This window comes from Dermacentor variabilis, chromosome 3 (genome assembly GCF_050947875.1).
Source record: "Dermacentor variabilis isolate Ectoservices chromosome 3, ASM5094787v1, whole genome shotgun sequence".
Lineage (NCBI taxonomy): Eukaryota > Metazoa > Arthropoda > Arachnida > Ixodida > Ixodidae > Dermacentor > Dermacentor variabilis.
This window is the reverse complement of record NC_134570.1, coordinates 151987003-152131181: the sequence shown is the minus strand read 5'-3', so window position 1 is coordinate 152131181 and position 144179 is coordinate 151987003. Positions and strand designations below refer to the sequence as shown.

General features: G+C 45.9%; 1 protein-coding gene and 1 long non-coding RNA gene across 3 annotated transcripts; one reads left to right on the top strand and one right to left on the bottom strand.

Annotated features, from left to right (window-relative positions):
• Positions 1-54650: 54650 nt before the first annotated feature.
• On the top strand, positions 54651-76253 carry LOC142576400 (uncharacterized). Its single transcript, XR_012826838.1, has 2 exons — positions 54651-54992; positions 75857-76253. It is a non-coding gene; the product is annotated as an uncharacterized LOC142576400 (long non-coding RNA).
• Positions 57357-125042, bottom strand: LOC142576399 (monocarboxylate transporter 12-like). 2 transcript variants are annotated; one of them, XM_075686519.1, is made up of 9 exons: positions 124926-125042; positions 123314-123459; positions 104547-104741; positions 99329-99472; positions 96200-96545; positions 92686-93218; positions 81416-81569; positions 62128-62269; positions 57357-58428 (listed from the first exon to the last, which is right to left on the bottom strand). In XM_075686519.1, exons 2-9 carry the CDS (start codon positions 123456-123458, stop codon positions 58357-58359), a joined length of 1731 nt encoding a protein of 576 aa, XP_075542634.1. In that variant the 5' UTR covers position 123459; positions 124926-125042; the 3' UTR covers positions 57357-58356. The 2 variants fall into 2 exon arrangements, with proteins under 2 accessions (XP_075542634.1, XP_075542635.1); XM_075686520.1 differs by lacking the exons at positions 57357-58428; positions 81416-81569 and having other exon boundaries at positions 62135-62269.
• Positions 125043-144179: the final 19137 nt, after the last annotated feature.

The window sequence follows — 144179 nt, the reverse complement described above, 5'->3', positions numbered from 1 at the left end:
TTCATTGAAACACATTATAAATAATTCAGCGAGGGACATGGCTTTGAAGAGTTGCAAACGTGGTTGAAATGGTTATATAATAAATTATATTGCTTAAACTGCAACAACGAATTTCCAAGGTGTCTAGAGCCATGGCATCCCAGTTTAATGATTCGACAATATCGTTACGCTACTTTTGGACAGGACCATGCGCGCAACAATGAGATGAAGAGGAAGCGGTAGACTATCTACTGGATGCGCTGGTCTGAGCGCATCTGGATCTACAGTGTTGACACTTCGCCTTGGCTGCCAGTTTCTGTTCTTTTTTTCCTTTCTCTGCCCGGATTGGTTAATAATCCAGTAGTATATAGTTAATTTTGGTTGCTGTTTTAATTTCATACCAATTTGAGCTACAATCAGTTTTACTTCCAGTGACACATCAGAGGCCGCAGTGATGTCCAGGAACTCTCCTGAGCAGGGTTATTACGCCTGCACAACCTCTCTCAAACCTGATGTATTACTACAAGAAACCTTTCTCCGCAGCGGCTATAGCAGCATTCCCGTCACGCTGGTGCCCTAGTGTAATGGCTTATTTATATTAAATAACCTCAAAAGAATCCAACAGCAACTTCATGCTGTGACTCCTCACTACCAGAATTTCAACGATGTCCGGCAGTTCAGCCGCGGTAGCATAGTGTGCGGGTCGTCAGACCAGGCTTGTGAGGCTGATCTACTGAAGTGCTCGTCATTTTCCTCTGACCCGCTGAGTTTGTTTATACGACATTTTTCATGCACCAAGGGTCATGTGCGCGGACTTGAACCTCAACTAAAACCAGAAGCTAGCCAAGGCTGGAGTTGTAGCAATTTCCAGTTGTAATCGCCGTGTGGATATTATAAGGGTTCCCAGTGCATTGCTTATAGCGATGTTTAGTTGTACATTGTGCCCATCAGAAATCAAGGCATGACGTCTTGTCTTTATGGATGAACCTCTCGCTTCACGATCGCTACAATGCCGTAAGTGCTGGAGATTCGGCCGCAGTGCAGGTGGATGAAAATCTGGATTGGGCTGTTGCATGTTCAAAAAATTTTTTTTCATTTATCTACCATTAAGGCTCAGCTACGGCATTACATAGGGGGGGCGAGAACAAGTGATGTACAAAGGTATAAGGTAACATGCATGTAAGTCGAATATCCTTATATGAGTTCGTACATGCTATGCAACCTTTACATCATTTCTCATTCGACAACATCATACGCCAGTAATTCCTACATTATACAAACAATAATCTGACATCTGCTGACATCTGAAGATGTGCAGGAAGAAGTGTTAATGTTTCTAATTTCCGAATGTTTCATTAAGTGCGTGTTTGAATATAATATGGTCCGTTATTTCGGCTATATTACTTGGAAGATGATTCCATTCCGAAATGGCTAAGTGCTGACTTGAAAACTGCAAAGGTTTAGTACGTGAAAATGGTTGTTGCACGTCAATTTCGTGATCAATTCGTGGGAATTTCTTTTTGGCTGGTAAGATGTGTGCCTGAGAGAAGGTGTTTTGGGTGATGAAAAAGCTGATGGAAGAATGTTAACCGAGCTATCTTCTAGCCTGCAAGGGGATGAGTCCTAGGTCATGTTTTATTTTGGTGATGCTTGAATGTTGCGAATAGTTACCTGTACTAAATCGTGCTGCCTTGTTCTGAAAAGATTCTAATTTGTTAATAAGATGTGTTTGGTGCGGGCTCCATATAGACGAGGCATACTCAAGCTTTGAACGAAGTACACTGGTATATGCAAGAAGCTCGGTATCACTATTAGCTGACGAAGCGTTCGACGAATGAATCCAAGAGGTTTGTATGCAGCGGAAACAATACAACTCACATGATTATGCGAAGACAAAGTCGGAGAAAGATGAAAACCTAGATATTTAAATGATTCTGCAATTTTTAGAGCCTCACAATTAAGAAAGTGTGTATGTTTCGTAATTTCACTGCAAATAGTAAATCTCATCAGTTTAGTTTTTTAGGTATTTACGCCCATTTGCCAGCCTGAGCACCATCTTTGAATCCTGTTCCGGTCATATTGTAATTTATCACAGTCAGCCTTACATTTTAATGACCGACAAAGAATGCCGTCGTCGCCATATAACCGGATTTACGAGTCTATACCCTGCTGAATATCCTTTATATAGATTAGATAGAGTGGGTCCTAAAACGGAACTTTCAAGCACACCAGACTGAACAGGCTGGAATGACGAACAGACATTATTAATTACGACGGCTTATCGTCTGTTACTTAAATATTCTTTAACCCAGTTTATTACCTTTTCGCAAACATTAATTAGCTTCATTTTATATATGAGGCGGTTATGAGCCACAGGGTCAAAGCCTTTAGCAAAATCTATAAATAGGGCGCCAGTTTGTGTAAGTTCGTGAAGGTTAAGTTGAATGTCTGTAGTTAGTTCAAGAAGCTGGGATTCACATCACAAGCCTCATTGAAAACTATGCTGGTTCGCGAAAAGAATCTGGTTGCTAGCGATGTACTGCATGATTTGAGAATATAACACGTGTTCAAGAAATTAGAACCGCTGCAGGACACCTCATTACACCGACTGGAATCTGCATTGCGAGAATTACCGTTTATGACCGGACTTACTCTGCCACCTTCGTTATCCTCCAACAGTGTTCAGGAGACGTCATTCTCGCCATGGACTTCCTTAACCAACACGGCGCAATCATAGACCTGAAGGCAAAATCGATAACGCTGTCGGAAGATCAAAAGATACCACCGAGAGCTCTCGTAGTCACCACGCCTTGAGTGTGCTCTAAGATCAAGTGAGCATCCCGCCGCGCTCTAGCATAATTATTTCCGTCGGCACAGAAACACCCGTTGACGTAGAAGGCGGCATCGAGGTCGACCAACATCTACTGCTTGACCGTGAAATTTGCGTCGCAAGGGGGATCGCTCGACTCCACGTAAGGAAAACGGGAGTTATGCTAACCAACTCCAGCCAAGAGTTCAAGCACATCAATAAGCGGACAACAATCACGTACATCGAGGAAATTGTGGAAACCAGCAGTGGCCTTTGTCCTCTCGGATTCTGCCACATCTCCCCCTATGATTATAGTCCCCGAACCAGACTTCGACGTGAATCCAAGTCTTCCTATGAGTAAGCAGCAACAGATCAGAAGTCCTCTCCGACGATACAAAGACTCCTTTTCGTCGTCATCGAAGATTAGACAAACACCTGTTGCAAAGCATCGCATAATAACCGAAGAGTGCGGTCGACCACTGCGCCAGAGCCCGTACCGAGTTTCGACGCGAGAACGTGAAGCTATTAGACAACAAGTCAACGAAATGCTGCGCGACGACATCATCCAACGGTCGAAAAGCCCGTGGGCATCTCCTGTAGTCCTGGTGAAGAAAAAGGACGGAACCCTACGCTTCTGCGTCTATTATCGTCGACTGAACAAGATCACGAAGAGGGACGTGTACCCCATTCCACGGATAGACGACGCATTGCATCGGCTCTGCAACGCTGAATACTTCTCGTCATGGACCTCAAGTCTGGCTAATGGCAAATAGAAGTCGTCGAGAGAGATCGCGAAAAGACCGCCTTCATCACGCGAGACGGCCTCTACGAGTTCAAGATCATGCCATTCGGACTGCGCTCGGCGCCTGCAACGTTTCAACGCGTCATGGACACGCTGTTAGCAGGATTGAAGTGGCAGACGTGTCTTGTTTATTTGGATGACGTCTTTGTCTTCGCCGGAAAATTCCACGATCAGCTTAGGCGGCTTGCGACAGTATTAGAGGCCATCAAGTCATCAGGGCTCACTCTGAAGACGGAAAAGTGCCGCTTCGCTTATGATGAGCTTCTATTCCTAGACCTCGTCATCAGCCAGCCTGGAGTCCGCCCCGATCCGCAGAAGACAGCTGCCATCGCAAAGTTCCCACAGCCAATTGACAAGAAGGCAGTGCGCAGATTTCTCGGCATGTGTGCCTACTAAAGGCGCTTTGTCAAGGACTTCTCACGCATCGCGGAGGCGCTAACACATCTAACCAAATGCTCTGTCGAGTCCAAGTGGGAAATGCCGCAGGCCGACGCATTTCAAGAACCCAAACGACGTATGCAGTCGCCGCCGGTACTTGCACAATTCGACGAGGACGCCGATACCAAAATGCACACTGACGCCAGTATCTTAGGCCTCGGTGCCGTCCTACTCCAGAGGAAAGATAGACTGAACGGGTGATAACTGATGCTAGCCGGTCGCTGTCAAAAGCGGAATGGAATTATTCTATGGGCCCTATAACGTAAAACTATCCCAATATGTTTCGATTCCAATTTCCTGACGTCAAATTTGCGTAACCACTGACGCAAGCATCGGGCGGTCACCAGTTGGGTCGTCTAAGCAGATTTACATGGAACCCGCACCAAACACATCTTAGTAACAAATTAGACTCGTTTCAGAACAAGGCAGCGCGATTTAGTACAGGTAACTATTCACAACATTGAAGCATCACCAAAATAAAACATGACCTAGGACTCATCCCCTTGTAGGCTAGAAGATAGCTCGGTTAACTTTCTTCCATCAGCTTTTTCATCACCCAAAACACCTTCTCTCAGGCACACATCTTACCAGCCAAAAAGAAATTCCCATGAATTGATCACGAAATTGAGGTCCAACAAACATTTTCACGTACTAAACTTTTGCAGTTTTCAAGTCAGCACTTAGCAATTTCGGAATGGAATCATCTCCCAAGTAATATAGCCGAAATAACTGACCATATTATATTCAAACACGCACTTAATGAAACATTCGGAAATTAGAAACATTAACACTTCTTACTGCATATCTTCAGATGTCAGCGGATGTCAGATTATTGTTTGTATAATGTAGGACTTACTGGCGTATGATGTTGTCGAATGAGAAATGATGTAAAGGTTGCATAGCATGTACGAACTCATATAAGGATATTCGACATACATGCATGTTGCCTTATACCTTTGTATATCACTTGTTCTCGCCCCCCCCCCCCTATGTAATGCCGTAGCTGAGCCTTAATGGTAGATAAATGAAAAAAAAATTTTTGAACATGCAACAGCCCAATCCAGATTTTCATCCACCTGCACTGCGGCCGAATCTCCAGCACTTACGGCATTGTAGCGATCGTGAAGCGAGAGGTTCATCCATAAAGACAAGACGTCATGCCTTGATTTCTGATGGGCACAATGTACAACTAAACATCGCTATAATCAATGCACTGGGAACCCTTATAATATCCACAACGCGATTACAGCTGGAAATTGCTACAACTCCAGCCTTGGCTAGATTCTGGTTTTAGTTGAGGTTCAAGTCCGCGCACATGTCCATTGGTGCATGAAAAATGTGGTATAAACAAACTCAGCGGGTCAGAGGAAAATGACGAGCACTTCAGTAGATCAGCCTCACAAGCCCGGTCTGTCGACCCGCACACTATGCTACCGCGGCTGAACTGCCGGACGTCGTTGAAATTCTGGTAGTGAGGAGTCACAGCATGAAGTTGCTGTTGGATTCTTTTGAGGTTATTTAATATAAATAAGCCATTACACTAGGGCACCAGCGTGACGGGAATGCTGCTATAGCCGCTGCGGAGAAAGGTTTCTTGTAGTAATACATCAGGTTTGAGAGAGGTTGTGCAGGCGTAACAACCCTGCTCAGGAGAGTTCCTGGACATCACTGCGGCCTCTGATGTGTCACTGGAAGTAAAACTGATTGTAGCTCAAATTGGTATGAAATTAAAATAGCAACCAAAATTAACTATATACTACTGGATATATAACCAATCCGGGCAGAAAAAGGAAAAAAAGAACAGAAACTGGCAGCCAAGGCGAAGTGTCAACACTGTAGATCCAGATGCGCTCAGACCAGTGGATCCAGTAGATAGTCTACCGCTTCCTCTTCATCTCATTGTTGCGCGCATGGTCCTGTCCAAATGTAGCGTAACGATATTGTCCAATCATTAAACTGGGATGCCATGGCTCTAGACACCTTGGAAATTCGTTGTTGCAGTTTAAGCAATATAATTTGTTATATAACCATTTCAACCACGTTTGGAACTCTTCAAAGCCATCTCCCACGCTGAATTATTTGTAATGTGTTTCAATGAACACAATTATCTACCCACATTTGGTGACATGCTGCGTCGTCACTTTATTGCCGCTATTGTTACATTGCGTAGACACGATAGCCCTTCAACTGCTTCCAGTTTCCAAGCTCATCAGCTCAGCAGACACCCAGTTGTCAACTTCATTTCATCTCTGAAATAATTGATATGAGAAATATAATTGAGCATTTGTTATAACAAGAAGATTCTATTCGACTTTCATGTGTAGTTTGTTTTAAAATGAGGAAGGGTTCTACATTTGAAAGCGGTATTTCGCGATAATTCGTATTTGATATGATTTTAGCATTTCGCTATTTTAACTACCCTGCCAAAGTAGGTGATCAATAATTTCAGCACACTCAATGAATATGTATAGAAAAAATAGCTATGCACAGCAAAACCATAATATTTGTTGTCGCGTGTCTGCTGCGTTTAAGGGTTCCGACCAGTTGCGTTGAGCTCGTGACTCAAATCATGTGTTTTGACTCAGGGATAGCTACAGCGTAAATTGATGTGAATCTTCTGCTCAAAAGCAGGATGTCGAGCAGAAGTATTGTCTCGCTGTAGACACTATACTGCAGATACTGTTGGCAACCGCAATTCATTTAGGTAAGACTTATTACGTGCCATCGCATTTACATGTCTCTACTGCCTTCCGCCAAGGCAAAATGAAAAGAAATAGCAAAAACGACAATAGTGAGGTATTTACAGTTCAGCAAATATGCTACTTACACTAATTTTTTAATCTTTATGACATCACATACACCGCAACGTTAACTTAGATATCAAACTATGCAGAAACGACAGACAACTTGTAATCTTCGAGCGGTGAATGAATGCTATACAGGTTCATTTCTTGCGTGCCATGGTCTGTTTGTAATTCGATGCATCATATAATAACGCGTACTGTTTGTGTTTATGCATGGTACAGCGGACGCTTTTAATATACTGCAATGCTCATGCTTGCACACTAGACCGTTAATGCGCTGTGCTTAAGTGCAAACAGCAGTCCGTACCGATGCAGGTAGTGGGACATGCATGCTCAAATGCTACGACGCCGAAGGCGAGGCGTGATGTCTGAGGAAGAATCGTGAGGAGAAGTATAACACAGATTGCTGCGCAGACACATAATTAAATAAAATTAGGGCTCCTATAACCGTAATGTAACAGTGGCACATTCCTAGTCGCACATATTTAGCGGCACAAGAACTGGGTAAGCCAAACATAAAGCAAAATACTGGAAAATGAAGGAAGCCATTCAAAATCGGGTGGTATGGCATTAATTCACGTGTGTGCTTTAGAGGTACCTAAGAGCGTACATTAAACAGTTACAGTGCAGTACTATAGCGTTTAAAAACACAAAAATAGCGGCGGTCGCTGGCAACATAAGTCCTGAACTTTTCTGTCAGTGGTATTTAGGCTTCAGAAAGAGCCTACGAAGAACAATCAACATCCCACTGGAGCTATTTTGAACGTAGTTAGTGACCGCGTCACAACGTGAAATAAAGTCGTCGTTCCTTTTATGAGACTATAAAGGAATGTTGATGGCAATGACGCATACTTTTCTCTTTATCGTTGTTACGTAGTGGGGCAATGAAATGCTTAACATGGGACGGCGTTATCATGTTGGCTTGAAATGAGGTATGGCCAGTCACGCATGCGACCAGGTTCCGGGCGGGAAGAGCAAGACGACGAAGCTTTCTGACTAATTTGCGTAAGTTATTTGCTCATTCAAGGCTGGCTACTTGTTTATGCATTCTTTATATTCGCCTGCAGCCAGCCTTTTTACCTGTTTGCTGATATTTTCCGTCATCGAGGGCCACCTAGAATTTTTTCCGTTGCTCGAAGTCTTTATCGCATTATTCCGGGACAACTTTTGCGTAGCGAGGTCATGTGGACGAGACAAGAGCGTCATGTAGGTTTTTTTGAAAGTTTGCCTAGCAATTGTTATTGGCCGCGTACACTGTCCTCTCACAAGGTGTATATAGAAGTGCACATAATGGGTGCGTTCCAATTCTGGTCAGCATCGGAGACATCCCCGTCGACTTTCCATGAGTAATACTTTGAGTGATTATTAGAGAAGCGATAGACTTATCAGGCACACATATAGTCGTGTGGTAAACTTAAAGAACAAAATGAGATAAGTTTTTGACGTCACCCATATCATCGGCGTAGACAGAAAAAGCAATGCACCAAGTACTTATGCATTAGTAGGTCTTGGTTAAGCTTTTGGGGAAGTAAAATGTTCCACTCGCGTATGCAAGAAATACCCTGTAAGAGAGATAACGTTTTGAAAACATGAGGATAGCATGAGTTATTCTATATGCTGCTTGTCTACGAAATATTATCACGGTATTAGTAGTATCAAAGGCCTAATCAAGGTCTAAGAAAATTCAACAGGAGCATTCATTTTTATCAAGACTATTCCGAATGAAATCAGTTACAGAAAGTAAAGCTAAGTTTGAAATGATTCGAGGTCAAAAATTGAAGTGTAAAATTTATTTATCCGAAATTTTTCCTAATGGTAGTTTAATGATATCACAAGTTATTTTTAAATAATTTTGCTTAAGGAGGAACCAAACAATATTGCTAAACGCGTGTGGTATTTGATTGTTTGTACGAGGCGCGTGGGCGCCATCACTCGAGAAAAGAGGAGGGAGAACAAACTGGGCTCGGGCTGTGAATCTAACCAGTCAGCGCTGCAACCGCTGTTGTAAATATAACCTGTAAATAGTTGCTCGTCTTACTGACTCGTCCTTCACGTAACATTGTGGTTGACGTGGAACTTTTCCATCCTCGCCACAGAGCTCCAAAGCGGCCGCAATGTCGTCTTCTCAGACATGGCTTCCGATGGAACCACCCCGTCGCCACCTACACCTGCGGTGCCAACCACAACGCACGTTACGGTTCCTAGACTCCGTGATCATGGGACATTCTGCGCCCAAAATGACGTTGACATCGACGACTGGCTCAGCTTGTATAAGCGTGTTAGCCAAAGCCACCGCTGGGACCCTACCATCATGCTTGGCAATGTGACCTTTTATATGGACGAGACACTGCGTGTCTGGTTTCGCACCCATCAGATTGAGCTCTCCAGCTGGGACATATTCAAAGAGACGCTTCGCGACCTATTCGGCAACCCGTCAGGTTGCGCGAAAAGAACTTTCCAGGGTGCGCAAAAAGAGCTTAACACCCGTGTCCAGTCGTCGACCGAATCGTATGCCTCCTACATACAGGAAGTGCTGGCGCTTTGCCGGAAAGTCGACGTGCACATCACCGAGGTTGACAAGGTGGGCCATATCCTAAAAGGCACCGCGGACGACGCCTTCAATTTGCTCGTCTATAACGACGTTTCTACCGTCGATGACAACGTCAAAGAATGCCGCCGCTTCGAGGTAGCCAAAAGCCGCCGTATCGACCCCCAGTTTTTCCGGCTCCCAAACACCTCTGCCACGTCCTCTTGCTTCGTTCTTATCGCCACACGACCATTCCATGAGAACGTCACCCGTGTCGTTCGCCGTGAGATTGAAGCGGCGAGTCCGGCCCCCCTTCATCCACGACCGCCTGACGGTACCTTTGACCAAGCGGCCCCCCACTATTGCCGTTATCCAAGCAGCTCCGCGGCACGAAATTGCAAACCTTGGCTCCCTACCGCCTGCTCTGTCTCCCAACCTTATTCTGCATCCGTTCCCATGTCCACAACCTGTAACGACCAGTATTCCGCTCCCAGACCACGCAATCCTTACTGAATGGCGAACCCGAGAAAACAACCCGATCTGCTTCCGCTGCAGAACGGCGTTCGTCATGTGTCCCACCACTGCTGCACCACCTGAATGCCACCGTACTGGAGCTCATTCGCTGCTCCTCGCCCATACGCCAACGCTGGCCTTATTCACCTCGCCGTCGCCTCAACACCGTCGCTCCCCGTCACCCAAACCTCGCCGCTTTTCCTCGTCAAACCAACGGACGCAAAATTAGGCCATGCAGCTCTTGGAGGTAGTGCTGCATCACGTTCGTCCTGTCCAAATCCTCCGTTGACGCTCCTCACCAACACGAGCCTATTACAAGTCGACGTAGATGGTGTTACGTCGACGGCATTATTTGAAACTAGAGCCCAAGTATCCATAAAGAGCGGTAACCTCTGCCGTCGCCTCAAAAAAGTTATTACGCATGCCATCACTCGAGCCATGCGCGTCGCCAATGGCGCCACTGTTGCCGTCAGGGATATGTGCACTGCTCGCATAGGAATTGCTGGCCGCCAAGTTGCAGTCCTGTTCACCGTGCTGACCAGTTGCCCTCATTACCTAATTTTCGGGCTCGACTTTCTAACGATGCATTCTGCCATTATCGGCTCTTCCACCGGTACGCTCTGCTTCCAGCTTGCTCTTCTTTCAGACGTTCGCCCCGAACAACCGAACACCCTCCGCACTACAGCGCTTGTTTGCTTACCTCCAAAAGCCCTAACCTTCGTCGAATTTGCCTCAAGGGCAACCGTGCCTGAGGGCAACTATGTCGTCGTACCTATTCTTGATGCGCTCCTGGCGCGGGACATCTCTGTATCTCACTCCGTCGTAATCCTTGCCGCTAATCAGATGTGTCTGCGCGTTATCAATTTTGGCTTGACGAAGCAAGTGTTAACTGAAGGCATAGCGGTGGCCTCCGTCCGGTCAGTGACATACGACCACGTCACTGCTGTTGCATCTCACGCGTCTCTAGATCGTCCTGATTACCCGCAGGATGCCTTGAACCTCGACGGCCCAGTGCGTCCCATGGTCCCTCTAGACCTCGCGCCTGACTAAGCAGCCCCTTACATTGCCTTTTGCATTACCACCGCGACATATTTGACACTGACAATAGACCACTTGGTCAGACGTCCCTTGTTAAGCATCGCATAAACAAGGGTGACGCTGGTGCCATTCACCGCCGACCGTATCGTGTGTCCATGGCACAGCGGCAACATGAAGTAAAGCAGATGATCGCCAGAGGCATTGTTGAGCCCTCGTCGAGTCCTTGGCGGTCGCCGGTCGTGCTCGTGAAAAAGAAAGATGGCACGTCGCATTTCTGCATTGATTACCCCTTACCACGAATCGACGACGCTCTTGATCGTCTTCATGGTGCCAAATACTTTTCGCCCATCGAAGTTTGGTCTAGTTATTGGCAGATTTCCCTCGATGAGCACGACCAAGAAAAGACCGCTTTCGTCACTCCAGGTGGCCTCTACGAATTCGAGGTTGGGGCCGTTGAGTTTATGCAATGCCCCCGCCACGTTCGAACGTATGATCTACCCTCTGCTTCAAAGTTTCAATTGGTCAACTTGCCTTTGTTACCTCGACGACGTCCTTGTGTTTTCTCCTACAGTTTATTCGCACCTTGAGCGCGTCGCAGCTATCCTTGACGTCTTTCGCAAGGCTGAGCTCCAAAATTAAACTCATCGAAGTGCCGCTTCTGGCGCCAACAGGTTACAGGGCTAGACCATTTCATCGATGCTTCCGGAGTACAACCCGACCCAGAGAAGGTTCGAGCTATAACGGCTTTTCCTGTACCTAAGTCTTTCAAAGACGTCCGGAGATTTGTGGGGCTCTGTTATTATTGACGACGGTTTGTGAAAACTTTTACAGCAATCGCTCAACCACGCACGGAACTTTTGAATTAAGACGTGCGTTTTACGTGGGACGTTAGGCTGGATTGGTGGGCGTGTTGGTTCGTTTTAGGTTGCGATTGTAGACCGTGTTGTTCGTTTTAGCACCTTCACTTCAGCTCATTTTACTTGGCGTTGCCCTCAGGCCTTCCGCATTTTCACGCCTTATCACAATTCTCACCAATCCACCAGTCTTGGCCCACTTTGACCTGTCCGCACCTACAGAGGTTCGAACCGATGCCAGTGGTTATGGGATCGGCGCCGTCTTATCGCAATGCCAACACGGACACGACCGAGTTATAGCCTGCACTAGCCGGCTCCTGACAACTGCAGAACGCAACTATTCGATTACCCAACGCGAATGTCTCGCTCTCTCTTCGGCTGTATCAAAGTTCCGCCTATATTTATATGGCAAGCACTTCTCAGCAATCATGGACCTTCATGCGCTCTCCTGGCTTTCGTCGCTCGACAATCCCACTGGCCGGCTCGGTCGTTGGTTCCTCCGATTACAAGAATGTCCCTACACAGTGACTTACAAGTCGGGACGCCAACACCAAGACGCAGATTGCCTCTCCCGCTACCCAGCCGAAAACGCGACCTCTGCGTCTGATACTGACACCGAAGCCTGTGTTCTCTCTGTTCTCTCTGTTCTCACTGCATCCGTGCCTATCATCATTGACCGCCTGGAATCGTCACTTGCCAACAGTTCTCTTCGTTTATTGACACTTCAAGATGGCGTACTCTACGGCCACAACGTTCACCCCGGCGGCCCTGCATTAGCCTTTGTGGTCCCTAAACACCATCGCTCGGCTGTTTTCCACGGACTTGAAGGCCTCCCCACTGCCGGTCCCCTGAGTTTGTCACGTACCTACGATCGGATCCGCCGACGCTTTTTATGGCCAGGGCTTGCTCGCTGCGTTCGAAGATACGTAGCTGCGTGTGAGAGATGCAAGCAACGCAAGACACCATCGACGCTCCCTGCTGGGTACCTTCGACCACTCGACATTCCCATGGAACTATTCTTTCGGGTTTGTTTAGACTTCGCCGTTTTCCTCTTTCTACCTCTCGGAAAAGGTGGATCGCTGTAGCCACGGATTACGCCACGCGCTACGCCATCACACGGGCGCTTCCTACAAGCTGCGCCACAGGTGTCACCGATTTTCTTCTGCGCGACGTGATTTTATTACATGGAGCTGCGCGACATCTTCTCGCAGACCGCGGCCTCACATTCCTATAAAAAGTTATCGTGGACATCCTGCAGTCCTGTGCGACGAGACACAAGCTAGCCACGTCATACCATCCGCAAAGAAATGACCTCACGGAGCGTCTCAATCGCACTCTCACAGACATGCTCGCGAAATGTGTCTCTTCAGACCACACTGACTGGGACCTCGCTCTATTGTTTGTCGCATTCGCTTATAATTCCCGATGCCACGGCAGAGCTGGTTATTGCCCATTTGTCCTTCTGTTCGGCCGAGAACCAGCACTGCCCCTCGACACAACCCTCCCTGTCCACGCGGCACCGACCAGTGAATATGCACTTGACGCCACCACCCGCTGTGCCCACGCATAAGAAATTACCAGCGACCACTTTCTGAATTCCCAAGAGAGTCACAGGCGTTTGTGCGACTGGCGATACCGAGACGGGCACTTCCCGCCTGGTTCTTTGTTGCTTCTATGGTCTCCATCGCGTCAGGTCGGCCTGTGAAAAAAACTGCTGTCTCGTTACACATGCCCATACCGAGTGCTTCGTTCCGTGACTCCTGTCACCTACGAGACGGCCCCTCACGCCCCACCTGCTTCCCAGTCCAGTGATATCATGCACGTTACACGACTGAAGCAGTATCGCCCTGCTTCTTAATTGTGGAGTAACCCAGTGTATCACTCATATTTTCACGAATACAATTTGTACTTTCCTTGAGAATGAGAGGAAGTCTCAAAACATCCCGGTGTTCGAAAGGTGGGAAATTCTGCGTTCGCCTGTGGTATGGCTGGAACAGCTGATGGGGATATGTCAAATTGTTATGTTAGACACGGGGGGAATTCGCAAACCGTCACATGGTTTGATTGAAATCAATAAGCTTTGACAGATTATTTTCGAAATTCTTCACGCCATGAATATTCCGGAACCCCAGTATAACCTTCACACGTACGTACCGTCACAATGATATGAGCCGAGATACCGACCGACCCTGCAGCAGCAGCCACGCCAAACACTGAAGGGTTGACCAAAGAAGCTTAAGTAGGGAACAGCGTCTCAGCAGCCGAATAGAGGGTTGAGTTCGTTCAAGGGGAGTGATGCGATGGTATACAGAACCACACATTGTTTCAAAGACAGGAATGCATGGCGCGAATGATCAGATAATTATTCATTTTTCTAAGTTGAGAGTGCCCATTCGGATGTAGGTCGCACATACGATTTTCAGGATGACTCATTGAAAATAAATGAGCACAAGTTATCTGCGCCGCCACGATCGCTAAGGAACTGTTGACCCTGCACAGAAACTGCCTCGCCTCTGAAAGAGTCAGAAAAATCCTCACTTCTACGGCTCTCTCTCTCCTTTGAGACACCATGAGTGTTATCTTTTGCGTATTCGTAAACAACAGGACTATGCCCTAATTTCGGACTGTGAATTCCGGATTCGAGTAGGAATAATAGAATGCCTTTCAGCACTCTTCGTTAAGTCACTCTTTTATAACCTAGTGCGCAAGGGAAAAGAAATTTTCAGTTAACCATGCACAAGAAAATATTTAAGGAGATGGAGGTAGTTTAGTTTGCCTTTCTTTGAAATTTCGTCTCATACTGGTGCAAATAATAAGAAATACAAGGCTACCTGTATTATTTAACTTTGTAGAATGTTGTCACGCGGAAAGTGTAAAGAGCGCTTTTGTGGCTCGTGGGACGGTCAGTGGCTTTTAACAGACGAGAAGAAGCGAGATCGGGCGGGAGCACGCAGAGCACGTTAGTGTGGACGACTATTCATCACTGCTAATATTTTGTTTTTGTGTGTATTTCTAGGTTATCATTTTCTGTGCGCGGTGGTTGCTACATTCATTTATTACTATTTCTCTAAAAACAGGTTTGTTGTCGTTTTTCGCACGGATCGAGCCTCTGTTTCAGAGGGGACAAGAACAACCGAAATGGTGCTATTCTTGTGATGTACCGAAGGAACCACCAAAGTGTTCAACTGACATAAACATATCTAGCCAGTAGCCCTCAACGGACAAACGTATGAATTTTACAGTGCAGCCATTTATATATTTATTCGTGAATATCTAACATGTTTTCAGAAGGGCATTCGGTGAGGGGGGAACTATGGCTACATGAGCGTAAAACGAGCTTTCTTCAAAAAATCACCTATAAGAAAAAAATTCGTCAGCGTAACAAAGTTGCTATTCATACAACGCGATGGCAGCCAACATCAAAACTGTCCACCCGGAAATATGATTAAAATGACAACTAAACACAGTAAACAATTACATCCAAGCCAAGTTTCATAGTCCATTTCCCGCGGCGCTTAAAGCCGGCGTATGACGTGGTCTGTGTCAAATATCTAGGAGGAATAACCAGCAATGCAGCCAGCGTCAAAGTCCCGAATATCACCACTGAAATGTAATTTACAGTTATTCTAATATAAGTAACCCTGTTTATACATTACAGCAATAAGCAACTTCTGGTCCGATTTTTTTTAGGCAGTGAACCATGATTCTTCTCACGTTGCGTTTTACTGACTCTACGTTGGAGGTCCACCCGCGGTTGGTAAGACCACCGTGGTGAAAGGTGACGGCGTGCTCCAGCAACGGAGCTTGTTAAAGGAGGAGGGACAGAAACATCCGTGTAACAAGGGCGTTTGTGATCAATCATCACTGAGTACAGCCAGGAATGAGAACCCTATCACTTTCTAGGGCCATGAGAAATCGCTTATATACAGCTCTTCTTTTTTTTATTTTTGCTGTTCGCATACATCTGTGGATGACTTCGACAGCAAAGCATTTTTTTTCACCCATCCCGGACTTTCATAACACTGGCTGCTGGCTGGTCCGGTATTACTGCTGCATTGCCGGATAGCTTGCACGCAGGGCACCACTGTCACTTTGACTACCTTTAAAGATGTGCAGGCTGCTGGTTGTGTTTTGTAGAAAATTTTAGTCGGAACAAACAAGCGATGGCTAAAAATCCTCATTCCCACAAGAAGCGTCATCGATAGCACAATTCCTTTAGTAAAACGGACATTGCTTCTCCTCAGAACACTTTGTGCAGATTGCTTAAATAACGTCGCCGAACAACCCCCATATTCTACCCAGGCCATAGAGGCATTTCTTCAAAAAAAAGTTTCATTCAATAATTAATTCAAATGTAAAGGCGTTTATTAGCCAGGTGTATTTGACACTGATTGTTAGAGCAGGGCATGAACTCCAAGCCCGAGTGGCGTTCCCCGAGCAAAAGCGCTGGAGAGATTGACCCACTATAAAGCGCTGGGGAGGATGGCCCACTATATCGTCCCTCTTCTTCACTACAATTACCCCCGAATGCCCCAATGCCCGAATTACCGCCCCAAGGCTGAACGACGTCCTAATTTGTTGTTCGGAGGCGACGTACATGGCAAGCATGCCGTCGAGCGTACGGTTGAAGCGTTCTGTAAGACCATTGGTTTGAGGATAGCTCGCGTAGTCCTACGATGAACAAGAAGGCACTATTTAGGAATGGCTTCAACTATTTCGGACAGGAAGACATGTGCGCGATCACTGAGCAGTTCCTAAGGTGGCTTATGACGCAGGATGGATCGGCGACGCAGGAAAAAAGCAACATCGCGCGCTGTACCTGCCTGGAGGGTGGTAGTTACGGCGTATTGCGTGAGGTGGTCGACTGCCACAATGGCCCAGCGATTTCAAGCCGACGTCATCGGAAGGGGTCTGTAGAAAGCGATGCCGCCGCACCCGAATGAGCGGGTAAAGCAAAGTAAAGGTTGAAAAATGCCTCATGACAGGTGTGTGTGGGGAGGGGGGGAGGGGGGAGATTCCCGGTGCCAACAACTGGGGCAAGAGCCAACGAACTTTTGAACGTAGCTTTACATCCTTCGCCGGTAGTACCACACTGCAAGGCGCAGGTACGTTTTCAAAACTTCCGAGTGTGCGCACTGCGGATTGGAAATAAACTATGATTTCATTTGATTTGATTTGGATCGGCGTGGAAAGCTGCGCAAATCTCCGAATGCTCACCGCGAGCTACTACCAACAACCACTGGTGCCCGTCGGCGTTCTAATTGCGTCGATGAAGCAAGTTTTGTCGAATGACTAATTGGTGAGCTCGCCACACAACGTGCGAGTGGTTGTTTGTGCTGATGAGCCAGAAAGTAAGTTTATAAGGGAGGCAATCCAATGGTCCTTGCGTTGCTCAGAAGCGATGCTGGTAAGGCCGAGCGAAGGAACGGTAAACTGGGATAGTGGGCAACAGGCACTGTCATCAGGCAAGGGAGAGCTCGAGGGGGCCTCGGTGTCGACATTCTGGCGTCCGCGGCGGTACAGCACTCAGATATCGCCGTCCTGCAGGCAAGTGCCCATCGGGCAAGACTGCCTGAGGGATATTTCAAGGACGACAGCCAGAATACTGCATGGTGGTCCGTGACTGCATCAGATTGACGGTCATATAAATAACGTTGAAAATAAGTAAGAGGCCATATGATGGCCAAGCATTCTTATTCTGTCACAATGCATTTGGTTTCAGCTTTCGTAAGCGTTCAAATTACATAAGCCACGACATACTCAGGAAACCCTTGTCTGCCCTGGGCAAGCACAGCACCGAGGCCAACGCCACTGGCATCTGTGTGCACCTCGGTAGGGGCTGAAGGGTCGTAATGCGCAAAATTGGCGGAGAAGTTAGCAAACGATGGAACCTTGTAAAGGCCTCGTCGCACTCGGACGACCACGAAATGAGGGGTCCGTTGCTTCTAAGTAGCTTCCTGAGCGGCGGTATCATGGCGGCGAAATTGCGAATCAAACGTCTGAAGTAAGGGCAGAGACCTATAAAACCGCAATTTTTTGACAGACGTTGTCTTAGGGAATTCGGCCATGGCCTGATGTTTGGCTGGGCCGCGGAGTATTCCAGCCTTGGATACGACGTAACCTAGAATTGTCAGCTGTCGAGCTGTGAATCGGCACGTCCTTAGGTTTAGTAGTAGGCCAGCATTTGTTAGAGACGTGAAAAGACACCGGAGCTTTTGAAAATGCGAGGTGAACTCAGGAGCAAAAACCTACAATGCCGTCAAGATAGCACAAGCGCGTGTGTCACTTCAAGTCGCGTAGAACTGCGTCCCTTATGCGCTCGAAAGTTACCGGTGCATTACAAAGCCCAAAATGCATTATGTTAAACTCGTATAAGCCGTAGGATGTGACAAAAGCTGTCTTCGGCCTATCGGCATCTGCCATTGGCACTTGCGAATATCCTGAGCGCAAATCAAGAAATTCAAAGTAATCTGCGCCTTTTATGCCAATCGCGTCTTCTATGCGCGACATAGGGTAGCCGTCGTTCCGAGTGATCTTCTTGAGGCGCCGGTAGTCTACAAAGAACCGCACAGATCCCTCTTTCTTCTTCTCAAGGACGACTGGTGATGCCCATGGACAGTTGAAAGGTTGTATCACCTCGTGGCGAAGCACGTCGTCGACTTGTTCGTTGATTACACGATGTTCTTCAGGAGATAAACGATACGGAAGTTGCGCAATGGCGGTTGCGAGCCAGTGCCAATCCGATGAGTAACAGTCGACGTCCCGCCCTGTGAAGATTGCCCTACATATAAAGAAGAACGAAATTCTTCTCAATGACACAAAAGCTGAGAGCGCTTGACCGGTGCCTGATCATCGGCAACTGAAGAACTGACCCCATCACTGGGCGATAGTTCACACGTAGAAACAACACTCAACGAACTGGAACTAGTACAGGAAGGGTAAGCGGGCACACCCGTAACTTACACGTCCTCGATCGCTTCTGCATTGCCAAGGTATCACCCTTGGAGCAGCATCACAGGACATGGGAACGAGTTCGGCGCGACAATAATGCTGGAGCCCTATGTGATCTCCACTGCAGCAAAAGGTAGCAGGAGACCTTTCCCCATGACAAAGCGGTCAGATGGAGATAGTAGTGCAATATCCTCTCAGATTCCGCTGCAGTACTCGGGCACGATAGTTGACGCGTTCAGAGGAACGTGGGTGCCTGCTTGGACGAGTAGTTTCCTCGAAAGCGAAGATATGTCGGTGAGCGGCAAATCTAACAGCGACGAGGTGCGGCTCTAGGCGGCTGCACACGATTACGGAAACGTACGAGGTGACCGGCGTAGTCACGCGCAAAGCACTTAGGCCAGTTATTAGGAGTACGCCACCGGTTCGCTGGGGCAGGTCCAATCCATGTCACAAGACGCCTAGTAGGGGGCCGCTTCTGATATGATTACATGTCGGGCTGCATTTGGGGCCTAGCCACGACGTCGGGATAATGGAGAGGCATACATGGAGAGAGTGGTTGGGTCCGCGCGACTTCAGAGTCGCTAAGTGGAGCAGCCGCAGGAAAATGATGGCGCTGGCCTGGTAAGGCTTCGGTGCGATCCTGCGCAATTGTGCGATCGAGTGGAGGCATAATATTCCAGGCAGGCTGTTAAACACCCGGTGGCTGAATGAACGTCATCAAGGAGAGCTGGCGTGCAGCTTCCTCCCGAACGAATGTTTCCATTTCTGCAAGAAGCGCTGTCTGGTCGGAGATGGTAGCCAAACCAGCGATGTGTTCGTCGCGTGATGAAGGGCGAGGTGTCAACGAGCGCTGCCTGCGTAGATCTTGGTAGCTTTCGCATAGAGCGACGATGTCGCTCACGGGCTGAGGATTCTTTGCAAAAAGCATGTTGCAAGCATCGCCCTCTATCCCTTTCATGACATGTCGCATTTTGTTGAGCTCCGACATCGTCGCGTTAACTCTCTTATACAAGCCGAGAACATTCATAATGTAGCTGGTAAGCGATACTTCCAGTTGCTATGCACGTTCTCGCAACCGCGATTACGCACACAGCTTGCGCCCAGCCGGGTGACCAAGCACAGCCACTAAGGAGGTATTGAACGAGGACCACGTCGGAAACACGGACTCATGGTTGTTGCACCAGAGACTGGCGACACCCCCTACATAGAAAATCATGTTGCTCAGTTTTGTGGGATCGTCCCGTTCGTTGTAGGCGCTTACCGCCCATATGTCGCCAGCCAGTCCTCAACGTCGGTGTCGTCCGAGCCGTTTAAATTGGCATGGTACCTATGGCGAAGCACACCAGAGCATGTGGTGCACGGAAGAGGCACTTGCTGGAATGGAGTAGAAGTGGTTTGCTGGGATGCGTGTTCAGGCATGGCTGAGCATAGGGTAGGGCATCGAAGTTCCAGGACGTACATTGTAGGTCGATGCACCCTCTAAGAATTGTTAAAACGTTATTATTTGGTGAGGAGCGTTGGAGCAGGGCAGGGGCTCCCAACTCGAGAAGCGTTCCCCGAGCAAAAGCGTTTCAGAGATTGTCCTGCTAGAAAGCGCTGGATAGGATGTCCCACTATAGAGTCTCTCTTCTGTGCAACACAACAATCTTTTCATTCATTGATTAGGAATGCCATCCTAACCGTTCGGTGCCTAGTTTCCTAAGCATTGGGCTACAAGCACACGTATATTTCTATCGTACCAACGCAAGCTATCAGTGAGAAATTATTGTCTTGTGTTCGTTATGATTTCTATACAATGACGCATATCCACAACGGTCGATTCTCCAAGAAGCGGGCGGCACATTTCAAACGAAGAAGAAGAAATGAGGGCAGTATGAAGGTTATCCCATTGCTTAGCCCAGGTGTGTGAGATCACGTGCACACATGCCAGTTGTCTTTATACCAAGGACGTAGGGATAAATGGGCAAACACAGCATTACATTACCTGCTTCAGGAAAGCTTCGCTACAAATAGATTCCCAAATGGCCGTAGGATTGTGTTTTTTTTTTCACCCTTTACTTTCAGGCTTCGGGATGGGACTGTTTACCACATCCACGGGGATCTACACCATGCTCCACTTCGACAAGTACAGGGCGACGGCCCTCTCTCTGACGTACGGCGTCGGCTGCGGCCTAGCCGGCATCATCGGACAGTTGATCCTGTCCGGTCTGGTGGAAAAATATGGCTTCCGAGGCGCCGTACTTCTAGTCAGAGGGATCATGATGCACTCAATTCCGATCGTCATGCTGGCCAAGAACCCTTCTCCGATGTGCATCAGATGCAAGTGGTGTAAAAGCACACCTGTTGACAACCAGGAATCTGGGATGCATGCCGCACGGAGTGAGGACGTCACAAATGAGGGGTGATTGATTTGTAGGGCTGTTCACTTAGTACGCGCCATGATATCACTAGCGCCGCATATTTCTACTGAATAGTCGAGGACTATTTGTGGTGCAAGCGCCGTCTAAGATGCGGTGAGGAAGGTCAAGGGTTTCAGAAACTTTTTCTGAACTGTAACCTTTGCCTCAGTGTATTTCTTTTACCTGTCACAGTGGCACAACCATATTATATCTTAGACGGCAAAATTTTATGGCGCAGTGGTAATGATACTGTTTCTGTTCTCATTAGGCACATTTCGGGCGGTGCTGCCGACTTAATGTAGCATACACTGCACGTATGTACGGCGCAGGTTTTTGATAAAATGCTGACCTGGGACAAATGACGAAGGTGGAGCACAGGCCAGCTGCTTCAGGCCCCGACGAAAAACGAACCATTCGTCATTCTCAACCTCGCCGTTCTACCTGCATGATGCTGTCCATGCAAGCTTCTGCCCATCTACCACAATTACGAAATCTCATAACATTTCTCCCATTGCAGCCGAAGCCGGGCGGCGGAGCCAGTCAGATTGGTGGGGACTTGTAGCGGTTGAGACGGGCGACTTGTGTAACTTTGGTTTTGGCATTGCGCCATCGAGTTTTCTTCAGGCATGGTACTTTGCAAATGACCTCACCAATGCGTTCTAGAGTAGCGAAAGGCCAATGTGCTACTAAATTCGCGCATTAACAGCGTTTCTGTTGCGGTGTTCACAGCTAGGCGAGGTAACCAGTGTGAAAGACAAAGCGGTGGCGACGGCCATGGTATCGTATCCTTGAGCGATCCTGATACGCTAGTATGCACAGACAAACAACACCACGAGCTTTTTCTGCTCGGCAGATGATATCGGAAATATGTCGTTTTCATGTGTAATAAGCTTGAATGTGGTGTTCACCACGTATTGAGGCTGCTGAACATAAAGCACGAGCTTTGAACTTCTGCCACACGTTTCATGCCTCATACTCTCTAATGCATATGCGATGAAAGGTAGCTTTCTATGCCATTTATGACCCGAGTGGCCGTACATTGAAACCATTATGCTAATAAGGGTTCGGTTCGTACGCTCTATCGGGCCATTAGTTTGTAGATGATGTGGCATGTAATGCCGGAAGCTAGATGAATAGCGACGAGAACTTTCCCCATACAGAAGCTAGAGATATTTTTGTTCAAACCAAAACATATGTTTTCAAGAAGCTTCCAATGACTTTGGCGGCTGGCACGATGGTGGTTAGCTCTAGGAGTCTCTGAGCGTCGTCTTCGGGTTAATCTTCGATGTCTTCACCAGCCCGCGGCGTCATTCCCGTCTGCAGAAGCACCATCCCGGTGCAGGTTAGAAGGGAACTGAATGGTATAGCGCGATGAACGAGACCTAAACTACGTCGAGCGAGCCAGAGCCACGGTATGGTGTCAAGAGGGTAGATTTCCTACGTCACGTTGGTGACTTGACCGAAGACGCGATAAGGCCTAGAGTAGCAGGAAGGCCGCTTCACCGAGGTGCAGTGCCACGCAATGTGGACCAAATAAAAATAATAGCACCCTATGCGAGACGAGTGTCAGAATGGCAGGCGTCATATAGGTGCGCTGACATTTCTGTTTCTCCGCAATCCGATGTCAGCCCGTATGAAGTACCTCCTGTTCCTTGAGTAAAGTTTCACAAGCTTACTCTGATATGACATTCATCATCATCATCATCATCATCATCATCATCATCATCACGATCAGCCTGGTTACGCCCACTGCAGGGCAAAGGCCTCTCCCATACTTCTCCAACAGCCCCGGTCATGTACTAATTGTGGCCATGCCGTCCCTGCAAACTTCTTAATCTCATCCGCCCACCTAACTTTCTGCCGCCCCCTGCTACGCTTCCCTTCCCATGGGATCCAGTCCGTAACCCTTAGTGACCATCGGTTATCTTCCCTCCTCATTACATGTCCTGCCCATGCCAATTTCTTTTTCTTGATTTCAACTAAGATGTCACTAACTCGCGTTTGTTCCCTCACCCAATCTGCTCTTTTCTTATCCCTTAACGTTACACCTATCATTCTTCTTTCCATAGCTCGTTGCGTCGTCCTCAATTTAAGTAGAACCCTTTTCGTAAGCCTCCAGGTTTCTGCCCCGTATGTGAGTACTGGTAAGACACAGCTATTATATACTTTTTTCTTGAGGGATAATGGCAAACTGCTGTTCATGATCTGAGAATGCCTGCCAAACGCGCCCCAGCCCATTCTTATTCTTCTGATTATTTCCGTCTCATGATCCGGATCCGCCGTCACTACCTGCCCTAAGTAGATGTATTCCCTTACGACTTCCAGTGCCTCACTGCCTATTGTAAATTGCTGTTCTCTTCCGAGACTGTTAAACATTACTTTAGTTTACCGCAGATTAATTTTTAGACCCACTCTTCTGCTTAGCCTCTCCAGGTCAGTGAGCATGCATTGCAATTGATCCCCTGAGTTACTAAGCCAGGCAATATCATCAGCGAATCGCAAGTTACTAAGGTATTCTCCATTACCTTTTATCCCCAATTCTTCCCAATCCAGGTCTCTGAATACCTCCTGTAAACACGCTGTGAATAGCATTGGAGAGACTGTATCTCCCTGCCTGACGCCTTTCTTTATTGGGATTTTGTTGCCTGCTTTATGGAGGACTACGGTGGCTGTGGAGCCGCTATAGATATCTTTCAGTATTTTAACATATGGCTCGTCTACACGCTGATTTCGTAATGCCTCCATGACTGCTGAGGTTTCGACAGAATCAAACGCTTTCTCGTAATCAATGAAAGCTATATATAAGGGTTGGTTATATTCCGCACATTTCTCTATCACCTGATTGATAGTGTGAATATGATCTATTGTTGAGTAGCTTTTACGGAATCCTGCCTGGTCCTTTGCTTGACAGAAGTCTAAGGTGTTCCTGATTCTATTTGCGATTACCTTAGTAAATAGTTTGTAGGCAACGGACAGTAAACTGATCGGTCTATCATTTTTCAAGTCCTTGGCGTCCCCTTTCTTATGGATTAGGATAATGTTAGCGTTCTTCCAAGATTCCGGTACGCTTGAGGTCATGAGGCATTGCGTATACAGGGTGGCCAGTTTCTCTAGAACAATCTGTCCACCATCCTTCAACAAATCTGCTGTTACCTGATCCTCCCCAGCTGCCTTCCCCCATTGCATATCTCCCAAGGCTTTCTTTACTTCTTCCGGCGTTACCTTTGGGATTTCAAATTCCTCTAGACTATTTTCTCTTCCATTATCGTCGTGGGTGCTACTGGTACTGTATAAATCTCTATAGAACTCCTCAGCCACTTGAACTATCTCATCCATATTAGTAATGATATTGCCGGCTTTGTCTCTTAACGCATACATCTGATTCTTGCCAATTCCTAGTTTCGTCTTCACTGTTTTTAGGCTTCCTCCGTTCCTGAGAGCATGTTCAATTCTATCCATATTATATTTCCTTATGTCAGCTGTCTTACGCTTGTTGATTAACTTCGAAAGTTCTGCCAGTTCTATCCTAGCTGTAGGCTTAGAAGCTTTCATACATTGGCGTTTCTTGGTCAGATCTTTCGTCTCCTGCGATAGTTTGCTGGTATCCTGCCTAACGGAGTTACCACCGACTTCCATTGCACACTCCTTAATGATGCCCACAAGATTGTCGTTCATTGCTTCAACACTAAGGTCCACTTCCTGAGTAAAAGCCGAATACCTGTTCTGTAGCTTGATCTGCAATTCCTCTATTTTCCCTCTTATCGCTAACTCATTAATCGGCTTCTTATGTAGCAGTTTCTTCCGTTCCCTCCTCAGGTCTAGGCTAATTCTAGTTCTTACCATCCTGTGGTCACTGCAGCGCACCTTGCTGAGCACATCCACATCTTGTATGAAGCCAGGGTTTGCGCACAGTATGAAGTCTATTTCATTTCTACTCTCGCCGTTCGGGCTCCTCCACGTCCACTTTCGGCTATCCCGCTTGCGGAAGAAGGTATGCATTATCCTCATATTATTCTGTTCCGCAAACTCTACTAATAACTCTCCCCTGCTATTCCTAGTGCCTATGCCTTATTCCCCCACTGCCTTGTCTCCAGTCTGTTTCTTGCCTACCTTAGCATTAAAGTCGCCCATTGGTATAGTGCATTTAGTTTTCACTCTACCCATCGCCGATTACACGTCTTCATAGAAGCTTTCGACTTCCTGGTCATCATGACTGGATGTAGGGACGTAGACCTGTACAATCTTCATTTTGTACCTCTTATTGAGTTTCACTACAAGACCTGCCACCCTCTCGTTAATGCTATAGAGTTCCTGTATGTTACCAGCTATATCCTTATTAATCAGGAATCCGACTCCTAAATCTCTTCTCTCCGCTAAGCCCCGGTAGCACAGGACGCGCCCGCTTTTTAACACTGTATAAGCTTCCTTTGGCCTCCTAACTTCACTGAGCCCTATTATATCCCATTTACTGCCCTCTAATTCTTCCAATAGCACTGCTAAACTCGCCTCACTAGATAACGTTCTAGCGTTAAACGTTGCCAGGTTCATATTCCCATGGCGGCCTGTCCGGAGCCAGTGATTCTTAGCACCCTCTGCTGCGTTGGAGGTCTGACCGCCGCCATGGTCAGTTGCTTCGCAGCTGCTGGGGACTGAGGGCCGGGGTTTGATTGTTGTGTTCATATAGGAGGTTGTGGCCAAGTACTGCACCAGGGTGGCCAATCCTGCTCTGGTGAGGAGTGCGTTACCGGTTCTGGTCACCGGGATCAGGCCACACCCCAGGCCTGTTTGTGCAATTTTATCAACACGCGGATTTTTTTTTAAATCCGGTGGTAAATTGCCGGCAACGGGATTCGAACGACGGACCTCTTGCGAGGTGGGTGTTCTACCTCTACGCCACCGCTCTATATGACATTAAAGCTGCCATGAATGAGCCTTTTGAGAGGTAACGTAGGTTTATGGCCAAGCAAGAGGAAAAATGGAGATGAGCCAGCAGTATTGTGGTGAGAAGAATTCTATGCGAAATTGACGAATGACAAGGCAGCTTCACTGTCGTAAAGGTCGACAGAGAGCAAGTCAGTAAGGATTCGGCTCAGAAGCTAAGTTACGACGTTCATTTCTGGGAGATAATTAGCAAGTTAGTGTTTATTCACCCACCGCCTCGGTAGTTGAAGTGCTGTCCAAGGGTGTCGTGATTAAAGGTGACCTTCTCTAGTAAGAACGCTGCAGCAGCATTTGCACAGCTTGTCGGGATGGAGCGTGCGATTCCGACTGGTCGGCGTGACCTGTTGTTAAGAAATTCCACTTGTTTGCCAATACAGACATATAAAGCTGCCCAGAAAATCAACGCCTAGAAGATAAAGGGGCTGGCATGCTATTTCAGCCGGTTAAAGGCGGCCACAGAGTGTGAGCGGTGTCCTTGGAAAAGCTCATAGGCTCAATGCAGCAACAAAAGTCAGCTATGATGCCGGCTTCAAAATACGCATCAAAGAATGCTGTAATACGCTCATGACATGCCGAAACGACCGGCAGCAAGCTGGGGAGAACAGTATGATTAAGGTTAGCATACCGAACAATCAGGGCCGCCATGGCGTACAATACAGCGGTACAAGATGTCATCCTGTAGTTCAAGCAAATGAGCGGAATGGTCGGGCGTCTGGGAAGTCAGCCATTGGAAGAGGTTTTGTAAGGGAAGGTCCTGGTGTTGTTCCTTTCCGACGTCTTGAAGAGCCAGTGTAAGATTGAACGCACACGTGTAGGCCTGCTGTAGAAATGTCAGTCGCGTCGACACACAGGAAGAGGCCATACCACTTTCACGGTCCGACGCAGCCAGCAGACTTCGAGCGCTTGCACGGGAGATCACGCTCTCTATATGGTGCACACCAAGCAGTCAGACCAACCGGATCAACCGCCAATACGACCTGCCCTCTTTGATGCATCTCTGTATTCCATCTGGACTCCGCCGAAGTGAGGCCAACCTGCTTTATCGCTTATAGCTAGGGGTGGCTTTCACGAAATCTTACTCATTTCGCATTGGAATGGCCGACAACGCCCTGTGCAATGCCTGTCTTTGCGAGGAGACGCTGGAACACAGTCCGTGCGACTGTCCTGAATATAATGTTCGAAGAGAGTCCCTGGCGTCCGTTCTAGCGCACCTTGACAATAGAGCATTGTCAGTTCCAACTATTTTCGCATATCGCCGACAGAAGACATCGCAGCTCAAGGCGACGAACGGACTTCTTCGGTTTATGAAGGAGACGGACTTGGACAAGCGGATGTGACAGTGATGTCACTTACCGCGCAAGAGTGACAGGCTGTAACTAACGATGTGTGTGTCGTGTTATGTGCTCCCTCTATCTCTTCTCCCAATCTTTCATCCCCCCATCCCGCTCCCATGTGTAGGGTAGCAAACCGGTTAAGCTAAACTGGTTCACCTCCCTGCCTTTCCTTCTCCACATTTTCCTTCCTTCAGTCACGTCGACAAAAATATACGCAGGCAGTGTCCATCTTGGATATCATCCGTCGAACTTCTACAAAACTGAGCCGCTGTATTTTTTGAAGGCGCAGAACCCAGCGACCAATGCACCATGAAGTAAGTGTCCTTGAGGAGTGAAAACGAGACCAAAGCGTGGTGATCACTAATGATAGCGAATGGTTGTCCATACAGGGGCAGAATTTCTTTACTGCTCAAACAAGAACCAGGTGCTCGCGTTCGACAGTTCAGTGACAACGATGATGGACGACCATGGCATGACGAGAGACGGATGTCAAAGATGCAGTGAACACGTAAGAATGATCTAGATGGAATCACGACGATGGTGTGACAACAAATCCATAGGACGACGCATTTACGGCGATGCCATGAGAACGGCATGAGGGCAATGGGGTGATGATGGATGCATGATGACAACAGCGGGACGACGACTGTATCATAAAGCCTGTATGGCGACGATGACGTGATGACGACGCTATGACGAGTCGGATGATGTAGGTAGAGCGACTACAATGGCAAGGCCACAATAGCACAACGAAGCTGGTCCAGGCAACGTATCCAAGACAGTAACTGTCTGACTACGACGGCACGATAACGGCGGCATAATCACAATTCGGTGACGAAAAAAGATTGATGTGGAAGCGATGACGACGGTGAAATGACTGCGTGACGACGCCGGTATGACAACTATGTAACGACCATGACGGCATCGGGACCACAAGTGCATACCTAGTTTCCCAAGCTATTAGCGAAATTCGTTCGCCGGGTTGGTGAGAAAGGCTTTATAATGACGGCATGAGCAAAGGCAGATGACAAAGCTGGCATGACGACAGTGGAACGACTAAGAATACACGACCAGGAGCACATAATTAGGGGTCAATGCAGGCAGACAACTTTCCAGTGGGTTGGCAAAACAGACTGGTGGATAGATAGATAGATAGATAGATAGATAGATAGATAGATAGATAGATAGATAGATAGATAGATAGACAGACAGACAGACAGACAGACAGACAGACAGATAGATAGATAGATAGATAGATAGATAGATAGACAGACAGATAGATAGATAGATAGATAGATAGATAGATAGATAGATAGATAGATAGATAGATAGATAGATAGATAGATAGATAGATAGATAGATAGATAGATAGATAGATAGATAGATAGATAGATAGATAGATAGATAGATAGATAGATAGATAGATAGATAGAATAAAGCAATGGGTGTCCACTGGGTGCGTTATGGTTCAGCTGTACTGCGAGCAATAATGTTGTAAACTTCCTGCTGGATGATGGGTCGCTTAGTAAGAGGGATGCGGTTTGGCCGTATATATTTCGGGCTGGCTTCACTGGTGCCTTCACTGGCGATTTCCAAAGTCGAATATATTCCATTACAGAGCAAGGAAGCAAGCTTGTCGTGCTGCGTTATCAGAAGGTTTGGAGCAACTGTTTCCTTTAAACGTTGAAGTCAGAAGAACGACGAGGCAAGCCAAAAGCTGCACATAGGGTGCTGTCACAAGACAACGCCGAACTGCAGCAGTCTTGGGCGGACGTGATGTGCGCAAGCCATACGCCGCGAGGGAGAAATTTCGCACATAGCCCAAAAGCAGAAAACATCACTTCTTGTGCGTATTTGTAACGACCCTGTTAGGAAACCTGACGCTTAGTGACAACATGGGACCTGCATTAGGGTATACGATGTAGTCGCCGTCTAATACGGGTAGGAGGGGTCATACATCCACGTAGGTCTGTGATGGTTCGTGGGCATAGGGACTCAGATACAGGTAGCAAAGTCATAGACAGGAAAAGTTTTATCAACGAATCATCGACAGACGGCAAATACACTTACGATGAGCTAGCAAGACAGTGAACCATTTTTAGAGCGGTCCACGCAGTCCACCGCTGATGTGTATTGTTGCAACGCGTGTCCTTACTGACAATGAGTCTTCGTAAGATGGTCCCTCACATTATTGGTGACGAGGTCGGAGGCGTCGACGCTTGCAGGCTTGCAGCGCAGTTTGTACGACGCAATCGTACAGGCGGGCAGCGCACGAGGAGAGCCTGAACTGCTCGCGCGTAGCACGGTAGGCCCACGCTGACAGCAGCGCGGCATCGCGGCCACGACCCCAGCAGGCGTGTTGTGCAGGACTCTTTCACACGGCTCGCCTGAACATCGCAGTCTCGGCCAGGGTAACCAGCTACAGCCGGGCTTCAGCCTTCGTTCACTGCAGGAACAGCACCGAACTTTTCTTTCTGGTCCGCACCTTAGCTGTTGCTTGGAACACTGGTTCAACGCAGGAAACGCCAGTGATGTCCCGGCTGGTGTGGTAGCACCGACTCGGCCCGTGTTGTGCCTCAGTTTGAACCAGTACACGCCACGGCTAGCCTGGCAGTGCCAGCTCAGCCGTGTTCCGTACCGAGAACAGCTCCTTCCATACGCGTTCGTCTCGAGCGCACGCATTCACTTCTTTGGCTTCCATTGGCTTCTTCCAGGTAGCCATACAAGTTTTTTCCTACATTCCTCCCAACTTCTGCCCGTTGTTCCTTAAAATGGGACACACGTTCAAACGCAAACTTGCAACACATTACAAGGGGCGAATCAGCGCACCACGAACCTACGCCAAGAATGAGACGTTGTACAACGACAATACGTCACAAGTGTTCAGTGAAATCCGCGCGACTAATATAGAGGTACAATAAGAGGTACAAAATGAAGATTGTACAGGTCTACGCCCCTACATCCTGTCATGATGACCAGGCAGTCGAAAGCTTATATGAAGACGTGGAATCGGCGATGGGTAGAAGGAAAACTAAATACACTATACTAATGGGCGACTTTAATGCGAAGGTAGGCAAGAAGCAGGCTGGAGACAAGGCAGTGGGGGAATATGGCATAGGCACTAGGAAGAGCAGGGGAGAGCTATTAGTAGAGTTTGCGGAACAGAATAATATGAGGATAATGAATACCTTCTTCCGCAAGCGGGACAGCCGAAAGTGGACCTGGAGGAGCCCGAATGGCGAGACTAGAAATGAAATAGACTTCATACTCTGCGCTAGCCCTGGCATCATACAAGATGTGGACGTGCTCGGCAAGGTGCGCTGCAGTGACCACAGGATGGTAAGAACTCGAATTAGCCTAGACCTGAGGAGGGAACGGAAGAAACTGGTACATAAGAAGCCGATTAATGAGTTATCGGTAAGAGGGAAAATAGAGGAATTCCAGATCAAGCTACAGAACAGGTATTCGGCTTTAACTCCGGAAGAGGACCTTAGTGTTGAAGCAATGAACGACAATCTTGTGGTCATCATTAAGGAGTGTGCAATGGAAGTCGGTGGTAACTCCGTTAGGCAGGATACCAGCATACTATCGCAGGAGACGAAAGATCTGATCAAGAAACGCCAATGTATGAAAGCATCTAATCCTACAGCTAGAATAGAACTGGCAGAACTTTCGAAGTTAATCAACAAGCGTAAGACAGCTGACATAAGGAAGTATAATATGGATAGAATTGAACATGCTCTCAGGAACGGAGGAAACCTAAAAACAATGAAGAAGAAACTAGGAATTGGCAAGAATCAGATGTATGCGTTAACAGACAAAGCCGGCAATATCATTACTAATATGGATGAGATAGTTCAAGTGGCTGAGGATTTCTATAGAGATTTATACAGTACCAGTGGCACCCTCGACGATAATGGAAGAGAAATTAGTCCAGAGGGATTCGAAATCCCAAAGGTAACGCTGGAAGAAGTAAAGAAAGCCTTGGGAGATATGCAAAGGGGGAAGGCAGCTGGGGAGGATCAGGTAACAACAAATTTGTTGAAGGATGGTGGACAGATTGTTCTAGAGAAACTGGCCACCCTGTATACGCAATGCCTCATGACCTCGAGCGTACCGGAATCTTGGAAGAACGCTAACAAAATCCTAATCCACAAGAAAGGGGACGCCAAAGGCTTGAAAAATTATAGACCGATCAGCTTACTGCCTGTTGCCCACAAACTATTTACTAAGGTAATCGCAAATAGAATCAGGAACACGTTAGACTTCAGTCAAGCAAAGGACCAGGCAGGATTCCGTAAAGGCTACTCAACAACAGATCATATTCACACTATCAATCAGGTGATAGAGAAATGTGCGGAATATAACCAACCTTTATATATAGCTTTCATTGATTACGAGAAAGCGTTTGATTCTGTCGAAACCTCAGCAGTCATAGAGGCATTACGGAATCAGGGTGTAGACGAGCCGTATGTAAAAATACTGAAAGACATCTACGGCGGCTCCACAGCCACTGTAGTCCTCCATAAAGCAAGCAACAAAATCCCAATAAAGAAAGGCGTCAGGGAGGGAGATTGGATATTTCCAATCCTATTCACAGCGTGTTTACAGGAGGTATTCACAGACCTGGATTGGGAAGAATTGGGGATAAAAGTTAATGGAGAATACCTTAGTAACTTGCGATTCGCTGATGATATCGCCTTGCTTAGTAACTCAAGGGACCAATTGCAATGCATGCTCACTGACCTGGAGAGGCAAAGCAGAAGAGTGGGTCTAAAAATTAATCTGCAGAAAACTAAAGTAATGTTTAACAGTCTCGGAAGAGAACAGCAATTTACAATAGGCAGTGAGGCACTGGAAGTCGTAAGGGAATACATCTACTTAGGGCAGGTAGTGACGGCGGATCCGGATCATGAGACGGAAATAATCAGAAGAATAAGAATGGGCTGGGGCGCGTTTGGCAGGCATTCTCAGATCATGAACAGCAGGTTGCCATTATCCCTCAAGAGAAAAGTATATAATAGCTGTGTCTTACCAGTACTCACCTACAGGGCAGAAACCTGGAGTCTTACGAAGAGGGTTCAACTCAAATTGAGGACGACGCAACGAGCTATGGAAAGAAGAATGATAGGTGTAACATTAAGGGATAAGAAAAGAGCAGATTGGGTGAGGGAACAAACGCGAGTTAATGACATCTTAGTTGAAATCAAGAAAAAGAAATGGGCATGGGCAGGACATGTAATGAGGAGGGAAGATAACCGATGGTCATTAAGGGTTACGGACTGGATCCCAAGGAAAGGGAAGAGTAGCAGGGGGCGGCAGAAAGTTAGGTGATCGGATGAGATTAAGAAGTTTGCAGGCATGGCATGGCCACAATTAGTACATGACCGGGGTTGTTGGAGAAGTATGGGAGAGGCCTTTGCCCTGCAGTGGGCGTAACCAGGCTGATGATGATGATGATGATATAGTCAGCACCGACATAGTCCACGCCGCGAATGTATTCAACATGAACGACATGCTCCATAAGGACTAAATTCTGACGTAGAACCCTGTTATTTAGGTGTTTCGCTGATTGGTTGTATGCCAGTGCTTGATGATGGCACTGCAATTTGAACGGTCGCTCATACAGAAAAACACTACATTTCTGAATTGTCTAAACTACGGCAAGGCTTTCTCTTTTGATTGGAGATTAGGCTGATTCACGTGGCAATGATTTCCGGCTTGCATAAGAAACTGGGTGCAGACGACCTTCATATTCCTGGAGTAGTACTGCTCCTAGGCTTCGTGAAGACGCATCTGTTCGTAAAACAAACGGCTTGTGTAAGTTTGGGGATTTCAGCGCAGGCTGCGTGACCAATAGCCTTTTCACGGCTTGAGATGCTTTTTCATGTTCTCCACGCCAGACTAATTTATTGGGGATACCTTTCTTTGTAAATTCTGTTAATCCATGTCAGCTCAGCGTATTGGGAACAAAGTCATGATAGTAAGCCGCAAGGCTCAGGCAGGCTTTCAGCACCTTTTGGGTTTCCAGTTCTACAGCCACTCGGATCTTCTCAGTAGTACGTTTCGTCCTATGTAGTACACCATGGTCGACGATGTGATCTAGAGAGTTGGTCGTTAGGCAGCCAACTTCACATTTTGCTGGCTTAATCGTTAAAGGAGCTGTTCGGACGTGTTCAGAAAATCTCCTCAGTCTTTCCGGATGCCATTTCCAGGTTTTGGTGGCAACAAGCGCACCATCAAAGTAGTAGAACAAACTGGGAGTGCCTTCGGTGATGACTCGCATTAACCTTATAAACACTGCCCGTGCAGTCTTGCTGCCAAAGTGCATAAACTTTAAATGATACAGTCGGGATTCACTGGTGAAACCATGAATACATGCAGCTGTACTTCGCGTCTCTGAGTGGAGTGCATATTTAGCCGCACGGCGAACTAGCCGGGACGTGAATGTTCCAATTCGCATTCACATAAAGACGTTGTCAGTTCTCTAGACTTGCTGGTCATCGGTACTTGCCAGTATCCTTTAGTAAAATAGAAGCGTGAGAAGAAGTTCCATCCCGTAGGCTTAGAAAGCATCATATATGTGCGAAGGGTCGCCTCACAACGTGGGAGAATAACCCTACTGAGTTGGCGAAAGTGGATGCACAACCTCGTTGTATCTTTCTTTTTAACAACCACTTTAGGTGAGTGGTAGGCTGACGTTGATCTTTCAGTGATGCCCAGCTGGAACATGTCATTAACTTCTCTTTCCACGGCTTGTTTGGCTGAAAAACGCAATGGGTAATGCTACACCTGTGTTGGAGCCTCTGAAGTAAGTTACAATTCATATTGGACAACGTCCGTCTTCCCCGGTAAAACGCAGATGTCTCTGAGGTTGTCCTAGACCTGCCAGGCTTGGTGTCGCTCGTGTGCAATGAGCTCCAGAGCTATACTCATGTCTGTCCACTCCTGCGTCTGTCCAAGTGTTACATGTGGTACATCGCCGGGAGAATTCTGGTTCGTCGCAATCTCAGTCGGTTGAGCGGTGGTAGCGCCTTCAACCATTGGTTGGCTTGTGTTTTGAACTCTTCATATTTCTTTAACATGTTACAATGAAAGAGCGTGACCGTATTTCCAAGGTTTACAGGGTAATCGAGTTCACTGCGTTTCTCAATTACTGGAAACGGACCTTTCCTAAAGGGCACCAGTTTGTTTTTATGGGCTGATAATAATACTACCTAGGACAGGTACTGACTGCAGATCCGGATCATGAGACTGAAATAATTAGAAGAATAAGAATGGGCTGGGGCGTGTTTGGCAGGCATTCTCAGATCATGAACAGCAGGTTACCATTATCCCTCAAGAGAAAAGTGCATAACAGCTGTGTCTTACGAGTACTCACGTACGGGGCAGACACCTGGAGGCTCACGAAAAGGGTTCTATTTAAATTGAGGACGACGCAACGAGCTATGGAAAGAAGAATGATGGGTGTAACGTTAAGGGATAAGAAAATAGCAGATTGGATTAGGGAACAAGCCAGAGTTAATGATATCTTCGTTGAAATCAAGAAAAAGAAATGGGCATGGGCAGGACATGTAATGAGGAAGGAAGATAACCGATGGTCATTAAGGGTTACGGAATGGATTCCAAGGGAAGGGAAGCGTAGCAGCGCGTGGCGGAAAGTTAGATAGACGGATGAGATTGAGAAGTTTGGCCACAATTAATACATGGCCACAATTAATACATGGCCGGGGTAGTTGGAGCAGTATGGAAGAGGCCTTTGCCCTGCATTGGGCGTAACCAGGCTGATGATGATAATGATGATGATGATGATGAATACTAGCGCCCGGCGACCTGGAACAAGTTCTCGCATCCTCGCCTTCTTGTGATATTATTTCTGCTGTTTTCTCGCCTTCTCTAATCCTTTTTGTCTGCAAGTGCACATGTGCGTTCGAGACGTCTCCGAAGCTCCATCATATATGTATATGTCGTGTTTGTCGCATCGTCTAGGCGACAATTTGTCCATAACTCCTTGAGAACAGTCATGAGCCCTCCAACATGACGCCTATGTAGCAACTCAAACGGAGGGAACCCAGTGCTACTCTACGGAAACTCTCTACAAGCGAGCAATAATGGTCCAAGGTAGCGACCCCAGCATTTTGGACGTCCTTGACAGGTCACTAGAAGATGAGGGAGGCAAATGTTTTCAGCACAGCAGAGCCGGTTTGGGAGCGCAATCGGAAGAATGAATAGCCCGAGGCACACGAGAAGCATAACGCCAGCAAAACAGTCTGTCATGATGTAACCTGCCAACAGAAAGTAAAGACCTAGGATATGTTCGGGGGGATTGATTGAGGGCATAAGCAAAACAGAATTAAAGAGTGTGGAGGCACTCAGAGGAGCAGGACACATACCAATAACGGCCCGTATTCCACCGTCGTCTAACCCGTACCCAGGCGATGGGGAAGAACTGCTGGTGAGAATGCTAGCATTCATTATATTTACGTGAACGCCAGTGTCACTCAGAGAGGTAACAGACACGCCCTCCACGTCCACTTTGATGAGGTTGAGATGAGTGGGCAGGGTCAGGGGAAGATTTTAGCATCGAGTCGTTATCTCTAGGAGCTGCTCCCATTAGTTTTCCGGAAAAGATCACTGGGAGAAGCTAAGGGACGGCGAATTACGAGATGGAGACGACCTAAAGAACCGGCTATGTAGACAAAGTACATGTCTAGATTACATTGGCCGAGAAGGATCGCCAGAAGTTACCCGGCATGCTTGCGGCTGGAAGCGAGAAGTATCAGGGCGTGGACGGCGGGATGAAAAGTTGGGCCAAAGGGTCGAGTTCTTCGAAGCGCAGCTGTGATGAGAAACATGGGTGACACGCCCGATAGCGAAGCATATAGACCTGTTGTGACGAAGGCTCCAGTGTGCAGGGCCGCGGGAGCACGCATGAGCATGCAGGCTTTGGTCGCGAGTGTCAATTGGTGGTAAAGTGCAGTGAAGTCTTGAAACAAAGCTCCATCTCTACCGCGCAGCTCCACAAAAACGTTACGTGCAGAATAAAAGCACAAACTATATTAACCAAATATTTACAATGAATTTAGAGGCCGACAGGATGATGTTAGCACGGGAACCCTATAAACTGCGTCGTTTTCGAAATAATCTCCAATGTTATTTTCATCAGCCTCTGAAGATATACGTGAAATAAGAGATTTGATATGGTACAGTTCATGCGATATAAATTGCTGGCTACTGGAAAAGAGCGTCATGACCTCATTTAATTGTAATGACCATCATTCAAATCAAAGTAAATTCATTCTGTTTGCAAAGAATATTTCAAGGTACAAGCGAGCATTTACTCACTTTGAGCGACACAACAATACTGCCATTTCAGGGAACATAACAGCACCGCTTCTCAGAGAAATATTGCCGCAACCCAAAAGAAGGCGCGTTTTCGGTTTGTCTACTTATACATCTAATGCCGTGCTATATCAGTCCAGGTATTGTCATGTGTTCAAGCTATGATTTGAGATTTGAGACAAGCTAACGCATGCAATGACAAAAAATAAATACCGAAGCTTACGAATTCTCATCACCTTGTAGTAGACTTATCAAAAAAAAAATGCGGCGATTTACGTGCCAGAACCACGATCAGATTATGCCACTCAGTGTGCGGTCTTTCACTGGCGCTTGTATGTTTTGTGTTCTTGGTCTGGCGAGCTCACATGTTGGCTTGCCTCGCTGCTAGCCAAGAGTGCACCACCGTTTTTGAAGCTGACTAAATATTAAACAAAAAAATGTGGTTACCGTATTGACTAAGAAGGCGGACCCATCAAAGCACAACTTGTGCCGTAAGAAGCGAAACAACGCAGAATATAAAAAAAAGCTTTTCTTTACTGACGCTCTCTCCTTTCTCTCCTGTTCTATGCTGATATTTCATTGCTTAGCGTACTATTACGCCATAACAAGTACGCACTAGTTCAACAAAAACTCGTGACGCATAAAGACCGAACAAGGACGTCCAACAGACGGTTATTTGTATAAGCAACAAAACCAGACGGACTAAAACTCATAAGGAGCTTTCCGGCAAATAATTTCCTCAGTGTAGGTGAGCTTTATGTCAAGCGAAAATGAGTGCCAGAAAAGAGATAATTTAAGCAACTTCTCGCTGCACCCTTGTCTCTCGCAGGAATGCGAATGACCTGCAAGAGAAACGTCCCATCGCCAAGTCACTACAAGAAAGCAGTTCGCTGAGGCACGCCCTGGCACTCTTCGTCATGCCGTCTTTCTACGTGATTGTCGCGGCCATCCTTATTGACGACTACAGTGCTGTGCAGTTCTCCGCGACAATTGTGGACTACGCCATCGACAAGGGCATCGCATTCGATGCCGCGAAGACGCTGATTTCCTTCGCGGCACTCGGCGGGCTCATCGGTCGCGGTGCGATACCCTTCATTGCTGACATCCTGCCACGCATGCGCACTCCGCTCTACGTGCTGGGGTTCATTTTCATCAGTGCTCTCCTGTTTCCAATGCCAAGCGTGCAGGCATATGCGGGTGTCGCGACGATCACCGTGATGCATGGGTTGTGCAAAGGAACTCTGTTATGCTTCATGGCCGTTGTCATTGCTGAACTGCTTGGCGTCGATCGGACAGCCGCTTGCTGCGGCGTCACGGGCATGGCAATGATACCACTTAGTCTAGTCAGCCCTATGATTGTGGGTAACTGTTACGAAGAATATTCAGCTTTAAGAACTGAGCGAAGAACTTGCAATGCACCAAATTTTATTGGACATGTTATTCTTCTCTATAGACCGGAACAATTTTAGTCGTGTGCTTCGGGATTTGTTGCACTGCAGATACATAAATTTAGCGCAATGAAGCGCTACATTCGAGGTTTTCTAGTTAAGGGGTGCTTTAGCTAAGACTGACAATTTAAAAAAGAGCATCTCGCCTTTGGCACGTCGCATAATTTGGTCCTTGAAGTCGACTACTCGATAACACAGATTACACATGCAGTAGAAATTTGGATAGTTAACCAACCAATTACCACAATTTCACTAATTATGTACTATGTACGTTACAACAGATCTTTAATTTTGTAGTTCGAGCCGGTGATTTCGCAAGAAATATTCACTGTTAACGAATGTTGAGGATGACACCAGCTTGGAAATGTTCATTCACAGATGTTGTACCAATTAACACAGAACCAATACTAATTAACGCAATTTCACTAATTAGGTACTAAGTACATTACAACACATTTTGTGATTTTGGAGTTGTAGTCGGTGATTTCGGAAGGAATAATCACTGTTAACGAATATTGAGCATAACACCAGCTTGGAAATGTTCATTCCAAAATGTTGTAACCAAATACATTGAGTGCCAGTTGCACTTTGGCCTTTATAGCATAAAATGCCGTATTTACAAACGTTCTCAATAGCTGTTTCTAATGCTTGCCGCCTTTCTGCACACAAGCCACATTGGCCTTGCGCGGGTAGCAACAAAATCCATCGTGAATGTCATAAATTGCCGACTGCGTTTATTACCAGTGGCAAACTATCCGCCAAGGATGACCTAAATTTTTTATGAGGAAACGTAGGGTTAACCACCTGCTTTTCGCTTAAAGGGGCAAACAAGAGAAACAATAAATAACACTTGACTAATATATATCGTTTAAAAGTCCGAAAGAAATTCAACGTCATAGTCCAATTTATTGAATTTTGTGCCGAAACCTCACCGCTGCTATACCTCAGTGTGACGTCACACATATTGAAGTCGTATTGCGTACTTTACTGGCTGTGGCTCAGATAAATCTTCCTGAACCTTGCTAAGTATATAGCTCTGTTAGAATACGGTGTTGTTGATCTTTACCAATAGCGATTGAACTACGCCAGAGCAGGCGCAGTCGAAATCCGTGACGTCACCACGCGCTGGTGCGGGAAATTTAAGGCGGCGTCGCCACCTGTAATTCGTTTTTCTTTTCATTTTCTTATTTCACGGCTTATCAAGCCTCTTCTCATGTTAAGAGTGTGCTTTGTGGTAATGTTGAAGGTTAATGTACTAGTACAGACTGTGTAATTCTTTCTCTTTAGTACCACTTGAAAAAATAAAATTAAGCAGTTTCTCCCGAACGGCGAAGCATCGACGGCAATAGGAAGGTTCCGCGTTACGTTTGAACTGCTCGGATGGCCTCCTCACTATACGCGTGTGCGTCAAAAAGTCTGCCACTCTTGGAAGCTTAAACGCTGTGTAGGGCTTGTGTAATGGCATCACACAGGCGCCACTGTGTTGCCTGTAAGAAGTGCCATCAGTGAAATTACATGACTTTCAGACTTCGAGCACTGATATTGATTTGCTTTTAGTAGTCGAAGAAGATTTAAGATGAAAGGTGTGCATTGTAAACTAAATGTTCGGTTAATTTTTCTTTGAACACAGCAATTTTTCTCCAAATCTAAGGAATAGTTCTATGAAGAACATAGGTCCTGGTTTGTGCAACTCTGCTGGTTAAATAGCGACGCATCTGCCTTAAATACGCGGCGTAGATAAAGATGTAGCACACATAGGCACATTTGTACGGAACATTCGGCAACGGCGTGTACACATAATTGTTAGTGCCATAAAAAGCCCTGTTCACAGACGTCCTCGTGGCCGCACGGCGCATGGTCTTACGCTTCGGCTATCAGTTCGTTCCGTGTATCCTGCCGCAATGACTTTTGCCAACGGTCCGTCCCGTTACATGACGCCGTGTGAATAGCACTTGCTCATAACTACAAGTGTCGATTGTGATGGAACCGATGTCGGCAATCATGGAGTCAATTGCGACGCGCCAGGAAGTGATAATCGCTCGGAAGTGCGTTCCCGCGACAGAACAGCACTGCGTGGGCCTCCGAGTATCACCGCTACTGCGTTGGCTGAATAAGTCACGAAAGTGACGAGAATCCCTGAACGTACCGCACAATACGGATGTGTACTTGGAAGGTTTCAGCGTCTTGTGTCGCCCCGTAATGAGAAACAGTCACACAATAACTGGCCGAACATTATTCGCGGTGTATCTGTCACTATCGCACATGGTATCAGTTGCAGTAAAAATACTCTCGCGTAATCTTATTTCATGCAATCAGGAGCAATCTCGAAAAGATATAAAAATAAAGAAAAGTCGTGAGTAGTGTCTCTATTGTTCCAGTCGTCTTCATTTGTGAAGGTGGCTCCCCGAGGTCGCGGACAATAAGGAACCTTCACGCAAGCGTGTGCAGGTAGGCTTCTTAGCTGTGGAGAAGTAGAGAAAAAAGCCCTCTTTATTCCTCCTCTTGCCTTTCTTACCTCTTGTTACTGACTTCGTGTATATTCCTTCTATTATGCATCGCTTTCTCGATAAGCTTCACTGCGTTGCGTCATCTTGTGATTCATATTAAGGAGCGCTCAGGACACCAGGAGCTTTATTTTGTGCTGCAGCGTTGGTGGGAAATTGTGAAGTACAATCTTCGAAGTGTACTCTGTGCGTCCTGAGTTCGAATCATCACGACGAACTACTTCTTTTCTTTGTCTTTTTATAAACTCTGGCAGATAGCTCTGTGATTTCTGAAGCGGAAGACTGCGGGCAAAAAAAAACACTAAGATATGTTGGCGGCAACAGCTATCTGTGTAAAAACAGTGACAGTGGGCTTCAGCAAAGGTCGCCCTCATTGCATGTCCTTCATATTTACTGCACATCACCGATCTCTTGTGCTTAAAACAGCAGCTGTTTTCTGTTATCCTGTGTGGCTGAGAATCTGGACAAGCCCTTAGGGTTAGTAAATGTGCCGATGTCACGTAAGGGTCAGTACTACTGGAATACAAGGCTGAAGAAAAGCTGCAAGTACCTGTAATCCGCAAGAGTGACTACTATATCGAATAATGCTACCCCTTTTCTGAAGGTTACTTGGCACCACCATTCTTTTATGGTGCTGTGCGCGTTCTAATGCAAAAAGATAAGATTGGAGGGGGCCTGGACAGAAGCGCTTTGACATATATTGCAAAATCTAGCATAGAGCATCGCTTATTAAATTGCTATTCTTTCTTATGTACCAATATTCAAATCTTACACGGTGACCTTTCTTTCCATAGCTCGTTTCACAGTCCTTGCTTTCCTTGCTTTCCTGTCCTTACAGAGCCTCTGTAGCATGAGTTAAAACTTGACCAACAGCGGAAAAACTTAAACTATCCTGTTCTTCATTGAAGAACGGCAAATTTCCCGTTGCACATGGCCGGTTGACTAAGTTGGCGTCAAAGATGCCAATGTAAGAGTGGCACACACCTACTAGCACAAACCCAGTCGCCAAACTTGGCATCACTGATGTCCATTGAAGATCCTGCAGGAACCGAGTGACACGGAACTACTACTCCAATCGGCGTCAAAGAATTTCATTGAAGAGCGTTAACTGCTAAATCCGCATCTATAGGGACCGATTCCGGTGTGAAAGAGTTTCGTTGAAGTGTGGCCCATATGTACACATTGCCGCATACTAAGGGACCGAAGTTGGCGCGACAGTTAGTTCCGAACCCTGGTCCCTCAGCACAGCATCCCGAGGAGTTACCCATTAGATTATGTGCTGTACAGCGGACGAGATAGGCGTGAAAATGATTAGAGACACAGACACATCTCCCCCGATAGTGCATGAAGTAACCTAAGATTGATCCGTCGTCAAAAGCTACAAGGAATTCGCGTTACACTATATTCACTTCAATCTCAGTGCACCAGAGAACCTGTACTAAATCTCACTGCCCTACTGTGGAGGCCCACACTTGATTAAAGCAAACCGGCACAACGTGGCGAAATGACACCTAAGAGAAAGCTAAAAAGAAACACTGTGCCGATTTGAGTTAGCGTTAGGAACCGTTATAACAACATTGGAGATATTGAAGGCTTAACATTTATTCTAAATTTTGCCGACTTTCTTTTGTATGAGTAGCGACTGGCCATTTAACGTCTAAAACTGCAGATGCCAGTCAATAGGTTACAGTAGAGAGGCTAATTTTACGTACCTGCGGTTCCTCAACTTGTAATGAAAAGTTCCTACAATTGCTATTTTGCATTCCTGTCCCCTCCAAATGCGGTCATTGCGCGCTGTAGTTCAACAGGTCACCTCGTGGTTATCAGAAGGACTTCATTGCAACGGAGCCACTGCCCAGGTCAATAGCAGATCCTAAATGCTTGCCATACTTTTTTCACAGTTTTTCACTGCAGACATGGGTAGGTACGACAAAAGACGGGGTAGGGTATTCCGTGCAAAAGCTATCGACGCCAGCTCTTCTGACATGCGCTGCCCTGTGTACTACCATTGAACAAGTTTTGGGTACATTGTTCTTAAGTACACCAATTCTCCATCCCCGCCCTCCCTTATCTTCTCTCGTCATTCGTCCAGGATCCTACCGGGACGCAAAAGGCACGTACGATGGATTTTACCAGATGCTAGCAGCGGTCAATTTGGTGGCTGCCCTCGTCTTCGGTGCATTTTCTGTGTGGAACCCAAGGCGATGAAATCTCGTATGGACAAATGGTTATTGCGAGAAGCATAGTCGAATTTCTTTTTGCGCCCATATTAATAAATATCTCTTTTGTGATAACGCCGCCACAAATTCTCTCTTACTTTTTCGTTTTTACTTACGTCACGTGAAACGTGCGCCATGAAGGTGAAATGTATATATGCTCATACAGAATAAAGTTTCCTAAGTTGCTAGTCTGCAAGACTTTACTCACGTCCGTTGCTAACGGCGACGTGGTAGGTAGGAGAGCGGCGCAAGTCTTCATCTGACTGCATCGTCGGCATCAGGGAGCACCACCGATCAGCGGAAAGCAACCGATAGCTTCGATTTTGAATTCCTTGCCAACCGCGTGGCGCACAGCTGTGCAAACAAAATATAAGATATAAAATTGTATAAATTAAAATGTGCCAATTGGTCTTACCGTTGTAGTGCATGTACAAGTGATGCAATTATAAAATAAAACAACTCCAATTAAGCGAAAGCGGCTTCACTTTGCCTCAGCTGATCTGTTCGATTTTTCCTGAGAAGACAAGACGGTGGTGACGGACGGAAGCTTAGCTGAGCTGGCTGGCTTAGCCACTCCTGCTTCTTGTTGGTGTTGTTAAGTGTTGTGCGCGTATTCCTTGGCTTTCTAGACAACTTTCACTTTCTCTAGACGACGGAGCACGAGAAAATTCGCATCCATTCGCATTTGTGGCGTGACAAGAAAAAACAGAGGCAGAAGAGCTCGAACAAGATGACGAGATGGCTGTATTGTGCAAGCACCACACTTTAGCAGCTCTGTGGTAAAAGACAGGTTATTCCGACTACGCTAAGACGACAGGTAAGCGACCTTCTGTACTCTAAGCTTTGACTTTCGTTATTGAAGCATTTTTGCGTATTTAAGAAAACTGTAAACGAACTGGAGTAGCTCACGCAATCTAACCGAACAGTATGTTCGATGACTTTTCATTAACCTTATTCGTGTTCCGCGTAGCAATGGTAACTTTACGCCCATTTACGCTCTCTGATAGCCTCCTGTTTGATGCATTCACAGATAGCCTTCTCACGTCTAGATGTGCTATTGTGAAGCTCCAATAGCCTGGCTGCCAATCACGAAATTTTGTTTGCTTGCCATGTTGTTCAGCATTACTATAGTCTGATTTTGCCTGAACCACTCCATTTCTGAGCAGCACACGTCGATCTGTATGTGGACGAAAAGATATCGACCCTGGAGCCACTACAGGCTTTCCCTACCAGTTAACGAAGCTCTGCTCCCTTGCACAATTTATGAAACACTACCTCCAGTGATTCAGATTGTGTGTGTGTGAGAGGGGGGGGGGCACGAAAAGCGTGGTTGCATCAGTTCCCCTTCGTCCTTGCTGACGGTAATGTTGCCGAGCTGAATTAATTTTATGGCTAGTTCAGCACTGAATGTAAGGTTACTATCGCTTGTCCATCTCACTGCTTTTCCACCACATCACATCAAAGAAAAGTGTACAATTTATATCGCTCAAACAGAAACCACTACCTGATGCTGAAAAAAAAAACAGTGGCAATTTGGGGACAGATGCGACAGCAACGCGTTATCATAAGGTTACACCTCTTTGAGGTCCCAAATTCGTGATATAAACCACTCAATACATGTCTTGCCTCTTCGAGGAGCGAACTCCAACTGACGGTGTTCCGGAGCAGCCATTTGCACTATATATACGTATATATGGGTATATATTGCAAGGCAAACAAACAATGGTCCGTCGACCAGAACGCATGTTTACTTCTGCTTCTTCTTTTCTTGCTACCGCAGTGCGGACACCATGCCTCCCCTTCTCTTCTCACATTCGACAACGCTGCTGAAGGTAGCTCGGGCGCGCACAGTGGCTCTGGGTGCGCTGGTACTAGAAGACAATAGCACACAAGACGTGGGAATGGAGGTAACCGTCGTTCAGAGCAACCAGTGTGCAACCAGCTTCTATGGGGTTAGGAATGACTGTTGCGTTCTGGTCGCCGACGATTATCTCGTCGCTGTTGGGAAAACACGACAGCCGATTGGTCACAGACCGGTTGGTCGAAGAGCGGTTGGTCGCACTGGTTGCGGTGGCCGTATTGCGAAGATGCTTCGAGGCCCTAATACCGGCAAATCTTGAAAACGCATCACGCGCCGCCGGACTGCCCTCTTCAGAAGCGGTGCCATCGGCAGGATATGATTGGCCTGCGATGTGAATTGTGAAAGGTGGTGTCGCGAGCTTTTGAAGTCTCGAAGCAAGGGTCGGCTGTGTGTGCGCCCAAGGCGATGGTCTCTTGCGCGCCTCGTCTCTTGTGCGTCTGTCGTAGTCTCTTGTGTGTATTGCCCGTTGATAAACGCTTGTGCGTCTTGCCACCTCTCCGCAGCTAATGAATGCCTCCGCATTTGGCCAATGACTGCTGCGAGGTTAGGAGGTGTGGCTCCGACGGAACCAGAGGTATTTCATTTCCAGGGTCCCTGGACAGACTGGTAGGGTCCTGAAATGGTAGCGCTGCATCGTCAGAGCTCAACGAAATACTAGATGATCGTTTATCTTTGCCCACTGCACCGGATGATGATAATGGTTCCGCGGTACCTAGCGCGAAAGATGGCCGGTGCTCTTGAGTTCAAGCCTCGTTGTTGGCGCCCGTCATTCTGAACTGAACCTCCAATGAGAGCCCGGAGGCCTCCCGGCAGTGGGCCACAGATGGGGTGGTGGTCCGCCTCGTGCTATCTGCGGCCTCGTGCGTGCCTCAAATCGTCGTCAGTTGAGCCGGAGCACCCATGTGTTCAACCAAAAGCGAGCTTCAAGTTTGTGTCGTGGACTGCGGCGAATGTGATGCGATCTCGAGCTCTGACAGTGATGGTGTGGTGTAGGATGTCGAAGCAGATGTCAACACCCGCAGCGGAAGAGGTCGCTGGCAATCTGTGCTTATAGTAAGGCAGGCCGCGAGCCCATATGCCAACAGCTTCTCCTGTGCAACTGCAGTGGCGAGATGGTCCTGCTCCCGAACTTCGCGGGTTTGTCATCACACTAGTTCACACAGAATCAACGGTCATGTCAAACTAAGAACGCGCCGTCGACCTCCACGCTCGGGAGAGGAGTCAACGGTGAAACCGGAGGAGACGCGCCTGCGGCATGTTAGCCTGCGAATCTCTCTGGCTATGCGCTGTTGAGTTCAACTACCATGTCGAGGTGGTGAACGTCTCGGGCCCTATCCACAGAGCAAAGTTGCTTAGAGTCGCCTCAGGCAAAAGATAATCGGCCAAAAGCCGCTACTACGCCTTCACTTCATTCAGTGCAGGGCCAATACATGTAGACGGCATACTCGGACCATGCCTTGGTGCCACCGCGGAGTCGGTTTACTGCAAGCGTCCATTTCTCATGCTCAGGTCAAGCAAGGTGAGTGGCGAGCCCGTTGGCTGTTTCCATCCAACCGTTGGCGTCATCCTGAACGGCATCTGGCAATTATCCGGCAATTCCCAAACAGCTGTCAAGGGTAATGCTGCAGGGCGAGAACCGTGCGGTGTTTGAGACAACGTAGCTTAAGTTGCTGTGAGAGCAGCGAGATGGCTGGCAAGACTTCCCTGAGACTGTCTGGTGAGCCTCTTAAGGAGCCCTGGGCGACGTCTGCGGATAATACGGCAGCCCCTCGGCTCGTGCTACGGAGATCTACGGCCAAAGTAGTCTGTGCGGCATTCCTTGACGTCGCATAGGCGGATGGTGTCCTGGGGTACTGATAAATGGCAAAGGAAGTGGGGACGGCGTTCCCTGGCTGCAGGAGTCACCCAGAACGGCCAATTCCCGCAAGGATCAGGCTTAAGGCTGGGCCGCCTTTGACTGCGTTTTGCAGCGGTGCTGCATATGTCGACACTCCCATACATATTAAAGGCGTAAGTATTTATACGGTTACCCAACGGGAAAACTGTCCGTCCGTCGTTCCATCACGTAAGGCGATCGCTTTCAAGATAGAACCAGGCAGCTGTGGAAGAAGACGATGACGAACGGGCGAGCAGTGGCACGAAAATTTGAGGCTGGGCCAATTTGATATATATATATATATATATATATATATATATATATATATATATATATATATATATATATATATATATATATATATATATATATATATTGTCACGTGGTGGTGACGTTGAAGAACACAGTAGTAATACTGTGAAAGACAAGACTAACTTTTATTGGGCGAACCTGTGCCCACAAAAACAGGCTACACTTATAACACAACGATAGCGGCGAACACGGTCTGCGATCGTCGAAAATCTGATCAGCGGGTCAAGCGCGTCGGCTTTTATACAGCAGTATGTTCCAGACTAATCGTTCGGACCCGCGTGCCTTCCGCAAGGTTCTACACCATTCGCGTCAGGCGATGAAATCAGATAACATAAGGTTCGGCGACTTTGTGCTTTGTGGATTCGGCTGCCTACAAGGATCGAGCAAAGTTCGCGGCGGCGGTAGTGGATCATCAGGGAAAATGCACTAACTGGCGCCACGGTCTACACTAGCAAACCTGAAGTCGCTGAACATGTTGCCATTTCATCGGCACTAACAGACGATAGATTCACAGAAATATACAGTGACTCGAAAACAGCTATTAGAGCTTTCAATAGGGGAAAGATTGCCCCACAGGCTGCTAGAATAATTAACCAAATGCAAACAAATGGTACACGTTACACTTATTGGTTTCCGGCGTACATTGGTTCACTTGGTGACATTCCTATCAATCCTAATGAACCAGCCAACAGCGTCGCCCGCGACCGTACAGACCGGGCCGCTTTTACATATGGTTTTGATTCTGCTGGATTGGAGAACCTACAGAGAGATACGCTCATTACATACAATGAAATTACAAAACATTACTACATGGAAAGGAGGGAGTTTCCACCCCCTCACTATAGGCTAAACAGAGCACAAGCAGTTACACTTAGGCAATTTAAAACACAGTCTTATTATTTACCTGCAAAAATAAAGGAATGGTATGACATTACAGACATGAATATTTTATGCAAAGCATGCGAAAAGGAGATATGCACGCTTGGACATCTGCTCTGGGAGTGTGGGTCGCTCGGCCCTGGCATTTCCCGGAATCGGCTTTTAGGAATGATCAGATCTTCAGATCATATCCCTCAAGTCCTGGTTGTCCAGTACGCCCGTGATAGGGCTAGGAGGCTTGACCTCCCGGTCCCGACATGGGACTAGCCAGGCAGGTGGCAACACCTTGTACAAGACCAGAATAAAGTTTTTTCCTCCTCCTCCTCCATTCGCGAAACTAGCATTGAAATGCCATGCTTTTCTATAGTTCTGAAGGTCCGGTGCATAGGTAGTTGAAGAAACGAAGGAGCGCACTTCAGAAAAGTGCATTTTTAATGTTTTTACGTTTCGGCTGTGGCACGGCCGAAGCATAAATACATTAAAAAGCAACTTTCGTCAGTGTGCTCTTTCATTTCGTCAACTATATATATAAATATATCAGGGGCGTAGCCAGGGGGGGGGGGCTTATGGGGCTTCAGCCCCCCGAAATTTTTTCGTGCTCTCCGTGCACCGCCAGCCAAAACAACCGCCGGCGCGGGAAGTCATGCTCGATTTTCTCTATAATGTCCTTTTCATTCTCGAAAAAACATGTAGTGGTAACATTGGGAAATCGGGCGGGATTTCGCGGCAACGACCATGCACCGGGAGTCAGATATCGTAACCAGCGGCGTAGCCAGGTTGGGTATGGTGGGGGTCTTATGGGGGTTCAGCCCTCCTCCCCCCCCCCCCCCGAAATTTTTTCGTGCTCTCCATGCAATGCCGGCCAAAGCAACCCCCGGCGCCGGAAATCATGCTCGATTTTCTCTATAATGTCCTTTTCATTCTAGAAAAAGTTTTTAGTGGGAACATTGCGAAATCGGGCTGGATTTTGCGGCAACGCCCATTCACCGGGAGTCACATATCGTAGCGCAAGGAGCTCCAACCGAGCACGAAGTTGCAAATGCGTGGCGGGTGGGCTCGTCGCGGCATATCGCTGAGGCCGCAGAATCTAGGGAGCGCTTGGATTTCAATTCTGACACTTTATGGGTATAAAGTTCGAATAAACTTTTGATGCGAAATGTGCATTGACATTTGCAAAATCGTGCTTTAGTTTTCAATTCCGGAACATTGTGGGTTTAATGGTGTTATACACATTTGACGCCAAAGGTGCATTGACTTTTCTAAAGTCTTAGATCGGAACATACAACGAGACAAGCCAAATCAACACACTTTCAGACAAGTTGACAAAACACGCAGTGAAATACGATGAGACGAATAGTTGTGTTTCATTTGCGCCGTCATGTCGCATAAAATATTATCAACATTTTTTTTTTCACCTTCGCCAAACCATCCAAGTCACGACGCTAGAGCAAGCCAGGGTAACTGCGTTCTTATTTATTTTTTCTACTTTGACTTTTACTCGTGAGTACATATTGAGCCTCTCAATATTTTTTATTCCTGCTACCCTACCCGCGGGCTGCCAGGGCCTGCCAGAGCACATGAGTTTTTCTCGTGTTGCCCTGACCACCGCGCGGCGCACTTCGGTGCGCGTTTGGCTTTCTCTGGTCAAGTGGATTTTCGCCTGGCAGAGTTTTAGACGCCTTCTGGCTAGCAGACGAGAGAAAGAAACAATGGACGCTGACCGCCATCACTGTGAAGACTCCACGGATTAAACCGCGTTTGCTCAAGCGCAACCTCTCCGGAAAGTCTTGTGTCGCTGGTGTAGGATACCGAGCACTTTGCGTATGGTTCTCGGTGACCTAGCGTTTTCTTCAATATTCTTTCGGCAGCTACCTTAGGTGCCCAAAGTAGGCATTGGATTGTGGCCAAAATACTCTCCTTGCGTTTTTTTTTCATTGCGGTGCCCCCGCCCCACAAAAGAAAAAGAAAGATACATTGTTGCGGCGCAGTGAATTGTTGCATGGTGACAGTTTGTTACTTCTTCTTTCGCGGAAAGTAATCGGCTACGGCACGCTTCAGTTGCCGGATGCTATTATTATGTTATTGTGATAGCAATTATATGAACACTCCTGGCGCATTCCTGCTGTCGCCGTCTCCCTTATGTTTCGTATGAAGTCTAAGGGCGATAACGTCATGACCACGCGCCGCATGCTGTGTGTGCGATTGAAAGCGTAGGAGGTGGGGATGGAATGGTGAGCCGACTATGGTGGCTCAATCCTGTGTGCGCAAAGGAGAAAAGCGGGGAGCAAGCGAGCTGCCTTCGGTCGCGCGCGATACATCGGGAGGAGGGGATGGAATGGGGGCGGGGTCTAGGACTCCGTGAATCTGTGATTGCGCCACATGTTTATTTGCCTTGTTTCACGCATTATATACAGTGACTTTTTCTTAGATAGTAGATTTATTGGAGACTTATACGTATATTTAAATATTTTGTTGCGAGATTTTGTGTATACATGCAGTGAACTTTCTTTTCAGTGACACTTTTTTGTTCTTTATCAAGCATTTGTATATTCAATTGTATCTTCGCATTTCTAATGAACGAGGGCGAGTTAAATGAAAGTGAGCCTACCCACCCCGCGCAATTATGGTTCTGTTCATTAACTGCGAGGCATGCGCGTAGCACACAAGCACCTTTCATTTATAAAAGTGACAGGCAGGTGTGAGGGTAAATGTTCTTTAGTGCTCTCTTACACTGCATTGTACATGGTTACGTGACGTAATGAACACTTTCGAAGTTGAGCAGTGGGGGTTCGTGAGGTTTTTGACAGCTGAAGGTGTTTCCCAGAACCAAATTAGTCGCCGTATGGATGCCGAGTACGTTGAACATTGTATTTCATTGGCCACTGTGAAGCGCTGAAGCAAACAGTTGAAAAAGAACGTGAAATTTGCAAAGACGATCCAAGACCGGACTATAACCATCGTGCAATCACCCCCAACACAATTGCAAAGGTTGACGAGCTGATTAGACAAGAATGGAGGATAAGCATTGATCAACTCGCAGAGCGTGTGAACATCAGTCGCGGTTCCGTTGACACCATAATTCATGAACATATCGGTTATTGGCTCTCGTGTGCGCAATGGATGCCGAAGATTTTGAACCGCCGCGAGAAGGTTCTGCGTTGCCTTGACTCATCTGATCCGGTATCATAATCAGGGCGACGACTCCTTGTCTGCAGTTGTGATCGGGGACGAGCCATAGTGTCACTACTTCGAGCCTGAAACACGACGGCAGAGCTTACAGTGGAAACATTCGAATTCACCACCCCCAAAGAAAGCAAAGGCCATCATTTTCACCGGAAAGGTGTTGTTGACTTTTTTTTCGATCGTCAGGGGCCATTACTGATAGAATTCGCTAAAGCCGGAGAGGCTATCAATCGTTTTCGATATTGTGAAACGTCGGATCGGCTGCGTGTCGCTATCAAGAAGAAACGACGTGAAAAATTGATGAATGGGGTCATCTTGTTTCATGACCTCGCTATGGTGTTGGACTGCTGAGCACGAGGACGCGGAACTGAATCCCGCCCACGGCGGCCGCATTTCGATGGGGGCGAAATGCGGAAACATCCGTGTACTTATATTTAGGTGCACGTTAAAGAACCCCAGGTGCTTGAAATTTCCGTAGTCCTCCACTACGGCGTGCTTCATAATCAGAAAGTGGTTTTGGCACGTGAAGCCCCATAATTTAATTTTTAATTGTTCGACGACAATGCCCGTCCCCACGTCGCTGATGTGGTTAACACAAAACCGGCAAAGTTCAAGTGGGAAACGCTGCAACATCCGCCATACAACTGAGACCTGTCGCCTTCCGACTTCCTCATTTTGGGACAAATGAAAAAAAAACAGCTCAAGGGAAGAAGATTCGTGTCGGTCGACGACGTGAAAGAGTCAGTTGCAGATTTGTTGAAGCAGTAACCTAAGAAGTTTTATGAGACGGGAATCACGCGACTCCTTAGTCAATGGGACAAATGTCTAAATGCTCATGGAGGCTACTTTTGAATAAGATACCCCGTTTGTCATATATTCGCATTGGCTCGCTTTCATTTGACTTGCCCTCGTATATTTTGCTGACCGGCTTTATATAAGTGCTCTCTGTTGGGACAATAATTTCGGTGCAATTACACACAATACACGACCGGTGACAGCTGCTCCTGCGTAATACATTGGAACAAATGACAGCGTCATTGAGATTTTTCACTGGCCGTTGCATATGTACAAAAATGTACACAAGGTTCTTCAATGACAAAGTTTCGTTAACGTATTTGTCCTCAACTTTCCTCTGTTCATTTCATGACCTTTAGATTTTTCATATCAGTGGCATGCACTGCTTTGGTGGTTTCGAACTGACATAGTTCTAAAGATCGTGTGATATTTTCTTTACTTATTAAATAGACAAAAACAAGGAAGCATTGATATCAGTTATTTTGTGCACAATTTCTGGCACCATACGAGTATATCTTTTCACGAAAAAATATCTATATTACTTGTTGTGGCGGCTTCGGTGTTGTAACCACCGACGCCGCCAACATTTTGGTGCCTCGCCGAATTTTCATCTGCGCTGTGATGTTCTCTGCTGTATACCATAATCCGTGCCCACAGACGCGACATAGCGAAAGTAGGGAAAGGTATTATGTATATGCAATTGGCGTCCGTATAACTCTAGTGCAATTTAGAACGTGCTCCTTAATAATTATCTGCAAAGGGAAGCGCCCAACGAGTGCATGTATGTACCGTTACGATCAAGCCAAATTGACGAAGCTCGCATTTTATTGCGGGCATTTTCGCCACTATGCACGAAGTCACCGTGAATCCCTCATCGTCTTAACACACGACATACATTACACATATGACGCACTCTTTGAGCATACCTACAATAAATGCCTCTACACCGAAATGACCAGTATAACGAAGCGATAAGTGCGTACCCATTCAATTGTTAGCGCTGTGGTGCGCGTCTTTTACATGTAGTGAATTTTGCAACGAACCATTTAGGAGGCCCCAAGCGCTTAGTTATAAATGGCTTCGACATTATGCATTAAGACAAGGGTAGATTACAATAAGAAAAAAGAATAACTGATCGGTGCGGGACTAACCCGGAAGGTAATGGCCGTAAACTTAAACTCGGGAAGCAGGACACGTTCCGCGGGAAACGAGAAGAAGCGAGGGTGAGGCGATGAGCCGATTACGCACATAATACGCTCAGAAGGGACGCTCAGAAGGGACGTAGACATGGCAACGAGCGACGTTCCGCCCAAGGCGAGCCTCGAAATAATCGACAGAGTGACGAAGCTGACACATGTGGGAAGCAAAGCGAGCACTTCTAATAAGGTGGAAATGCCAAAGACATAATTGGACGTTGCGCAAGCGCATAGCACAATTAGACAGAGACATCGAACAGCACGCACTCCAGGTATGCAGGGCAGAGTGGAAAGGAATACACGTGCAACGGCCTCGAGAGGCAGGTGACCGGTGTGAGCGCTTGGCGTCTTTTTAGACACCTATTAGATCCGGAGGAAACTCAGGCCGCGCAAGGCCACAAGACTCGTAGGATAGTAAGAGATTAGGAAGGCGATAACTTCCTCGACGCAATACGTGACCGTTATTTTAAGAAGGCCGAAAGCATCTAGAACGCCGAATACGAAGGCGTCGCAAACGAGAAACTGGACGCGGAATTTAGCGAAGCATAACTTCCGATAGTCCTGTTCGCACGAAACGCCCGCGTCCGGCCCGGACCCCGTTACCAACAAGACTATCCGTAACCTAGATGACAAGTTAATCTCCCGACTCGCGACCTACGTCAACAAGTGCTGGTGAGGGGGCTCCCTTCACGAAGCGCTGAAACCAGCCCGCGTCATCATGATTCCTAAGCCATGCAATAAAGTTTCACCCGATAATCAACGACCGATTTCGCTCCCATCTTGCGTCGGCAAAGTCATGGAACATGCAGTTCTCACTCGCGTGACCGACTTTCTCGAAGACTGCGACACGTTCCCACACACCATGCCATGACTCTGCCGCGATCCCTTGCACAAGAGGTATTGCTTGAGCTAAAACACTATATCGTAGACGAGACTACCAGCTTCACTAAGGCAATACTCGACCTTGATATTAAAAATGCCTTCCAGACCATAAAACACGAAGCAATTTTAAAAACAGTAAAAACATTCGGACTAGGACTTAAGAACGTGCAATTACGTTTGAGATTTTTCTTGCGGGCACCGTCGTTGGCGACGAGTAATCGCCGGAATTCGAGACGGGGCCGTCCGGCACGCCGCAAGGCTCCGTCATATCACCATTACTCTTTAATTTAGTTCTACTCGGCATACCCGCAAAATTAACAGAAATAGAAGGATTGCATCACAGATTCTGCGCGGACGACTTCACCCTCCAGCTTTTCGGGGAGGATGTGATGGTCACGCCGACCGAATGCTACAGGTGGGAATAAATGTGGTCCAGTATTTGTTGCAAGGAACGGGCCTCGAGTTCTTGGTGACCAAGTGCGTACTTTTATTCTACAAACCCACGAGCAGAGGTCGTAAAACCCTGCGCGACGAGGAACTGGAATACTCCAAAATTCGCATAATATTAGCGTACGGAATTCCCATTCGCACGCAGACAAAATTAGAATGCTGGAGTTACACCTTAAGGCAAATGGCCATAACGGAGAGATGGTGCGAATACTCCGTCGTTCCGACTCTTGTGTGGCATCATGAATAGACGCAGCGGTATGCACGAACACCGCGCGATCCGTCTCGTGCAGGCGTGCGCGATAAGCCACATCATCTATGTTGCCCCTTACCTGAAGTGCATAGGGTCGGAAAAAAACAAGTTCGAGTGCATGATACGAAAGGCTTTCAAGTGGGCGGTCGCCATTCCACTCAACGTGAGCGCCGACATGTTTCTAGAGCTCGGACTTCACAACTCACTTGACGAGTTAATTGAGGCGCACGACGTTGCGCAATACGAACGACTAACCAATTCAAAAACAGGTTGACGCATCCTCGAGTCACTCGGCATCCCATACCACACTCCGCATGAAGAAAAGACGGTGGTTCTGGCCTCGTTCCGCGACCGCCTGATCATCCCGCCGCTTCCCTCTCGCCGCCCACCGGCTCGTACGTCTCCAGTAAGTCGTCGACGTCGGCTGCACCAGTGCCGCAAAAGGTTTCTGGGTTATGCTGTGCGTTAGTGCGACAGTCGACGCAGTCGACGCCATCGTTGCTAAACTAGGCACCGTCTCCTGCGACATCGCTGAACAACCGAACAGGCGACCACTGCGAAGCTCCGTCCTGAGTCGTTACCCCGCACTTCCATCAAATGTTATACAGAGGAAACAGGATGCTTAAATGTATGTACAACTATTTAGACGGGAAAAGTTAGTCGTAATTACGCAGGCTGGTGCAAATACCACAGCTGTAGATGCAGATGTAGATACTTGTGGCCTACTCGCAGGTACGCACTCTGGGGGATTGGCCAAGAAGCGAGTGGTTTATAATGAAGTGTAAAATAAGCAAAAAGTTTATAATAGGTAAGCTATAATTGAAAGGTAGAAATTGTAGAGCCTGCACGATTTTATGAAACTATAAATTCTACCATGAACACTAAGCAAAAGATAATTCAAGCTCTATTTTGGTGAAAGAAAAGGAGGCTGTAAATGTTTGTATTCAGAGTTTATATCTCACTGATTCTAAAACAAAATTTTGGATGGCAGCGCTAACCTTCCTATCGCTATGCCCAAGTTTAGAGGCACCGAAAGAAAGCCCATTTTAAACAGTTATGTTTAATCTAAGGGTGGTGTTTCTAGGGTTCGCTTCTTTAAGCTAATGAACCGTCGACAAGAAAAAAAAGGTGTTCTATCGTTTCATGTTACGTACATGCATGACAAATTGGTGATGGTTCCCAACTAGTCGTGTAGCAATAAAGATATAGAGAAGGTATGCGACAGCGAAGCCAAATAATAGTTACCTAAATTTTTATAGATTGGCAAAGAGTGATTTTCCAAAGGTACAATAAATGTTTAAAATCTCATCAATTTGCTATAAATGACAGAGAATTCTCGCATCATCAATTGCCTCCGAAATCTGGCAGCTATATTCAAGGCTGATGTAGGGAGAATGGCTGGGCCAGCTAGCCACGCTTTCGCCAATGAACCAACCCTTTATTTTAGAAATAGGCCTGTATGGCCAGGTACACAGACTAAACGGATATTAGTTAAGTGTTGAGCTACTAAAAATTTAAACACTCGCAGAATCCGAAATTCCTTAGGTGCTGTGAGTCAATTACACAGGGACAAAGAATCAATAACAATGATTACATAATCTGTTGTTGGGCTTAATTTACGACGAAGGGTCTGCAGAACTGCTGAACTGCTCAAAGATCTGCACGAAATATTGGTAGAAAGTTTGGATGCCGCAGGGAAAATGGCGAATCGAGAATACGGCTGAATATACCAATACCACACTTGTTGCGGTTCTGGTTGGCATCAGTTATTATGTATACATTGTTTGTGATTTTAATAAAGGAGCGTGTAAAATAGCACTTAACATTTCGTAAGACGGGTGTTTTACGTTACCTGGAAAAATATGGTAAAATTGTATGTGAAGAGAATTTGCCCGTCATAAAAGGACTTTACCTCTCTGATCCTAGCGTTGAACGTGTAGAGAAGAGTCCCTCAGAGAAAGTGTGAGAAATGAGCACCTGTTCTCGTTTAGCGCGCCACGAATAAAATTTATCCAAGCTTCGAGAACTGATAAGTACCGTTGCAATTTTTAATAAAGTGTTTGAATATCCTTTGCCGATGAGAAGAATGCAATGTCATCCGCATGCGCGTGTGTGTGCACGTCCTCTTGGGATGGAATGGAGTTCAGTAAAATATTGAACAAACCGGAGACAGCACTGAACCCTTTGGAACTCCTTTTGCCTGTCCATATGTGCTCGATGAAAAGCCGTTCTGTAAGCAGTAAAATTTTCTGCCACTTAAAAATTGCGCAATCAATGGTGGAACTTAAGTTCTCGCAACAGGTGTATTAATACCTCGTGTTCGACGCTATCGTATGCTTTGGTGACACGAAGCGTAAGCAATGCCGCACACTGACGTTGGCATGGTGCAAAACTTTATGCGACTTTCCAGGTTTGCGCCTGCCGTATGGAGCACCCCGGCCTGAATCCAATTTGACATGGACTAAGAAGCTTTGTTCTAATAATAATATTCATAACGCGATCATGTAGGGCTCTTTCGATCAACTTTACAAAATTTGATGTAAGAAATTGTTGGTGTAATGTGGTCTAAGGTACAACCTTCTCGCGGTTTTTACGTGACAATATAATTCAATCTTCCATTCTGGTGGAATGCAAGCACCTCTGACTGAATAACTTATGGTGTTTACTAGATCGTCTTGGTACTCCTCATGAAAAATTTTAAGATGGCCGAGGTACTCCATCAGGGAGTGGAGCCGCAGACGAAATTTTCGGTAAGACATAACACAATTCATCCGCATATATCTCTTTAATATCTTCATCAATACGGGAAATCACTGTAGCGGGACTAATATGAGAAGAAAAGCGATGCTCCAACCCTTTGGTTATAACTTCCGATGACTCTATCATGTCGTGTGGTGATAGAACCCTAGATTCGACGTTTACCGGCGACGGAATCATTTTCTTGTATCTTAGAAAGCCGAATAGCAGTCGTTTATTATTGGGTTTGGCAAGAAAATCAAAATTCTTTATGCCGTATTCGTCTTTTTCTTATGATACAGCACGTTTGACTGCAGCTGTAATAAATTTATAGTCTGAACAATTTTTGGGAAATTGTTTATGTAACGATTTCTTCAAGGCGGGTTCTCTTCTTCTATTATCCCGCAAGCAGTCATCATTCCACCAGCGCGAAGAGCATTTATGTTTAACTGAGTGAACCTGAAATTCAACTTCTCTATGGAAGTCCTCTAAACGCGAACAAATGTTTATTGCTTTTTGTGAAGAACTCGCTTCAGATAAGGTAGTTAATGATGATCGCAAATTACTTTGTAATTTGCTGTAACTACTGTATGTCACGCATAAGGCACTCAGAATGTTACCCAAAATCAAGAAAGGGGCTGACAGATGGAATAGCACACTGTGGTATAAAGTTTGTAAACAGGGATAAGGTTCCCCAGAAAGGCTGGCCAACGTTTCAATAGGAGGACTTATCTTCGTCAAAGGCGGCCTCGTCATCTTCGGCATGTTAGTTTTAAAGGTTTAGGACAGTGACGTCGCGTGCGGGTGTTGTCACTGGCGGCTGGTTTTGAAGGGAGAGACTTCAGAGGTAATGAGCGCTGTCGTCCGAAGTCGGTGAGCTTCCTTCCCAAGACGAGGGGACAAGAACGGGAAGGTGGGAGCGTGGGGTGAAAAGAAAAGAAAGAAAAGCAGAAAAAAAGAACAAGAAAGAGAAAAAAATTCAAGAAAGACGCGGGCCAGGGGGTGCGTTGGCGATACGATTGGTTAGGAAGCATTCAGGGATGTCGTTCGCGGCATGTTCTTGTGGCATTAGAAGAGCCGGTCAGGTGGTCAGTGCGTGAGTCACACTAAAGAAAAAAAAACAAAAAAAAAACATGAGTTGTAAGAGTGACTTGAGTAGCGTAGCAGCAATACGTCTCGAAGTATTCAAGATGGCGACCAGGAGTCTGCGGTGCTATGTATGAGGTGACTGAAAGGCAGCGGCATGGTCTTTCAAGGGGCATTGCCCGAGTCGCTCAACGTAGGAGTCGTTACGGTGGCATCCAGAAATGGCGATACCCTGGGCATATTGGCTTCGGAATGTGTTCGTCAGGGTGTTTCAAAAAATATATAAAATAAAGTGAAAAGAGAGGAGAGAGAACCGAAACCGGAATAAGAAATAGGAGGGTGACGTGCGCAGAAGCGGGCAGCGGCAAGTGCACATGGGAGAAGGGGGTAGTACAGTTCATATAAACGTAAAAACTTCAAATAATATATTAAATCGAGTAGTAGGCAACAAAAAATTTCGAAATGGAAGCGTAGGTTAGGTTAAGAATTAACGTTAGCTGGTGGCATAATGTGTTTTGTGCCTTGGTTGATGATGTGAGAACTTTAGATTTTAAGTTACCGCTTTTGAAGATTCTAAGTTGCCACGTGCCAAATTAATTCCCGTCGGGTGTAGGCAATTAAAATTGTGTATGAGGTATGATTCCGTATATTTCCTTTCGCGAGGGGAATGAAAATTTGTTTGTAGTATATAGAGCCTTGCTTTGTCAAATATATGACCATGTTCATTAATGTGGCTGGCTACTGCTTTAGGTAAGTTGTGTTTTGTGTCCGCACGGTCGCCGGTGAGTCTTGTATGAATTTGTTGTCCTGTCTCACCTGTGTACTGTTAGCTACAAGCGGCGCATTCTAGACAGTAGACTACGTTGCTTGATGTGCAGGTGAAAACCGAAGTTACCCTGTATGCCTATTTCGACGCTCTACTTTTTACTGTAGTAGTAGATTGAATATGTTTGCATATAGAGCACCTGGGGCGGCCACAGGGACTGGTTCCCAACTTCCTCTTTGTCTTTACTTTGGCGGGCACAGGAACGTCTTAAAAATTAGTGTTCCGTCTTTAGGCTACTCAGAGAGGGTTAGGAAAAGTCTTGTTAAGTTTCTGGTTGCTGTTGAGAATTGGGTAGTATTTACTGAGGATCTTATTCACGTTTCGGAGTACGTTTGAGAATGTAGTAGTAAGAAGAGGCGCTCTTGTTCTTATGATCTTCGGGCGGGGCTTGAGTTTGGTTGCAGCCGTGTAGGCTGTGTGGAGGTCACTGTATGGGTAGTTCCTGTTTGATAGGGCTTCTTTGAGGGGATCGAGTCTATCTATGTAGTCTTGGTTTTAAACGCCAATGCGACGTAGTCGTGTGGCTTGGCCTTTAAAGATACCTTGTTTGCAATGTCTCCGATGGTGGCTGGTATATTCTAGGTACTGTTGTTTGTCGAAACGTTTCCTATACAGCGTTGTCGTTAGCTCCCTATTGCAATGTAGTGAAATGCGATGTAGTCTTGTGGCTTGGCCTTTAAAGATGCCTGGTTTGCAATGTCTGGGATGGTGGCAGCCACTTTAATGAACATAGTAAATTGAAAATAGCGTACAGCTTTGTAGAAGGCACGCGGGTCCCAGCGATTACTCTGGAACATTCGACAACTGATGTATAAAAGCGGACGCACTTGGCCCGCTGATCAGATTTTCGACGATCGCCGACCGTGCTCGCCGCTATCGTTGTGCTTAAAGTTTAGCCTGTTTTTGTGGGCACAGGTTCGCCCAATAAAAGTTAGTTTTGTCTTTCGTAGTATGGCTACTGTGTTCTTCAACGTCACCACCACATGACAATATATTTGACAAAGCAAGGCTCTATATTGGCCTCGAGCTCCACCACTGGAAAAGCTGGCGCCACCGTCGGCGTGACGTGCTATTAGGGATCACGTGGACATAGCGGCCGCGTCCGCTGCTTCGGACGCGCCGAAGCGAGCTGAAAACGAGAGTCTAAATTCCCTCGTACGCTGTGGTCCTCATTTAGTGGCGAGATATTCCCGCTTCGAGTGTCTCCTCTACAACGCTTGAAAGCACTACAATAGGTAGTGGCTGCCTTTGAAGTCGCGCAACATGGTAGGCTACTGCTCGGTGCCACAGTGCCGGACGTACGCAACGGAGCCCGGTGTCAGCCTTATTCACACGTAGCCGCAGGACAAGAAGCTGCGTGAAGCTTGGCTCGCGAATCCAAAAACGGGCAAAGAGTCATCGGCTACAGCTCGGGTATGCAGCAAGCACAGACGCGAGGAAGATTTCTGCTACAGCGCCGGGTCTGCGGTGTTCGGAAAACGCGCACTGAGACGCTCGCCCGAGCCCGCTGCCCGACTAATGTCATGACGATTTGGTCTATGAACTTGATGATGGTATAGATATTGGGAAGTTCACTGGAGTGTAAAGGGAGCGGTATGAAGCACATTAAAGAAAGCATGGCATATGGTCATGTTTGTGTTATGAATTAATGCACTGGACTACGAAAAAGAAGCAGCGGGATATCGCATGCTGAGAACACCGATAGAAATACAGTGCGACGCAACTCGAGAAATAATATTCAAACGTCCAAGAATTAAGAAGAAAAAAAAGATTGAATCGTCGCGACGGCACATCCCAGTGCCCGTAGGCGTCGAAGTCTCTACAATGAAATTCTTTTTTAACAACTCTGATAGCGCCCACGCAACAATGGTTGCTTGTATACTGTCAAATGCTCATATTCTGCGGCCTAAAGCTCATGGCACGGTGCGAAAACGCGCACGCGGCGAAATCGAAACAATGCGCGCACAAGCGTGCAGACGCGCAGTCGGTTGCTGCGAATCTGTGCGATCGCTGTATTGAGGCTTCATTCTATTACGCTCCATTTAGTTATACAAAGACTATAAAAACACATTTCATATAGTTTGCTCTCAACGTTTACCTACCTTTCAGGCAAGAAGCCGCTTCGGGAGACTGCATCGCGGCGACCGCGCGCAGTGGCGTTCTGTATACGGATTCGGTAAAGCGATAGCGTCTGTAAAGGATTCTGTGCTTTCAGTTTGCCCAAGATTATTATTTAGGCAGTAAAATACTTATCTCGCTTCGAAAGTACTTACAGAAATGTCCGGGAGAGCTCGCGCGTGGTGTTTTCAGTCAGCGCTGACAGCAAAACCTACGAGGAGCGCGCCGCGTGATCCCTCATACTACGCCAGCAAGGCGCTTCCGATAGATGGCGACTCCGTAACTCCTCGCCGCCAATACTACAAAGAAATTTCCGTTCCCCTCGCGAAGGAAATATACGGAATCATACCTCATACGCAAGTTTAATTGCCTACACCTGACGGCAATTAATATGGCACATGGCAACTTAGAATCTTTAAAAGCGGTAACCTAAATTTGAAATTGTCATATCATCAACCAAGACACAAAAGATATTATGCCAACAGCTAACCTTAATTCTTAACCTCACCTACTCTTCCATTTCGAAAATTTTTTCCTCCCTACTACTCAATTTATTATCCTCTTTCAGGTTTTTACGTTTATATTATTACGATATCATCGAGCGATGCTCAAGGGACGAGCCGCCGCGAGAACCACGACGAAGTGGGTTTGTGCCCTTGGCGCGAGCCAGTGTCGGCCTGTTGGTCTGGCTCCAGTGCAAATAGCCTGTATATAGCCTCTTTTATCTTTGTCCACACGTAACATTCTGGTGGAGGTCAGCGATCCCCGTCCTCACCACGCAACTCCGGAGTGGTCGGTACATCGAGCTTGTCACCATGCCTCCCGATGACGAGACCGCTTCTGCAACGGCGTCGGCTTGTCCGATTGCTCCAATCATCACCGTTGCCCAACATCGCCACCCTGGTGTGTTCTCTGGCCTGTAGGGAGAGGACGTTGAAGAAGGGATCAAGCTCTATGAACACGCCAGTGCTATTAACAGGTGGGACCCAACAATAATGCTCGCCAATGTCATCTTTTTTCTCGGCGGCTCCCCACGCGTGTGGCACCAAATGCATGACGACGAGATAACCAGTTGGGACAGTTTCAAAGAAAATGCCAGGGAACTGTTCGGCGACCACATTGGGCGCAAGGCTGCCGCGAGAAAGGCTCTTGCATCTTTTGTTCAGACATCTACAGAGCCGTACGTTTCATATATCCTCGACGTTTTGGCTCTATGCCGCAAAGCTGACGATACCATGTCTGAAGCAGATAAAGTGTCGCATGTGCTAAAAGGCATCGCAGACGATGCCTTCAATTTACTTGTTCTCGGCCACGTCTCGACTAACGACGCCATCATCAAAGAATGCCGTCGCCTTGAACAAGCTACGAGTCGCCGTATCACACATCTCATCACGCGGCTACCCAGCACTTCTGCTACGTCGACATGTGAGGGTAGACCGCGTCAGACCACCCCCTGTAACAACTTAACCCGCATTGTTCGCCGCGAGCTCGAGGCCGCCTGTGTGCCAGCTTTCTCCGCGACGCCTCCCGATGCACCAGCAACCACGATTGCGATGATTCCGGCCATCGTCAGACCGAAATTTGAGATCATGGGTCTCAACTTCGTGTGTTCATCGTCTCCACCCACCGTTATCTAGCTCTCTAGCAGCCCTCCTCGTGCCCGGCCGTCCTTTTCAGCCACATCTCGCCGCAACCCGTCCAAATGGCGTACCCTGATGACAGGCGGATCTGCTTCCACTGCTGTCGCATCGGCCACGTCGCCGCTCGTCACTGCCGCAACCGATGGCCACCACCTCCTCGTACATACACCACCGCTTATTTTTGCCCCTTTCTACCTTCTGTTCCCTATGCCACCCGCCATGAACCCATTACCGCTGATGCTCCTGCCCCGAACCTTCGATACAGCCGCTCACCCTCACCTCGACGCCATCAGTCTCGTTCGCCCCAACCCCGTCGCTTCTTTCCGTCGCCTATCGCCTCCCGGATCCAGCCAGAAAACTAGGGACTGCAGCTTCTGGAGGTGAAGCTGCCTTGTCCACACTGCCCTCAAATCGTCTGTTCACGTCACACACGAACCAAAACCTACTTGACGTTGACATTGATGGCTATCCTGTCACGGCACTCATCGATACAGGTGCACATCTTTCTATTATGAGTGCTGCCTTCCGACGCCGACTGAACAAGCTCCTCACGCCAGCGTCGTCACGCGTCCTCCGCGTTGCCGATGGCGCTACTGTGCCTATCATTAGCATGTGTACGGCACGTGTTAGCATCGCCGGTCGCCACACTCCTGTCCTCTTCACCGTGATTGCTCATTGCCCCCACGACCTCATTCTCGGACTCGATTTTCTATCCGCGCAGTCTGCTCTTATTTACTGCTCTGCCAGTACCCTTCGCCTTGAGTTACCGATTCTCGCAGAACCTTCTGACGCACCCCGGTGCCGCCTACGCTTCACCGGCTTTATTCGCCTGCCACCGAAATCAATAGCCTATACTGAACTCTTGTATTCCCCAGCAGTCCCTGATGGCGAGTACCTCGTCACTCCTCTGCCCGACATTCCACTACAGTATGACGTTACCATGCCTCACAGTATACTTACTATTATGGCGAACCGCACTTTCATGCCTATCTTTAACTTTGGATTGGCAAAGCAAATTCTACCGCAAGGTATGCCTTGACAACGTTGGTGGTCTCGGCGACCATCACGTGGCAACTTTATCGACCGATGCTTCTTGCGAGCTTAGCAGGCCCATCGTGCCAGCTTCGGCCGCCGATCCCTAGATACAGAAAATGGTTGCGACGGACCTGTCTTCTACACAGGTTGGAGACCTTTACCAGGTATTATCGTCCTACAGAGATATTTTCGACTTCGACGATCGGATTTTAGGCCAGACATTCGCGGTCAAGCATCGGATTCTTACTGGCGATGCTACTCCTATTCACCGACGACCGTGTCGAGTTTCTGCGTCGGCTCGCCGAGTAATTCAAAGTGAAGGGAAGAAAATGCTAGTTAAAAATCGTTGAGCCTTCTTCGAGTCTCCGGGCGTCACGTGTTGGTTAACAAGAAGGAGGCCACGTGGCGCTTCTGTGTAGACTACCGTCATCTGAGGAAAATTACTAAGAAGGACGTCTACTCGCTCCCACGTATAGACAACGCCCTTGACTGCCTCCACGGTTCCAGCTATTTCTCTTCTATTGATCTTCGTTCTGGATGCTGGCAGATTGCTCTTGATGATATTGTCACGTGGTAGTGACGGTGATGAAGGCAGCAAAACTTTGATTAACGAAACTAGCGCTTTATTGGGCGAACTTCAAAAGCAGGCTACACTCAAAGAACGATAGCGGCGAATACACTCGGCGATCGTCTAAAATCTGATCAGCGGGTCAAACGCGTCTGCTTTTATACATCAGTCGTCGAATGTTCCAAAGTAATCGCTGGCACCCGCCTGCCTTCCACAAAGTTCCGCATTATTCGCGTTGCGCTCACATGCAATCAGATTACAGAAGGTTCGGTCACAGACAGCGGGTGGAACCATCGATAACATTCCAGAAACTTCCGATACATGCTGGCGCGCCCTGGGCTGTGCGATAACATTTGTTAGGCGGTGAAACGTGTCGTCCGATAAAAACAAGTACACGTGTCAACATCCCACTCTTAAAAAGCATCAACCCGACGCTACAAACAAACGAGAGTAATAAAGAAAAGCACTGCTAGCAAAGAAAACAACAAAATAAGGAAGTTCTTCAGCGTCCGTAAAAGGGTTTAAGGCGCACCACGCGAACCACTTCGGATCGTGCGCGGCGCCGCTGTGAATGCGAAATGCCGTCTGGCACGACCTCATAGTCCAGTGCGCCAATAGGTCGGAATACCGTGTAGGGTCCGAAATAGCGTAGCAATAGTTACTCACTCAGTCCTCGTCGGCGTATGGGGGTCCAAACCCAAACACGGTCACCGGGCTGGTGCTCGACATAGCGTCGTCGGAGGTTGTAGTGTCGGCTGTCGGTACGCTGCTGGTTCTTGATCCGTAGGCGCGGGAGCTGTCGGGCTTCTTCGGCGCTCTGGAGATAGGTAGCGACGTCAACATTCTCTTCGTCAGTGGCGTGCGGCAGCATGGCGTCGAGCGTCGTCGTCGGGTTCCTGCCGTAAACCAACTTGAATGGCATGATCTGTGTTGCTTCTTGCACCGCCGTGTTCTAAGCGTAGGTTCAAGTTCAAGTTCAAGTTTATTCTTCTTCTAGTACAGACTTCTTCTAGTATAGGACCGCGTACCACGTCTTGTGCTCGACGTCGACGTACATTGCTAGCTTGTCGGCGAGGGTCTTGTTCAGGCGCTCCGTGAGACCATTGGTTTGCGGATGCTAGGCAGTTGTCCTCCTGTGGCTTGTCTGGCTGTATTGCACAAGGCCTTGGGTGATCTCTGCTGTAAAAGCCGTTCGTCTGTCGGTGATGAGGACTTCTGGGGCACCATGTCGCAGCAGGACGTTCTCGACGAAAAATTTCGCCACTTCGGTTGCGCTGTGTTTTGGTAGAGCTTTAGTTTCAGCGAAGCGGGTGACATAGACTGTTGCCACGACGATCCACTTATTCCCAGATGTTGACATCAGAAACGGCCCCAACAAATCCATCCCAATCTGCTGGAATGTTCGGCGAGGAGGTTCGATTAGCTGTAGTAAACCTGCTGGTCTTGTCGGTGGTGTCTTGCGTCGCTGACAGCCTCGGCATGTCTTGACCTAACGGGCGACGTTGGCGGTCAGACGCGGCTAGTAATACCTTTCCTGTACATTTGGCAGCGTCCGGGAGAATCCGAGGTGCCCAGCGGTTGGAACGTCGTGTAGGGCGTGCAGTACTTCTGGACGCAGCGCTGACGGTACAACAAGAAGGTCGCAGGCGCGGACTGGAGTTCTTCTTCACGAGCAGATTGTTTTGTAGCGTGAACGAAGACAACCCGCGCTTAAATGCCCTAGGGACAGCGTCGGTGTGCCCTTCCAAATACCCGACGAGGCCTTTTGGCTCCTAGTCTGCTCGTTGCTGTTTAGTGAAGTCTTTCGCGCCTAATATTCCAAGAAAGGCGTCGGCGTCGTCGTCGTCCTCATCGTCTTGCGGCGGGGGATTGATGGGTGCGCGTGATAAGCAGTCGGCGTCAGAGTGTTTTCTTCCGGACTTGTGTATTATGGTGACGTCATATTCTTGCAGTCTGAGGCTCCACCGCGTCAGCCGTCCTGAAGGGTCCGTTTAGTTAGCTAGCCAACACAATGCGTGATGGTCGCTGACGACTTTGAAAGGCCTGCCACAGCGGTAAGGGCGGAATTTTTGCTGTAGCCCAAATGATGGCGAGGCATTCCTTTACAGTCCTAGAATAATTGTATTCCGCTTTTGACAGCGACCGGCTAGCATAAGTTATCATCCGTTCAGTCTATCTTTCCTCTGGACTAGGACGGCAGCGAGGCCTAAGATACTGGCGTCAGTGTGGATTTTGGTATCGGCGTCCTCGTCGAAGTGTGCAAGTACCGGTAGCGACTGCATGCGTCGTTTGAGTTCTTAAATGCGTCGCCCTGCGGCATTTCCAACTTGAACTCGACAGCACATTTGGTTAGATGTGTTAGCGGCTCCGCGATGCGTGAGAAGTCCTTGACAAAGCGCCTTTATTAGGCACATATGCCAAGGAATCTGCGCACTGCCTTCGTGCCGATAGGCTGTGGGAACTTTGCGATGGCAGCTGTCTTCTGCGGGTCGGGGCGGACTCCAGACTGGCTGATGACGTGGCCTAGGAATAGAAGCTCATCGTAAGCGAAGCGGCCCTTTTCCGGCTTCAGAGTGAGCCCTGATGACTTGATGGCCTCTAATACTGTCGCAAGCCGCCTAAGCTGATCGTGGAAATTTCCGGCGAAGACAAAGACGTCATCCAAATAAACAAGACACGTCTGCCACTTCAATCCTGCCAACATCGTGTCCATGACGCGCTGAAATGTTGCAGGCGCCGAGCACACTCCGAATGGCATGACCTTGAACTCGTAGAGGCCGTCTGGCGTGATGAAGGCGGTCTTTTCGCGATCTCTCTCGTCGACTTCTATTTGCCAGTAGCCAGACTTGAGGTCCATCGATGAGAAGTATTTAGCGTTGCTGAGCCGATCCAATGCGTCGTCTATCCGTATAAGGGGAACATGTCCTTCGTGATCTTCTTCAGTCGACGATAATCGACGCAGAAGCGTAAGGTTCCGTCCTTTTTCTTGACCAGCACTACAGGAGATGCCCACGGGCTTTTCGACGGCTGGATGATGTCGTCGTGCAGCATTTCGTTGACTTGTTGTCTAATAGCTTCACTTTCTCGCGTCGAAACTCGGTAAGGGCTCTGGCGTAATGGTCGAGCGCACTCTTCGGTTGTTATTACTCATAGGAAGACTTGGATTCACGTCGAAGTCTGGTTCAGGGACTATGCTCATCGGGGGAGATGTGGCCGAATCCGAGAGGACAAAGGCCATTGCTGGTTTCCACAGTTTCCTAGTTGTACGCGATTGTTGTGCCCTTATTGATGTGCTTGAACTCTTGGCTGAAGTTTGTTAGCATAACTTTCGCTTTCCTGCGTGGAATCGAGCGATGCCCCTTGAGACGCAAATTTCACGGTCCAGCAGTAGAGGTTGGTCGCCCGCGATGCCGCCTTCTACGTCAGCGGGTGTTTCGGTGCCGACGGAAATAATTATGCTAGAGCGCGGCGAGATGCTCACTTGATACTAGAGCACACTCAAGGCGTGGTGACTACGAGAGCTCTCGGCGGTATCTTTTGATCTTCCGACAGCGTTATCGATTTTGCCTTCAGGTCTATGATTGCGCCGTGTTGGTTCAGGAAGTCCATGCCGAGAATGACGTCTCGTGAACACTGTTGGAGGATAACGAAGGTGGCAGGGTAAGTCCGGTCATGAACGGTAATTCTCACCGTGCAAATTCCAGTCGGTGTAATGAGGTGTCCTGCAGCGGTTCTAATTACTTGAACACGTGTTATATTCTCAAATAATGCAGTACATGGCTAGCAACCAGATTCTTTTCGCGAACCAGCATAGTTTTCAAGGAGGCTTGTGATGTGAATCCCAGCTTCTTGAACTAACTGCAGACATTCACCTTAACCTTCACGAACTTACACAAACTGGCGCCCTATTTATAGATTTTGCTAAAGGCTTTGACCCTGTGGCTCATAACCGCCTCATATATAACATGAAGCTAATTAATGTTTACGAAAAGGTAATAAACTGGGTTAAAGAATATTTAAGTAACAGACGATAAGCCGTCGTAATTAATAATGTCTGTTCGTCATTTCAACCTGTTCAGTCTGGTGTGCTTCAAAGTTCCGTTTTAGGACCCCCCACACTATATTTAATTTATATAAATGATATTCATCAGGGTATAGACTCGTAAATCCGGTTATATGCCGATGACGGCATTCTGTGTCGGTCATTAAAATGTAAGGCTGACTGTGATAAACTACAAAATGACCTGAACAGGTTTGAAAGATGCTGCTCAGGCTGCCAAATGAGCGTAAATACCTCAAAAGCTAAGCTTATGAAATTTACTACTTGCAGTGAAATTACGAAAAACACACACTTTCTTAACTGCGAGGCTCTAAAAACTGCAGAATCATTTAATTATTTAGGTGTTCATCTTTGTCCGACTTTGTCTTCGCATAATCATGTGGGTTGTATTGTTTCCGCTGCATACAAATCTCTTCGCTTCATTCATCGAACGCTTCATCAGCTATTAGTGATACCGAGCTTCTTGCTTATACCAGTGTACTTCGTTCAAAGCTTGAGTATGCCTTATTTATATGGAACCCGCACCAAACACATCTTAGTAACAAATTAGACTCGTTTCAGAACAAGGCAGCGCGATTTAGTACAGGTAACTATTCACAACATTCAAGCATCACAAAAAGAAAACATGACCTTGAACTCATCCCCTTGCAGACTAGAAGATAGCTCGGTTAACTTTCTTCCATCAGCTTTTTCATCACCCAAACATCTCCTCTCAGGCACATATCTTACCAGCCAAAAAGAAATTCCCACGAATTGATCACGAAATTGAGGTCCAACAACCATTTTCACGTACTAAACTTTTGCAGTTTTCAAGTCAGCACTTAGCCATTTCGGAATGGAATAATCCCAAGTAATATAGCCGAAATAACTGACCATGTTATATTCAAACATGCACTTAATGAAACATACGGAAATTAGAAACATTAACACTTCTTCCTGCATTTCTTCAGATGTCAGCGGATGTAAGATTATTGTTTGTATAATGTAATAATTACTGGCGTATGATGTTGTCGATAAGAAATGATGTAAAGGTTGCATAGCATCTACGAACTCATATAAGGATATTCGACTTACATGCATGTTGCCTTATACTTTTGTATATCAGTTGTTCTCACCCCCCCCCCCCCTATGTAATGCCCAAGCTGAGCCTTTAGGGTAAATAAATAAAAAAAAATTGAACATGCAACAGCCCAATCCAGATTTTCATCCACCTGCACTACGGCCGAATCTCCAGCACTTACGGCATTGTAGGGATCGTGAAGCCAGAGGTTCAACCATAAAGACAAGACGCCATGCCTTGATTTCTGATGGGCACAATGTGCAACTAAACATTGCTATAAGCAATGCACTGGGAACCCTTATAATATCCACAACGTGATTACAGCTGTAAATTGCTACAACTCCGGCCTTGGCTAGCTTCTGGTTTTAGTTGAGGTTCAAGTCCGCGCACAAGTCCCTTGGTGCATGACAAATGTTGTGGTATAAACGAACTCAGCGGGTCATAGGAAAATGACGAGCGCTTCAGTAGATCAGCCTCACAAGCCTGGTCTGACGACCCGCACAGTATGCTACCGCAACTGAACTGCCGGACATCGTTGAAATTCTGGTAGTGAGGAGTCACAGCATGAAGTTGCTGTTGGATTGTTTTGGGGTTATTTAATCTAACTAAGCCATTACACAAGGGTACCAGCGTGACGGGAATGCTGCTATAGCCACTGCGGAGAAAGGTTTCTTGTGGTAATTCAGGTTTGAGAGAGGCTGTGCAGGCGTAATGGCCCTGCCCAGGAGAGTTCCTGGACATCACTGCGGCCTCTGATGTATCATTGGAAATAAAACTGATTGTAGCTCAAATTGGTATGAAATTAAAACAGCAACCAAAATTAACTATATACTACTGGATACTTTACCAATCCGGGCAGAGAACGGAAAAAAAAGAACAGAAACTGGCAGCCAAGCGAAGTGTCAACACTGTAGATCCAGATGCGCTCAGACCGGCGCATCCAGTAGATAGTCTACCACTTCCTCTTCGTCTCATTGTTGCGCGCACGGTCCTGTCCAAATGCAGCGTAACGATATTGTCGAATCATTAAACTGGGTTGCCATGGCTCTAGACACCTTGGAATCTCATTGTTGCAGTTTAAGCAAGATAATTTATTATATAACCATTTCAACCACGTTTGGAACTCTTCAAGGCCATGTCCCGCGCTGAATTATTTCTTATGTGTGTTTCAATCAACACAATTATCTACCCACATTTGGTGACATGCTGTGTCGTCACTTTATTGCCGCTATTGTTACGCTGCGTAGACACGATAGCCCTTCAACTGCTTCCAGTTTCCAAGCTCATCAGCTCAGCAGACACCCAATTGTGAACTTCATTACATCTGTGAAATAACTGATATCAGAAATATAATTGAGCATTTCTTATAACAAGAAGATTCTATTCAACTTTCATGTTTAGTTTGTTTAAAAATGAGGAAGAGTTCTACATTTGAAAGCGATATTTCGCGATAATTGGTATTTGATATGATTCTAGCATTTCGCTATTGTAACTAGCCTGCCAAAGTAGGTGATCAATAATATCAGCACACTCAAGGAATATGCATAGAAAAATAGCTATGCACAGCAGAACCGTAATATTTGTTGTCGCGTGACTGCTGCCGTTAAGGGGTCCGACCAGTTGCGTTGAGCTCGTGACTCAAATTATGTGTTTTGACTTAGGGATAGCTACAGCGTAAATTGATGTGAACCTTGTGCTCAAAAGCAGGATGTCGAGCAGAAGTATCGTCTCGCTGTAGACACTATACTGCAAATACTGTTGGGAACCGCAATTCATTTAGGTAAGACTTATTACGTGCCATCGCATTTACATGTCTCTACTGTCTTCCGCCAAGGCAAAATGAAATGAAATAGCAAAAACTACAATAGTGAGGTATTTACAGTTCAGCAAATATGCTACTTACACTAATTTTTTAAATCTTTATGACACCACATACACCGCAACGTTAACTTAGATATCAAACTATGCAGAAACGACAGACAACTTGTAATCTTCGCTAAACGAAGCGTTCTTGGAACGGTGAATGAATGCTATACAGGTTCATTTCTTGCGTGCCATGGTCTTTTTGTAATTCAATGCATCATATAATAACGCGTACTGTTTGTGTTTATGCATGGTACAGCGGACGCTCTTAATATACTGCAATGCTCATGCTTGCGCACTAGACCGTTAATGCGCTGTGCTTAAGTGCAAACAGCAGTCCGTACCGTTGCATGTAGTCAGACATGCATGCTCAAATGCTACGACGCCGAAGGCGACGCGTGATGTCTGAGGAAGAATCGTGAGGAGAAGTATAACACAGATTACAGCGGAGACACATACTTAAATAAAATTAGGGCTCCCATAAACGGAATGTAACAGTGGCACATTCCTAGTCGCAGATAATTAGCGGCAGAAGAACTGGGTAAGCCAAACATAAAGCAAAATACTGGAAAATGAAGGAAGCCATTTAAAATCGGGTGGTATGGCATTAATTCACGTGTGTACTTTAGAGGTACCTAAGAGCGTACATTAAACTTACAGTTACAGTGCAGTACTATAGCGTTAAAATACAAAAATAGCTGCGGTCGCTGGCAACATAAGTCCTGAACTTTTCTGTCAGTGGTATTTAGGCTTCAGAAAGAGCCTACGAAGAACAATCAACATCCCATTGGAGCTATTTTGAACGTTGTTAGTGACCGCGTCACAACGTGAAATAATGTCGTCGTTCCTTTTATGAGACCATAAAGGAATGTTGATGGCAGTGATGCATACTTTTCTCTTTATCGTTGTTACGTAGTGGGACCATGAAATGCTTTACATGGGACGGCATTATCATGTTGGCTTGAAATGAGGTAAGGCCAGTCACTCATGCGACCAGGTTCCGGGCGGGAAGAGCAAGACGACGAAGGTTTCTGACTAATTTGCGAGTATTATATGCTCATTCAAGACTGGCTACTTGTTTATACATTCTTTATATTCGCCTGCAGCCCGCCTTTTTACCTGTTTGGCGATATTTTCCGTCATCGAGTGCCACCTAGAATTTTTTCCATTGCTCGAAGTCTTTATCGCAATATTCTGGGACAACTTTTGCGTAGCGAGGTCATGTGGACGGGACAAGAGCGTCTTGTAGGTTCTTTTGAAATTTTGCCTAGCAATTGTTATTGGCGGCGTACACTGTCCGCTCTCAAGGTGTATATAGCAGTACACATAATGGGTGCGTTCCAATTCTGGTCAGCATCGGAGAAAGTCTCTGGCGACAGCTGAAGAGACGGCCGAGACAGCTTCTAGGCCAAGTTTCGCATTTGGAACCCTGTGGAAGACGCCTCTGCGACGTGACGGCACCTCACGGCGACAAAAAAAAGTTGAGAAAAGCACACATTATTTCTGTCTTTTAAGTATTTATGCCTACGAACCCATTAAAAACACAATGTGAGTTACATTAAGGGCATAGAGAAGCGAGGCTACGTTTTCGTGGTGGGCGTAGACCACATCCCCGTCGACTTTCCAAGAGTCCTGCTCAGCCACCATCGTGTTTAGACAGGAAATTAGCCTGCATCGCTTTTGACTTCGTTGCGGCCTTAGCGAAACTGTCTGCTTTGATGTCTTCTAGAGAATTAGAATGAGACTTGAGATGGCTGCTGCCAGTGGTGTATCAATTAGAGAAGCTATACTGTTCTATACCATTGAAAGCTGAGGGTAAATTGTTTTATGGTTGAAATAGTGGCATCTCAAATTTTTGCATATTATATCACATTCCAGGTGCATTTAACAGAAAGTACTTATTCTCTCTTAACTGGTTTTGGGGTTTCTAGGTTAGCCTGCCTTCTTCCTTCTCTTTTGTGCTGATACAGATCAACAGCCTTCAGAAGACACTGGGCCTGCCACTAGCATAACTACTTTTCTCTTTCTTCCATGTTACTCCCGTCAGAAAGCGGAGTCAGCTTTTCTGGCCCTACCTTTCATATTTACATATATTGTAGTCAGAATCAATAAAAAGCAAGACATTAAATATATATACATTCCAGTTACATCACATAGTTTGGAATTTTTTTTATTTTGGTGATTTTCCTGTCTCGGACATTTCCTAAATAAAAGGCTGTCTATGGAAGAAGAACACTGCAGTGTCTTGAAATGAAAGCTGCATTTATTACATGCACATTTACTACAGCTTCTAAGACGCGCCATTGGTTCCATGAAAAGCAAGTACACCAGCAATGTGAATTAGGAGAGAATGCGAGTTATTTAATATGGTTTTTACAATACAAATTGCGTAGTCCCTTGGGAAAGCAAAATAAGCCTTGATACCTTAGTTCTACACAAAGACTTCACCTAGACGAATACTTGGTTTGAGGAGTGCTTGCGGAGTTCTAGGGCCACTGCTTGGCTTGTACAAGCCGGATTGTGGACAAGCTTTTGGGTTGAAAAAACCCAAACGTAGACTTCTTGTAGATAGGTTGGCTACCTGGGCATTGCACGTTCTATGAGTGTGTATGTGTTCGAAGTGAGCAGACGCGTTGATGTGATTTATTGAAGGTATCAGTGCAACATGGTGCAGAAGTTGGCCATGCAGAACCGTATTGCACGATCACTTTGTTTGTTCGCGCTTTGTCGCATTAGAGGCGATTTCAGTGCTCACTCAGAGTCAAGCGAGAGTACCTAAAACTCTTGATTTTAGATGATGAGGAACTTTGCCACGGCTTTATTTGGATTGCTGTCAGTGTTCCACAGTTTCCCCGAAACGCAAGCCATGAACTACCAGAAAAGTTACGTGCAGTGCGAGGTGATCTAAGCTTCACCGCCTGAGCGCGCCCTTAAAATATGTCGACTCATTAAGGTTTACTGCGGTGCGCGTATTAGCGCGTTTCTACAGGGATCGCTTGAGTGAGGACCTGGGGCGCTTCTTTGTGCGTGATACTGGCTAGATGCCGCGTACGTAGCGACAATCCTCTAGCTCATACGATTGTGTGCACTAGGTCGCTTACTAAACACGCACTTTGCATATTTGCCGGTACACTTCGTGCTATTGTCTTTCTCCTCAGGGCCACGCTGTGGATTGCGCAGGCAATGCGCGATAGCGGCGCCTAGGCGCTCAGCTTGGAGAGCCTACGCCGTCGACTTTGGTCTATAGGCAACAAATATCGCCGGCGCATTTCTGTTATTAAAAGCGTGTTGTAACCTTCCAGCGGCACTACGGGTCAACGCTGCACAAGCTGTGCTTTAGAGTAGTTAAGGTCGTCGTGTTATGTCTTTGAGAAATTATTTATAGTTAGCTGCTGGGGTGGCAACAGGTGCCCTCAGTTTACTGGATACGCCGTCACTCGACCTTCAGCGGCCGGAGCAGGTTGAGTACCAGTGGTGCCAGCATCCCGGAGGGCAGAAAATGATGCGGCGGCCGATAAGAGACAAGGCCTTACGCGATTGCGTTGGCGGCGATAAGTCATACGGCCACGTCGCTCAGTGGCTGTGTTCTTTGCTGAAGCAGCCACTACGCCTCCCGTGTAACTACTGTGCTACACATATATAGTCGCTTTTTGTAGTGTTAATCAACAGCCGGATCTGTGCCCTTGATGCCTCGACTTGTTTAATGTTTAATTAGTTTGCTGCTACGCCATTGGCTACAAATATTCAGTTTTGATTTCTAGATGCCAAGTCCACACAAAGAAGTTGCGCTTTTAAACTCAGGGTCATATCACGCTTCACAACGTCATCCTATACTGCACGCGTATTTATAACACAAGTTCAACTGCTGGTAAAAAAAATGGCTGGCCGATCAAACCATATCTGTAAGAAAAATGTTTTTAGGTCCACCATTGTGTATTGTAAAGACAGATATTACCTTTGTATTCAATGTCAGTAATATTGATTAATTACACGTCCTTTCGCCTGAAAAACGTTGTCTTGAAAGCCATTCATTTCGGGTGATCAGTAAACATTTCATGGCTTAAGTACATAAGTGCATGAGTTGGGCGAAGGTTTGAGTTTGTAAAGAGTGAAGCCATTACGATATAAAAGTCTGGCAAGCTTAGTTTAACAGTAATCTAAGCTGAACAACATACATCACTCAGCGTAGCAGCCGAAGAAATCCAATATAAACTTGCAGTCAGCTTTTGCGTGTACTGTGTGATCATTGTAATGTCTAATTTTTCTCCTGTATTTCAGGACTGCGGCAGTTTCATCACCAGCTGTGAGGATGAAGCAGCTTCATAGCCGGACATCCTACTACTTCCAGAAGTTTCCCTTTTCAATACCAACGGCCTCGTTATGACCTTATCTAGAGTTTATTATTTTTTACGCTGTAGCTTTTATGTGCAATGGCTAGTTTAGCGGTCTCACTTAGAGTGATTGCTGTGACACCTGCTCCATGGGTCCGAACATGTACAGGGTATCTCACGTAACCTTAGCAAAACCTTAAACATATGCCAATGCCACGTAGCTGGTTTCATTCCAGAACCAAGGTAATGTTGTTAGCCGTCACTTGGAGATACTCAGATTTCTTGCATTTAACCTAACTAGGCGATTAAAATAATAAAAATTAATAAAAATATGCATCCGGTTCGCTTCTGTCACACTATTGTCGTTATTATCTATCACATTATTACTGCAAAAACGTGCTCTCTACTATTGCACGGTTAAAAACACAGTTGAAATACATCATTTGTCTTCACCTTCGCATTCATAGAAACCTAGAGAGGAATTATTAAACATTTGTTTTGCTTCTCTGGCCTTCATTTTAGGTCGCTCTGAAGCTTGCCAATCTGGTTTAGAAACAGCAAAATAGAGACCTTCAAAGGTTTACATGCAGCTTGAGCAAATTGTGCCATATTTTGGACAAGCCGAAGAGGTGGCAGTGTCTGTAGTGGTGGTCTTTATAAATGAATGTTTCTTGTGTGATGCATTATGCTTAGAACCTATTGGATCAGGTTATCATTATAGCAAGGCCTTTGTGTTCCACGTGTATGTCATTTGTAGCGTGTTCGAAGAACCGCACTTTTTAAAAGAGTTGAGCATTCTCTAAGTCCACAAGCTGCCAGCTGCCAGCTGAACGTAGTATTGGCCGCCGTAGAAGGCCGCCAGCTGAACGTAGTATTGGTCCATTTGCATACATATAAAGTAGCATTAGGACAAATGGGAAAAGACAAGTGATAACGCAATACAGCTGTAGAATTAATCTCAGCATAGTCTAGGATCGAAGAAGAAGCGCCTCCTTCCAGGAGGGAGCCCGGGCTCACGAGCACGTGCAGCCAGGGGCTACCTGAACGGCAAAGAATAAAAATAATGCCTAATGCTTTGAACCTTGCTTCTTGTTAGTAAACCGTCATCATCATCATCAGCAGCAGCAGCCTAGTTACGCCCACTGCAGGGCAAAGGCCTCTCCCATACTTCTCCAACTACCCCGGTTATGTACTAATTGTGGCCATGTTGTCCCTGCAAACGTCTTAATGTCATCCGCCCACCTAACGTTCTGCCGCCCCCTGCTACGCATCCCTTCCCTTGGAATCCAGTCCGTAACCCTTAGTGACCATCGGTTATCTTCCCTCCTCATTACATGTCCGGCCCGTGCCCATTTCTTTTTCTTGATTTCAACTAAGATGTCGTTTACCCGCGTTTGTTGCCTCACCCAATTTGCTCTTTTCTTATCCCTTAATGTTACACACATTCTTCTTTCCATAGCTCGTTGCGTCGTCCTCAATTTCAGCAGAACCCATTTCGTAAGCCTCCAGGTTTCTGCCCCATATGTGAGTACTGGTAACACACAGCTGTTATACACTTTCCTTTTGAGGGATAGTGGCAACCTACTGTTCATGATTTGAGAATGCCTGCCAAACGCACCCCAGCCCATTCTTATTCTTCTGGTTATTTCAGTCTCATGATCCGGATCCGTGGTCACTACCTGCCCTAAGTAGATGTATTCCCTTACCACTTCCAGTGCTTCGATACCTATCGTAAACTGCTGTTCTCTTCCCAGACTGTTAAACAATACTTTAGTTTTCTGCAGATTAATTTTCAGACCCACCCTTCTGCTTTGCCACTCCAGGTCAGTGAGCATGCATTGCAATTGGTCTCCTGAGTTACTAAGCAAGGCAATATCATCAGCGAATCGCAAGTTGCTAAGGTATTCTCCATCAACTTTTATCCCCAATTCTCCCCACTCCAGGCCTCTGAATACCTCCTGTAAACATGCTGTGAATAGCATTGGAGATATCGTATCTCCCTGTCTGACGCCTTTCTTTATAGGGATTTTGTTGCTGTCTTTGTGGAGGACTACGGTGGCTGTGGAGCCGCTATAGATATCTTCCAGTAACTTTACATATGGCTCATCTACACCCTGATTCCGTAATGCCTCCATGACTGCTGAGGTTTCGACTGAATCAAACGCTTTCTCGTAATCAACGAAAGCTATATATAAGGGTTGGTTATATTCTGCACATTTCTCTATCACTTGACTGATAGTCTGAATATGGTCTATTGTTGAGTAGCCTTTACGGAATCCTGCCTGGTCCTTTGGTTGACAGAAGTCTAAGGTGTTCCTGATTCTATTTGCGATTACCTTAGTAAATACTTTGTAGGCAACGGACAGTAAGCTGATCGGTCTATAATTTTTCAAGTCTTTGGCGTCCCCTTTCTTATGGATTAGGATTATGTTAGCATTCTTCCAAGGTTCCGGTACACTCGAGGTTATGAGGCATTCCGTATACAGGGTGGCCAGTTTCTCTAGAACAATCTGACCACCATCTTTCAACAAATCTGCTGTTACCTGATCCTCCCCAGCTGCCTTCCCCCTTTGCATAGCTCCTAAGGCTTTCTTTACTTCTTCTGGCGTTACCTGTGGGATTTCGAATTCCTCTAGGCTATTCTCTCTTCCACTATCGTCGTGGGTGCCACTGGTACTGTATAAATCTCAATAGAACTCCTCAGCCACTTGAACTATCTCATCCATATTAGTAACGATATTGCCGGCTTTGTCTCTTAACGCACACATCTGATTCTTGCCTATACCTAGTTTCCTCTTCACTGTTTTTAGGCTTCCGCCTTTCCTGAGAGCCTGTTCAATTCTATCCATATTATAGTTCCTGATGTCCGCTGTTTTACGCTTGTTGATTAACTTAGAAAGTTCTGCCAGTTCTATTCTAGCTGTAGGGTTAGAGGCTTTCATACATTGGCGTTTCTTGATCAGATCTTTCATCTCCTGCGATAGCTTACTGGTTTCCTGTCTAACGGCGTTACCACCGACTTCTATTGCGCACTCCTTAATGATGCCCATGAGATAGTCGTTCATTGCTTCAACACTAAGGTCCTCTTCCTGAGTTAAAGCCGAATACCTGTTCTGTAGCTTGATCCGGAATTCCTCTAGTTTCCCTCTTACCGCTAACTCATTGATTGGCTTCTTGTGTACCAGTTTCTTCCGTTCCCTCCTCAAGTCTAGGCTAATTCGAGTTCTTACCATCCTATGGTCACTGCAGCGTACCTTGCCGAGCACGTCTGCATCTTGTGTGATGCCAGGGTTCGCGCAGAGTATGAAGTCGATTTCATTTCTTGTCTCACCATTCTGGCTCCTCCACGTCCACTTTCGACTAACCCGCTTGCGGAAGAAGGTGTTCATTATCCGCATATTATTCTGTTCTGCAAACTCTACTAATAATTCTCCTCTGCTATTCCTAGAGCCTATGCCATATTCCCCCACTGACTTGTCTCCAGCCTGCTTCTTGCCTACCCTGGCATTGAAGTCGCCCATCAGTATAGTGTGTTTTGTTTTGACTTTACCCATCGCCGATTCCACGTCTTCATAAAAGCTTTCGACTTCCTGGTCATCATGACTGCATGTAGGGGCATAGACTTGTACCACCTTCAATTTGTACCTCTTATTAAGTTTCACAACAAGACCTGCCACCCTCTCGTTAATGCTATAGAATTCCTGTATGTTACCAGCTATTTCCTTATTAATCAGGAATCCGACTCTTAATTCTCGTCTCTCCGCTAAGCCCCGGTAATACAGTACATGCCCGCTTTTTAGCACTGTATATGCTTCTTTTGTCCTCGTAACCTCACTGAGCCCTATTGTATCCCATTTACTACCCTCTAATTCCTCCAATAACACTGCTAGACTCGCCTCACTAGATAGCGTTCTACCGTTAAACGTTGCCAGGTTCAGATTCCAATGGCGGCCTGTCCGCCATCTTAAACATTTGTTGCCGAAACTCTCGATCTACTACCGGAGACTACGAAAGGCTACGAGCGAACTGACCATCATGGAGAGGCTGCGATTGAAGCGCACGTCGAGACGATCTCTGAACACCAGGCTTATCAACGAAGCAAGAGCTCTTCTCCGCGAGGAAACAGCCACCGCAGATCAGCTCAACACTATTTACGGACGTCTCAAGGTGAATAACGATGAGCTGAACGAGATCAACGAGGATCTAGAGAGCCACATAGTTAATGAAGAATTTGAGCAAGAATACAACACCGTTGCGGAATACGAGGACAACGCTACCAGCGTCATGAGTGAGCCGCTTAGCAAGTGAGACCGTGTTCTTACGTCATCGACACCGGAGCATTGAGAGTCAGCACAGTGGCTGTCTCTGGAGCCATGCTACCTAAACTCTCCATCGCCCAAACTGCTGGTAATTTGTGTCGATGGAACAACTTCTGGGAACAATTAGACCATATGATTCACCGCAACAGAAGCCTCACAGCGACGGAGAATTTTAACTACCTGACGTTCTTCCTAAGAGGCGACGCAGCCTCAGCTATGATGGGGCTGCCTACAACAGAAGCTTGCTACAAGGACGCCATCGATATACTGAAGAAACACTTCTGCGATAGAATATTGAATAGTCAGAATATTGGGCGCAGGCCTTGTGAAGTACATAGGTGTTGTTGGGCGGTCCCGAGTAATTGGCGGTTATTTTGTCGTCACCGCTTTCGTCATGTCGGGCTTCACAGTGGAAATTTCGGTTCAAGTAGCGTGACGTCATCAAGTAGAGTGCATAGGCCTGCTATCTAGGAGGCGTTGGTCGTGCACACAAAGCAGCGCACAAAGGCCAAACTATATGAACGCTTGCCGGCGCACGAAAGCTCGCGCCGGTGAGCCTTGAGCGTGCCACACCTTGTGAAGACTGACGGTTTGCATCTGCGAGACACGCGCAAGCAAGCGCCGACTTGGCTCACTGTTGGACGTTGTTTTTTTTGTTTGAAAGTTTATTTAACATAAATAACGTATACAATTGCAAAGTACACACTTTTGGAACCGAACAAATTTGTTAAACGGTCCATTAGACATGTTAAAGAAAGTGCTTCAAAATGCTGAAGTATTCAGATAGGCGAGCTTTTAGTATTTATATCCGTTAGATCAGCAGGAAAAGTAAAGAACACATTTCCGCATGAGATAAATCTGTCTCACTCTGTGTTGTTTGTACCACGCCGTAGCTGCGTAGCCAAACGCGTCGAAATGTGAGGCAGCCAGAAACGGATATGTGCATGTCTGGCACACATAAACGTGCTCGAGCCCCACTTGGACGCGTGTGATCTGCCCGGCACCATCTTGGAGCTTGGAGCACATTGGAGATTCAATGCCCTCGTCATATTTTCTCGAGGGTACATTGCAGTCAATGGATATTTTAATAAGGGCTCCACCACTTCCCTCGCGCCCGTCTCCCCATCATTGAGAAATTGACGACGGCGTCGAATGAAGAAATCAATATTTAAGGTTATGAATTATACCGCAGGCCACCTTCGTCCTCGGCCGGTTTTGTACGCTCGGTGGGAACCCGGCTGCAGGCATCGTACGTTGCGAAGACAACAGCCGCCACTAAGCTGAGGGCGCCTAGCATCCGGTAATAGTTGTCATAGGAACCACTTGCGTCACGAAAGATACCTGCACCATCAGTAATGAACAACAGACGGCTGTAAGCACAGTGTAACAGACGACATAAGCACAATGTAATCACAGCGGTGAAAAATCCCTGCCTTTAAGAGAGACTGGAAGCTGCACTAGTTCGCTTGGATTCATGGTAACAAGCAAGAGTCAGCATTAAAACGAAGGGCAAAGGCAGGATCTCGTACACAAAAACCAACGCTGGTGTTGTGGATCATTGGTCACGAAGCTTGCCTTGAACTGTCCTCGTTGGCTATGGGGTAGCGGTTATTGGCTGGAGGACTCGCGTCATCGTAGAACCACATTTAGAGCAAAGCATTCTTCTCGTTCTCTCTGTCTACCCCCCCTTTTTTGTGGTTGCCCGCTGTTGTCGTGGTCGATACAAGAACAGCGCTGCAGGCAAACGCGTAAGATTCGTATCAATGGATTGACACAGAGCATGAGTTCCGCATAAATATTACATCTCTGTTCCTCATCGAATGACTCACCTATACGTCACCTAATGCATTTAGTTGCGCGTGCTCTTGTAACTTTCCATTTTTTTAGCCATTGTAATGCGGCAAACTTATTAATTTTATTTTGCTTTTACTTTGCTACATTTACTACTCCGTCGCACATACCGCATACTTGAAGACCGCCATTCTTTCATGTCCAGGCTATTGGACGCAGCTTCACGTTGGCTTATGTACAAGTTCATAACGTAGTAATAGTACTGAAGAGACGTCGGTGACAATACTTCACCCCTGTCTGGCTTCACACGGCTAAAGCTTTAGAAGTCCGGAGGAACAGTATAAATGAAAGCTCGAAATTGTCCTCAAACCACCAGAGCGAAAAAGAAATGTGGAAAGTACACATGTCCGAGGAAATTGACAATGATGTGGTGCCAAGTGTCCCTGCATATGCAGTAAAGGGGGCAGCGTTTGGCAAACTTCTCTCAGCATTGTTCCCATGCAATGTGGTACAGCCACTCATCGCGCGCAGGAGCCGAACTTACAGCTGCGTATATGGACCTCTGCCGCCATGCTTTTTAATGCGAAGTATTCTTTGCCTAATTTAGGCACGTTGAGTCTGTTTGTCTTTCTGTCATCTAGCCTTTCATGTCGTCGTGATTGTAACTCAAGTAAAAAAATCACGTTTACCGATTTTCATCATGATATTCATGACATGCTGACTTGACATTACTGGGGAGGGACATGATATCAGTGACATCAATTTCATGAGTGTCATGATCTAGTCTCTTACGCCATCGTATGTCGTCGTCATTTCTTAAATTTGATCATATCAGGATACACATGACACGAATGCATTACACGACCTTAATGTCATGACATGAAACCACTTCTTATGATGGCCTAGCATAAGGGGAATGCCATGACATGCATGTCATGACATGAACTGCATGGATGACGACGCGAATGACATATACGAATGTATTTTATCATGTTATTTAGGTCACGCCATCATGAATTGCTAGCTAAGGCTAGTTTGTATGTGCTTGTGCTCTTACAAGTCATTACATGTCTTCTATGTTATCTCATGTAATGCCCGCCATGCATGCTATCTTCGTCGTGCATGTCATTTGTGCCATGCACGTGCCGATCTGCCATACATCATGTCAATGTTGCCTTCTCATGACATGAATCAAATGTTGTATGTTGCATGTCATGCTTAATTTGTGTATGGTCATTCATGCCATGACATGCGTAATGTCATATATTGTCATGCATGATGTCACGGCACACGTTCATATTGTTACGCACGGTTGAGAAAAGAGAGAGGAAGATGATCGGAGACGCTGAGTGCTGCCTGCTGTTGGTTGTCAGCCATCTTAGCTAATCTGACTCAACCTGTATGTATGTATGTATATGTATATATATATATATATATATATATATATATATATATATATATATATATATATATATATATATATATATATATAGTTTTTATATGCTTGCAACATCCCCGTAACATATTGGTCAGGGTTGCGGTGTACCACGGCTGGAAACGGAGCGCCGCAGTGGACGAAACACCACCGTCCGCACCATGAGCACGCGGGATCAACGTTGTTGCCGCCGGCGACGTCACCGTCACCAGCAACGTCGCTGTCACCTTCGGTTGTTTTTATGCAACCTAAGGATTCTAGAACTTTCTGCGGGACCGATGGCGCCGACGTTGAAGAATGGGTGGTCATGTACGAATTCGTGAGTGGAATTAACAGATGCGACCCTACGCTTATGCTAGCTAACCTGTTGTTCTACATAAGAGGCACGGTAAAGGTGTGGTACGAAAACCATGAAAAGGAGCTAACCAGCTGGGGCAAATGCAAGTAGAAAGTGACATAGTTGTTTGGCAAACCAGCCAGCAGTAAAATTGCCGCAAAGCAGGAACTGGCCTCCTGTGCCCAATCCCCCACGGAGTCCTATGTCTCATACATCCAGGACGTGCTGACATTTTGTCCTGAAGCCGATCACGACATGACAGAAGCTGAGAAGGTCGGGCACGTGCTTAAGGTTATTGCTGACGACGCGTTTAATCGGCTCATGTGCAAGAGCATCTCTACTGTAGACGCAATCATTAAAGAGTGCCGCCAATTCGAGCAGGCCAAAAGCCGACGTATCTTGCAAAGATTCGCCAGACTTCCCTATACTGCCGCAACTTCGACGTGTGAAGATCAACTCGCACAGCAGCATGCATCGCCATCAGAGGACATAGTGCGAATCGTTAGACGTGAACTGGATGCGATGGCGCCCGCAGCTTTGTGTTCGCGTAGCCGGGATACTACCACATTTTCAGTTCCCCTCGTACAAGCCATCGTTCGCCAGGAACTTGAAAACATTGGTTTACAGTCTGTGTGTGCTGTCGCCAAACCCAGTGCTAACGAACGCCCTTCTACTATTTTCGCTCCACCCCAATGCTTCTCTTCACGTTATGGCAACCCGACTGAGTGGAGAACTGCGGACGACCAGCCGACATGTTTCACCGGTCACTGCATTAGTCATGTCGCCCGATACTGTCGCAACTCGTGGCCCTCAACACTTCGTACGCCGGCCAACCTGAGCCGTTTTGATGGAAGTACCCGCAATGCTTCGCCCACCGCCGAGTATGACAGCGCCGCCAACTCTGCTCGGAACACGTGGTACAGCCGCTCACCATCGCCGCGCGGACACCTGTCTCGTTCACCGCAAACACGTCGCCCATGCTCCCGTTCGCCGCAGCCACGTCGTCTTTTGTCCAGTGTGGCTTAGGCCGCACCTTTTCGGAAAACTACAAAATTCAGCAATAGTAGGTGGTGCTGCATTGCCGACTACTGCAGCAAATCCTCTGTCTGTGCCCACAAGGATAAATGTAATTGACGTCAAAACAGGTGCCGTACTCGTCGACACTGGAGCCCACGTGTCTGTGACGAGTGCTAACCTACGTAGACGTTTAAAGAAGTTTCTCACTCCAGAAGCCACCCGAGTGCTTCGTGTGGCCGACGGCGGTGTGCAGGATGTTCTTGGAATGCCTACTTCGCGTTTAATTATAGCCGGCCGCTCTACTTCTTTTCTTTTTGTTGTGATCGACCACTGCCCTCACGACGTTATCCTTCGATTGGACTTTTTATCTATCATTCTGCTCTCATCGACAGCGCGACCGCCGTTCTTCGGTTAGAACTGCCTCAACTCGCCGATGCTTCGAGTACCGACGCAGTGCGCTCGTGCTCGCTTCAAGATGTGCGTCTGTCACCCGACTCAGTTACTTACGTCAATTTGACCGCCCAGCCACAGGTTTCTGACGGTGAATATGTGCTTCGCCCCATCATTCACCTGCTTTTGAACCGGCACGTTGCTGTTTCGCATGCGTCGGTCACGGTTACAAATAATGACGTAGTACTACCGCTTCTTAATTTCAGCCTGTGCACTCAAGTACTTCCGGCCGGCATGTCTTGGCAGCGTTTCTAGTGGTTGCGAATTTGACATCGAGAGTCTGAATGCCGAGAGTGGCTTATTAGCGCCAATTGCAGCTAACAGCTCTGGTTCTTTAGTGGATGACTTCGAGAAAATGATTGCACCTGACCTCACCTCTGCACAGGCCACGGACATACGACTCCTGCTTGAATAGTGCATTGACATCTTTGATTTAGGCAACAGGCTGTTAGGCCAAATGTCTGTTGTTCACCACCGCATAGACACTGGAGATAAGAATCCTATTCGCCGGCGTCCCTATCGGGTATCGCATGCTGAAGGTCGAGTCATCCAATTAGATGTGGACAAAATGCTCCGCAAAGGGGTCATCGAGCCATCAGCCAGCCCTTGGGCTTTGCCTGTCGTCCTTGTGAAAAATAAAGGTAGAACCTGGCGTTTTTGCGTTGATTATCGCCACATGAAGAAGATAACGCGAAAAGACGTCTACCCACTACCACGTATCGATGACGCCTTGGACTGCTTGCTAGGAGCTAAATACTTCTCGTACATCGATCTTCGATTCGGCTACTGGCAAATTTCAATTCATGAAATGGACCGCGAGAAGACTGCCTTCATCACGCCGGATGGCTTATATCAGTTCAAAGTGATGCCCTTTGGCCTATGTAATGCTCCTGCGACATTTGAACGTATGATTGACTCTTCTGCGCAGCTAAAAATGGACAACCTGTCTTTGTTACCTGTCTTTGGTATCCCACGTTCGGCAGCCACCTTACCCGACTCGCTGCAATTCTTACGGTCTTCCGAAAAGCCGGCCTTCAACTGAACGCAACGAAGTGTCCATTGGGGCGCCGCCAGATCACCGTGTTGGGGCACCTCGTTGACGCATCCGATCTACGACCAGATCCGGAAAAATTTCGTGCCGTACGCAGTTTCCCTGTGCCACGTTCTGCCTCTGACGTGCATTGCTTCGTGGGCCTGTGTTCTTAATTTCGCCGTCAAGAACTTTCGTCAAAAACTTCGGCGACGTTGCTCAGCTTTTGACAGATATTCTAAAGAAGAACACGTCATTCTCATGGGGCCCGGAGCAGGCTCAGGCGTTCGCCGCTCTCATCGGGTTTCTGACCACCCCTTCCATACTTACCCACTTTGATCTGTCTGCACCGATCGAAGACCGCACTGACCCAAGTGGCTATGGTATCGGCGCTGTTCTCGCCCAACACCAGAATTGTACCGAGTGCGTGATAGCTTACGCCAGCCGCCTGCTGTCACCTGCCGAGAGAACTTACTCCATCACCGAGTGGGAGTGCTTGGCTTTAGTTTGGGCTGTCGCCAAGTTCCGGCCATATTTGTACGGCGGCACGTTTTCGGTCATCACAGACCACCACGCACTCTGCTGGCTGTCTTCCCTCCGAGACCCGACGGGACGGCTTGGTCGCTAGGCTTTGCGGCTCCGTGAATTTTCATTTAATGTACATTACAGGACTGGACGGCTCCTACAAGGACGCTGATTGCCTCTCGCGTCACCCCGTGGATCCTCCCGATCCTGTTGTGCATGATCCGGTGACCTGCGTGATGGCTTTGACTCACATGGCCGACATGCGAGCTGAACAAAAACGCGACGCATCCTTATAGTCAATCTTTGCCGGAGTGCAATCTGGCAGCACCGACGGCGCGTGCCGCATGTTCGTGCTGCATGACGGCATCCTCTACCGCCGCAATATCAACCCTGACGGCCCTGAGTTGCTGCTTGTCCTTCCTCGTCATCTGCGACCCATCATTCTCGAACAACGTCACGATGCAGCGACGGCGGGACACCTTGGAAATTTGCGTACATACGACCGCGCACGACACCGGTTGTTCTGGCCGGGTCTCTTCCGCTCTGTGCGTCGTTATGTCGCAACTTGCGAATTGTGTCAGCGCCGGAAGACACCTCCCCTGCCACATGTCGGACGACTCCATCGCATTGAAGTTACCTCTGAGCAGGTGTTTCCCGTAGGCCTTGACCTGCTTTTCCCTTTTCCGACAACGAATAGAGGTAACAAATGGATCACTGTCGCTACTGATTACGCGATAACAAAGGCGTTGCCGACTAGTTGCGCAACTGAAGTCGCCGATTTTCTCCTTCACGACATATTTCTCCAGCACGGTGCACCTCGACAGTTACTTACAGACCGCGGCCGCTTGTTTTTGTCGCGAGTTGTCGACGACCTCCTCCGCTCTTCTTCCACTGAACACAAGCTGTCCACCGCCTACCAGCCACGAACAAACAGCGTAACGGCTCAACCGAACTATCACAGAGATGCTGTCGATGTACGCCTACAACGATTACCGCGACTGTGACGACCCGCTCTGGCTTACGTGAGGTTCTCGTATAACTCTTCCTGACATGATACCGCAGGATATTCGCCCTTCTATCTCTTCTATGGTCGCGACCCCACACTGCCGTTTGACACCATCCTCCCTTCTGTGCCACGTGTTGCAACTGAGTACGGTCGTGAAGGCATCGATCGCTCTCGCATGGCACGTCAAGTCGCCCAATCTCATTTATCAGCCTCACAGCATATACAGAGAGAGAGAGAGAGAGAGAGCAAAGGATAAAGGAAAAATAGGGAGGTTAACCAGGACTGAGCCCGGTTGGATACCCTACACTGGGGAAAGGGTAAAGGGGACGGAAAGATTAAAAGAAGAAAGTCTACTGGGTATATTGTTCGGTCACTCAGTCCAGATCACAGACGCTGATTCAATCCAGTAGCCTTCAAATATCGCAGCAGAGCGACGCCCAAGCGTAAGCGGCACAGCATTGCTTCCTCATTGCGCAGAAGCCCTGGTAACAGCCGCAGTTGCATAGAGGGGTCGAGGGAATGCAATCGTTCTTGGGTGAATTCAGGTGTGTGCCACTTCTCTAATGTCATACGGTGTGCTACCTTGCTTAGGTGTTGGGCTGCGTCGGTCCGCGATAAAGGTGTATACAGATAAAGGTATACAGATAAAGCATATACAGAAAGAGCGTTACGACTGCTGCCATCGCGATATTAAGTTCGCACCAGGTGCTTGGGTGCTTGCTCCTCTGGTCACCATATCGTGGGGCTGGCCTCTCCCAGAAGCTTCTCTCTCGCTACGCAGGGCCTTATGAAGTCTTACGCCAAATTAACGACATCAATTACGAGATTTCGGCGCTACATTTTGATGCATGCTGAAGTCAGACGCTTGTTGACGTCGTGCACGTTTCACGACTGAAGCCATACTTCGCTCGCGATTCTTCGCCTGCCATGCACCGAGGCGGCGCTTCACCACCCGCAGGTCCTGTTGCGGAAGGACGAAAGAAGAAAGGAAGAAGAAGATCGCGGTAGGCTGGCTGCTGCGTGTTTTAAGGGGTCAGCCATCTTAGTAATTCTGACTCATCCTGTGTACATATTGTAAATATAGTTTTTATATACTCGGAACATGCCCGTAACAATATCATTTATGTCATGCCATGGTATCATGGGTGTGAAACACTTCACGTCGTTCCATGCACAACATTAATACCATTCATGTCATGTCTCATATGCTACGGACGTGGCGTATTGCGTTTTTGGAGACATTAAAGGTAACAAAACGTAGCCGTCGCATCCGTGACGTTGGCTTCTCTGCGGTTCGGCAGAAAATTTGACGTCAAATTAGATGACGTGTTGGCGCTCGGCGAGGAGTGGCACTAGCGGCAAAAGGAAAGGGTAGATGCAACTGGCACGACTCTGCTCCCTTTGGAAGCACGTATTGGAACACAAAAATTGCCCCGATAGCAGCACAGCCTTTCGGGGTGGATACATCCTTTCACCCAGTCCTTGCCATCTTTCTAGAGTGAAAGCGGTTCCTTGCAGCGTGACCCGTAAAGTAAGAGAAATCTGGGGACCTTGCTCGACAATTTTCTTTTCAATGAGTCTTCGTAGGTACTGTAAATAAATACGTGATTTGTTCCCCCGTTTAACCACCGCTTAAATTTCCGTAGAAACCGGATCCTAGCAGTCATTAAAGACCTTGTAATGGTGAAGCGTAAGTTTTTTGTCGTCAGTGGTTGGCCCTTGGAACTGGGGTGTACGTAAAATCATTTTTCCCTCTAGCCTGTACCACGGCAGTCGGCGACGTGAGGAGTACGTGCCACAAATGCACGCTATGCATATTTGCCCTGCCGCTACAGACGAGCACTGTACTATAAACTGCAAAGGAACAATTCAGAATAAAAACAATTCGCTGTAACAAACCACCAATATTCATCGGCATCTACCTAAGCCATCCTTCTAGCTGTTCGCGCGCTTCGGGCCGGGTCAATTCAGAATAAAAACAATTCGCTGTAACAAACCACCAATATTCATCGGCATCTACCTAAGCCATCCTTCTAGCTGTTCGCGCGCTTCGGGCCGGGTCAATTCAGAATAAAAACAATTCGCTGTAACAAACCACCAATATTCATCGGCATCTACCTAAGCCATCCTTCTAGCTGTTCGCGCGCTTCGGGCCGGGTCAATTCAGAATAAAAACAATTCGCTGTAACAAACCACCAATATTCATCGGCATCTACCTAAGCCATCCTTCTAGCTGTTCGCGCGCTTCGGGCCGGGTCTCTTCGTTCGTTTTCGCAGAAACCCACCGTGCCAGGCCTGGTGGTAAAACACAACAAAAGGACATCTAATGCAGAAGTCAAAGGGAAAATGATATAATAATGCGGAAACATTAAAAAGAAACAGAAAATGTTTGTCGAACAACAGTCGATCAGAACTACGGCCCTCCTAGTCATGAGCGCTGTACTGCGACCGCAAAGTAAGAAGTGGTGAACGGAGGGTCAGCTTATTCCGTGCTATTCATCCGCTGTTGTGCCGTGTAGGTCGGCTAGGGACAAACATAGCTAAGCGCGTTCGTGTGCGCAATACTGTGCTACATAAGGAAAATGATATTTAGAGACTAGGTCCCCCACGCAGTTCCCAGATTTCTCTCACCGTATGAACCGCACTGCAATGAACCGTTCCCGCCTCGAAAGCGCCATCGGCATTTAGGTTATCTAGGGCGTGGTCGCGTGCTGCAGTCGCTGCTTGCCAAATGTGTTTCTTTGGAGTGTTTTCGGCTAGATTTGTGGTCTTGCTTGTGTGGGTGTGTGCATTTGTGTGCGTATCTGCACATAGGTGCTACGTGTTTGTGCATGTGCCTGAGAAAATGCGTGTGCCTCAGTGCGCGTGTTTGTACGCTCTGTGTGAGTGTATGCGCGTTCTTTGCGAGCGTGTGTTCATTTAGTGAGCCAGTATGAGTGTGTGCGTACGTGTTTGTGTGAATGTGTGTGCATGGGTGTATATGTTCGTGTTTCGCGTGTTTGTGGGTGACGTGAGCATGTATTTCTGTGCGTGTATATGTGCGCATCTATGTGAGTGCGCGCGTATGAATGTACTCCCTAGGATAGGTACTGCCATAAATTTACTTTTTTAAGCAACAAACCTCTTCAAACTAGGTACAATGATTGGCAAGAAGAACGAGTTCTGTGTGTAGATGTATTTAGAGGAGATCTCGTGAATAAGCTATCCTCTTAAATATTTAAATTTGTGTTTAAAGCTTTCTTGCTGATATTTGACAAAACCGAACGCTTCCTGTTACCGAATATCAACTTTTGCCTCAATTTTCCTAGGCAAATATGCATGATTGCATTCGTACAAGCTCGAACACACCATGACAGAGGTGAAAATCAACATGCTGTCATAGGAGAACGTATTGCCACCCTGAAAGCCAGGTTTGGGATTCAGGCTCCCTCGACAGGAAAGAGAGCGGAGAAAGTAGAGAACTCCCTTGATCTAGTGAGACCGAAGGTAGTGAAGGAGTCGGATACACACCGGCTCACTGCGAGAAACTCGCGAGCACCCGCCACAGCTTTGGAAATGCTTAGGAATGTTATATGTACGCGTAAAAAGGAATGTTGTTCATAAGGCGGAGATGCGGAGGCTAAGCAAAGCTGTGACGAACAAGTAACCCTTCCACGTAATGCCCCATTCACGTAATGAGCGCGCCATGTTGTAGCCCATTTTTTCATAAGTATTCATTGCGGCATACCCGAGAAACGTTTGGTTTAGCCACTCATCCCTCAAGTGTGCAGAATAAGTTACATGGCGCACCAAAGTATAAAATAACTTTTAAGGCTCTGTGTCTGCATTGTGTGCCTGAAGCGCTCGATTGCAGCTGTAATTTCTTACTGACCTCTACTCATGAATGTGGGAGTGGTGCCACTGTCGCCAACGGTGTGCGGAGATGGCTAAGCACGTTGCCTTCCTACTGAAAGATCTAACTAAATACGACGAAGGACCTGGAGGAGTGAATCCATCGGTCTCTCACCTGCGCGAAGGTGCTAAGAGGTCCCCAAAGGGAGAACTGTCTAATCATCTAACTCTCATAGAGGGCTCGTGAAGTGAAAGCGTTGAATGCGACAAAAGCGCCCCAACGACAGGATGCGTGTAAATTGCTGTGCAAATGCCGCGCTTGTGGTATCCCATGACTACAGGAGCGAGGAAAATTGCCGCACAAGCGTAACAATAGAAATTAGAGGCACTCATCCACGTAGGGATCGCTAAATGCGAGGGAAGAGGAGTGGGAGAGAGTACCCAATGCTTGCGTAAGTGTTCCTTTTCTGATGAGATTAGGCACGACTCAGTAGGTGGTGGCTTAAATTTATTTGGGACCTCATTGGCTAGTGTAATGTCAGGGTGGGCCATCAGTTGCCGCCACATCTTTTTCTTTGTTTACTGAAATATATTTATAGGCTGTATAGAACACATTTTATTGAGTCAAGCCTGTAATGACTACACTGATAGATCAGTAACACTGCGTTAAACGCACCGCTAGTGTGAGTCGTAACCGCTTGGTGGCCTAACAGTGCGACTCAGTGTTTCGCATGTAGTGGGAGTTGTCTTGGGCTCTAATTCAGGAAAAGTAAAACAGTAAGGCACTGTCTACTTGTTTGTTTATCTTCTGTATTGTAAAGCATGCTCCTGGTTTGACTTTGTAGATATGCTGAGTTGAATATATTTCCAGGTTTTGATTCCTATCCTCCATTTTCATTTATGAAGGCCGATGAATACCTTCAAGACACATCGTCGCCTTCAAAGAAGAAAGAGCAAGCTGTACTGGCACCATGTCGATGCCAACGATGCCGCATGCTAAGGATGTATACGAAGTAGGCGGATCTCTTCACTTACCTACTAACTTCGGGCTAACCAGGTACGCAGGCACCATGACGATGCCTATGATGCCGCTGCAAGCCGCCGTCCGTTGGACACCCACGAATTCCGCGGTGAGCACGTACCTGATGCACAAAATGTAACCTTGAGACACTCCTACTAGAGATGAGAGTGATACGAAGGCCGCAAAGCTGGACACATGAGGCATTGCGATGAGGCACACACAAACTACCGCGAAGCTGATAGAGTACAAAGGACGACGGGTCCAGGGCATGCAGTCCGCTACCAAAGGCGCTACGGTGCGGCCCGCAACCTGACCTATTGCGGACAGCGTTATCATGTGCTTGGCACTCTCAACTGGTATGCCTTTGTCTAGACTGTAATCCACGATGGTTCCGAAGACTTCGACCGTCGTGAAGTCCCCGACGATTATCGCTCCGAGGAGAACGTAGAAGGAAGGCAGGGTGAAGATCGTCATCACGTCCTTCAGTGAAGCGCTCTCTTCAAGCCTCAATTTTGTCGTCGGTTGTGGTCTTTGCTTTTGTTGAATTCTGCGATGAGAAATAAATGATGTCACAGGTGGTATAAATGCGCCATCGAAACAATGGCAGAAAATGAGCTTGACAGTTTTGTATTGTGTATCGCGGCGCTAAAGCTGAGTGGATGAAAAATACTCATGTTCAGCCGAAATGCAGAATTAGCTCTACGCGACAACTCTGTAACAGGTACATTACAAAAATCACCTGGCGGGGATAATATTTAATCAGTACCACAAGTTTCGCTCTAAATACCGCTAATTTAGAGAAATGTACATTCCCATAGGGCCGTGGCATCTTCTAACCTATTGTTTTTGCCAATGTCGAACGCACATCATGTAAAATAAACACCCTACTTTGGAAAAAGCTTTGTGTTGGCCTATGTATATGCGTTGGCAACACGCAAAGGTGGTCCATAGAAAAATAGGCGGAAAAACGCATTATATTGAGAAGCATAAGAACTTCCGTGAAGAAAATATTTATCGAATTTATTTCAGTTTTAATCGGGATAAACAAAAGGACATTTTAATGCGAGTCTCACCACTGCAACATTTTGGCTCGCACTTCGTCTTCACCTCATAGCATATTGACGGGAAATACAAACCAGGGTGGCGCAGATGGGTGTGTGTGGAGAGGAATAAGATCCGTGATCACCAGAAGTTCGCAAGAGATTAAATTCTGAGCGTGTGCCTAATTAAGGGCTGTCCACACTGCGCACTTTGGTGTTACTGGAAGTATGCTTGTGCGGCCGCCCGCGCGTTCAAGTGGTACAGGGGGCCACCACTCGCTTTCACGATGGTAAACTGGGGCAATCACTTGCACGACCTACGTTCGCTCAACGTGAAACCAGCGAAAAAAGGCGCATACATGTGGTGAATGTGGTTGATAGCCAGCTTTGCTGAGCACATCTGACTAGTTCCGTCATTAGTATCTAATAATCTTCCAGCTATTTGGGCCCAGATAGACATTGGTCGACAAAGTTTTTGTTGCGACACACAGCTCAGGGCCTTTGTGATGTCAAGCCTGAAGAAACGAATAGGTACAGCTGTTTATTATTGGCCGCATTGTCTTACTTATGTCGATACTATTGTTAGATTTCTGACTGTTATCACGCTTTTGTACGGGGTGGTCATATTTAGGTATTACGAATTTTCAGTAAAATTGGCTGTTGCAGATATCATAATTCTAGTTCTTGAGAGGGATTGGTCAGAGAGGCGCACATTACTTGAATGAGAACTTAAAACACATTACACAAAAAATAATTTTCGCTAATAAACACCACAATTGAGAAAATTCTGCGCTTGGCTGTCCGAAAACACGATGTTATTACAAAGTATGTATTATTGGGGGACTACGGAGTATATATAGCTTTTACCGCCAGAGGATCTTCAACGTGCACCCACTGCAAAAGACACGGATGTTTTCGGATTTCGCCCACATACAAATGCGGCCGCCGCGGCCGGGATTTATCATGTGACATCGTGCTTAGCAGCACAACACCATAGCAGCTGAGCTACCGCAGCTATTCGCTTTAGAAATATTTACTTTACAGCGCGTATTTGCAGTGTACGAATTCTAACCGTTGAGTTTACAAGGCTAATCCGCATGCGGTGAAGTTGTAGAATAACGCTAGTGTAGAAATATGCGCGATAAAACTCCCCGCAATAATGCGTTGTTGTGCCGCTTACTCGTTTAAAAAAAACGCTCTCTTATGCATTGAAGCACAAACGTAACTCGAACGCTTACGTATTTTGTGCAAAATCGTTTGAAAATTATATCATCCTGGAAATTCATTTCAAGTGGATAAGTCTTGTAGGCTCACCGGCTGGGATTTGTAAAATTCAATAAGTACTGTAAAGTAAATAATTACGAAGTTTAGTAGTGAATTTTTATTAATGAGTTGAATGTGCGTTTCGACTTCACGTGACAGTAATGTCCGCTTCTTCGAATAATCCAGCTGAAGAACAGGAATTGTGCTGTCTGCCGCAGGTAAATTTTAAAAATAACTTAGAACCTAAATATCATCACCCTGTATAGTATACAAAGGATACAGTACAAAAAAAAACAGCTGAAAACCGTATGCTGCGGATATATCGTCCATTTTTTACGCAGCAAATTCAATCGATTGTGCGTCCCGCCAACATCCTATGAGGTGAAGTCGAAGTGCCAACCGAAATACTGTACTGGTGGAACCCAAGTTAAAAATGTTTTTTCTCTGTAAAAAACATAAATTCCTACGATTCACGTTTCCATCGCGGAACCTGTTATGCTTCTCAATTATGTCAGCTTTCTGGGAACTTTTCCTTGGACCACCTTAGTTAGTTACCAACTTCTAAACATGAACAAGAATAGCGTTTTTGCCAAAGTCAGGCTTTTAATTTACAGCCCGTGCTCTGCACATGGGCGAAAATAAAATTTTACAATATTGCATGCGTTAACGACAGTTTTATAGGAATACGTTAAGGGTTTCTTCCACGATCGTTTTCTAATACAATATTCTGCAAAACGCTATAATTTCAGCATTTTACCTAGGTGCTGAGGATTTAAATTTTGAAGAAATGCACGATGGAGTCGCGTTCTGGCAAGTTTCTGTTTCGCACCCAGTTGTCCGCCGTTTGGTAAAATTCAAATGGCCCTCACGAGCGCAATTTTCTCTCGCACAGAATATTTTTGGAAAATACGGTGCAATAATTGCAGAGTACTGTGGCATATAGGTGCAATAAAGGTTCATTTGTTTGGGTACATTTTAGAAAGACATGGATTGTCATCGAGCGCCATGGCTGGGACAGCTGACATGACATGACATGAAAGCTGAAATTACGTCATGCAAGCATGCTTAAACCTCTGCACTATTTTTAGCGTCAAGAGCAGCAGTTTGTTAGGTGCCCGTTAGCTTACGCCTCCGTCATTTCCCTTGAGCAATGTTTATGGGCACGTTAGTGCGGCGAAGATAAACCAGTAGACAACTTTACTAAAATATATGTCGCTTCGTTTACCTGATTTGGCAGGTGGAGTGGCCATTACTGGTAGAACCATAACGCCCGGGTTTGTGGACGCCATTCTGCCGGAGGTTCACTGTACTTCGTGTCCAACGCAGTCGCATAGGATGAGGGGTTTTGGCCAACATGACTAGCGCCGTTGAGTTTAAAACCATTGCTCCGAATACGAGAAGTGCTCCTTGGAGGGCGTAGGCGTCCACGAGCCCCGAGAGCACGAACTGGCTCACAATGGCCGACAGGCCATATGAGGTAAAGATGAAAGACGTTGCTACAGAGCGGTATTTGTCGAAATGCTGGAGTGTGTATATGACGGATGCCGTCAGGAACGTTCCGTGCCCGAAACCTGCGCCAAGAAAATGCTATATTACTAAAACATTCCATTATCGTCGTAGTTGCCACTGGTACTGTATAAATCTCTATAGAACTCCTCAGCCACTTCAACGATTTCATCCACATTAGTAATGATATTGCCGACTTTGTCTCTTAACGCATACATCTGATTCTTGCCTATTGCTAGTTTCTTCTTCACTGCTTTTAGGCTTCCTCCGTTCCTGAGTGCATGTTCAATTCTATCCATATTATACTTCCTTATGACAGCTGTCTTACGCTTGTAGATTAACTTTGAAAGTTCTGCCAGTTCTATTCTAGCTGTAGGGTTAGAATCTTTCATACATTGGTGTTTCTTGATCAGATCTTTCGTCTCCTGCGATAGCTTACTGGTATCCTGCCTAACGGAGTTGCCACCGCCTTCTATTGCAGACTCCTTAATGATGGCCATAATATTGTCTTTCTTTGCTTCAACCCTAAGGTCCGCTTCCTGTGTTAAAGCCGAATACCTGTGCTGTAGCTTCATCCGGAATTTCTGCATTTTCCTTCTTACCGCTAACCAATTAATCGGTTTCTTATGTACCAGTTTCTTCCGTTCCCTCCTCAATTCTAGGATAATTCAAGTTCTTACCATCCTATGGTCAATGCAGCGTACCTTGCCGAGCATGTCCACATCTTGCACGATGTCAGGGTTAGCGCAGAGTGTAAGGTCTATTTCATTTCTAGTCTCGTCATTCGGGCTCCTCCACGTCCAGCTATCCCGCTTGCGGAACAAGGTATTCATTATCCGCAACTTATACTGTTTTGCAAGGTCTACTAATAAATCGACCCTGCTATTCCTAGTGCCTATGCCATATTCCCCCATTCCCTTGCCTCCAGCCTGCTTCTTGCCTACCTTGGCATTGAAGTCGCCCATCAGTACAGTGTATGTTGTTTTGACCTGTCCCACCGCCGATTCCGCGTCTTCGTAGAAGCTTTCGACGTCCTGGCCATCATGACCGCATGTAGGGGTGTACACCTGTACGACCTTCTATTTCTACCTCTTATTAACGTTCACAAGGCCTGCCACCCTCTCGTTAATGCTATATAGTTCCTGTACGTTACCAGCTATATTCTTATTAATCAGGAATCCGACTCCTAGTTCTCGTCGCTCCGCTAAGCACCGGTAGCACAGTAGCTACCGTAGCACGGTAGCTTTTTAGCACTGTATATGCTTCATTTGTCCTCGTAACTTCACTGAGCCCTATTATATGCCATTTACTGCCCTATAATTCCTCCAAGAGCACTGCTAGACTCTCCTCACTGGATAACGTTCTAGCATTAAACGCTGCGAGTTTAAGATTCCAATGGCGGCCTGTCCGGATCCAGGGATTCTTAGCACCCTCAGCTACGTCGCAGGTCTGACCGCCGCCGTGGTCAGTTGCTTCGAGCTGCTGGGGACTGAGGGCCGGAGTTTGATTGTTGTGTTCTTATGGGAGATTGTGGCAAAGTACTGCACCAGGGTGGCCAAACCTGCTATGGTAAGGGAGTGCATTACCGATTCTGGTCACCGGGATCAGGCCGCACTCCAGGCCTGTTTGTGCAATTTTATGAACACGCGGATTTTTCTTTTTTCCTTCTTGTTTTAATCCGGTGAAAAATTGCGCGGCACCGGGATTCGAACCACGATCCTCTTGCACGCGAGGCGGCTGCTCTATCTGTACGCCACCGCTGTACCTACGGCGGTGGCGAAGGGTTCTACTCAAGGGTTCTACTTAAATTGTGGACGACACAACGAGCTATGGAAATAAGAATGATATGTGTAAGGTTAAGGGATAAGAAAATTGCAGATTGGGTGAGGGAACAAACGCGAGTTAATGATATCTTAGTTGAAATCAAGAAAAACAAATGGGGCATGGGCAGGACATGTAATGAGGAGGAAAGATAACCGATGGTCATTAAGGGTTGCGGACTGGATTTCAAGGGAAGGGAAGCGTAGCATGGGGCGGCAGAAAATTAGGGGGGGATGAGATGAAGGATTTTGCGGGGACAACATGGCCACAATTAGTAAATGACCGGGGTAGTTGGAGCTGCATGGGAGAGGCCTTTGCCCTGCAGTGGGCGTAACCAGGCTGATGATGATGATGATGATGATGATGATGATGATGATGATGATGATGATGACTATAAAATTCTGCTAGGAATGCAATACACTTGTATTTGATACACTATCCTCGTGGCTTTAGGAACAATACGGAGAAGGGCGTTGAAGAGAATATACCAAACGTAGCACACAAAGAAAGTTCACAAAATAGCACAGCGTTTTTTCGGGGCTAGTTGGTGATCTATGCTTCCTTTCGTGCCTTTGTGTGTTTGTACATTCTAGGCTAACATTGTAACATGTACGAATGCAGGGTCCGGCGCTCACACATTCCTATTGGACTGCTGCATTCTTTGGCTTGATGCTGTGACACCTGAACTGAGTTATCATGGGTACTTTGTCGTTAGAAAGAAAGTCTTGCCAACAGCGCTTCAGAGGTCCGGAGAGTCTGGCTATTCTTGAATCTGTGACGGTCATTTCAACAATTACGCTTTGTCGACGTGGGTTGCATTTGATGACCTGCAACGATATCGAGTAGCATGTAACGGAGCGTGTGATGCGCGTGCTGAATTGTGGTGATGTGCGCAGCTTCCAATAGCGCGGAAATGCTGGGACATATAAAAAGGAGGATATTGTCAAAGTGCAGCCTATCGGCAAGCGAAATGCAGGAACTTAGCAGTTACGGCCGGAAAGTAAATGAGAAGAGCAGTGTTTCTCACCGTGCATCGCACCGACGGTAACGGTCATCCAAGTCATATTTGGGGCAAAGGCTGCGCAGACAAAGGCCACAGATGTTAGTATGGTGCTAAGAAGCACCACGTGGTATGTGTTGAGGTATCGCTGAAGTCCATAGACGCCCAGCCCTGTAAGTGATTGTACAATGTAGGCACATTATTTCAGGACAAAGAAAACGGAAGCTTCAGATGCCTACCTTGCGCTGAATTTGTGATGGCGGTCGAACACAATGAAACCTTTCATTAGTATTGCAGTTCTGGGGCCGTATAACGTAAAACTATTCCAATATGTTTCTATTCCAATCTCCTGACGTCAAATTTGCGTAACCACCAACGCAAGCACCGGGCGGTCACCCGTAGGGTTGACTGAACAGACCAATCAAACGCTCTCCTCGTTCATATGAGGTCACTTTTGTTTGCTTGAAAAACGAATAACATTGCCTACATTGAGCGGCTTGTCGTATCTAATTGGCTGACAAGAGGCGAGGAGAACGCTCAAGTGAAGAGGGGTTCGATGGGGCCGAGTCACTGCACTGAAAGTCGATAACCGGATAAAGAGGGTGGTGCCGGCGTCTACGATTGGTCGGCTTTCCCTTACTTAGCTTGCGGTGGCTGGTCGAAAACCGCGGCGGCATGCAACGGAAGCTCAAGAATGACGCTAAAACGGACCCTCAGCAACGAAGAGTTGGCATAATGAGGGGGTAAACGTGCCGAAAGTGCTCGAAAACGTTACACGGCCACGCAAGAAGATTTATTATACGCAAATACACCCATGCTCTCCGGCAGGTGCGAGTAGCCAGCGTCTGAATGATCGGCGGCAGCCATCTTCTATACCTTTCGGAAGGGGGCAGCCTGCGGCTATTCCGAAGAAAATTCAGTTTTGTTCAGCATATTAACGCATCTTTATCTCGCACAAGTCACTTTGACGTGGTGAGTTCTTGCGGTTTTGTGACGTCGCATGATAGGCAGGTGAAGTGGGTGCAGCCCGAAAACTTTTTACCTATTGCCGAGGGCTAATGGCGAAAAGGGTTCTAATCAGAAATAACTGTTTTTCTTTTTTCTGTCAAATCATGCATAATCGCTGTGTACATATCATATCAGATGGGGTGGTATCGCGGTTTTCGTGACGTCGCGTGGCAGACAGGTGAAGTGGGGGTGGTCGGAAAAATTTTTGACCAATCGTGGAGGGCTGATAGCAGAATTGGAATAGAAAAGTTTGGAATAGTTTTACGTTATAGCGCCCCTGATTATAGCTCCGCTAAAACGCGAAGTCTACGGACGGGCCATTCTCAGAACGCGGCTCCCGGGTGCATAATACTGGCTTCTTTATTTTCCAGACGAATAGATACGTATTTGCCGTGAATTTACGTTGAGCTATACTTGATGTCGTCGTTGCGTTTTGCTTGTTGTATAGAGTGAAACTAACGTGCATTGTCCAATTGGGTACACTGCATGTTCGCTGTGATTGGCATGCAAATAAGAAGGACAATCTGCAGAAAATAATGACGTATCCCAACCTGTAACAAGCTGTTTCAGTTATACTACAGCCGACCGGCAATAAATGAACTTCGGATGAGATAGGCACGGTTGATGCTCGTCGGATGAAAGCATCTAACCCTACAGCTAGAATAGAACTGGCAGAACTTTCGAAGTTAATTAAGCGTAAGACAGCTGACATAAGGAAGTATAATATGGATAGAATTGAACATGCTCTCAGGAGCGGAGGAAGCCTAAAAACAGTGAAGAAGAAACTAGGAATTAGCAAGAATCAGATGTATGCGTTAAGAGACAAAGCCGGCAATATCATTACTAATATGGATGAGATAGTTCAAGTGGCTGAGGAGTTCTATAGAGATTTATACAGTACCAGTGGCACCCACGACGATAATGGAAGAGAAAATAGTCTAGAGGAATTCGAAATCCCGAAGGTGACGCCGGAAGAAGTAAAGAAAGCCTTAGGAGATATGCAAAGGGGGAAGGCAGCTGGGGAGGATCAGGTAACAGCAGATTTGTTGAAGGATGGTGGGCAGATTGTTCTAGAGAAACTGGCCACCCTGTATACTCAATGCCTCATGACCTCAAGCGTACCGGAATCTTGGAAGAACGCTAACATAATCCTAATCCATAAAAAAGGGGACGCCAAAGACTTGAAAAATTATAGACCGATCAGCTTACTGTCCGTTGCCTACAAAGTATTTTCTAAGGTAATTGCAAATAGAATCAGGAACACCTTAGACTTCTGTCAACCAAAGGACCAGGCAGGATTCCGTAAAGGCTACTCAACAATAGACCATATTCACACTATCAATCAAGTGATAGAGAAATGTGCAGAATATAACCAACCCTTATATATAGCTTTCATTGATTACGAGAAAGCGTTTGATTCAGTCGAAACCTCAGCAGTCATGGAGGCATTACGGAATCAGGGTGTAGATGAGCCATATGTAAAAATACTGGAAGATATCTATAGCGGCTCCACAGCCACCGTAGTCCTCCATAAAGCAAGCAACAAAATCTCAATAAAGAAAGGCGTCAGGCAGGGAGATACGATATCTCCAATGCTATTCACAGCGTGTTTACAGGAGGTATTCAGAGACCTGGATTGGGAAGAATTGGGGATAAAAGTTAATGGAGAATACCTTAGTAACTTGCGATTCGCTGATGATATTGCCTTGCTTAGTAACTCAGGGGACCAATTGCAATGCATGCTCACTGACCTGGAGAGGCAAGGCAGAAGAGTGGGTCTAAAAATTAATATGCAGAAAACTAAAGTAATGCTTAACAGTCTTGGGAGAGAACAGCAATTTACAATAGGCAGCGAGGCACTGGAAGTCGTAAGGGAATACATCTACTTAGGGCAGGTAGTGACGGCGGATCCGGATCATGAGACGGAAATAATCAGAAGAATAAGAATGGGCTGGAGTGCGTTTGGCAGGCATTCCCAAATCATGAACAGCAGGTTGCCGTTATCCCTCAAGAGAAAAGTATATAATAGCTGTGTCTTACCAGTACTCACCTACGGGGCAGAAACCTGGAGGCTTACGAAAAGGGTTCTACTCAAATTGAGGACGACACAACGAGCTATGAAAAGAAGAATGATAGGTGTAACGTTAAGGGATAAGAAAAGAGCAGATTGGGTAAGGGAACAAACGCGAGGTAATGACATCTTAGTTGAAATTAAGAAAAAGAAATGGGCATGGGCAGGACATGTAATGAGGAGGGAAGATAACCGATGGTCAATAAGGGTTACGGACTGGATCCCAAGGGAAGGGAAGCGTAGCAGGGGGCGGCAGAAAGTTAGGTGGGCGGATGAGATTAAGAAGTTTGCAGGGACGGCATGGCCACAATTAGTACATGACCGGGGTTGTTGGAGAAGTATGGGAGAGGCCTTTGCCCTGCAGTGGGCGTAACCAGGCTGATGATGATGATGATGATGATGATGATGATGATGATGATGATGATGATTCTCGTCGGAGCAGGGATGTTGCCATCAACTGTATTGGAGGGGGAATTTGTGGGTAAGGTGGGTAAGGAAATTGTGGGTAAGGAAATCTTTGCAACTATGCTAAGAGACTCCTTCTTAGAAAATCAAAAATTCTTTGGCGAGCGTGAGGATTCTCGTTAAGAAGAGCTAGCTGCAGACACTTTCCCATGTCATTGAAGTTCTTCAACTCTGCAAGTTTTCTTAAACACCGCTTGAAGTTTGGGTAAAATTATATATAGCTCCAGCTATTTCAACAGCAAAGTAAGGAGCACCGAAAAGGTGCTTTCATTAGTATCCTCGTCAATTACCTCTGCCGCAAGCTAACTGATTCCAATTTGCGCCTGCATATTTCCCAATTTCATTACCCCACCCAATTTCCTGCCGCCATCGACTGCGCTTCACTTCCCTTGGCACCTGTTCTCGTAATGTACTGGTGCGAAGGTTATCTGCCTTACGCATGTCATGACCCGCCCAGCGTTATTTCTTCCTCCTAATGTTCAGAAGGATACGGAATACCCGCATTTGCTTTCTAACTCACATTTCCAACTTCGTGTCTCTTACACTGAAAACTAATACTTCGTTGCAGCGCTGGGAACATTGCTGTGAAGAATAGTAGAGTTAGGTTGGGCGTTATTGGCGATAGAATTGAACATTTCATATACCAGTGCATGCATATTCGTTCATGAGCTTTTGGGTACGTCAAAGATGTTGGCCCTATGAGTGCACGACATAACGCTATACGCAATATTGAAAGCGCTGCCTGCATTCATTAAGGCAGATCCTGAGCATCCATGAAGGCGACAAATAATATTTTCTTGCCAAAATTAGACTAGGTGGATGAGATGTATCTTTACCAGAATTATCCAAAAAATAAAGGATCAGTCTACGCACTGTACGCATTTGGTGTCACCCTAAAGCCCTTTAAGAAAAAGTAAAATGCTCAAACTCGGAACGCACCGTGATGGTGAGCATTTTTTCCGAAGTAGATGAGACTTGAAGATTATTTACATGAAAAATGGTGTTACAATAACAGTATAAAACTATCGCCACCATAAACAGAAGAGGAATTCCATCGGCAAAAGAACGACGGGGATTGACGACAAAAGACGTTCTCTTTGAGTCAATAACTGGTTCGCACATAACGTTTGGTCTAAGGTGTCGTTCCAGTTTGCTTCCGAATGGCTTGACAACGCACGCAACAGTCCGGAGCTCACAGAAAGCAGAATTTTTTACGTAATTCGAAGGAACGCTTAAATAAAACAAGAGTAGACTGCTTAAAGGCACAGGAAAACACCACAAACAACAGTTTCATGAGCAAAGCTAGTTAGTAGTAAAGTGTCGTAACCCTTCTAGGAAAATTGGAGAAGTTGATTAGTGCGACGAGAATTTCGTTGAAATACGAGTAATGTTCAAGCTTGTGGTAGTTTTCATATTTTAGCTGGGTACATTTTAATCGCACTCACATACACAGTAAACTTTGCCTACGCGATCCAGGAGTTTGTGTGGCCCGCGAGATGGAGCATGACTTATATAGGGGAAAATTCCGTTCAAAGGTCACATGTAGGAAGCAACTGACGTTTACAGTGGAGTCGACGCTGTGGATTTGTATACTTTCCGGATAATATTTTGCTTTACTTCAGATCACGTACAGTCGCATAGCTTCCATTTGAGGCACCGATGAGTTAACAGACGTGTACGCAGCGATCAAAGTAGACTTGCCTGAGATGTTCGTGATTGTAGTGGCGACGCTTTTCGGCCACGACGCCTCTTCCCTGGTTATGCCGAACTTCTCCACGAAAAACACGAGCAGGAGCCCGAACCACGACCAAGGCATGCCGACCAGGAATCCGGCACCCGCCAACGACAGTGGCACTCCCCAGCACTTGTCTGTGGTGGTCGGCAGCTCTCCCTGGCCTGTGTTTGAAATTTCAAGAATGCTGCAGGGGGATCGGAGCACTCATAGTGATTTATTGTCGCACGAGTACTCAGAACTTGGGCATATGCTTAAGAACATAGGACCGCAAACCGAGAAACGCAAAGCTGTCCTCTCTTATACAAGACAAGGAGCGAGCGGGCGCAGGAACACAATGTATTGGTGTTTGTGTTGCAATATTCTGATCTAAACGAGAAGAAAGGGGGCTAACCGAGGGGCTCGATTTTCGTTAGTCAAACCATAAGAAGCCAACAAACACTGAAACCAAGGACAACATAGGGGAAATTACTTGTGTGTAATAAATGAAGTAAAGAAACGATAAATTAGTGAAAATAAAAGTGGATGAAAAACAACTTGCCGCAGGTGGAGAACGACCCCACAACCTTCGCATTTCGCGCGCGATGCTCTAAATATTTTGCTACCGTGGCGCCGTTTCCCCATCCACTTTCTTCAATATTTATATTTCCTAGTAGAACCCTGGTAGAGTTAGCCAGCGCAACCACTCAGGGACCCTGGCGGTGGATGTAGAACCACCTTTCTACCGCAGGCGTCACGAGAACGTGTTGTTTTTCGGTGAAGGCAACCGGCCAATAAACTCACACTTGCTACCTGAAGGCATCATTGTTGCCGGGTTTCGAGACCCTCATTATGTAATAAGCGAGAAGAAAGTGGGTCAACCAAGGCACCCGTTAAGGGCCCCTCGGTTAACCCCGGTTTTTGGACTTAACCCCTTTTTTGTTAAGGTACACATTTTAGTGTGAAAAGTTAACACAGTGGCAAGAAAACGTAATTGGAAGGGGGTGTAGAGGGCGAAGCCTCCTGAAGAATTTCGAAGTCCTGGGCATCTTTATTGTGCAAGTGCAGGAGCATTCTTTACATATATCAACCTTGCCGAAATGCGACCACCATGGATGGCAATATTACCTGCGACCTATTGCTCGTAATGACATCAGCATATTCTCGGAGCAGCCACGGCGTTTGAACCACGCCACTAATTTTGTACTTTCGTTCCCGTTGTTTTGTTGCAGTGCCACCCTTTCCGGAAAGTGTTGAGCGGGCTTCGCTCAATGCTGTTTTCACTACAAACAACCTTGCATTAAGGCCATCTGCATCGTTGGGGCAGATGACAATGAGGGCGCTATTGGGAGTTCGTGTAGTCGACAGGGCTATGCAGCCGTTGATGAATCCTTGGTGCAGTTGGATGGGCCTGTAAAGCTAGTGCTTTTTCTCTCTCCGATATCTGTCATTTAACCCATTCATTCAATGCGCAGGGTAGCAAACCGCACCTACGTCTAATGAAAATTCCCTTCCTTGCCTGTGTTTTCTCCCTGCAGTCGTGAGCTTTTTTAACGGTTACAATACTCCGACAGGCCCATATAGCAGAATGTTGTGCATTCATAGTGTTGCCATAACGAAGGTCTAATTTACTGTATCCTATTGTATCCGCGCGACACCATTAGAAAACTGTGCGCCATTATGAACGCGAGCGCAAGCGACTATTGCGCCATATTCGATGATACGTGCATAGATATAGTTGACTGGAATGAGCGCAGTGGTGCCGATTTGATGGCCACGCAGGGCTACGCCACTGCCGTTTCCCTTCTCAGTTTTGATGTGTTAGAAGGTTCGCCTAATAAGTGCGATTCCTTGATGCACGCCTTCTGAAGGAAGGGGGGGGGGGGGGGCGGGGGTGGATGGGCGCTAGTGTCTGTACCTGTGTGCCTTCGTTATCCCGTCACAATAAATAATGATTAGTGAGAATGAATAAACTGAATAAACGAATCGACAAAATGAGAATGAATAAAGCATCAAAGGGGTATTTTGAAGGTTTAGTCATTCTCATTTCATTTCCTGCAGTCATACATCACCTCCTAGCTAGTATATATAGGCGAGCATGTGTACCAATGAAAAGTATGCCAATACAACGGGCAGTTCGCAAAAAAATTGAAACAATATATCTATATACACTTATCTATGTATTTCGCGACACGAACACAATGTACTGGAGGAAGATAGAGTAAAATTCCAGAAAACCAGCTAGTAAGCTTATCATAAGGTGCTTACATATAAAAATGTCCCAAAATTGATATTCTCAGTTAGAAAAAGAGGAACATCTATTGATGAATTGATGAATTGATGACGTCGAAATTTTAGATAATTTCAAGTTTGGGCCGCAAAGTCGACATTGTAAGTACAAGCCCACAAAGGTCTGTGATGACCACTACGGTTGCATTGTTTCTGCTAGATATTTCGAGATATCCAAACCAGAACTAACACTCATTTTCATTGAGCTCTGGAACGAGAAGTGGATGTATTATAGGAGTAATGAAAAACAGGGATACAGCGGTGCTGGCCCTGTCATCATTCTAGCGCATAACTCGAGCAGTTGCAATGGCTGCGGGTGCTCAGACTCTTTGGATCGCTTGTAGGAATGGGATTATTTTTCTAATATGGCACGGAATATTTTGAAAAGTGTTGTAGCATTACGCGCCTCTAAATTTTCTGTTCCCATTTTATGCTAAACGAAACATTCGTGTAAAGAATTCATGGCGACCGTTCTGATCAATGTTTTGTACTGCGGCAGGTATGTTTCTGCCCAACACATTTTTCAAAGCGTCACATCTGGACTACTGCAATAATTTAGCATATCTTAAGGTCGCGCTTCTCTAAACTGGTGTCAGTCTTAGGATTTTTGCTAACCAAATATCGTCGGCTTCAACTTCGGAGATGCAGGAAGTTCCCTAAATTTAGTAAATAACACGGCAATCAACTTATTATTACCTGAACCAAAATATCCGCCCTTCAGGCTAGTTTTCGCTGTCGCTATTTCTCTGATATTATGTATATACACATATGTATTCTAGTGCAGAAAATCCCACAAGAGGTCGACGCTCGGAAGGCCTTCTTTTGCCTCATACCCTTCTATCTCTCCGTTTTTTCTCCTTTCTCATGCTGCCTTGTGAACTCTGTCTTATACACTCGGTTACGCTGAATGTTTCCTGTGCGGCTCGTAAGCGGGGACGCATAAACTTGGCACATGGGGTCGATGACGTCTGCTCTGGCGGTTGTGAAGGTGGTTAATGCTGAAATCCACAGTCGACAGGACTGGGAATGTCGTCGTCGTCGCTGAGGCTGTGGGCAAGTAATTTGTCGTCGTTGAGTCTTCCAGCGTACAACTTGTCTGGCGATTGGCACATATGGTTGCGCTCCTGTCGTAGCTCTTGGAGTAAGTTTTTCGCCCAAACAACAGGTGGAGCTGTTGACATACGACAGCGCACCGATAGCGCTGGCGATGTCTTTGTGGCTATCGCGAGAGAATGCTTATGCATGTGCCTGCTCCACTGATTTCTTCTCGGGAATAGTTTGGGCAGCGCTTGGCAACGTGCGATGTCAAGCGCACGTTTTTTTTTTGTTTAGGTGCAAGCCTGCGGCACTTCACCTGGAGTGAAGCATAGGCTCGCGGGTCTTGCTCCTTCGGCACTGCCCGCTTGCATTGTCGGTCCTGCCTTGCGCTGGTGACACAAATGAAACGCACAGAAACGCGTGCTGCTGAATCGTCCTTGCACGTAGGTGGATTAAAATGTGATTCAATGGTTAGATTTTTGATAAATGTGATCTCATTGGCGCTGGTCACCTTGGCTCCTTCCAGAGAGACCTCATTCAATGCGGGGCAATCGGCCGCGCCTACGGCAAATGAAGCGCTGAAATCATAGGATAAGTCTCTCATGGATCAGGAAGGATTTTGTTGCTCGGGTCCGCGGAGAGGTAGGCTTTCTGCATTGTTTGTATATAAAGTAAGAGGAGCTGGCCCCTTCAAGGGGAGAAATGATGGCGACACTACGGGCCGCATCCCCAAATATCTTGGTTGGGAAGCGCTCTCGGTTTCTGGCAGTGATTGTGAGGTGTAGGATGACTCACAGCGGAAACAACAATCCGCGGCTGGGGTCTAAGGAGAAATAGCCTGTGAACCGATCTGTTGTGTGGCTGCAGGGTAAAACAGCAGCATCGAGACGATGCTCCTCACGAGCTCCGTCCGAGGACAGTGCTCGTCGTACTGGCCGGAGACAGAGGAGAGCCAACCGAAACCAGCTATCAGAGATGCACTCCATACGAGCCAGGACCGTTGCTTGGCAGCTTCATACTTGTACCTTGCCTAGGCGGCACGGCGAAGTCACTTTGCTGCAACTAGGCCTTATTTATTGTACGGCCAAACATGGCGATTACCCAATGCAGTGACGAGGCTGAGTCACTGTAATGGAGAGAAGCACACAAGTGCCCGACGCTCCCAACGCTCCCTTTTTCTACTCTCCATTCGTTCTCCTTGGCTGTGCTGCCTTCTGCACATAGTCTTGTACAGTACACACACACACACACACACACACGCATATATATATATATATATATATATATATATATATATATATATATATATATATATGTGTGTGTGTGTGTGTGTGTGTGTGTGTGTGTGTGTGTGTGTGTGTGTGTCATCAGCCTAGTTACGCCCACTACAGGTCAAAGACCTCTCCCATACTTCTCCAACTACCTCGGTCGTGCACAAATTGTGGCCATGTTGTCCCTGCAAACGTCTTAATTTCATCCGCCGGCATAACTTTCTCCCGCCCCCTGCTACGCTTCCCTTCCCTTGGAATCCAGTCCGTAACCCTTAATGACCATCGCTTATCTTCCGTCCTCATTACATGTCCGGCCCATCACCCCCCTCCCCCAATTTCTTTTTCTTGATTTCAACTAGGATGTCATTTACACGCGTTTGTTCCCTCACCCAATCTGCTGTTTTCTTATCCCTTAACGTTACACCCATCATTGTTCTTTCCATAGCTCGTTGCGTCGTCCTCAATTTCAGCAGAACCCTTTTCGTAAGCCTCCAGGTTTCTGCCCCATACGTGAGTACTGGTAACACACAGCTGTTATACACTTTCCTCTTGAGGGATAGTGGCAACCTGCGGTTCATTATTTGAGAATGCCTGCCAAACGCACCCCAGCCCATTCTTATTCTTCGGGTTATTTCAGTCTCATGATCCGGACCCGTGGTGACTACCTGCCCTAAGTAGATGTATTCCCTTACCACTTCCAGTGCTTCGCTACCTATCGTAAACTGCTGTTCTCTTCCGAGACTGTTAAACATTACTTTAGTTTTCTGCAGATTAATTTTCAGACCCAGCCTTCTGCGTTGCCTCTCCAGATAAGTGAGCATGCATTGCAATTCGTCTCCTGAGTTACTAAGCAAGGCAATATCATCAGCGAATCGCAAGTTGCTAAGGTATTCTCCATAAACTTTTATCCCCAATTATTCTCACTCCAAGTCTCTGAATACATCCTGTAAACATGCTGTGAATAGCATAGGAGAGATCGTATCTCCCTGTCTGACGACTTTCTGTATTGGGATTTTGTTGCTTTCTTTGTGGAGGACTAGGGACGCTCTGGAGCCGCTATAGATATCTTCGAGTATCTTTACATATGGCTCATCTACACCCTCATTCTGTAATGGCTTCATGACTGCTGAGGTTTCGACTGAATCAAACGCTTTTTCGTAATCAATGAAGGCTATATGTAAGGGTCGGTTATATTCCGCCCATTTCTCGATCACCTGATTGATAGTGTGAATATGGTCTATTGTTGAGTAGCCTTTACGGAAGCCTGCCTGGTCCTTTGGTTCACAGAAGTCTAAGGTATTCTTGATTCTATTTTCGATTACCTTAGTAAATACTTTGTAGGCAATGGACAGTAAGCTGATCGGTCTATAATTTTTCAAGTCTTTGGCGTCCCCTTTCTTATGGATTAGGATTATGTTAGCGTTCTTCCAAGATTCCGATACGTTCGAGGTCATGAGGCATTGTGTATATAGGGTGGCCAATCTTTCTAGGACAGTGTTCCCACCATCCTTCAACAAATGTGGTGTTACCTGATCCTCCCCAGCTGCCTTTCCCCTTTGTATAGCTCCCAAGGCGTTCTTTACCTCTTCCGGCGTTACATGGGGGATTTCAAGTTCATCTAGACTATTCTCTCTCACTTTATCGTCGTGGGTGTTACTGGTACTGTATAAATCTCTATAGAACTCCTCAGCCACTTGAACTATCTGATCCATATTAGTAACGATATTGCCGGCTTTGTCTCTTAACGCACACATCTGATACTTGCCTAGTCCTAGTTTCTTCTTCACTGCTTTTAGGCTTCCTCCGTTCCTGAGAGCCTGTTCAATTCTATCCATATTATAGTTCCTTTGTCAGCTGTCTTGCGCTTGTTGATTAACAAGTGTAAGACAGACAAGCGCTGTAGGGTTAGAGGCTTTCATACATTGGCGTTTCTTGATCAGATCTTTCGTCTCCTGCGCTAGCTTACTGGTTTCCTGCCTAACGGCGTTACCACTGACTGCTATTGCGCACTGCTTAATGATGCCCATAAGATTGTCGTTCATTGCTTCAACACTAAGGTCCTCTGCCTGAGTTAAAGCAGAGTACCTGCTCTGTAGCTTGATCCGGAATTCCTCTACTTTCCCTCTTACCGCTAACTCATTGATTGGCTTCTTATGTACCTGTTTCTACCGTTCCCTCCTCAAGTCAAGGCTAATTCGAGTTCTTGCCATCCTATGGTCACTGCCGAGCACGTCTACATCTTGTATGATGCCAGGGTTCGCGCAGAGTATGAAGTCGATTTCATTTCTAGTCTCACCATTCGGGCTCCTCCATGTCCACTTTCGGCTAACCCACTTGCGGAAAAAGGTATTCATTATCCGCATATAATTCTTTTCTGCAAACTCTACTAATAACTGTCCTCTGCTATTCCTAGAGCATATGCCATATTCCCCCACTGACTTATCTCCAGCCTGCTTCTTGCCCACCCTGGCATTGAAGTCGCCCATCAGTATAGTGTATCTTGTTTTGACTTTACCCATCGCCGATTCCACGTCTTCATAAAAGCTTTCGACTTCCTGGTCATCATGACTGGATGTAGGGGCGTAGACTTGTAATACTTTCAATTTGTACCTCTTATTAAGTTTCACAACAACATCTGCCACTCTCTCGTTAATGCTATAGAATTCCTGTATGTTACCTGCTATTTCCTTATTAATCAGGGATCCGACTCCTAGTTCTCGCCTCTCCGCTAAGCCCCGGTAGCACAGTACGTGCCCACTTTTTAGCACTGTATATGCTTCTTTTGTCCTCCTAACCTCACTGAGCCCTATTATATCCCATTTACTGCCCTCTAATTCCTCTAATAACCACTGCTAGACTCGCCTCACTACATAACGTTCTAACGTTAAACGTTGCCAGGTTCAGATTCCAATGCCGGCCTGTCCGGAGCCAGGTATTCTTAGCACCCTCGGCTGCATCACAGATCTTACCGCCGCCGTGGTCAGTTGCCTCGCGGCTGCTGGAGACTGAGGGCCGGGGTTTGATTGTTGTATTCATATAGGAGGTTGTGGCCAAGTATATAAAAAAGTAAATAATTTTTCGAATAGTTGAATTGGAGCAAATGCTCGAAGCACGCACCCTAGCCTTTAGGCGACAGAAGCTCCTTTTTAAGCCGTAAGCTATTATGGCGTAATTGTAATGGTCTTTTCGGTCAGCGATGGTACCCGCCGCAGCTATCACCGGGAATGAGAAAAATAATCCCAGTTCCCGCCGGAATCGAACCCGGGCTCGCTGCACGGGCGTGAGCTACTCTACCACTGAGGCACTGCAGCGCTTACTTTCGTGCAGTGAAGAAATGTACTCCATACTCTAGTTCTAGGGCGCCAGAACCCACGGGATGTGAGATGCGCGCCCCGTGGCGTTGGTGCGTGCACACATCACATTGCAGTTGCATATTATTACAAAAGGTGTTGTGCCATGTATCAGTTTATGAATTGTGGTGCAGTCTAGAGAGAGAAGGTTCGAAGAAGAAGAAGAATATTGAAGAAATCTACACGAAAGATACTGGAATGGAAAACATATATAGGAAACCGGAATAAATCAGGCACTGTAGGCGGTTGTTTGTCCCCGGCGCGTTCGAAAGGGCATGCCAATAAATCATCTTGATCATTACCACCGTATCGTACCACTTGTCACGCGATGTGAGATGCACATCGTATACCGTCGATATGCGCACATTCTGCATTGCAGTTGCTTGTTATTACGCCATCGCTCGCCATGTAGTCGTTTCATGTTGCAGTTGCATGTTGCGTGTAGCTGGACTTGCTCCACTCAAGGACAGAAGGTGACCATTTTTCATCGCCTCATTTAAAAGGGGATTCGAATAAATGATTACCTTCATCGACAGCGGCACGGCATCGTACCACGGGTCATGAGATAGGACGTCTGCGCCGCACAGTCTGCGTGCATGTGTTCATTGTTCTATGCACGTTAAGGCATCTGCTCGCAAGTTGCGAACCGTCTAGTGCGTCGTGCCAAACATGCGGCTCCTATGAAGGCGCTCGTCCAGTTTACGCCGTGACCGTGCTGCGTGTGCCGCACAGGCATGTGACATTATTTTTTAATATAGTAAGTTGCGCGTTCCCTCGCTCTCTCCTAGAAGCTCTTTTAAGCGGTCTTCATTGGCGGTAAGAACTGCTGCTCAGTTATTCTTCGCTCAGTACAGTTAGTGACTTTCCTGAAATACCCAGAAAGTTATGGCCGTTAAACGCACGCATTTCTGTGTGCTTGACACATGCGTGACTCATGTACAACTTTTTTTGTTATTGTAACAAACGAACAGTTTTTTACGGCTGATTGACAGCCTGGTTTATATGAAATTACCATATAGATTTGGCTACCTTCCCAAGGAACGGGAACGTTTGCTGGCTTCCATTAGAATTACTTGTTCAAGCCAAAATCGATAACGAGTGAAGGGCGCCTGGAGGAGGACCACCACACTCTAAAAACAGTGTTATGGGCGTTCTTTGAGGGAGTATTTGCTTTTCCCATATTTCACTCTCTTTTCGAGAGTAGATCGACCCTCTTTTAGAGAGAGTATCTTAACCCCCTGACAGAGTATTGTTGCTCCAGCGTAAGGGAGTGCTTCTACTCTTCCACAGAGTGCTAATACTCACCACACCGGGGTAATGGTATTCCCCCAACCAGAGCGTTTCTTCTCCTCCAAACCAAGTAATTATACTCCTCCAAGCCGAGTGTTTCTACTCCTCAAAACAGAGTGCTAGTACTCTTCCCGATCGTGTGAAAGCACGATGCAGAGCTATGGTCACGTTAGAAGGGATTCGCAATACTTACATGTGGGGAATATTTGATTTCTTCATAAACAGCTCCTGCACTTATGCTTGTTGAATGGGATGTAATCTTCAGTCGCCGAGTTGCTCAAGTGAAACATTTTCTCTTAAAAGGTCAAAATTTTTATTGATCAGTCACCAATACAAACTGAATAATAATTTGAGAAACATACTGACTAACACATAAAATTATATTACAATGATGCCGATGAACTTTAGAACACATCTTGCAATAAATTATAAGTATATTCTCTAAAGCTTCATCAGCATTACAGGGTAAAAATATCCTTTATTTGCTACTGGCCCCACCTTCTCAAAAATAAAGAGTACAATGAAAAGTTAAGCGTAGAACAAACATGTGGAAACTGACAAAGTGTTGACACTATGATCAAAGACAAATATGCGCCACATTACTGGCGACCAAACGCATTTCTAGCACAAAACGGATGCACTTATATAGCAGTGGTTAGCAGAGGAGCTGCAAAGCAGGGGGCTCGTAATGTAGATAAATTGTGCAAGAAACTTTTTTTTGTGCGCCATATTCTAAAACAGCAGCTCATTTAATAACATCCTGCAGAGTGTATCGATGTTCTTCACTGTGAGTACAGTGCATTGAGAAATGTGTTGTATGTTCACATGTGAGGCCGCAGGTCAAGCTAGCTTTGCTTGTATTTCACATAAAGTTATTCATGTATGGGCTGCACCCCATTGTTTCTAAGTGTGTCTTGTCGTCGTTCTGCAGCAATATTCTGTCCGGTCTCAAAGCGGTAAGGAGGCGTATCATATTTCCTATTCGGTTGGCCTCCTCGCAAAAGTAATTTCCAGGTGCTGTTGGGCTTGATCCGTTACACTTTGTCAAAAAAAAACTAAATTTACAATATTATCTAGTATGTAGCAAATGAGTATAAAACTGCAAGAAGCATTGGCATTAAAATCTTGCACACAAGATTTCTTGTTATATACGGTAGTTTTTATTCCCTTTATGGTAAGAATGCTACACTTCTGAGGAACAGCTTGCATAATTACATGATGAAATATTGTAACTCCTTGAAAATGCAATCTAAGTATAGCATGGCTTCAGATGTGAACCAAAAATCAGAGGTGATGAATGTCATGCATCAAAGGCGACATAAGCATAAGTACAGGCAGGGCAGCGCACGAAAACGACAAACAAGAAAGGAAATCATAAATAGAGAAAGGCACTATCCTGCTTCACATATCCCTTCGATGCACGCGGATTTTGCATGCGACTATGCATTACTTGCACAATGAACGAACTACCTAAAGCCAAAGCTTTTTTTCCTACAGACGTTGGTATGATGCACCAAAGTAAGAAAAATAATTGCACTTACAGAACCTTCGTCTCAAAACAAGTACATATTTGTCTGGTAAGATTAATACATCGCCTTACTGTGCACTCTAGCTTATGTCCTGTGCAAAATGCCTTAATTTTATTTTGCCTTATAAAAATTATGTCTACAGAAGCCACGAAAATAAGGGGCCTTTGCTTAACGCTATATGTTCACATCCACCAAATGATGAACAAGTGTTCTACTGAGGTGCTCTCAGTTCTTTTCATTGAACGCATCTCTACCTCGACTAGCATACTTGGTTTGCAAGTAGATTGAGTGACCCTAATCAAAATATCAAATAGCTGCCAGAGGCTATCACATAACTATTTCACAGAAGGAGAAACCACAATTTTACATTTTTCAAATTATTTTCAAATGCAGAGGACTCTCCAGCTTCTAAGCCGTAAGGTGTGCACCACGTGTACACAGTTAAAGGCCTTAATTGCTCCTTGCATACACTTCGGGAGGCACGAGCGGTTCCAATGAACTGATGAGAGCGCACGTAAACGATAATGACTTCTTAAACATGGGATTCTATTCCCCCAATGCCCCTTTCTCGAACCTAAAAGGAAGCCATATTTCTAAAATTTGGCGTAAAAAATTGATAAAAGGGAAGACATGAAAGTCTGTCTGCTTCATGTAGCATTTAAAATGCAGAATAACAGTGGTTTGTATTTGCACCCTTGCATTCACATGCTGTTAAACGTAAGCTATTAAAGCTGTTAAATGTATGTAAGCATCTAACCAAGCATGAGGTGTTGCTTTTTATAGTGAACACATGCACTTTGCTCAATGCAAGTATGTATCATGTCACTAAGCAATCATGCAATTAAATTTTTCCATTATTTTTTATCACATGGATATCTCTTTTGAGAGGCAAGACAAAAACAGTCTCGTCTCAAACAACTAATCAGCATTTTAAAACACATTTCTAACTTTTCAATGACACTTGCTCGTATGTGTTTGTCTCCAGAGAGCATACTTGATTTTCACTTTCGGATTAGGGACATTACATAAATATACCATGTTAAGATAACTGCTTAGACCATATGAGAATTTTAATCTTGGTGTGACATACTGTATTGTGAAAATTTTGTTGAGTTAAATGGCACACCCAATATACCCACATTCTAGTTTTCTCGTCCAAATTGCATGACAATGCATTTTGATTCTTCGGCCGTGGAGTCGCGCTGGACTGCCTCTTTTGACATCTTTATGTCCTTGCCACTGCCTTCTGGCGTTAAATAAAACGGGTGCCGGACAAATATCGTGTGCAAAAGTCAACGAGGACATGGTATAAACAAAATCAAGACAGTCCTGAAGTGAGGTCATGGCACTAAAAGAAAGTCTTAGCTTTTAGTCTTCCTACTGAAATGTATGCGAAACATCTAAATGACTGCAAGAGTCAACTGCTAAATTACCAATTTTTAGATTTAAACGAAAAATAAATAACGGACAGTTCATCCTCGTTCAGCACCAATGTCAAAATACTCCTACTAATAAATAAAATATTGGTCATTGTCAGATGTCATAAGTTAGCCATTAGTGTGGTGTGTCGCAAACACCACTCGTGACAGATGCTAAGCATGTGCCCCGTGTGCCACCCGCATCATCGCTGGTTGTGCCACTGCTCAAGCCATAATGTGAGGATCATATCTGCAAACATGATGCTCAATAGGAATGAAAATGTGGTCCTCCAGTTCAATGGATATGACTGGATGTGCCTATAAGAAAGTGCAACAGGGCTTGTTATGGCAAGCTTACCCACATTTCAGTACTAACAAGAAAGTTCACTGCGGCCTGCCTCTAAGCTTACCGAAAGGCCTGAAATAATTTTTATTTGTGAGGTGCGCAATGGAGTTCATTTTTGACAGACTCGACTACTGCTGCAGTTTGAAATACAACATTTTACATTCTTGAAGGCATGTAAAAGTTGCAGTTAGACCGCATTTGTTAGTTTATTAGACCAAGTCTTTGTTTGTGTACGACAGACGACTGGTGACACGGAATTAAAGCAACGTTTTTATTTTGATACTTTATGTCTCCACAAAACAATATTAAAGCGATAAAGAAATTTTCATCAGCCATGCAGTAGAAAGATGCACACATTGTGCTTGTAACCCCCAGAGGAAGGGTGATTTAGGTGTTCATTTGACACAACTCTGACACGCCAACTCATATTAGCAAATGCACAGGCATGTCCCAAAAACAATAAACGTATACAAAGCGCCCCTGCAATTGTAATTCCGCACAGCAGCCGTTATAATCGAGATTCGAGAGACAAAACAGGCCGTCGCTTGATAAGATCGCTCGGTCCTGGAAATCCAGAATTCGTCCATCGTCGCCTGGATGTACTACGAGCGACTAGCCAGTAACGCGAAGCCGGAACTGGATGTACATCGCTCAAATGCCACCGATTGTCGCGCGGAAAGAGCAAACGACTGAATCTATATATGTGCAAGGATAAGAACGCACTGCAAGGCCCTCAGAAATATTTTATGAAACATTTTACAGTAAAATACATCAACTTAAATTACTAAAGCACGCGTCACGCTAGTTTTGACGCGTATTAGCAGCTCTCATACGAGCAACACTTGGGAGACGTCGCTCGCACGGAGTACGACTTGTAGGCGACGAGCGAACGCGACAGCCATCTCCATCATATCGCTTGTAGCTGTCGCGCGCAAGATCGCTTATATGAGGTTTATACTTTCTTCAGCATAAAACATGAATTCCTCATGCGTTTTCAGTAAGTTCATGATAACGCGCCCAACTGACCTCTTGCAGCATGCAGCTGAATGCCTGCGGCAAAGTTCCTAACTAGCACTAGCGCTGCACGTAACTTCAGCCGTCGCAGGTCACCCATGGGCGAGAAGCCGTGAAGCACGCGGCTTATTTATAACGAAAGCATGCCGCTAGCAAAATGACCCCTTCTGTTATGCGACTCCTTATTTCTACAGCGTTCCGTGCACAGTAGACTGCCAAACTGAATAAATTCAAATACACAAAACACACCATAAGCACGCTCCGCATAGGCTCGGAATCATGGCCTGGTGAACAAATCATATTAAGCGTCCTCTCACCGCACGTCTTATTACACAAAGCATGGTTCTGGAGCGTTTGCGATTTTCAAAACTCTTACGGATAGCGGCAAGTGATAAAATCAGACGCAGTTATCGCGACGACAGGCTTTTTTGATTGAGATGAAAAGACACAGCGCGCTTGCCTAGTCATTTGTCAATCGTGTCGGCTAAGCGCCGGTACGACTTCCTGACGGTAGCATGTCATATAAATAGAAAGTGCGCGTATGTTAGAATTCACTTACCGTAGATGATTTGTTGTTATATCCAACGAATGACGAACAACTGTCGTGTTTTCGCGGTGACGCGAGATGGCTGACATACGATCTTCCTTGGATGGCCTTCGTTGCTGCTCGCTTTGACGGATCAACTTTCTCCGGTGCTGTGCTGTTCCGCGATGTTAAGAGCGCGCGCGGTGGAGCAACTCCGAGTGAAAAAGGAGAGCGATCGCTTCTATTGCCGTAAGAGTAGAACGGGCATTCTACTCACTCTCAGAAGGGCAGAATGAAAAGCATATTTCATTCACTCCTTGATGACGGAGTAAACAATGCATTTCACTCCACTCGACATTTTGCGTGAGTAAAACAACGCTTTGATGAGGAAATCGGCCGCTTCATTCGTGCGATAACCTCCCTAGTTTTTAGAGTGCAGATGTTGGCCGACAAATTAAAACGGTGCATCTGCTGCTCTATATCGATGACCACTTTTGACGTTTACGCTAGAGAATCACCTACGGATGACTTTTCAGTTTTTCATGTTCCCTTTTGTGAGCGCCTTCCTAGCTCCGATAGCAATGAAGCGCTGCGCTTCATAGCGGGCCCATGCCTGCGCATCTCGGCATTGAGCAAACACAACCTTGCGAGCAAGGTGTTCTTACGCTACAACACAGCCCTTCGCTCCAGCGCACCCATCAAGAGCGTTTTCAGTGGCGCTGAAGATGGCTTCACAAGAAAACAAGTGAAGATTACGGAAAAAAAGTTGAAAAGCTATTCTTAGTGAAGATCAGCAACGTATGGAGCTCCAGGCTTCAGAGGACGCTTTGAAAGAGTCAGGCCAGCCGGTTCAACCTACTGTATTTGTTCAACATTAACAAAATTAGGCAGGAATGTAACGTTAAATAATGGAGTATACTTTCGTGGGGTAGTAACTGGTAACTGGTATAAATTATATTTTTGAAAAACGTGATTGTAATTATAATAGGTTACTTTTTTTTAAACATGTACAAGTCTGACAGACGATATAGGTAGACGGATAAATAGCTAGCTAGCCAGACAGACAGACAGACAGACAGACAGACAGACAGACAGAGAGACAGACAGACAGACAGACAGATAGATAGATAGATAGATAGATAGATACATAGATAGATACATAGATAGATACATAGATAGATAGATAGATAGATAGATAGATAGATAGATAGATAGATAGATAGATAGATAGATAGATAGATAGATAGATAGATAGATAGATAGATAGATAGATAGATAGATAGATAGATAGATAGATAGATAGGCTTAACGTGCTCATAGTGGGCAAATTATGCTAATCCCGTTCAAACGTTTTGACCCTGGAGGGATGATGCTCGATGGACAAGCTTCAGTGCATCTATTTCTTCTGAACACATAGACACGGTGTTTCCTGTTCGGTTTGACGTGCGCCTTATTTAGAATGATATTGCTTAGGCGACAAACGCTTTTCTCAGCGAGCCGTACGGAATACTCCTAAGGATTTCATGCGTGCAAAATACGTCTCGTAGCTGAGCGGGCGCTGTTTCTTCTAGTCAACAGTTGCGGGCTGTGTCGCCCCAGTATGTCGCTCCCGCTTAGAAAATACACACCGTTCAAAGGGTCGAGGGTTCAAGTTTATTTAGGAGCATTGGCTATGAAATGGGTTTATTATTCCATGTTATAACTACAAAAAGATTTCTGGGGTGCTATAGAGTAAGGGCAGATGAAAGGTCAAATTAAATTTTCAAATAATAGCAATTATAACTTTAATCGGTAATCACAACTATTTCCCAAACCGACAAGGTGTAGCGCTTGGTATTACATTCAAAAATTTGGAGGACGCTTAAGCTTCCCCTTTAAGAGTGGAACGCGATAGCATTCAATGATCCCTGAGCTCTTCTCACGCTTCCCGGGAACCGGGGCTTATGTAACCGGAATTTTTACCGGGAAACGCTGGCGTCGAACGCTAAGCACGAAGACGAGCCTTTTGCTAGAAATGCTGCCCATTGCGTGGGCCGCAATGCGGTGGAGGCGAGCGCCATCTGGAGGTGTGGCAAGGCACCGGGCACACCGCTTTATGGCGCTTGATATTTGCGCGCCCAAATCTGAGAGGTCATGGCCGCTCTAAGAATAGCAGAAACGCTAGAAAATGGCTTTGTGGGTTCATTTGTTTTCAGAATTTTCGCGTAATAGAATTATGTTTTCTTGTATATTCAAATTGCAGTCCGACGCCTACCATGTCTGTAGGTCGCGTGCAAGTCGTACTTTACAATTTTTCGACACACTTACGTTTGGGAAATTCAGTACAGCAACTTTTCTTGCACCACACGGAGGGCCTGGGTATGCGTGGTTGCAAATTGTTCTTCCTGAAACGGCATCCGACGGTGGACGCGGGAGGCCGACGCTCTAGCATTAATAATGTTTAGAGAACACAAATTACTGTTACTACAAATTTTGCGCATGAATGTAGCATAGCGTTGCTGTAAGTCTTCGACAAATATCTCCGTTATCTAATGTCGCATGAAGATATGGGAAATCTCTAGTGCGCAGCGACTCTTGTTTTGTAGGGTAGAGCAAGGGCCATGACCTGAATGACAAACGTTCGAGATAACACCGATACGGTGCAAACTGGCTGCATCGGCACAGTTGCGGTTCTCCTCTACGCTATTGCACCCTTTGGCGTGGTTGGATAAGTTTGATGCAATGTTGCTTCACGCGTCACTGCTTCGCAGGAACGCGTGAAACAACACGTTTCCACCCAGCGATGAAGAACTAACTGTCTTCTAATGTGCAGCACAAATACTTTGGCTTTTCTTCATAGCCCAATGTTCTACGATAAAATAAAGAGATTGCGTTCCTTTTCAAGTGTTTCAAGGGTATCGTAAAAGTCGTGTTATAGGTTTTAACATAATAAAATTTAGGTGTTAACGTAGTAAAGAAAAGACAGATGGGTGCAGAAGATACCAAGACACCGAAAAGAAAAACTTGCCAAGGGACGCAAAGTAACAGAAAAAAAGTTCTGTAGAAGCCATCGACCACTATTACCAGTAAAAACAAATAAACGAACTCTTCGTGAATGCTGTTCGCTCGATGAAAAACTGAAGCGTTGGATTGCACATGTTCGTTGCAGCGACAACATCCAGCTATGCTTGTTTCGTTGCGTATTTTCATAAGAAATCCGCGCGTAAACCTGTGCATCTGCAGCGACACCTTAAATGGCTTTGCATATAAGCCAATTTGAATGTCACAAGCAGTGCGAGCCCTGGCGCCGAAACGCGACGGCAATCATCCTCTCCCGTCGGAGCCGTATATCATGGCTGCCACATGGGGAGAGAGCGTCGGGAGGAGAGGTATGCTGTCGTTGCTCTATTTCGCCTTTCTTTTGATCGCGAAAGCAATTAATTATATGGACACTCAAGGTGCGTTCGCTCCGTAGGTGCCATCGCCGCCACCGTGCTGTCTCACGCAGGGGTTAGGTGTCCCGAAATCCGACAGACATTCCTGCTCGCTTTGTTGCAAGAACGACCAAGCCAAGTGAACGCCCCCTCGCGCTCCACTCGATCGGCTTTTCAGTGAAGCGAAGACAGTGTTCTGCTTTTCGCCGCTCGCGAGATCGTTGGGCGTACGAACAGCAGGTGTCATGCTGTGCATCTGTGTGCACGCCACACCCTGTTGCGCAGAGTAATCCGAGCCATATGGAGTGGACACTTCAATTAACCAGCGCTTGCGGTTTTGTCGCACCTCGTATGTGAGACTCGTAATAGATATCAGGGTGTTGTTTGTGCGACGCCTGAACTTCCTCACGTGCTGCATCACCTGTAACATATCGCCTCCTTCCCTATTCAGTGAGCACAGTCTGAGGAGCTTCTGCACAACAATAAACGTTGTTGTTGCTTTGAATTGTTCGCCACCCTTCGGGCGAAACGTTCGCATTTTATGTTCACTACTTCCATTGTGAATGACTTTCATCCAGTCACGCACATCTACCTTTAGAGGTAAATCCGGTTTTAACTCGCGGCTACCCTGTTATCACTTTTCCCAATGTGAGCTATTTAGATTTCAGATAGAAGCATTTCCATAGAGGGAATGATTTTTATAGAACAAATGTAGCTCCCCATAACACAAGGATACATCACATTTTAAGGGGATCACCTTATATGCCTCATGAAGCGGAAAATCCGGCGAGCGTCCGATGTTAATAGGACGGCCAGAAAATACACGTGACCAAGTGAAGGCGCCACGTTCCCGTTACCTGCTGCGTCTCGCGTTGTGGAATTCCACGGTGAACAGCTACGGAGTCGGACGGATGCCGTGGCCCGCTACCAAAATTTGATAAGGGTCGGTTAAACTGGATTAAGTTAGTACAATGTAGAGCAAGGCGGAATCAAGTGATTGAGGCTGACACAGCATAGAGCAAGATGGATTAAGGTGGAGTTTTTTTTAAGGTGGTAACTGACACAAATCCTAACATTTTCGCATTCAAATCACGTAAGGATACGTAAGTGACTGTCACTTTTTTCAATCTCTTAAGCATAGGAGCTCTTACACTCTGCCCCCTTTCATTACCACGGTGCTGTCCTTGGCACCAAGAAAAAATTTTCACGCCATTAGGCAAAGACAGTTGAAATTTTCCAAAGTACGCAATACAGGAATAGTTTTAGACGTTACCTTTGGTACTGTTGCGGGAAGCTCTGGCACTGAAATGGTCCACCGATTTTTCTGTAACGTAACCATTGTCAAGGAATTCTGGTGGCTCCTCTGATATAATGTAGTGGCTGGCCATGGTCGATGGGTCGTCTTTAGGTGGTGGCATCCTGCATTGTTGTGAACTTTCATTAACGACAACGATGAGTCAGTCGCGGTCTAGAAGACAGGCAGGTTTAATAACTTCAGAAAGAATTTCAGGTTAAGAGCTTTAAAATGCTTATCTACTTGGAAGCCATGCTAAATTTCTGGGCGTTGCCGACACACGGAGGGGCGCAGGTTTTGTGAAAAAAGAAACAAATTCGGGCTGCTTTGCAATAAACTTAGAAGAGTAAAATTGAGAAAGGAGAACGTACGATAGAACTGCGGCCTTATTTGAGCCCGAAATGCAAATAAAAATAACTGTGGCAGCGTAATTCATTGAGTTGTATACTAACTACATTTTATGAACGCAGCACGTATATCGATAATACGAAAGACACATCGTTTGCGGTAAGGACCTTGGCTATTCACGATGCTAAAAAGAAAATATACATTTTGAGTATAATACCAAGGTTAAGTGTTTTATATGATTTTGAGCATCAACACACAAATGCAATAACGTAATCTTAAAGCGGAAATGATGCCGAGGAGACCAAAGAGAAAGATCCCTACCCCTCTTTTGGAACTGATTATTAATTACAAGAACCTTAAGTTAATATTTACTCAGAAACAGAGCACTCGACATTTCGCCGAATGCCCAATACTCCGCTAAACACGGTACTATTTCTGCACCCTTCGTAGTGTCTTTTTTTACAGAGTAGAGCACTTGTTCCGCAGCGCTTGCATTGATCAGACAAGGCGTTACGTTATCGTCAGCGCTAATTAAAACTGGCATTTTTTTAAAAACCGCCCTGACATATTATTTACTAAGTTGGTGTGCTTACCACGGATCTTCACTAGACCTTCCTAACATTTTACATGGTGAAGCGCACACATCTGGCACAGCAACCAGACGGCGGGCGCCCCTTTGTAAGCACAATATGTACACGCGTAATTGAAGGAAATAACTTAGTTGAAATACACCCTCTTGATTTGCTTGTTTGTTTATTACACATTGTAAATGTTGGGAACCAATAATATATTTCGTCGGCTTTGGCACCACGCTAACCTGTCATTTTATTTTGTTTTCCACGTTGCTCTTGGGTTGTCAAACTACGAATTTAAATGACACGCCCAGCGGTATAGCCTGGTCCACGAGATCAACAACAATCAAATATTGCCAGGTTTCAGAGCAGAAGTGTGAGGGCAGAATTAGAGAAGTTAATTAGAAAATAGTATAGTATGCGAGACTCTATGTCTCCTCGAAAGTTTGAGCCGTATGATTATCCACAGTATGCCGAAGCATGCGGATAATGTCAACAAGGAATGCCGGTGACCGCCGACGAAAGTCGCAATTGACATACAAGGTCTAGCGGCCCAAAACCGCAACCTCGCTATGACATGTGCCAACAGTGTCCTAGAAACTAAGTACCAACAGTGCCAACAGGTTCATAGAAACTAAGTAGAAGAATATTTTATACTGCAGAAAGCTCACCTCAGCCGTATAATCCTCAGAAGGCCTGGAGATCCCAAGGCATCTTTCGAGAGAGGGTCACCGCTGCCTACGACGAACTAGCTCTGTCGCGAGCACGCGGATAAAATGTTTAACTGGAGCCTAACCTTGGCGGTGCCCCATTTACCGATAAAGCAAGGCTCCCGCACGTGTCGAGCACGAAAGGCGTTGCGATAATGTACCTATCACAAATATTTGCGCTACCATGAATACCTGTATCTAGCTTCGTCACTTGTGTGCAGGAGACAAGTGCGATAAGCATGTCCGAATCTCTTTTGGAAACATCAGCCAGTTCTGGTTTTATAATCAACGCGCTTCTATCGTTAAATACAAGAATGCTCATAGGTTTACGGCAGCTAGCAAGAAAGATAATATAAAATACAGGATTACCTCGAGTAAAGCGATATTCAACAAGTCTCGACGTGTTGGACGATATAGGGAATATTTTTTTCGTAAGAAGAAGCTTTAGCTCGGGCCCAACTCTGACGCGGCCTATTCAAATACATGTAAAACGCAAAAACGCTTTTCTGAGATAACCCCTGGACCAATTTTAATGAAATTTGTAGCACTTGAGAGCGAAAGTTAAATTCTAGAGAGTGTTGGAAGCGGAATTGCGATTTAGGGATTTAATATTTTTATAAATATTTTCAAATATTCGACTGTTTGAAAAAATAGAAGCACGAAGTTTACAAATTTATAGCTCCGCATGAAGAACAGATATCGCGGTTCTATAAATGGCATCCGTTAGATCATTCAAAGCGAACAAATTCGATATGTCAGCTTACATTTTACGTGAACCTGTTACGTTGGTTACGAGGGTTCTGCAAAAGCTGTATTTCCATTTTACTATGTTTTTATATTCATGTGTAGCATTTAGATTTTGTCCGCTTTAGATTTACTATTAGATGCAATTCACAGAATAGTATTAACATTTTACCTTTTGAGTTACAGAGCTGTAAGCTGGATAGTTTTGTTTTTCAAGAATTTTTGATTTTTGGTAATTTTTAATAAAAAATTACGACGTAACTCACAAATTTGAAACCGACAGTCACTAGATTTTAAGTTTTTCTTTGAAATGCAGCAACCTTCGTCAAATTTGGTGCTGCAGTTGCCGAGAAAAGCGAATTCTCCTTTTACATGTATTTAGATCGATGCACCCGAGCTAAAGCTTCCTCTTAAGGCAGCAATCCCTGCGTGGTGCAAGTGACAGGGATTCCTTTTCATGAAATTTGGAACCTGTCCCTAACTATTCTGACGTGGTAGCGGTGGTGCTCAGGTATTTTCTTTTAATTCGAAAGCTTGCACTTAGACATAATACAAAGCAGGCGAAAAGTACGTGGGCAAATTTAACTCGTGCAGAAAATCGAGCAGTAGGCGATGATATAATCAATGAATCCAACGTTCAAGGTCGGTTGGGCAGCCAGGCCGAAGGCCTTTTGCCTGGAGATGGTGGAGACAGCTTAGATGAAGTCTTGGGCATTGTGTTATAATGTGTCACTTTCACATTTTAGATTTTTGTGTCCCAACACGCGAATAATCTATTGTAAGGACCATGCTGTTGTTGTGGCCAGAGAGCAGGAACAGAGAGTTTGAGCACGACCCCGGCGGTTTAACGTCAGCTCATCTTGGCGGGTTAGCCATCGAGGGAGGTTTGATATTCACGGAGGTATAAGAGGTCGTGTGGTGCGTCGGATGTTTTCTTTCTCGCGGGTCAGTTGTCAGCAGGCGTCTTCAATAAAATGCGGAAGTGCGTAAATTATAATCTCTGGGTGAGTTGCCAACCCTACTACAAGGAGACCCGGCAAAGCTGGTCGAGGCACCCACTGGACGTGTATCATTTTATTCGTCGAGGCAGCACGATGGTGAATGCTGTCTGAGAGTTTAGTGGACGGATGTCCTGGAAGGCTTGAGTCGAGTCCGTACGAATGATCAGCTGAGAATATCGAACAGCTTGAACAGAAGGGAGCAACGGGGCCAAGTGGTTTCGTATGGCGACAAGTTCGGCAAAATAGGCAAGCGGTACAGGATCGGCAGCACACGAGCACGTCTGGCTTGCCTCCGGTATGAATGGGCACATGAGAGCTGTGTGAATCATAGTGTCATTAACACTGGTATCCATCTGTGCCAAGGGAGTCGTATCGTCTTATCACCGGCGCGACAAAGGCGGACACTTGAGCATTGGCCTAGCAAGGAAGCGGGACCAAGAGGCTTATTCTTTCTTAATTGTACCCTGGTCCACGGAGCTATATTTGGTGCCGTAGAAGCTGGATTGTCTATTTCTTCTTCCATGTACCGGGTCAATGCAGCCGCCTAGCAGAACTTTGATGGCCTAAGGGCGCACTCATCGACTTTGGTGCACCAGTTCAACGGTAGTGTTAAGTTGGTATTCGGCCTGTGGGGTTGGCAGGGGAGCCAGACGTGCAGTTCCCGTTGAGGGAATTAACGCAACATTTATACAGAAGATCGCGTATCGTTATTATCGATACTTGAAAAGTTGGTAATTGTTTTATTTATGCCTTATACTCTAATAAGGAGATGCTTGGGGTTGCTACTCGATTATCACAATACTGAGCCGTTTGAAGTTGTGTAGCGCTAACTGAAATTGTGTAAAGGCTTCGCGCGTGTTAACTGAAACGCCCGCTATGTAAATGGCAGAAACAGACACGAGAGCCAATAAACAAGTCAGTGTAACATGGTTCGATGAAGGAAAACTTAAAGTGGCATTTTCAATCGACAAATATGTGCCCTGGTAGAATACAGTCGCGGACAAGTTGAACGCGAAAGAAATGATAAAATTATGTGTTTTTCAAGTGTCCGAAAGAATGGTTTCTTACGTGTACTCTGGTCGGCAAAGATACTATAGGCCTCCCACTGAATATACAAGCTGAAACCTTGTTTATATTACACATATTGGCGAAAGCAGAAACCTAGCAGCGCCTTTTAGTTAGCCCTAGCTTGTCGTTGTTTAAGTTGTCTTTGAATGAACTTGTATGTGTGCATTATTTTGATATTGGATATACTTGTCCCGAAACACGTGCTAACTACAACACACCGAACTGTTTTGGCTCCTAATCTTGTCTGAAAGGATAAAAAAACTTGCGGGGGTAAAGCACTCAGAGAAATTGCTTACGTCAAGCATTCGTTGGCGTTTGCGAGGAAAGCGGTCTTTGATACTGAACATTTTAATACAGCGCGCCACAAAGTTGGGCGCATCTTCGCTGGGTATTGAATTATGGGGTTTTACGTGCAATGCTCACGACTTGATTATCAGGCACGCCGTAGTGGGGGACTCCGGAAATTTGGGCCACCTGGGGTTCTTTAATGTGCACCTAAATCTAAGTACACGGGTGTTTTAGCATTCAGCCCCCATTTAAATGATGCCGCTGTGATATGATCCCGTGACCTCGTGATTAGCAACCAAAAACCTGAGCTAGTAAGCAACCAGGATGGGTTAACATTTTCAGCGGGAAAACTCCTTCGTGCACATGTGGCGCTGGACCATGTGTATCCTACGCATGACAACAACGCAATGAGGACGAAGTAATGACAACGATTGAATGCAGACGAAATGAAGATGATAGCAAAGCCAGGTCAGTATGGCGACAAAGCTGCGACGACAATGTCATAACGAAGAAAGAGACACAATGATGGTCCCACGCCAACGGTATGACGACGACAGCATGACGACAATGGGATGGTAATGGTTGATTGTCGGTGACAGTATCACGATGACGGCATAAAAATGGGAGTATGACACTGAAATAACGATAATGAAGCGACCACGACGACATGACGACGATGGCATGATAAATATGGAATGACAACGGCTTGATTGAAATGATGACGAAACTATCTGACGATGAAATAACCAAGACACACTTATGACGAAAAACTCATGATGGCGTGACGACGGATGTGTACTGAGAAAAAGATGACAACGCCGTTGCTACCACGGAGTGGAGACGGTGGAACAATGAGGATGTCATGACAATGAAGAAATTATCCAAGTGCAATGCGAACGGTAAAACAACGACGATCGCCTGACCACGATGACAAGTTTGTATCGGCGCTCACGCCCTCGTTCACGTACATCACTTGCCGCTGCAGGCCGCCTCGGTTTGGAATATATACAGCGCCGGTTTTCCCACTTTTCGGTGCCGACCATTCATGCAAGACACCAGCAGCTGGCAGACTTCAACAAGCACCAAACACCTGCAAATTGGGTGAAAGAAGCAGAGAGGCTCACTTTGACATGCGTATGACAACCTTCAAAAATACTGGCATTGACACAACTGCTTCTTTCGCCTGAGCAGATTGATGTAAGTGAATGTAACACAAAATTTGATCGGAAGCACATCACTTTCTGCGATCCATGCACACGAATAGGGGTGCTTCTGAAGCTATATGATTTTGAGTTTCATTAGCGAAAGTTAATGCCTGCTGAAGAAAACGTTCGATTGTTACAATATTACTTTCTTTTGATAGGAACTTATAAAAATTGCAGTACGTAATATATTTACATGGCTTGACCAAGTAATGTACTACCACATCAGCAAGTGGGTTAGTAAATACTGCAAAAAGCATGTGTTTCGATTCCTACAAGTAACGTTTATGTTGATAAAAATTTGACTGGGCGTGCTCAAATGAGGACAGCCGCAGAAGCATTGCGAATATATATGTACTCCTATGACTTAGTCAGTACCATAGAGAAAATGCGAAGTTTATTTATGCCATGCATTCCTTTGCTTCAGCACGAAAAAATCGTGACTGAGACACGTACCAAAAACGAGTTTTATGCGTTTTTAAAACTTTCCGACTTTGAAAGTGTATGATAACATAAAATATTATTCTACGCCTTCATATTCCTGTTTATAAGACGTAGAGAGCATTTAAATGAAATGAAATTGCTTTAAATTATTGCACAAATTGGATACAAGTACTACGAAAGTTGGATTTCGCACTATATGCTGTAAATCAGACTTACCTTGGACTAACTTAAAGCGTGCAGAACAATAGTTTTCAGTCAATATAATTTCTTGCGTACATTATTAATCTAGAAACGCGTTCCAATGTACATTCAGCATCTATTCAGCACTGCGCAAGGCAGACTGAGAAATGAGACTTAGAAATAAAAAAACAAACTAAGACTTCGCAGTTATGGCGGGAGAACCCGCTCATCCCAAATCTCATCATCATCTCATCCTCAAACTATCGTCATCCACTCATCCAAAATTATCCAAATTCATCTCATCTCAAATCCCATCCCATCTCATCCCAAATTATGTGAACATATTTCCTTGTTCTTCTCCTGCCTTCTGTTGCCCGTTTCTTTTTTTTTCTTGGCAGAAACGTGTCGCATCATACATTTTTGAACTGCTAGACTAACACGAGTGCTTCCCACTCAAGGAAAAATCGATCAGTCTCTAGCACGTGTGGAAATTCATGATCAGGAAAATTTTCTCAACTATTTAGTTAAATGTTTGAACTTCACGTTTCATTCCTCCCTTCTATGTAGCTCAACGCTCCTCCCTCAATGCACGCCCTGCTTCGATTTTGTTCCGTCAACATCTTTCGTTACATTCGGCTGGCTTTATGCCGACTCCTCTTCTTTGAGGCCAAGTTCTTCATTTGAGTTGCCGAATAGTTGCCTCTTATTGCGCTTGTCTGATGGAACACCTACCCTGTGCTCTGTACATATTCTGAACAACTGCCCCAGAAGCTTCACACACCCAGTGGCCAAATTCGTCTAGTAGGACACAGGGTCCGCGACGAAACGTTTACGTCGATTGCCATTTCCAGGATACTTCTTCCTTTTCCTGGTGCGTGTCTGTCTGTCTATATATATATATATATACACACATATATATATACATTGCTGTTTATGTGCTCAAAAACGGCATACAAGAGTACACACACGCACCCATATATATATATATTACCATCATCATCATCATCAGCCTGGTTACTCCCACTGCAGGGCAAAGGCCTCTCCCATACTTCTCCAACTACCCCGGTCATGTACTAATGGTGGCCATGTTGTCCCAGCAAACTTCTTAATCTCATCTGCCCACCTAACTTTCTGCCGCCCTCTGCTACGCTTCGCTTCCCTTGGAATCCAGTCCGTAACCCTTAATCGCCATCGGTTATCTTCCCTCCTCATTACATGTCCTATACATACCCATTTCTTTTTCTTGATTTCAACTAAGACGTCATTAACTAGCGTATATGCCCTCACCCAATCTGCTCTTTTCTTATCCCTTAATGTTACACCTATCATTCTTCTTTCCATAGCTCGTTGCGTCGTCCTCAAATAGAACCCTTTTCGTAAGCCTCCAGGTTTCTGCGCCGCACGTGAGTGCAGGTAAGACACAGCTGGTATAATCTTTTCTCTTGAGGCATAATGGCAACCTGCTGTTCATGATGTGAGAATGCTTGCCAAATGCACCCCAGCCCATTCTTATCCTTCTGATTATTTCCGGCTCGTGATCCGCATCCGCCATCACTACCTGCCCTAAGTAGATGTATTCCCTTACCACTTCCTGTGCCTCGCTACCTATTGTAAACTGCTGTTCTCTTCCAGAGACTGTGAAACATTAGTTTTCTGCTGACTAATTTTTAGATCCACCCTTCTGCTTTGCTTCCCCAGGTCAGTGAGCATGCATTGCAATTGGTCCCCTGAGTTAATAATCAAGGCAATATCATCAGAGAATGGCAAGTTATAAAGGTATTTCCTATTAACTCTTATCCCAAATTCTTCCCAATCCGGGTCTCTGAATAACTCCTCTAAACACGCTGTGAATAGCATTGGAGAGATCGTATCTCCCTGACTGACGCCTTTCTTTATTGGGATTCTGTTGCTCTCTTTATGGAGGACAACGGTAACTGTGGAGTCGGTGTAGATATCTTTCAGTATTTTTAGATACGGCTCGTCTACACCCCGATTCCGTAATGCCTCCATGACTGCTGAGGTTTCGACTGACTCAAATGCTTTCTCGTAATCAATGAAAGCTATATAAAGGGTTAGTTATATTGCGCACATTTCTCTATCACCTGATTGATGGTGTGAATATGGTCTATTGTTGAGTAGCCTTTACGGAATCCTGCCTGGTCCTTTGGTTGACAGAAGTCTAAAGTGTTCCTGATTCTATTTGGTATTACCTTAGTAAACCATTTGTAGGTTAAGGACAGTAAAGTGATCGGTCTATAATTTCTCAAGTCGTTGGCGTCCCCTTTCTTATGGATTAGGATTATGGTAGCGTTCTTCCATGATTCCGGTATGCTCGCAGTCATCAGGCATTGCGTATACAGGGTGGCCAGTTTCTCTTTCTCTCTCTCTGTCTATATATATATATATATATATATATATATATATATATATATATATATATATATATATATATATATTCCCACAATTACATCTCGCTATATATGGACAGGCGCGCCACGCATTTACTTTGTGGCGACGCCCCTAGATATCGCAGGGTTTAGCTCGGTTAGGACACAATAGCACATTGGGAAAACTTCAGAATGTCTTGAGAGTGGGTAAGCGTCAAACTTATTTGTTTTTACTCCTCTTCTTTCGAGGAACCCGTATGGGCTTCCTTTGTAGCAATTGCTAAGATTGGGTGGATGTCTCATTTTCCGTGGTTTAATAGTTTTTACGTCGTAAAATAAAATATGCGGTGAAGAAAGGAGACGGTTATATGCGGGCCTTTGGATGTTACCCAAAGTAATAAAAAATAGGCCGCCACATTTTGTTGCATATTCTGGAGGGAAGAGGTTGAAGCAACGACTGTATACTTCAGTTTAGGGAGATGCACCTAGAAAATGCCATTGGCAGTGAATGGGAAGGGATAATGAGCCAGAAGAAAGTTTACATTTCGCAAGGAATCAGGGTTCTCTTTCTCCCCGCTATTTATGATGTGCAGGGCAAGGATGGAAAGGGCACTAAAATAAATTATTATCGAGAAACATGCGTACGCGATAGTAAAGCAGCAGCTCCCAGACTTCTTCTATTCGGACAACATTGTGTTGCTTGCTAATAAGGAAAGCGATACGCAACGTGTGGTTGGTATTTGTGGACAACGTGAGAATTTAAGGTCGAAATTTAGCGTTAGAAATTCAGGTATTATGGTATTCAATAAAAACAGTTAACAGACACTGTCAATTCAAGGCCAGGAAATAGCTCGGGAAAAAAATGAAAATACTTGACTTATGAATTAACCAATACAACTGATTTATGCACAGAAGAAAAGATATCATAGCAATGGCAAAGGAAAACGCTGCCATAATGAAACACAGAGCGCTATCGCGGTACAATAGGTACGAAAGGCACAAGGCTGCGTGGAAATGTGTAACAACTCCGTGATCAACTTAAATTTCGAAATCCGGTTGTTTACTTAAAGTCAGGGGTACAAGCCGGACACGATAGCAATGAAAGGTCAGTGGTCGCCTTGCTTTGGGTGCCCAGGGGAAGATTACGAATAAATCTGTACATGGTGACATGGAGTGGGCAAGTTTTGAAGTGAGGGAAAATAAGAGTAAAATTGATTTCTAAGAACGACATAGTTACATGAAAGTTACATAGGTTGCGAGTGTGCTGAAGTACTTGTACAGAAGAAAGAGTGACTTACACTGGAGGAAATGAACTAGGACGTTTACCAGCTAGCGTGGGGCTGATACAGAAAGCAATATAGCAACAAAAAACGTGCAACTTAAAGTGAGGGATGCGGACACACTTTGCTGGTGGCTATAGCGAAAGGAAAACCGGTTCTGAGTAACTACTTCACAGATAAAACGAAATCAGGAAAGAAACAATTGATGATAACACAAAGAGAAGCACTCTACTTTTCGAACCGAGATTAGTATGGCTCAGAACGAGTAGTTATAAAGCGAGGTACATAGAGGAAGACGTAGCGTGCCCTTGCTGCGTTAAAGCTACACTGTGAGTGAGTGAGTAAAGACTTTATTTGAAAACAAGGTATTGACGGATGACCTTGTTGTTAGGCAGCCACGAGCCCCTGGGCCCGGGCGGCTTCCTCAGCTCTCTCGATGACCTTGGCCTGCAGGTCAGGGTCGGAGCTGAGCAACACGGCCTCCCACTGCTCAGTACTACTGAGCGGGGCTTTGGACCGCTCGGCCCTCCTTTCCTTGTGGAATTCGGGGTGCATGTTTTTAGGGAGTGGATTAATTTTGAGATGGCGCCTCTGATCGTGAGAAATGTCTACTTTAATGCTTTGCATCGACTCGTAGTTGATGCCGAGATTCTGGAGGATGTTTCGCCCGGCGGCACTCTGAGCTAGCCTTTCGTATTGAGATATAAGGTGCGCTTCTACTAGTTCATCGAGGGTGTTGTGCACACCTAGGGCTAGCAATTTAGCGTTCGCCGTTCTTATAGGTAGCCCAAGAGCCTGTTTATAGGCCCTCCGGATAATCCCCTCTATTTTCTCTCTCTCAGCCGCTTTGAGGCAGAGGTACGGGGTGATGTAGGTGATGCGGCTGAGAACGAAGGCTTGTACCAACCTTATGAGGTTGGCTTCTTTCATGCCAGATTGTCGGTTGGCAATTCTTGAAATGAGTCGCATCGTCTGCTGAACGCATGCTTCCAGTTTATGAATTGTGTTGCCGTTGCGCCCGTGAGCTTGCATGAAGAGGCCTAGTACACGGATGGTGGTCACCACCGGGATCACGCCTCCTCCGGCTCGCACAGTGATTTCTGGGGATGGCGCAGTGTCGGATTTGCGGTTTGTAGGGGCTCTGAGTAGGAAGAGTTCTGATTTTTGCGGGGAGCAGGCGAGGCCTTTGTCGGTAACGTACTTTTCAAGCTACACTGTAAAAAAGTTGTGCTGGTCCTAGGGCAAAATTTGTTGGCAATTTGTGACTGAACGCTCTCACGCAAATAAAGAACGGTGAATTACGTATAACGCGCGGCCGTAAAATAGAGACCTAATGCAAAATACGACTCCCTTCGAATTTGAAAACGGAAAACTGTATGCTGAATTTCTATTATACGGTTCAACCGTTCAAATACAGGCGTTTCCCGTATTACGTTTTACAGAGCAGTCATTGTTTCGAGAAGGTTTCATCGGATACAAAAGTGTTGATCACGCGCGAGGGTGATCTGAATTTTATCGCTGTGCTATCTACCGCAACCAGTAAAGCTAACACCTGCTTTCGGAAAGTACAGTCTTGGTCGAAAAACTTGAACCCGCTGTGAACGGCCGGTGAGCGGCGGCGCTCCGCCATCGCAGCCCTGCCACCGTCGGCGCGCTGCGGCTCGCTTGCGCCGAGGGCAAAGAAGGCGAGGGAATCATGTATCGAACGTCGTTTGATAACAGCGCTCGTGAATAACTAGTGGGGCGAGCGCGGCGCGAACGCGACGGTGGCGCAGCGGAAGCCATCCGACCAGCTGGCATGCCGTTTGCAGCATATGCTTGATGAGCGGGCGGGGTCTCTGGCGACCGCTGTCAAACGCGATACGCTCAAATTCTGCAATTCCGAGTATCGTAATCATCAGGTAATATTTTTCGGGACCAAATTAAAGGAACAACGCTGTGAATAGTCCTGCGCATGCTCGAACACGGGCACTTTGCGAGGATCGTAGCTGAGATCTGTTTTCCGCAGCTGAATGATATATTAAATAATGTGCCACAATGACATATCGTATTTTTGATCATGAATGTCACAAGTAGCAAATTAATCAAGGAAGCAGAAGCTTCAGGGGAGCACCTGCATCCCTTGACGAAATCACAGGGAAGGCATGCCTTCAAGGCAATTAATGTGGCTTGCTCTGTGGTTGCCCCGAATAATTACAGCTTGTGCATGTGTTTGACTGTAAACTGGCCAATGTCTCTGGTTGAAAAGACGCTACGTATAACCCATTTTTGTTAGACTGCCTGCGAAGTCCTTTCCCGTAGCGACGAACACGATACCTTCGTGGTGTCGCTATAAAAAGTGTGACAAGGAATATCAACAGCTTTTAAAAACTACTCGTCGTCGCTTTTTCAGTCGTGATTTTCCATTTTTGCTAATAAATAACCCTCGGCGCTTTTGGCGCACAATAAATCCCAGCAACAACCCCGACGTAACTCTTGCTAATACCAATGGTTCTCCTGTTACTGAATTCGAATGTGCTAAGTTATTAAATGATTCATTCTCAACAGTTTTTACTCTTGAGGATATTACTACATGCCCTAGCATTGATGTTGTTTCCGGTATTAATATGACTGAAATAATAATTGACGAAGATGGTATTTTATCTCTACTTGGAAAATGAAAAACCTCATCTGCATCGGATCATAATGGCTTCAACAACAAAATACTTAAACATATTTCTTCTGGTATCTATCGTTGCTTGGCAAACATCTTCTCTCTATCAATATCGTCAGGCACAATTCCTCAGGACTGGCCAATAGCAAAAGTATTGCCCATATTTAAATCAGGGGATCGCTCATCCCCACTTAACTACAGACCTATATCGTTAACTAGTACCATCTGTAAACTCTTGGAACACATTATGCACTCACAAGTAATTACATATTTAGAGGAACACAATATCATCTTCAAATACCAGCACGGTTTTCGCAAGGGCTTCTCATGTGAAACACAACTTGCAGGATTTACTCAGGATTTACACTCATCATTGGTCGCCGGCATCCAAATTGACGCCATATTCCTAGACTTCTCAAAAGCGTTCGATCGAGTTCCTCACCACCGGCTCTTACTAATACTTAGACATCGTAATATTCACCCACTTGTTCTGGCATGGGTGGAAGCCTTCCTCCCTAATAGACAACAGTTCACGTCCGTCAATAACTTCGACTCTCCTTTCGTCCCAGTCTCATCCGGTGTTCCTCAAGGAAGTGTGCTCGGTCCATTGCTTTTCCTAATTTATATAAATGACTTACCCTCGTCCCTCAAATCTAGAGTTAGGCTATTCGCTGATGATTGTGTTATTTACCGCAAAATTTCTTCTGAAGCTGACCGCCAATCTCTACAATCTGACCCTGACTCCTTAACTTCGTGGTGCACAACGTGGCTAATGACACTAAATCCTTCAAAAACTAAGTTGATGTCTTTCTCTAAAAAAGCTTCTCGAATTCCAACGTCTTACTTGCTAAATAATACTTCAGTGGAACTTACGACCACGTACAAATATCTTGGAGTTAACTTTCAGTCTGACCTGTCCTGGAATTACCATATTAACGTCACCCTTGCTTCAGCAAACCGCTCACTTGGGTTTCTTAAACGTAACTTGAAACACACCCCATCGCACTTACGTAAACCGGCTTATATCACTTTAATCCGTCCTAAAATAGAATATGCCTCAGCCATTTGGGATCCCGATCAAGTCTACAATATTGAAAACATCAAAGCCCTGCAGAACCGTGCTGTGCGTTTTATTTTTTCGGATTACTCACGAATCGTGCTGAACTGCATGTGTAATCATGTCGGCGTAAAATCGCTCGCTTATCACTTCTTCATAAGCTCTACCATCATGCATCACTTCGCGAGGACTTCTTTAGACCACCCCCTGCCATCTTTCCCCGCCGTGATCACCCTTTTAATATCGAACGCTTCACGTGTCGCACAGTAACTTACGCCAGATCATTCATACCACTCACCATAACCGAGTGGAATAGCTTGCCATCACACATCGCAACCGTCACCGACATAAATGAATTCCAGAAACTTCTAATCCTTAATGAAAGTGCGTAAACCTTTCTTGTGTCATGTCCCCCCCCCCCATTTTTTTCCCGCTAAGAATGATGTTAAAAGATGTTCTTGTCCTCTATGTAACATGCACATTTTTTGGTTATTGTTCCTATTTTTATTGCGGTGTTTTGCCTTTCTTCTTTTAAGTTTACGTGTTGTATTGTTTACTGATTTGTTACACATTAATGGTCTGAGTGCTTTCAATGACCCAGATTACCCTCCATTTTTCGTGTTTGTAATACATATTCTTCTTGTACACTTCTGATTATTATTACTACCACAATAATCTTACTGGTCTTGTATTATTATCTTTTGTGATTATTGTTTATCAGTTCCCAATTTTTGTTTTCAACTTAATACTCACTTATTACATCTGTATGCGTTGCTGCACCCCCCCCTATGTAATACCCTCCTGCGAGAGGGCCTTTAGGGGTATTCTGAATAAATAAATAAATAAATAAATAAATAAATAAATAAATTAATGCCTCTGTAAACTATATCCACCATACTTCTTCCAGTGAACCCGTAATAGCGACAACACCCCCGATATGACGCCTTCACTATGCGAGAATCCTATAATCACGTGGCCCTGGTATACTTTACGCGATTCCAACGCGTGATGCTCAATGCAAATTAGATGGACTTACACTGGCCCCATGTGGGGGTGAAAGTGGGCCCTTACGACAATGAAGCATTGCGCCCAAAGGTATCCAGAAAGGCCAGGTAGTGCGCATTTTATAAAATGCAGAGGGAATGGGTCTAACTCAATCGGTTTCTCAGGCAGGGCAAATTTTTTCTAGTCCCGAAAAGTTTTCATACTTTCACTGTGGGCTTAATTAAAGAACTTCAACGCCAAGCGGACTCGTTTGGTCGGTCCTTAGTGAAGAAGTGCGGTCAACGTATTTGAAATATTGTGACGGTGGTTACAGGCCCTTTCCGAAGAGAGCCATTGTAGTCGAAATTACTGCTTCTAGTCTTTTCTAAACGAACGATGATGGAATTGCCCGCATATTACAATAAAACCTGCAACAACGCTAGACAGCACTGAGAGATGTCAATTTATGTTTTATTCTTTGTTTTCATGGCACTCCGAAACGCATTAAATATGTTTATCTAAAAGCATAATGCTAAGGTTCTCGCCTTTGAATGTGCAGGATAAAATTGTAGCAGGCAATTTCGATGATGAGGACCATTTTTATAGTACAAAGCGCTGCATGGAAGCCGAGTACTTTTGCCCAGGCGAGCGCATTTACTCACACGAAGCGCGTTACCACAGCGGCCGCAAGCTGACCTCGCAGCTGGCAGAACGAAGGACGCACTAGCTTTTCACGAGTGCTGTTATCAAAGGGTGCTTGAGAGCAAGAGACATGCTTCTCTCGCCGTGTTTATCCTTGGCGCAAGCGAGCAGCAGCGCGCGCTTGCGGCGGCACCGCCGCGATAGCGGAGCGCAACCGCTCCGCGGCCGTTCACAGCGAGTTCAAGTTTTTTGACCTGTACATACTGACCTGTATATACTGTACATACTGACCCGTACATACAGACTGTACATACGCGGCCAACTGTTTCCGGTGGTCTTGAACGTAGATGATAGCGTGAATGATCCCGGCTGATAACGCAACGAAGCAATCGGTCGATGCTCGCTCGTCCAGGGCACTTTTGTCCCCGATACATATCCTCTTATGTAAATGTCATGACGGCAGCTCATAGCAGCAGCAGCAGGTCACTATTGAGAAAATTTTCTGGCCAACAAAATGACATAGCTGAAATGCTAAAACACTTTGCACGTTGTGACATGAATGAACTACATATCCGATATGCAAATGACTGAGGAAATTGTCTGGCCAACACGATGACATACCAGAAAAGCTGAAACACTTGTCACTTTGTGATAAGAACTGCATATCCGATATGCAAAAAATGGAAAAAAAATATTCAAGTTTATTAGATCACAGACAAAATTTTATTTTTTTCAAGCATTCGTCTTGCGCATTTTGCTGCTGAAAGTTGTTCTTCACTCCCCATGCCTTGCAAGCATAAACTGGCTGCTATTAGGATAAACAAATGGTATTGGTAAATTGCCATCCCAGAGAAAGGGGCAAGAAAGCGTAGTCGCAGAACACAACAAAGAGGTAAATTATGAGCTTCAAAAACATGAAAATAAATCAGCATAAAATACACCAGCAAATACATCAGGCGTGTTGCTGTAGCCGAAGTTTCGGCAAAGGTACTTATCAGGGCAGCATCTGTTTTACTTGGCAGCGTTTCTCTTGTGTGCATAGCTTATTGACCCATTCCTGCAATGGGGCAGGAGAAGATGTGCATGTATTAGGTCAAGGAAGCAGAAGTGCCAAGAGTAACGCAGGAAGGTTGTGTTTAGCAGTGATTGCGATGGAACGGGTAAAGGCACTGCTGTCAGTTCGTAGAAAGGGTATGTATGGGTGACCAAAACAGAAAACGCTGTACACATGTAAGCAAGCATTATTCCAGTAGACCTAGACTTCTGAGAAGTCAAAACTGAAATTCAGATAAACTGTTTGGGGATTTGGAAGAGAAGAAATGAATAATTAAGGAAAGTAAAGTTTGTATCAAGATATGCGTAGTTGAGATCAGTGGAAACTACGAATGAAGGCGAAATTGTGCATACACGTTTTTGCCGAAAGCGGATGAAAAGAGAGATATTGAGCACATAATAAATAAGTAAGGCCATCAAAAGTATGACCAAATATAGGAAAGAACAACCTGTGAAGAAAATAGGATGGGCAATAGACAACCAGGTGCATGATTGCGAGAAGTGAAGCGCTGTTTATATTAGTGCCACTGCTGACGACTTCTAGTTTGTGCCTTCCTGCAGAACCTGTGTTTTACTTGAATAAGGAAATAGGTCATTTTACAAAAAAATTATAAGCTCAGATGCTCTATCAAGCATCAATAATTACTTTGTTTAGTGGAAAACAATGGACACAAGAAAGACGACAGGAATACTTGTGCCCGTTGTTTTGCGCTAAACAAAGCAATTATGAATTCGTACCAACTAGCCCGCCAATGCATTGTGTTAAAGCTTCAATTTTATTTTAATTGAACAAAATGTTGTGGATAGTTCTACCAGGTGAACATTAATTCAACAGTACCCTCCGCAGGTGCAAGTTTAAAGCTTAGTGGCATCAATTGAAATACTTCCTGGCAAACCGCTGGCTGTTTTTTTAAGACTAGTACCCTCACATTGTATAATTTGGCAGCAATGCTAGCAAACTACAGTATACTTTTTGGAAAAATCAACGTTGAAGTTCGGTAACAATGAGTGGGAGAAACACACAGTATTCTGCAAAATTTATTCTAGTTGTCTGAAAAATCTGCTAAAATTATTGCACCTCCCACACACAATAATTCTACCGCACACTGACGCTCGTGGTATTGTTCCTGGTATTATAGCACTTGGCATCAAATCAAGTGAAGAGATTACGGGGATGAGAGGGATAGGTTCTTTTTGTCTTTTTGCTGGAACAACAAACGTGCTTCTCATTAATGTTGCATTCCGACTCCAAAAGGAGCCCTTTGTGAGATGGTGACGAATGCATAAGAGAACACATGACATCCTGTGTAGCAAAAGGTTGCCGACGAGGTCTCATGCACTCAAATGCATTCTTTCACGCAAAATCACATCCTGCAGTCAAACCTTGCGTAGACGCGCCAACGTCAGTATTCGAAAAACATCACAGCAGACAGCAAGAAGTGGTAAATCCGTTGAAAGGGCTTAAATAAATTTCACTATTTATTATGTTTACTGTCCAAAAGATTCACAGATTTTCTTCTCTATGCGTGTCGTAAACCGGCACACTGCTCTTACAGCTGCAGCAACAATTATCTGTGGCGCAGACAACAAGATGTGCTTATGACGTTTATGCAGACATATAGCCCACGTTGGCGCACCACTTCACATTCCATTCTGGCGAACGATGCATACTCCAGAGTAGAAGAAAAGAGACTACCCCAAGAATTGCTGTTGCCGACGCCTGTACCATAGCAGTGACACATAATATGTCAGTTGCAATTATACTTCCACAAGCTGTAGTTACTGCTAGCTAGCGCCGGTGTACCGTTAGACAGCTGTAATACATTTACAACAAGGTAAAACTGTATAATTAATTTGTCTCATATTGATGTATTAGAATGCAATGTCCTACAAATATTCTCATGGGTGGGCAGCGCTAGGAATATGTTCAGTCACCAACTCTCCCAGCTTGCTATGGTAATCTTACAAATAATTTTAGCGCCATGTGCCGTTCAGTACGATGAAACGCCTTTGAAGAACCTGAATCGCTACCTAGGCCGTAACGAAAGGCGCAGGGCGTATGTTGTACAAAATAGTGCACCTGTATAGTGTAAAGCTTTGAAGAGCACATTTAATATCAGTTGTGACGAATTTTACTTAAACAGCGCACAGTAAAAATAAACGCCTTGGAATTTCAAACAATGCAAAACCATTTTTAAAGGTTAATGGCCGTAAAATGTACAGTATGATATTCATACCCAAACGATCAAAGTGAACAACATTATCCTGTGTGTCAAGTGCCTTTTGTCTCACATTTGCTGTCAAAAATTGTTAGCGTCTGATGCTGTGGTCAATAGATAAATTGCTGAGCACGAGGTCGCGGGATCGAATCCCGGCCACGGCGGCCGCATTTCGATGGGGGCGAAATGCGAAAACACCCGTGTGCTTAGATTTAGGCGCACGTTAAAGAACCCCACGTGGTCGAAATTTGCGGAGTCCTCCACTACGGCGTGCCTCATAATCAGAAAGTGGTTTTGGCATGTAAAACCCCATAATTTAATTTTAATTTAACAGATAAATTGATTTCTGAAGGAATAGAAAGCAACAAATACACTAACGGAAGTGCTTTCACTGCTCCTTAAGCATCGTCGGGTCTTATAGCAAGAAAATGCGGAATAATTACAAGATGCATAATTCACGTCGCGATCTCTTTGAAGATATTTAATAGTCGGAACTGTGAATGATTCCAGATTAATATGAGAAGAAAGACTTCGCTCTACTGCAAGAATGACATCATGCCAGTAATTCTTGTGTTTGGTGCTATACGTACTTTTATTTATTTGAGTTCGAGTGTGTATGCATCATCAAAGATATTGCTTGACATGTTTAGCTTGACTGGTTCCCCAATTTAGGCAAATTCATATTCGGAAATAACCTTGTAGATGATACCAGGAATTCGCTGAACAGGAGTGTGTCTTGAACACTCGCATGATCTGAGGCTCTTGAAAACATATCTAAGGAGACCTTGGGTACATGCCACCTTCTGACCTCATGAGTAAGTTTCTGGACACCATCTGCTAGGTTTCTTCTGTTGAATGTAAATTTGCTTGTACAGGAAAAACAGGCAACTTAAACAGGTGAATTAAGGAGCGGAAGAATTATGTCAGCAATGAGCAGGCGTCAAAAAGTGAAGCCGCTCGGCATGCATAGACAATCCAACAAAATATTTATTTGAATGATTTAAAAATCTGGTAGTGGAATGAAACCTGTCTTCTAAACTGTATCTAACCTATTTTATTATTCAGTCTACCAACTGCACCTTTACCAGAAACGGTCATGTTCATATTACTATATATGCCAAATTGGTCCGACCGATATTCAAGTATTCATAAGTAGTTTCTTTCCCTGCCAATTCTAGGTGGAAAATAGGTGTCCGCATGAAGACCATGCCATGTATATCTTTCCGGTTTTTTGCCCTAATGATCACGGAATAATTTCACACACAAATCGCATTAAGTTAGACCACGTTCTACGCTTCAAGCTGTTGATTTCCTTTGCCTTTGCCGTCTTGGTAGCTAAGGGGGTAAAACAACTGCAACAGAAATGTGGTGGCGCCGAGTTGGACTTGTGCCCCAGTGAAACTCTTCAGCCTCACTGCAGGAATCCGGGCTTGTAGCATGACGTGGCTCAAGCTGTGATGAGTTCATTTTGGAAAAACCTAGACGCTTAAGAGTGGCCTATCTTTGCTGGAGGAGAAATTAATTTCGGCAGTTCGTGGTCTCGGCTTCTTTCTTGCCTATGCCTACGAAATATAATTTCAATAGGCTTTGTGAATTAGGATAATTCTATAAGCTGAGTCTTTCTCCTAAAAGAGCAGATTTAAGTTGTATTCATAGCTTTGTTACACTTTGTGAATGACGCCAGCTTTAATTTATTGCACTACACCATACTCATGACTTTGCTGTGGTCGTTCTCAATAGAGCTTGCAACAAATGACACGGCCTCATATAGCAGAAAATTGTAGCCAATATAATTAAAAGTTTATCGTAGCTTCTGCGTGTCCACAATTTGAATGAGATATTCCTAGGACTCTTCCAGCTCAGCAAACATATGTGCACTTATTTTATTTCTCACGCGGAAACCGCCGTTCATTTCTTTAGGAAAAGTAGCAAAACATGTTCGCTTGTGTATCATGGTTGGATATCAGGAACCCATTTACACTACAGGCTGGGATCCATGTGTTTAAAGACATT

Coding starts and splice junctions, on each gene's coding strand:
- LOC142576399 (XM_075686519.1), bottom strand. CDS start 123,458: ATGCCACCACCTAAAGACGACCCATCGACCATGGCCAGCCACTACATT. Junction 99,473..104,546: donor TACAATCACGAACATCTCAG/GCAAGTCTACTT, acceptor AATCACTTACAG/GGCTGGGCGTCTATGGACTT. Junction 96,546..99,328: donor TACCGTCGGTGCGATGCACG/GTGAGAAACACT, acceptor TTCTTGGCGCAG/GTTTCGGGCACGGAACGTTC.